This window comes from Lepidochelys kempii, chromosome 16, assembly GCF_965140285.1.
Source record: "Lepidochelys kempii isolate rLepKem1 chromosome 16, rLepKem1.hap1, whole genome shotgun sequence".
NCBI lineage: Eukaryota > Metazoa > Chordata > Testudines > Cheloniidae > Lepidochelys > Lepidochelys kempii.
The window spans coordinates 20,068,833-20,212,300 of record NC_136395.1 but is presented as its reverse complement, the minus strand read 5'-3'; the positions used below and the strand labels follow the sequence as shown (position 1 = coordinate 20,212,300).

The following is a 143,468-nucleotide window of genomic DNA, read 5'->3' as shown; positions in this document are numbered from 1 at the left end:
CCCCGAGGAGTCATGGCGACCTGGTAAGGCAAGAGGACACGCCATGACACCGCGTTACAAATCGCAGCGGGAGTAAGAGTCGCATGTGGGAAAATGTCAGACATGAAAAATTAAACTTCAGTGCACTTAGCATCAGGACAGCAGCTCAGTTCTTCCATTTGCTGGCTAACTGCACTCATTCCTTGTACTAGTCTTGTTATTATTTTTACAATCCTATTATACTCCCCTCTTTCCATAGGCAGTTGTACCAGCAGCAAGAGACTGGACTAAATGGTCTCCAGATACATGCCTGGTTGTCTGGAAAGGTCACCAGCCCAGGGACCAACAGCTCACTAAGAGGAGGAGGGAATCAAATGGGAATGCCTTTGGAAGTCCACGCGAACCCACAGTAGGTGGGAGTATGTGTGGGAGGCAGATTTTGGAGAGACTCAGTTCAGACCTAGGGGTGGGAAGTCTTTCTCTCCTCTCCCTTTTCCAGCCCCACCCTGGTGCTGAACTAGGACTCTCTGTGCTAAAGTTGCAGAACTGTTATCATGGTTTTGGGCTGAACTGTTGCCCGACGATCCAGCCCGAATGAGGACTAGCTTGTAGCTTCACTGCCCCCAGAGCAGGGCAGAAACCAGCCTGTGACTCCGAGACACAAACAAGTGCCTGGCTCCCCACTAGCTCTATAGGAGATGTAAGCTGTGATTGCCCTATTGCTGAGCAGCTTGCTTCCCAGTGCCAGCTGGAAAAGCTGCACGGGCCTGCATGCGGGAAGGGGAAAGGGTAGGAGCCAAAGCTCCCCCCACTCCCCATCCCTGCCCATGTGGGCGGGAGAATCCTGTGCAGGGACCGGCAATGTGGGAGTATCTCATGCCGAGCAGTAAGAGGGTTCCTTGCTTTCCCTCATTCCCCTGTGCAGTCCCAAAACCAGGCTCATAACTGAGCCCTTTATGAATTAGAGACATTGAGCCCAGAACCTAGCTGTGTCCCCTGGGTTCCAAAAAAAGCTCTTCTAGCAAGTCTTGGTGCTGACTGGCATGAGTGTCCCCTCTACAGCATGATGAGATCTGCTCGAGGAATGATTTTGGGGGAAGCCCTGTGGTCTGAGCTATGCAGGAAGTCAGGCTAGATGATCACAATGGTCCCTTCTGGCCTTGGGATCTCTAAATGGGCAGCCATCCAGTAAATTGCAATGAAGGCTTCTGTTTTCCTTTGTGGAGTGGGGAGAACCTTCCTCCTAGTTACCAAGGCCAGTGAACAGCCTGTTTGCAAATCCTCCCCAAGAGATGGTGCCTCTTTTTATACTGTACCTTTCTGCTTCTCTTCTGCCCCAACAAACTATTCTGGACCCAGCCTAGACACCTCTGGGTGTAAAAGGATGAGATTCTTGTTCAGTGCTCTCTATCGCCCTGGACTAGAAGGCAGCACCTATCTGAATCCACCATCTCCCTCGTCTCCTGGCTTCCTCCCCAAACGTGCACCAGCTCTGAGCATCCCGCTCATTACAACCTGGTTCCGTTACAATTAATTCATGAAATTACTGCCATGCCTTCAGGTAAGCTCATAGCCTGAAGGGAGAGCAGAGACGGTCTCCCTGAGATTAGACGGGAGTCAGCCAGCATTTCCCACTGACATGAATTTGCCCAGGAAATGCCCAGCGGATCTGGACAGAACCTAGGGCATTTGGGGGCCCTCTAATTTTTCTTTCATGCACATGACGCAGTTCCATTTTATTCCATTCAGGTCCGTGTGTTCATGGTATGTGAGCCCCTTCCGATGTATAAAGCTGGGTGACTAGCCTCTGTCGATCCTTCTCCAGGCCTCTCCTCAAGTGGAAAGTTGTGTGCCGTTTGGATGTGCTCGGAGCTGTGGTTAGCATAGTTGGTTCTGCATGCCCCATTGTTTGGGCTAGCAAATGATAAAGAGACCAGAAGGACAGGCCTGGGAATTCTTTTGAGAATGCCCTTGGGAGTTTGGGAGATAGCATCGATTCTAACTGGATGGCCATTACAAAAAACGAAGCTATTCGTAGCGGGGGGTGTGAGCAAATGTGTGTGTGTCTGAGTGGGACTGGGTGTGTGCAGTTTTTTTAACTCTCTAGTGCCGAGGTGGGGTGGTGGAAGAGATTGTGGAGATTACAGGCTGTGAAATGTGCACTCTATACTGTGATATAACATCATCTACTCGGCTGATGGTGTTCCGCCCCCAGGCTGTAATTAACAGAGAAGATCCTGGCGCTTTCTTAGTGAAATGTCACGGCATAATGGCCCCCCGGTTTCTGATCCTGTCTTATCCCTCTGCAAACTGATCTGAGTGAAGAAAGAGTTTCAGCTCTGGAAAAAGCAGAAAGGGACGCCAAGTCTTGCCATCAGTTCTTGTGCACCAATCCTTCTCACCGGAGCCCAGCAGAAAGACACTTATGAGGGCTACAGCGTTTGGATAAGATTTGCCGTGGGTTGGATTTGCTGCTTCTCTCAGAAAAACCCTCCAGTGGTAACTCTGCCTGACGCTGTGTGTTTGCTTTGGATGGTGATTCCTTTTCACTCCCTTCAGGCAGGGGAGTGAGACTGGTGATGAGATGCCACACTGAGGCCTAGGCCCTGTCTACACTAGAAAAGCTTTGCAGGTAGAGCTCTACCAGTAAAACCTCCTAGTGGGGATTCAGCTTATGCCGGAAAAGAGGCTTTTGCCAGCATAATTTAAACCAGTTCTCCAAACAAAATAAACTATACTGGTGAAAGGACTTTTTACTGATATAACAGTGTCTACACTAGGGGGTTTGCTGGTATAGGCCCGTCATTAAAAAAATCACATCCCTGAGCGACATTACTGGAGTTGGAAAAGGTTCAGAAAAGGGCAACAAAAATGATCAGGGGTATGGAACGGCTTTCTTATAAGGAGAAATTAATAAGACTAGGACTTTTCATTTTAGAAAAGACATGACTAAGGGGGGATATGATTAAGGTCTATAAAATCATGACTGGGGTGGAGAAAGTACATAAGGAAGTACATAACACAGAACTAGGAGTCACCGAATGAAATTAATAGGCAGCAGGTCTAAAACAAACGAAAGGAAAGTATTTCTTCACACAACACACAGTTAACCTGTGGAACTCTTTGCCAGAGGATGTTGTGAAGGCCAAGTTCAAAAAAGAACTAGATAAATTCATGGAGGATAGGTCCACCAATGGCTATTAGCCAGCATGGGCAGAGATGGTGTCCCTAGCCTCTGTTTGCCAGAAGCTGAGAATGAGCGACTGGGGATGGATCACTCGATGATTCCCTGTTCTTCTCATCCCTCTGGGGCACCTGGCATTGGCCACTGTCAGATACTGGGCTAGATGGACCTTTGGTCTGACACAATATGGCCGTTCTTATGATGTTGCTATACCAGCAAATGTTTCACGTGTAGAGCAGGCCTTCACCCCAAAGAGTGGAGGGACACAGACTAGGCATGACACAATCCTGCTTGCTGATTTGCCAGGTGGGTCGACAGGCACAGAAGGGGGCTCTGTCCAGACCTTTCGGAGGAATGGTTGAACATACAGACAATTGCTTCGGGAGCCTTTCTCGGGAGGGTTTGTCCGAAAGGGAGCACGGAGCCCTTCCCCAATGAAGACTCTCTCTCCCCAACAATGGGAATAAAAAGCGGACATTGCAGCCATGATGGCAGTTGTGCGGGTAGAAGTGCGACAAATCTCCAGCCCATCTGGGAGTGATATGGGTGTAACCCACCCTCTGGTGACTGGGCTGCATGAGGGAGGTAGGATTTGATGATGATGACTGCTTCCAGCTAAAAGACTTCGACCTCTAGTGCAAGTAGTTGAAGCTCACGCTTTCAGATCAGGGTTAAAGCCCCACTGTATGGCTCAAGTGGAATCAGCTACATTATGCATCCTATTTACGTTGCTACTAGAAGGGTAGAGAACAGTGCGGCTGTAGATGAAGCAGCTCTGATGAGGCTGGAGACAATGCCACTGTCTCTGTGACACACGGTCAACTGGTGATTAGAGCAAGAGCATGGGAGTCAGGACTCCTGGGTTTCAGAGTAGCAGCCGTGTTAGTCTGTATCCACAAAAAGAAAAGGAGGCCTTGTGGCACCTTAGAGACTAACAAATTTATTTGAGCATAAGCTTTTGTGAGCTACAGCTCACTTCATTGGACTCCTGAGTTCTCTTAACAGCAAAAACAAAGTTAGCACCAATGGTTCCCCTCCCTGACCTCCGGGCACGTTTTTCAGGTATGGGCTGTAAAGGGAGAGGCCGGGTTAGCTAGGGCCGAGAGGGCTCATACTTATCTATGAGTATCTGGCTTTGGGTTGGATTCATCGAACAGATCAGACTAAATGGGGCGATGTTATTGATTAAAAGGGAAAAGCGGTTAAAATAATGAAAGGAGCGAGCTGTATATTTATAGACGTGTTGCTTCTTGAGTCTCGGAATGTGATGTGATTGATCTGCAGTACATATGCTCTGGCCTCCTAAAAATACTCTGGGATATTCATGAAGTGAGTTGATTTAATGTAAATGGAGAAATCTGGTAATTTAGCGGAGTTTTTAAAAAATGTGTCGACTGTCAAAGGTATCAAACCAGAAATGCTATTTATTCACTTGGAAAATGTCTCCCCCATCCCACTCCCACCCAAACTTCTCCCTCGGTAACGAAATTCAGCCCCAATGTTTGAGAGCAATGGTGGGAAGACCACAAGTTTGCATACCTGGGGAAGGAAGATGTTTTCACTCCCCACAGGCAGGAAGGATAGTCTAGTAGTTATAGCATTAGCCTCGGATTTGAGGGACCTGGGCTCAAGTCCTTGCTTGGCCATGGGCTTCCTGTGTGACCTTGGGTAAGTCCCTTAACCTCTCTGCACATCAGTTCTCCAGCTGTATAATGGGGGTAACAGCACTGCCCTACCTCACAGAGCCAATGAGCTCAGATACCATGGTCAGAGGTCCCTCTAAATACCCTAGCGTAAGGGGCAAAGAATGTGTAGCCTAATTCTGAGGTTGCCTTGTCCAGGGCTAGTAATCATTACTCCTAGGGTCTATTTCTGCCACTGTGTGACATTTTGGTCAAGTCATTTACCTGCTCTGTGCCTTGGTTTCCCTATCTGTGAACTGGGGGTAATAATGCTGACCTGCCTCGTGGGCGTGGGGGGCTTGGGAGGCTAAATTAATTGTCTGAGCATTTTTAGATTTTAGATCCTCACCTGAAAGTGCACGTAAGTGCCCAGTATTAACCATTTATGCTATTGTTATTTATTCCAAGCCAGGATATCTGTTTAAAATGAGGCTGGTCTAGCTGGGAGCTATTTCAGGTAGACCACTCCAAAATGACCTCTTCACACTTAACAGGTTGGTCTGCAATCTTGCTTCTGTGCAGAATTTCTTTCTCTCTGTCCTGATTTTTATTATGTTTAGTTAGGCAAATAGCTGCCTGCAAGCTCCAATGTTATTGGCTTCATGTTCTGCTTGGAAAGACTATGAAGAAAGGTGCAGATAGAAACATTCCAATCTGAGGGACTAATACCTTTGCTTTGAGCCAGGCATGGTGAGGGCAGAATCTCCACAGCTCTGCCAAGGCTTCTGAGTCCAGATCCGCAAGGTCCCTTTGCACCCAGCCCTGGCTACTGCAGCCCTGAATCAGAGCAGTGCCAGACTGCGTGCAGGGACTCGTACGAGGCAGAGCACAAGCCAAGCCAGGCAAGGCTGGGGAGACTGGGATCCAGACCAAACCTCTCCTCTCTGTAAACAATGCTGGAAGTCTCACGGGCAGGGCCTTTTGCATGAGGTCTCCAGTATTTCTTGGCCTCAGCTGGGTTAAAAGTACAGGGCCCTGTGCTGACATGAGCAGAGACGGCAGAACCCAGCAGACTCTCGCTAGTAGGTTGTAAAAGTGAGGGCTTGCTTTCCCCACATCCCACTGGCAGCCCCGCTCGGGTGCTCTGCTGGATTGAGGCCCGGAAGGGGTCTGGGTAGGAGCTGCTTTCCGTGACATGTTCCCCTGCCATGCCTCAGCTGCCTCTACTTAAAGCAATGATGTCTGGGCTGCTGGCCGGCACCCCTCTCCCTGCGCTGGGCTGGGGGGGCAGGCGGTGCAGGTATAGGCAGCCAGTCCTTCAGGGAAACATGGTTTCCCTTGCCAGTGAATGAGCCTGGGAGGGCAGGAAGCCATGCCGCCTGCCCTACTAACAGGACAGCCTGGGAGTGTTCTGGCTCCGTGGCCACAGTGTATTGGTGCCTGGGGAGCAATTAGCTAAAGAGATTTTATAGATTTCCCCCCACCCCGCCCCTGGGTCAGGCCGTGCTTAAGAGCCTGGCATGTACGTGAGTCTCTGGCCCATATCCATAGGCCCCTGAAGGCTTGCTTACCTTTGAACACCAGAGGGTTGTGGTAGTGAATCTCAAGCCGTAAATATTTGGAGGAGCCCGGACCACCAAAGGCAAGTCCTGCCTCTTCTGGATAGTAGAAGGCCTGTAAGCAGGAGAAGGAGAGAATGTGAGGGGGTTGTGTGCAGCTGATACATGGAGCCAGGCAGAAAAAGCTGGAGAGGAAAGTGTGCAAGCGGGAGATCATTCTCTGGCCCACAACTGTGTCTCATCCCAAACGACTGTGTGAACAGCTAGGTGTCTGCCACTCTGGAAGGGCGTTCTTATCCTGCATGCGTATGGGAAGGACCCTCAACTGGTACAAACTGGTCGCTTCAGTGGTACCAGCTAAGGATCCTGCCTATGCCCGAGGTCTACGGGGGAGGGAATATTAAACAAGAATGAGCCCAAACCCCAAAACTGAGATCCAGATTTTGAGTACCATGAAATGTTAGGGGTGTTCAGATCCCAGGGCTTGGTTCTGATTCACCTCTGATATGAAAGAAAGTGAGACAAATGGAAGAGGGGTCAAAAGAAAAGCAGCTGAAATGAATGGGAGAGTCAGTGCAGCAGCCACTGCTCTCGTTTGCACACCTGAGCTCCCATGGCCCACGCTGCAAGCACATGTCTGCAGTAGTTCAGTCGGTCCGGCTTCATCTTGGAGTCACAGGGCCCATTGTAATGGGGAAAGCTGTCAAATTCTGCAGCACACTGGAAGACTTCCATATGATGGACTATAGCTTCATTGCCTGCCGTGATCACCGGCTCGTACTACAAAAGGGGGATCCGAGAAGAAGGCACAAGTATTAATAATGGCTGATAATGACCGTACAATTATCTAAAGTTCCTATCACCATACTATCTCTGTTTCTATATAGTATCCACATACAATATCTCGAAACACTTTACAAAGTACATATGTCTAGATAGAGATATCAATGATATAGATGTCTTGCTTCACCCACCACTGAAATGCAGCCACCTCTGATGCAGAATGTGGAAGCTGTTCCGCAATGTCCAGCAATGATATACAATGGTTGAAGACTGGAAGTGAAGAAAACTGTATCCAGGTGGAATGTGTTTCCAACTGCTACATCATATGACAAGAAACTAAAAATATATCGTGCACTTTCCTTTTCCATACAAGTGATTGCTGTGTGCCTATCGTGAGGACTCAGGAGAGAAGAGCAGTGCTCCCGTCCTCAAAGTTCCCTCCCTCCTGCCACCCTGCTGAGAAGCCTTTGATCTTTGGCTTCTGCAGCCAGTAACCAGGGGAACCCTAGTGGGCATTGCCATTCAGAGAGAGGTCATGGAGGGAGGCTGGCTGTGGGGATACCAAGCTGTGGGGAAGCTGCCATGTGGCTGATACCTCTGGAAGGTGCAGCCTTGAGAAAGAGGAGGACCTCAAGGATTGGGTTTGGAGCACAGAGAGCACTGTTTATCCGGGCTGCTGGCCGACGAATGAAAGAACAGAGGAACACCTTCACCAGAGGCTAAGGGAATGGAGACAACTTACCTGAGCTTTAACGGATTAGCTATAAGGAAAACATCCCCGTTCTCCTTCAGAAAAACGCTCCTCCTTCTTACCATGACAATGTGATGTCTCGGAAAGCTGTCCGGAAGCTCCACCATATAGCACCAGTATGTGGTCTCCTGGCTGGGAATGACCACGTCGGGGGCTCTGACCTCCATGGTCTTCATGTCCCTGGGCAGTTCCGGGGTGCTGATGTTTGGCTTCAGCAGCTGCACCCTCTGCACCCCCCGGTGGATGGCAGAGATGTTGATTGCCTGGAGAGAACGGACGGGTTTCTCAAGGATCCCATAGATAAGGTGCACGGTACCATCCTGAAATGAGAGACCAAGGACGCTGGCATAGCCGGGGATACCCGCAGAGCAGGAGAGCTCGGCACTGCCTGAGTAGTTTTTAGTGCCCTGAGAGCTGGGGTGAGTCAGGCAGGGTGATGCTACCTCTCCAGGCTCGGCAAATTTGAGAGCCCACTATTAGTCTGTGTCTGTGTCACTGCCCTATTGTGCAGGGTGCTGCTTAGAATGACACAACAGATTTAGGGGGATCTGGCTGATGTTATTTCACTGATTAATCCCTGATCAGAGGCTGTTCCCTACTAATTTAGATGGTTTAAATTGCTTTCTTCAGAGTATAAGCTCATGACAATTCCAGCTCATTTATAGACCTAATAAATTCATACATATACATTAACAGTGCAATATACTGCTCCCCCTTCATAAACAAGGGGCACTCTCACTCTTTTGCACATAGGCACACACAGAGAGAGACAACGTTGCTGGTAGAGGCTCGGATCCAGAGACTGTTGTAGTCGGTGGAAAGACTCCTGTTGATTTCAGTGGGCTTTGGATTGGTCGCAGAGCTGGGAATAAGTATGAAAAAAATTTTTTACACACACCCCACCCAAAAATCTGTGCACATTTTTTCACAGATTCATTTCACACAAGTTCTCTCTCACACACACACACACACAGTCACTAAAATCTTTGTCCTGCTGTGAAACCAAAATCTATTCCCGCTCTTAGTCCTCGACTCACTCTACTGCAGGGGTTCTCAACCTGTTTCTTTCTGAGCCCCCCACCCCCGACATGCTATAAAAACTCCATGGCCCACTTGTGCCCAAGAACTGGTTTTCTGCATATAAAAGCCGGGGTCGGCATTAAGGGGTAGCAAGCAGGGCAATTGCTTGGCGCCCCACACCACAGGGGCCCCCGTGAAGCTACATTGCTCAGGCTTCAGCTGCAGCCCCAGGGGTTTCAGGCCCATGTGGTGGGGCTTTGGCTTTCTGCCCTGGGCCCAGCGAGTCTAACCCTGGCCCTGCTTGGCGGCCCCTCAGGGGGCCACGGACCCCTGGTTGAGAACCACTGCTCTACTGAACCATACTCCCTCTTGATGACACAACACCTATCCCTCCCAGACATCCAGAGTTGGACATTTTTTCCAAAAATTCTGCCATTTCACAGAAGTTCAATGAACCCCAAACCAGACACATTTCATTGGAAAAGCTTTTTGTGACTGTACTTCGGCTCAAAATCCTCCTCCTTGTCGTCCTTCCAACAACACCTCTTTGCAACTTGCATAATACCTGGCTCCACACTGTGATGTGGAGCGATGCAGAAGACATATTTCAATAGAGCTAATGTACTTAATGGGAGCGGATGGTAGGAACCGGATAAACTCAATATTTTATGGAGATTTATAAAGAGTTGTACGTGGATTGTGTAAACATTTTTTTAAGCTCTTCCTTTTCAAAGGGATGAATGTCTAATGTTCTCTTACAAATAACATGTGGGAAGTAGACCCCCACAGATGGGAACACTGGGCATCGTACCAATGAACCATTGATTTTCAGTTACTTGTTTTGGTGGAGGGGGGAGATATCAGTTGAATTGTGGGTGAAAAGGTAGAGCGTTCTCTATCTAATCTAATCATCTTTATACTGCCCTTCGTCACCAGGGTATTTGAGCACCTTCCCCATACACTCGGTAGCCATAGCAAAGGCCCTACTGGACTTCATGGAGACTCTGGCATTTTTCTCCCTTTTTGGATTCCAAACTTTGCTTGGGGTAGGGTTGTTGGTTTGCTTGGGATTTTTTTTTTAAGATTTTCTTAATTTCCTGCTTGTTTGGAGGGGATTAAGGGTAGAAAGGATGTCAGCATTGCGAATGCCATTGGTAGAAAGGCTTTTTTTTGCCAAGGAAGGTTTTGCCGGCTTCCCTAACGATAGTCAGACTCCGGATTCGAGACGTACTCTCGTGCCTCTGAGGCCTTCCAGGAGAGTCAGACCATTAACTCATGAACAGTCATGGAAAATGCAAGGATCTCCACACTACAAGGGCAAAAATGCAAAGTCTGACAATAATAGTTTGCACATACCTAGCTCCTTTGAGCCAAAGCAAACCCCTTTCATCCAAGGCTCTCTTCCTCACTGGTGAATTAACCCTTTCTACCTCCCACGGTGTAAGTAGTATCTCTGTTTTACAAATGAATCACAGAGGGGTGAGAGACAACACATCTGTGGTCACATAGCAAGTCACTGCCACAGGCAGGGGCCTGATTCTGATTTCACACCCGTTTTACACCAGTATAACTCACTGATTTCAATGGAGTTACTCCTAATTTACACCAATGTAAGCAGGATCAGAAGCCCATCTGCCCTAGCTTTCAATCCAGAGCACTAGTCATGCTGACTTTTGACCCAGAACTCTAACCACTAGACCACAAGTATTTAAACATCACCAGAGCGCACATTGGGTGAAATCCTGGCCCTGGTGAAGCCAACGGGATTTTTTCTATTGACTTCAGTAGGGCCAGGATTTTACCTGTTTGTTATCAGATCAGTCCTGAGCTCTCAGTGATAAGTGATCCCAATGACACTATCCACCTGGATGGCACAGCGCTCAGAGTCCAGCCCATCCTGTGAACAGGAGAAATATTGCCCTGGCACTTCGCCTCTGCCCGTGGCTAGGCGCTGCAGTACCTCTATAAGGTAGTCCTTTGGATCACAGGTGCTGAAGGCTCTCTTGAAGACCAGGTAGAGTCCCTCGGGGGTTCTGTGTGCTTTGAGAAGCTGGTAGTTCTGCTGGGAATCCATGTGAAGCTGCCCTTTCTCGTCACTCCACGCATCCTGCGGGGGAGGGGAAAAAAATCCTTATAGCCAGTTAGGACACGATGCTTTGCCAGCGTTATTCAGTCTTAGTGGGACTGTCTTTTTGCTGTGTGTGTACAGGACCTGACAGTCCGGGGTCCTGGTCCATGACTAGGGCTCCTAGACGCTGCTTCGATACAAGTAAATAATATCTCGATCAGGGGCATTTCACCAGGGATACGTAGATCAGCAGAGTGACAGTAGGAGTAAATCTGACCCAGAATTTGTACTGCACAGAACGATTTGTAGGGCAGCAGGATGTATCGTTTGGTATGTGGTGGTGGTGTTTACTAGGCACAACTGATGTTAGTAACTTTCAAAAAGTATCTAACTTTTTATGTCAACAACGTCCATGTTCCTTTAAACAAAGGACTGGATTTCTGACCAGCAGCCCAGCGGTAGGAAAATCCTGCAGGGATTTAAGAAGATGTTGCACCTGTCTGTGCAGAAACATTTTTTCCCCCCAAAGACTTTTATCATAGACCAGCTGCTAGTGGCTTAAGGTCAGACGCAACCTGTTCTTGGAGGACTGTGGGGATGACCCGGCAAACGGCTCTTCACGTTCGTAGACCGTAATCATCTGCAGCCAGACCCTGTTCTACAATTAGTGAACTCAGCAGGGCTACTCCAAGAGTAAGGTTTTGCTGAGCATTACATATGGGTGGCAAAACTGGCCTAATAAGCAATCCTGGGTTTAAAGATGTATAGGAGCAGGGCCTAAAACTTGCACTAGTTCTGGGAGTCTGAACTGGATTACTGAGTATGTCTTTCCCATCTCCAGTAGGTCTCTTTCACTTACTGGGTGCAAGAAGAGACTGGGAAATATCTCATTGCACATACTCCATTGGAGTAGCCACTGACGTAATTTCATTTTATTTTTGTCTGAGAAATAAAAAGGAATAGACACTCTGGCATCATTTCAGCTTCAAGTGTAGAATTGTAACCTTGAACATATTGTCCTTAGGTGGGGGGAGGAATCAAGCGTGACATTTGTTTTCACAGAAACGCATTGTGCAAATTAATCTTGTAGTATGTGGAAAGGTTACGCAAATTTGGATCTTTTAGCATCTGACAAACACAACCAGAAGAAAGACAGCCGGGGAGAGAGATGATAGTGTACAGATTTCTATAAGTCTCCATGCGGTAGTTAAAGGATGCTACTAAGCACCAAAATGGGACTGAAGGTCAGAACACTGACTGCTTTTGAACTGAGCCCTGTACATCTTACAACGAACATGTGAAAACCATACTAGAAATGTTCTTTTTTTTAACTCGGTGCTTTGCAATCCTGTAGCATTCAGGTCTTCTCATACTGGTGATTAGCTGGTAATTAGTGACAAAACTAGCAAAGATAATAGTGTCCCAAGCCCTCCTTTTCATCCTTCTGTTATATTGTAGATTACATTACTGACAGTTGGGAATTTCAAATGGATCAGAAAAAAGCTGGATTGCTTTCTACCTTCAAACAAATTTACAGTGAGCCCATCCCAAAGGTCTGGGGATGGTTCATGTGATTTGTTGTTTCAGATACGTGCCTATTGTAAAGAAAGATTAAAAAGTAACACAAACTGATCGTGTAGCAAAAGATGATAATTTGCAATATCAAAATCAAACTGCAAAATCAGAAATTAGCTCCCCAGCTGCCTGTCTAGCATTCGGCATTTTTGTCCACCCAAAATGCATTTGCATGTTTGATTTCTTCTAGTACTGTGCTCCTGGCAGCGGGCAGTCAAAGTGTATTTTCCAAAGTCCTGTTGATCTTTGCTACAGCTTCAAATCTGACTGGTTGAGGCTGGCAGAGCAGACCTTCTGGATGATCACTTTTGCACTTTCTCGATGTCATTAACTGGAGTTGTGGTTAATTTTTAATGTGACTGACAGAAGTGCACAAGCGAACCAAGTTGTTGATGCATCATGCATGTGTGCACGTTGTAGCTGCCGCATATATATAGCCTCCTGTTACAGTGCTTTGGAAATAAATATACTAACGACACTGGGGTCAAGGAATGAGAGCAGTTGTTAGCTCCTCTGGTAGTCTAACTAGTCAATTCTGTTCTGTTTCAGATCCTATACCATACTCATCACTGTGGTATCTGAGCCCTGTATCCCTTTGGAATAAACCTCCAAGCACATGTTAACCACCCACAGCTAAACGTACAGACCAAACCTGAAGGTCTCACACAGCCCACAGTCCCATGGACTCCTCTGAGATCTAGGTACAGTTCAATCCTTTCCCACTACAGAGCAAAAATTACCCCAGGACAGGACTCCTGGACAGGCAGCCGAGCTTGGAACCTTGGCACTGTGCAAGCAACTTACCCCAAAATAGGAACTGTGCCCATCGCTCCAGAGCACAGCCAGGTCCGCGTTCTCAAACTCGCCCCTGTCCGACATCCCGAAGAGCAGCCCAAATTTCGGCTCCTTGACCAAGAGCTGGAAATGCACAACCTGCTCCGGGTAGCTGACATTCCACGAGAGCTCCAGGAAACTCTGGGGATCCAGAGGCACCTTGTAAGGGAAATAATTCTCCCGGGGAGCTGTGCCTTGCAGAGCCACCACCAGGATGACCAGGAAAACCATAAGCATGGTGAAGTACATTGAGGCCACTTCCCGGAGCCTGAAACTTGGGCAGGAGGATCTCTTGTTCCCGGTGGACTGCATGCTGGGGAGAAAGATGCTTGCGCTCTTGGCTTTTGCCATTTATGTACTGGCCCTCCTGGGCAAGCTGGGTAAGTAATACTCCTTAATTGCATTTGGTGGTTGGGAAATTTGATTGCTGTTTTGACCCCCCACCCCCACCTTCTGGTCAAACACTTGTCATTCTCTGCCTCTCCCTAATTGGCTCTAATTGTACATGGACATTATCAATGGGAATTGAACCAGACTGGGCTGATTTTATTCTCTCTTAAATCATCCGGTGCGGTTGAAAAGTGCTGTTTACCTTCCAGCTGCTCTCGCTGAGCTCTGCACTGATATCCTCTCGCCTGCCTGCCTTGCCTTTTGCCCACTGCTGCAGCCTGCCGTGCACCCCTCACCCCTCTGCAAAGGACTCTGGGATAACACCCTACAGCACCTCGGCCCCCAGTTGCCCACACAACTCTATTAGGGCCTGGATCCTGCTGTCCCTTCCCATTGATTTAAATGAGACCTTCGGACAGTCCCCATGGCTTCTTCCAACGGTTCCTTTCCACCCTCTCCTTGCTGGATCTCCCATATCTCTAGGCAGGCCCCAAAGACATGCGACTGCTCCTGCTTTAAACTGCTTCCTCTGCTTCCCTCCCATCTTTGAGGATCCACATCCTAGACATGATGGGCGCAGCCATGTGTAGCGGGGAAGGGGATATAATGAGGTTGCCCCCCAGCTGGGGAAGCCAGCGTGGAATCCTTTGGGGATCCAACAGTGCTGTTTGCTGTCTGGCTGGGGACACCCCTCATTGCCATGAGCCATAGCCGGTGAGTGTGAACCTTGTGAATCTGCCATCTTGCTGGCTGCTCGACGGGCGCAAGGGGTACGCTCACACAAATGCCAGGCGGTTTTGATATGTGCATGCAGTGCACAAAACTGTCGTTCGGGCTCAACGATGGAACCACTCGAAACGTAGCCCCGTCACGGAATAATAATTCTTATGACAGCCCATGCACATCACGTGGCACAGCCCACCACTTGTTCCCTAGCATCTCCCTGGATGAATCTCTTCCGTTTTCCTCGGAGAGGGCTGCATGTGGGAGCGTTGTCTCTAAAGGGTTGAATCAAAGAATGTTTATCTCAGTTGACCGAAAAGATGAGCAGAAAGCAAAGCCTGGAGAGTTGTTAATTTCCCAGGTTGCTGCACAGGCTAGGCACACCTTCTGCTGCCGGGGATTGAGTCGGCATTCTTGCCAGACTGATTTGCCTCTTAATTCTCCTCCACTTAACAGCGTCGTTTCCCATAAAACAGCCAGGCTGAGAGGAGCCCAGCTCAACTCGATTTAGCTGAAACAGAGCAAAACCCTGTGTAGACATTCTTCTACTGCATGAGCTGACGCCTATATATTTACCAAGACAAACTAAACTATTGTACAGCAGCTTTAAATCAGTTTAGGAGAGTCCACACACAAAGTTGAACTGGTTTAATTAAATTTGTGTAAAATTACACCTTTTGGGTAATTTTGTGAATAGATAAGGGGGTGGGTGGGTGGGAGTGTGTGTGTGAGTGAGAGAGAGAGAGAGATCACACGTCTCTAGACAGCTGGCTCCAGCAAGGATAAATTATTAAGCAATAAAGCAGTTATTCTGTTAGCTCAAGTGGTAGAGGCTTTTGCTTTTCTTGTTGAGGTTTCTGAGTTCAGTCCCCTCTGATGACTCCTAGTAGGTTCATTACTCAGGCAAACATCTTACTTTCTCTGGTGAAGCACAGATACTGGGAGTAGCAATGCTGTGCAGCGATCTAGCATGTCCCAGATATGCTGGTATTTTGGACAGCAGCTGGGTGGTACCCACACACAAGCCAGGGCAGGTAGATCTGGGGCGGCCTGTCTCATGTCATGTCTGACAGTTTCTTTTGTATTCAGAATGGAAGAACAAATCTGCATACTTCTCTTTGACCTCGATCCAAACTTTCTGGCCTGCCTAGGTCAGCACGGTGGGATTTAGTACTGGGCTACGGGCGGCATTAAACATTCCTTGTGCACTGGGTTTCCCAAGAGCATTGTGAGAAATCCTTCTCCGCTTTGCAGGAACTGCCTTATCTCTGCACGATGAGTGAGCAATGAAATCATCCGTGAAATATCCTTCCTGGTTGGTGAGTGAAAGCAACAGTGCTTTCCACTCCAGTGGCCTCACCCAATCAAGCACTTTTGGAAAGGTACAGGAGCTGTCAGTTCTCCCTGCTGCCCTATCTCAGTCGCGTTTTGTTAGCCTGCTAACGACAGCTTCTGCAAGGAATCTTGATCCTGTCCCTTATATATAGGAACCTGCTACACAATTCTGTTCCAGTAATGAACCAAAACATTCCTGAAAGCTGCTCAAGGATAGGACCTGTTTGAAATGTCATCTATCCTTTTTCAATGCAGAGCATTCTACTCCAGCAGGCGGCTGGATTCTATTATTCTAATTTATATTGCAGTAACGTCTAGGAGCCATTGTCATGGACCAGGTGCTAGGTGCTGTACAGACACAGAACAAAAAAAAACTGTCCCTGCCCCAAATAGCTAGCAGTCTAATTAAGATGCTATTTGGTAAGTCTTCATTTTCTCTAACCGCTATGAACCTGTCCTGCCATTTTGCAAGCAGTCAGCAGGTACCGGTAGATTCGGCATGCTGCCTTTTTTGGTTGGTGCAAGTCCCTTCAGCAGATTTTTATGCCTAAAAGAGATGAGAGTCTGAGCTAAACCACAGACTGCCCGAAGACCCTCTCCCCTGTACAGCTAGTGGTATGCACATCCACCACTTCCTGGAAGATGGCTTTGAATGTCTCTGTCAAAGAGGCCTAGCGATTTGACCCTAGAAAATTAGAGCCAAACCTTCAGCTGTTGTAAATCAGCATAAATCCACTGTTGGAGCCATGTCAGTCTACACTAGCTGAGGATCTGGCCCTTAATGTGCAAGTATCATGTTAATGGCATGGTTCCAGGCTCCAAGAAGGTGGCCTCTACCCCCTGAGGAGAGCCTGGGAAGTGTCTGTGTACAGAGGGGGCTGGCAGGGCTCCTTGTCCACACAGCCTACCCACGCTGCACTTCTGCTGCCTCTGTCCTTTCTGCTCCGCTCCAGCCTCCGCCGGCTGGTATTGAACACGGTCACAGCAGTGGACTAGAAGATGCTCTGAATCCTCCGCAGCCAGAGGAAGATAACCTTGGTTCCCTGCCTTCCACCCCAAAAAAAGCCCCCAGAAAAGAGAAGCGTGGTTGGGAAAGAGAAATGAATGAGGAAGAAGCAGAGTGGGGCAAGGGGAACCCTGCCTGGTGCTGAGGAAAACCCTCCTGAGTCTAGTAAACAGGAGAAGCAGTGCAATAACATTCCAGCCGTGGGAAATATGACCCCTGCATCTCTGCCAGGGTCATTGATGTGCTGAGGAAACACTGCTCCCGCAGGGGGAAGCTGCCTTCAAGGCACTTTATACTTACATACCTGGCTTTCCCCAGGTGTTCAGAGACTACAACAGGAGTGTCTCCTCACCTGGGCTAGTTTGGTCAGCCTCCCCTACCGCCCCTTCAATGGGCATGTCTCTGCTGCTCCCCTGGCTAGCTTCTTGGGATCCCCACTGAGCTGTAGGGCAGAGGCGAGGGATGGCCTTGGGGAGAAGGCATTGGATTGGGACTCAGCTGAGCTGGCCTCACTTCCTGTCTGTGTCATAGACTTCCCGTGTGAACCTGGACAAACCCAGAGGGCCAGAGTTTCAACTGAGCTCCTTTGAAAAAATGGCCACTCATTTGGGTGCTGACATCTTCTGAAACGTCAGTGGACTAGGCTTTCCTATGCCAGCTTCCCTCTAAGAAAAGTGAGAGGTTCCTCTCACCGGCCCTGATAATGTCTTGCTCTTTTGATAACTGAGCACAACCCATCTGTTGTAACAAGCCATACAGCCTCCCAGTGTGGACAGGATAAAAACCACAGCGGAGCAGTGCTAGCTTGTTAGCATTCAGAGAAAGCCAGGAAGAATGATTAGAATCAAAGTGACATTATTAACAAGCATGCGGTGTCTTTCATGTCTCAGCGTGCTCCAGGAGCATTAACTAACCAAACCACTCATCCTGCTGGAAGGGAGGTAAGTACGATTATCCCCATTTGACACAGGAAGGTCACACTGCTAAAGCCCGTAGCCCAGCTGGAACCCAGGAGTCCTGCCTCTGTCTCCTGCTCCAACCACTAAATTGCTTCTCTTCAACCTTAAAGCTCCATTTAAAGATGAGAAAACAAATGACCCGACAATCTGAGTTTAGAATGTTCCCTTTTGTTTACTTTTTACTTTGCATTTACTCCTTAAAGCATTAAGTGTATCTGAGCCACCTTCTCATTCGGGAAGTAAATAATTTAGCAGCACGAAGCCAGCAGCAGGAGCGCCCTCTCTTTCTTCCTTTCCTTTTTTTTTTTTTTTTCCAGGGTTGGGATAAGAGTGTTGAATTTCATGGTTCGCTCAGCGCTAGAGTTCGCTCTGTCTCTGCTCTCATGTGTCCTTCGGCGTGAGAGAACTTCCCACTGCATGGGGTACCTGAGGCTCTACATTACCCGCAGCCGCTCTTTTGATCAGGCCCAGCATTAGCTTGGCACAGGCGTTGGGAGCTGGGGACATGAGGCAGTTGAGTTTGCCTGGGTGTCTGCAGTACAAAGTCCCTTATTAAAGGAAATTCAAACCTGTAAGGTTGATGGAATCAAGCAGGCCAACTGGGGGATTAAATTCAGACCTGTTAAAATTTAGCTTCTCACTGGGCTTCCAAGCTTTTCTTGTTTGTTTTTTCTTTATGAAAGAAAGAAAGAAAGAAAGAAAGAAAGAAAGAAAAAGTGCAGAGTTGCTGGCATTTGTTTGGCTCTAGTAACGAGCCCCATGTGGGAACAGACTGCTTGTGTTATAAGCATTGCGCTGTCCCAGAGGGCTGTGTTTTATTGACCCAGCTGGACTTGTCTGTTGTCCATCGGGTCAACCTTTTTGCCCAACGGTGGCTGTAAATTAAAGTGGAAGAGGGTCCCCTTGCCCCTCCTTAGCGGACCATGTGCTCAGCAAAGGTTTGATCAGCAGGGCTCTGAGGGAGCGAAGCCTAAATACCTTTGAACATGTGGGCTTGTGTCCAGCACCTTGTGGCCTCATACCCTAATGAGCAGCCCTTGCCTGTGGCTGCTGGCCTTCTTCCAAGACACGCAGGACTTTGCAGGGGTGCTGATGGCGTTGATGCAGAGCCCTGTACTGGAAAGTTGCCACGTAGCTTGGAGCATAGGAGCAGCCACCCCTGTGTGGATTGTTGGGATCAGTTCCTCAGCTGATGTAAATCAGTGTCGCCACATTGATATACACCAGCTAAGGATCTAGCCCTTTGCCTGCAAGATGAAAGTGCTGCTCTGTTAACTATACAGCTGTGCGTGGCTCTGAGGACTGTGAAGAAAGGAAATGTGTGTCACTTGGTCTCCTTGCTGCTGAGTGGCCCCAGCAAACTCACTGGTAGAACTGTCTCTTTTCTTCACACGAAACTGATCCTGCATCTGCTGATTGGGGTAAATCCAGTCGTCGTCTTTATTCTTGTTGTTATCCATTGAGTTTCAGTAGCTCAGGAATATGAGGCAAGAGCGACATGCTGAAGGATGTCTGAGGTTAGCGTTTGTCATGTTTCTATGTTACACAACCTAATACAAAGGGGTCCCAATCCTGAACAGAGTTTGAGGGAAAACACCAGCCCTTTTCCTCCAGCCTCATTTCCCGTCCCCTGGGTGCCCAGTGCATAAGAAATGATCACGATCACTCTGAACGCATCCCATGCATGGGTCTGATTGATAGGGCATAACTCATTTGATGCTTTAAAGATGCTAAATATTTGATATTTCTTTGCTCTAGGGGCAGCTGTGACTCTGGACTACAGTTTAAAGATACATTTTCCTCCTCTTTTCTCTCCCTTTCCTTAAAGGTTTTATGTGGTTTGGTTCTTAACTTTGTGTACGTTAATTGGAATGATAATAAACTGCCTGGAGCTCTGGTACACAGCAACTGCCTTGCTTTAAACTCTGAACCTCCCGTCTTTATTAATGGCTGCAAACTGTCCTTTCAGGTGAACGTGTGTGTGGACTAATACTTAGTACCAGCTGGATCCTGGGTGTCACTAGAAGTGTTTAGGGACATGCCACGTGGGAGAGTCCAGATTCCCAAACCTTGCTCTTTTGTGTAATGAAAAGGATTAGAGTTAATTTGGGGCATTGGTGTTTTGGTGAATCATTCATTCTTGCACCGTTAAGTTTAATTGAATGAGGTTTTACTGTTTTTCGATGCAGCCATTAGCCTGGATGAGGCAATTGATCCAAAGCATCTATCCTTGTTAGGTGACCCAGTGCTAAGAGCTTTTGGTCTCTAAGACAGCATACACTCAAACAAAGGTCAAGAAAAGGCTAAAACACACAGAGTGCCTCGTGAAATAAATTTCTCCAGCAAATGAATGTGTATATTTCCCTCCCCCATGGCTTATGCTGTGTCTGTCTCTGTGCCTGAGGGTTCTGTAGTCACATTTTATAGCACTGGGGGAGAACGACTGGAGAGATCTAAGTTGTTAGTTCGTATTTTGCTTGTGTCCATTATGAAAAAGCACATCATAGAAGCGTTACATGAAGGAAGTGATTATGGATGGTCTGGAGTGGGTCAGGCATGAGAAGAGTTCAGTCGTGCTCTCACCGCTCTCGCTGGCTTTTCAGTGGGCGAGGTTCTCAGCTGGTGTAAATCAGGCTACTTGAATGGTGTTGTGCTGCACAAGCTGGGGAGCTGGCCCTCGAGCTTTACTTTTTAGGAGGCAGAAAGTGTGTCATGGTGGCTAGAGGAAGAGCCTGAGGATCTGGGCCTGTTCCTGGCTCTGCCACTGATGTGCTGTTTCCCTAGAGAAAGTCACTTAACTGCTCTGTGCCTCAGTTTCTCCAGTTGGGAATAGGAGCTGTTACTTATCTGAGCCTGATTGCGAGGGATGGAGAAGGCGCTAGACTTAATTTGTGTTCCTGTAATGCTTTGAGATCATTACCTGAAAGCCGCAAAATAACCTTCTTGCTGGTGCGTGTGCATGCATGTGTGTACACACGCGCCTACACACCAATTTCTCCTTTGACTCTCGTCACTGAGAGACTGAAAAGCAGATTTTGCCTCACCCTGTTTTTAATTCCCTCCCACCCACCCACAGACGTGCACGCTTCTCCATTTCTCTTGGTACCATTTCCTAATTATATGGGATAAGAAGCTCAATTGCCTACAAGGCAGGAGGTAAAATTATCCTTACTAGGCCATTAAAACAGGTTCCTTAGTGAACCAATTCTCCTTCCCCTCCCTCGAGCATGCAAGGCTAAAATCTCTTAGAAGGAACCCCCCGGACGCTCATCATGTGCAAGTGGAGTTCCTGAGCTGTTCTCCCCAGAAAGCATTGGCCGTACAACAGCATGGCACTGCCTAGTTAGCTCAAAAGCAGCTGAACTTTGGAGATAAGCAGCCAGAATTTATTTGAAGGGGGGGAAAAATACTTTCTTTCAACTTATCCTGAATAGTTTCTCGTGAATCCAGGCAAAGAGCAAGGATTCCTCCTTCTACCCGTTGTTTCCGGCTGTTTATTTTAAGGCAGTCTCAGGAAGATTGCAAGCTCGTCCCTGATTCTGACACACAGGGCCTTGCTACGGGTGAGCAGGCTGGGAGATGAATTTGAGAGGCACTGAAGGATGTGAGCGTCCAGACTCAGCCCAATCCCTTGCTGAGTGTAGGCAGCAGAGTCGGGGATGAGAGCTGGGGAGAGGATAAGAGAATCCAAAGGGAACCGAGATGACGGTGGTTCCAAAAACGGCTTGTGAAATTGCCAGCGCTGCTGGTAAATCTCGAATATCACAATCCCTTGGGGTTAAGTCAGTGTCTAGGAGAAGCAGCTAAAAGAGGCCTTGGGGCGATGGCTCAGTCTCTGGATCTGGTCAAGCTGCATGAGGTGCAGGACCTGAGGAGGGCGGGGAGGAAAAGCTGGCTCTATGCCCCACTACTTCAGGGTTCAGCTGGCTGGGGGGCAATTTGTCCCCCCAGAGCAAGTCAGAAGATATCCGATAGTAACAGCCCCCAAGGGGCCATAATGCTCGCAGGAGATCACCAGAGCAGCACTTCAGCCAGGCTTCCTCCCCCAGCAGCCTCCCTGCCAGACTCCTTAGGGGCACATTGGGGCCATAAGAAGGGCCAGGGACTACCGATAAACCGTCACAATACCAAACAACCCAGACCAGAGGAAAACAATGCTCCAACCTGGGAGCCGACACAATTAGCCAAATGAGCCTTATGAAGTGGCCAAGGCCAGGTGCTGGCTCATCTCCAAGGACCTTCTAAAGGCCAGGGGTTCTCTGCTCTGAAAGCAGCCAGCCCTGCAGAATGAGTCACTCAGTGTCAGCTTGGGATGGCTCTTGTGGTTCATGGCAGTGCCTATAATGCCCGGCAGTGCCTCTGATGAGCTCGCCTCCCCCTACCTTGTATGAGGCGAGAGGAGGCCATTTGGATAAGCGGGTCCCAGGTGTCCACATTAATGGGAGTTGCCCTCAGAAGCAAATGCAGAGATATGAAGAGGTGACGTTAGGGGCTCTCACGTGGAGACACAGAAATAAATATTCTGGAAGCCACTGGAGCCATGCCCATGTTTGCAGCAAGTCTGGTGCTAACATCCCTGTGGCTGAGCTGGTACTAACTTGGGTAGGGGCTTTTTCCTAAAATTCCCTGGGCTAGACAAGACCCTAGTGGACCATCCTACTCAAGAGGTGAACAGTTCCATCCTAGACCAGCCAGAGCTTCCTCTTTGGCCATCTGTCAATTTGTCAGGCAGCAGTAAGAAAACCCTACCTGCTGGGGGCGTTGCAAGGCTCATTTAATACCTGTAAAGTGCCTGGGGTCCCTGCAGCAAAAGGAGTTATTTTTAGTGTATCTAGAGTTCAGACAGGTCAGAGCCCCTTTGTGCTAGGCACTGTACAAACATGCAGTAAATGCCTGTCCCTGCCCCACAGAGACTTACTTTAATAATCACCCTATACGCTGTATGTTTAAATTCTGAGCTCTGGAGACATGCCAGGACCACTCCACCATTGCCTCTGCAGCGTGTAGTGCCAGCCGCACCCCTGGATGAAAACCCAGCCTTACGCAGAGACAAGATTCAACTTCCAGAGCCATGAAATCAATTCTGTAAGACGTTTGTCCTCGGGACCTTGAGAAAGCACTTTCTCTGCGTTGCTCCATGTACCCCCCCGGCAAGAGGCAAAACTGCCTTCATGGAACAAAGAGTTACTTACAGGTAAGTAGGTTTAAACGCTCTTGATGCACTAAATTAGGGATTGGACTAGGCAGCGCTCCTTCCAGCTATAATGAAATGCAACAGAACCGTAAATGTAAATTAAATTTGGAAAGGGGGGGGGAAGGACACTCGCCATCTGCTTTGCTAAAGATGGGACACACAGAAAAAGCAGGTCTCAGTGCCTGAGGGCTTCTGACATTCACAGCTCACATTCACTGCAAGATTGTGTACCATGCTTGAATGCCCTGATCAAATTTACCTCGGTGCTGATCAGGTTATGTGGAGCCTGAGTCAGGCTGTACATCAGGAAAAGGCAAATTACAAGAGGGCAGAGACAGAGATGTGACACGTAGGAGAAGAAGCTAACACTGTAGGGCTGGTCCCTGGGGAGAATGAAGGCTTTATACAGCATGGTGCTTGGTTCTCATACAGGTTTTTCCATCCATTGAAATCAGTGTTTCTATAAAGGAAGGTCAGTATCGTTGTCCTCATTATATAGATGGGGAAACCGAGGCACAGAGAAGCAAAGTGACTTGCCCAAGGTCACACAGTAAGGCAGAGGCACAGCTGGGAATGGAATCTTGTTCTCCTGATTCCCAGCCCAGTGGACCATCCTGAACAACACTGTCTCCCTCTGCCTGTGTGTATATAAAAGCTGACAATGATGAGGCAGGTGGTGTGCTGAGACCACTGCCTAACTGTTTCCTTGTGCTCCCGTCTGTCTGTATCTACCTGCTGTCTCCTGGCTTATACTTAGCGTGTAAGCGCATTGGGGCAGGGACTTGCCTTTTTGTTCTGTGTTTGTACAGCGCCTAGCACAGTGGGGTCCTGGTCCATGACTGAGGCTCCTAGGTACTATCACGATACAAATACTGTAATAATAAATGTACACGGTGTAATCATATCTTCTTCCAGACAGTGGTATGCAGTACTTTTACTGATATGACATACAGTGCCTTTCCAGTAGTGTCTCTCATCACAGGCCACTTGAAAATAAAGTTTTAGGGGACTATTTTATATCATTTCTTTTTATTTCTGTAGATTATACACACCTCTGTTAAAATGGAATGGCTGCCTCTGGCTCTGTGCACTCCCGTCCTGGCAGTGAAATTGAGACCCATCACTGGTTGTAAACAAGTGGCACCCCACTGAGCTTACAGATCTACAGGGGGCTTTTGGACTAAGCAAACTTTATTTTAAGAAAGTAACAAATAACAAGTGCCGCAAGGAGAACTGGCTGCAAACAAACAGACACCTGGCTCTCAGGGTGCTGGGCAAATAAAGAACAGTACCGGTATAAGCAGAGAGAACTGACATTGGCATCATAGACCAGAGGCGTACATACCACGCCGCTGACTCTGCTGGCTATTGCTTTTTGGAAGGTGTGTCAAGGTGCAGGGCAGAGCACTGGTAAGAAGAAAGGACCAGGAGAGGGGAAGAGCGGAGAAAGGAAGCGACAGACTGACAGGGCCAAATTTTTGCAGAATAGACCATCGGCCCATCTAATCTGGGAGCCTGTCTCTCATGCTGGCCAATGCTGGACTCCGGTCATTGGAAGGTGCCATAGAAAGAGAAGGTACATTTCTTCCTGCCTCAGCTGGTGATTTGTTTGAGCCCCGGAGCACGAGAATCGATAAACGTTGTGATTTTGTGCTGGCGAGGCAGATGCTGTTCCTTTGATTTGTTGCTTACTAAGGGCTAGCTTCTGACACCCTGCCTCACCCTGAGCCGCATCTGAACCCCCTCCTTTCAATCTCAGCATTTGGGGGCAGGTGTCAGAATCAGTCCCCAGGAAAATAACCCACTCCACCCTGCAGGTAAAATTCCCCACTGACTTCCGAGGGGCACTTTGTCGGAGTAAAGACGTCGGGATGGGATCGAACTGGCCAGTCCCAGTTGTGTCGTGTTGCTTTAGTTCTTGCCGTAGAGGAGGGGGAGAGCGAGCTGGCAGAGGTACAGTCTATTATCCTTCTCCTTTGTCTTTTCACCCTGGCGGCCAGGGCCTGATTCTCATACACATTATGGTCCCCTGACAGCATAAAAGGGCGTTGGAGGGATCGTGAATTGCTTGAGGTGACTGGCTGCTCCTGTGCGGGTACCGGGAAGACACTGAGGCTTTAGTGCGGTAAACGAAGGATGTCAATTGGCCAGAGTGTCACAGGAACCGCTGCTCTTGCCTTGCTTTAAAGTCCAGTCTAATGGCGAGGCGTCTTTCCGATGCATCCTCGAGATGATTCTCTCCCCCACCCCCCCATCTTCTCTTCCTAATCCTCCTGCGTCTTATCCACATAATGAAATGCTACGTCTCTCTGCATGCTATATGAGGGTTACCATGGATATGGTATCGCAAACACTGGGCTGTGACTTTGTTATATAAACAAGAAAGATTTCCACAAACACCTAAAATAGCTGATAATAATAGGAAGAGGCAGAAGTATTCTCCAGGCACGTTTGGCTTAAATACATACAAGCAGAGGAAGGCTGTGTTGCCTCGTGGGGGAAACTTTTGCATTTGGCTTGAGATCCTGAGTGTGCTGCGTTGCTCGTTACCGGTGAAGGGCGGTGTGGAGGGCGTGCGTGGAAGGGATGGCATATCTCCTCATCCGAAAGGCTGAACAGCCTCCTCTCAAAGGAAGGCTGGCCCAGTGGCTGGGGCACTAGTTTAGGATTCAGGACACCTGGGTTCAATTTGTTGCTTTGCCAATGACTCCTTGTGTCTCCACTGCAGTGTTAACTCCTCTCGAGTTCGCTTAGCCCAAGTGAGGGCAGCCGGGCTGTGAAAGAGCTCTCGGGCTGCAGAGTGGTCGGGTGAGCAGCTGACGAATTGGGCTGATGCCAGCTGTAGGCTCTACCTCCTAGTGACGTAGCCAGCTGGACTTAAAACCTCCAGCATGCTAAAGTTAAGGGGTTTTGTGCCTGTCTGGGACTTGAGTTAACACTCCAGTGAAGGCAGGCCTCTGTCCCTCAATTCCCAACTGGAAAATGGGTATAATAGAACTGCCTTCCTTCCCTGCCTTACTTGTGAGGTTAAAGACATTAAAGACGAGAGGCAATCAGCTTCGGCAGTAATAGGGGGCATATAAGTACCTAGGGCAGATAGACAGAAACCCAGGCTGGTATGGGCACTGAAAGGACAAGTGATACATCCCTGTGAGTCTGAGGGGGAGACCATCTTCTCTACCTTGGTCTCCTCTAGGCCTGCCATGTTTCTGAAACAGTGGAGTTGCAAATATGTTGAGAGGGGTTTGGTGGTTGTCATGGGCCACGGGGGGGTGTGTGTGTGTGTGGTGTGTGTGGTGTTTCTGCACCCACTGGCCTCCTGGGGCCCACACATGTTTCTTTTTCTGCCCATCTGCGCACAGACAGCGACTGGAAGACTGGTTCCGGCCGCTCTGTGGAGTGTCACGCAGCACGTCAGTCTCTGCTGTTCGCAGGCAAACTTCCACTGGGGCATACACAATGAAGCCACATCTCTGTGACGCCCTTTGATCTGAGAGTCCCTCTCGTTCTCCCAGTCTTGGTTAATATCCCCCAGCATCAAAACCTTATCCAATCACCTTTAAATTGCCGCCGGAGCCCTGGGGCTCCCGGCCACCGCCGCTACCCCAGGGCGTGATTTAAAGGTCCTGGGGCTCCCGGCTGCTTCTACCACTACCCTGGCTCTGGCAGCAATTGGGAGCTCCGGGCCCTTTTAAATTGCCAGGTCCCAGGGAAGCTGCCCCCTGTCAGTATGGTTAGCTGTGTACCGGCTCTTACCGGTACGCCGTACTGGACTGGACCGGCTTACTTTCACCCCTGTGTTTGTATATACAAAGGAGGATATTGGAGGGGATGGGGAGAGCGTGGGGGTCCCGGGCTGGGGTCAAGGCGGGGAGGAGTCATATGGAGGGTCATGTGAGGAGGTCACGTGACCCTCCATATGTCCCTCCCATGAGTGCAGTAACCGGCAAGAAATGATTTCTACTTGCAGCACTGTTCATCAGGTCATGCTCTCTCTGTCTGATGGACCCAGTAGAGCAGGAGAGGCTGAGAGAAATAACACAGCTTCCCATGGAGAATCCTAATGACAAGAAAACAGTCACTTGCAAAAGGCTTATACACGGTACTTATCCCAACTAACCTCGGACAATGCCTGGGAAAGCGGCTCAATACTGGCCTTGCTAATTCATCCCTGTAGAAGCTGGCACTGCCTTATCCTTGCAACAGCTCACAGAGCAAACTGCAGCACACTCCAGGCAAGCTTTCCACCTCGCTGAGGAGGGGGGCGTTCAAAATACGTTCCTAGGGCTCTTTCCTTTTGAGGCCCTTTCAGCTGAGAAAAGGAAACAACAGCAACGCTCTCTGTGAAAAGCGAGCGTTAAACGTTATTCGGATTGTCAAAGTGCAGAGAACCCTGTGGGAAGTCAGCAATCAATAATTTCTAACCGTCTCCCTTTGTTCCGTCGATTCTCCTTTGTTGCAGCCATGCTCTGCCTTGCCATGATCCTGGGCATTGTTTTCCCTTATCTGCTTGCTGGTGTCAGGGTCCCTCAGCCATGCAGATGGGCTTCTTGAAAGCTTTTGAATGCTTTGTTGAAGGCTCGTGCCAGCATCTGGAAGATGACAGTGATATGAACTGAGTGAGCTTTTATTGGACTGAAATTGGTTCCTTCATTGGAACAATTGCAGCTGTAGGCTGCCATTTCCTAGAAGTAGTCATGAGACAAAAAGAGATTCTCGCCCCCTGCAGCTGCACCCATGCATCCCAGCCAGTGGAATCCATGCAGCTGCATGTGCATGCCAGTTGCACGGCATGCCTGTTACTCAGTGGAAGTCATGCCTGTGTGCCTCAGAGGGTAGAACTTGAGAATCTGCATTTTCATGTGGCTTCCACCTGCTCGTTGACAGACAGACGGGTAGATCCTGTGCTGTGCTGGGGCACAAGAGAGTGGGGAGGCGGCGAGTATAGAGAGCCATGTTCTTGGCCAGTGCTGTCCCCCCACTGAGATCTCTGCGGGGCGATCAAGAAAGCAATAGTAGAGAGGCCACTGTGGAGCCTGGCCGGGAACCAGGTCCCCAGCGGGGGCATGCTCTGCAGATCAAGGGGCGTGTCCAGCATCCCGATCCTCTCCTGATTACATCAGACTTTGGGGTTAGCAGCAAGAGGTGGCCATTTGGAGCCAAAACCTCACACGCTGAGCTGGTGAGATTTCAACACCATCAAAACTGAGCCCTAATGTGAAGCTCCTTGGCCCCCCTCTGACTTTGCCATACACAGAAGGGAGTTCAGCCAGTAGGGATCTTGCCACATGTAAAGGTGACAGTAGATCATTCTGTTATTACAGTTGAGAGTAGCCCATGACTGGTGATAGGAGAAGCTGGCCTACAGCCATCTATGCCCCTGTACTTCTCCGTCACAATCCTGCACCAAGCAGAGCTCAGTTGGACCCCAAGATCAAGCCTTGTGCCATGCCCTGTGTATGGAAAGCACCTTGCATAGTTTGAGCACTATTGTATTTTAAAAAATGGTAGTAATAGATATAAACATACAATAGGGACTAAATTACAGTCCAGCCCCAATAAAAAACCATCCTAAAGTGAAGTGAGGGGGAGGGATAGCTCAGTGGTTTGAGCATTGGCCTGCTAAACCCAGGATTGTGAGTTCAATCCTTGAGGGGGCCATTTAGGGATCTGGGGCAAAAGTTGGGGATTAGTCCTGCTTTGAGCAGGGGGTTGGACTAGATGACCTCCTGAGGTCCCTTCCAATCCTGATATTCTGTGAAGTTGCTTTTCAATAACTAACAACATCTACACTAGTTGGAAGGCAGCTTAACATGATGTCCCCAGCGGATGGTGCATTCAGGATTAATTCCTCACTGCAGGCTCATTCTGCTACAGAAAAATGAAGGTCTCACTCTGGGGCTACAATCCCTGGCCTGAACATGATTCCATTTGTCTCTCCATTGTGGATGCCATCCCTGCAATGCCGCTTGGTTTCCATTGTAACATGCAGTAGCTTTTCACCTCCCATCCTTCATCTGCTCTCGCTGTGACATGGCCAGCCTGTTGCCACGTCAGCTTCCTCACAGCCTTCCTGATGCCCTTCTTCTTGGGACTTTCCCTCATCCACTTGTTTGCTCTCCGGTCTCTCTGCCTGTGAGCTTGCCATGCCTCATTACGTAGGCCAGGTGGAGAATGCCGAACTCTCTGAGAGGAGAGGTCTGCTATAAACACACCAAGTCCAATTTTTGCCTTTCAGTAATTTAATAACATTGTCCTTTGTCTTTCTGTATCATCCTCCATCCCAGAGTCTGTGGGTACCATACAAACTTTCATGAATTAGCCCCTGAACCCCACTGGGAGTTGGGTAAATATTGTGGCAACTTGATAGAAACTTAAGGCATCAGGATGTGAAATATGGCCCGCTGCAGGAGGCCAGAGGAAGGTCCATGCTGCTACTTAAATCCCACGTTGAGAGCTTATGTGGGCCTTGAGTAGTTCCCAGGCTTTGGGCTGGCCCCCTGCATAGGAGTGAATTTCATCAGCAGGATAGCAGGGCCTAAGCAGACCTTTGTATTGATTTCAGTGAGGGTTGGTTCAGACCCTAAATCACTTACCCCAGGTTACACAGCGAGCCTGTGTAAGAACTAGGACAAGAACCAGCGTCTCCTGATTCCCATCCCATGTGTAACGCAATGGAGCCCACTGACCTTTGTGTGTTGGCTTCCCCTCCTTTCCATGAAAGAGTAATGACAACGCTATCTACTTAAATGTATGGCACAGCTAAAACCTTCAGCCCCATATAGTCTGCACCTTTTTGCACATGCTTCAGTGTTCATCACTTGAAATTCTGTAGATATGAAGACCATGCAAAATGAGTTAGCAAAATATTCAGCAATTTTCCCCACTCCAGCTCCTAAGCTACCCTTCCTCTGTTATCTTTAAAATAAACAAACAGAGCAGCTGAAGGATTATGCGAAGGGAAGGTTAGGGAGGGGGACAAGGTGTAGCATGTGCAGCTTTGAAATTATGCCCTTCTCTTCCATACGCGGCACCTTTGAATTTCTAAGACTATTGTCTTCTTGCATAGACAGCAGCCAGTGTGTTCTCATCTTTCCTTATAGGTTGTTTCGGATCAGAGATGCCATGCACCATGCTGTTCTATCGTAGAATCACAGGAATTAAAGACTGGAAGGGACCTCGAAAGCTTATCTAGTCCAGCCCCCTGTGCTGAGGCAGGACCATGTATACCTTGGCCATCGCTGTCAGCTGTTTGCCTCCCCTGCTCTTAAAATACTCCAATGGGGCAGGCTCAACGGATGGCAGTGATGGTGCAGAAGAGAGGGGGAAGCAAAAGCCTACATTCTTGGCCACTGCCACCACCCCCCATGACAAAATATGCAACGTAAATATCCTTACATCAAATTAACAAGTTCTCAAGCGACATTTTCCTTCCTGTGTCTACCTGCAAATGTTGATGATCGTCAGTGGAAATATCTTTTCGTTGGTTTGTGTGTGTACTGTGGAATTGGCGTTTACTACCTATAGTGATATAAATCTAATCCTTCCAGGCTGAAAACCAAAGCACGGTGCAGTAATGAGTCATTATTTCTCATCAATCTGGCTGTGGGGAAATGCCTGATTTTTCTACCCTTTTTTAGTGTTATTATTTTGGAAGGGAATATACTGCTGAAGAGCATGAGGGATCACTAGCACAGACTGCACAACACAGGCAAATGCTGTGTGTCACTGGGTGGGTTGCCCGGTGGGCTGGAGATCCTGAGGCTAAGCCAGCCCTGGTTACGGAATGAGCCCCACTTGAGAGGAATCCTGTATAAAAGGATCCAGGGGGCTGAGAGGGCTTAGCTGGGGAAAGAGACTGCAGGGAGCTGGGAGGTTCCTGCAGGGCCCTGAGTGAGCAGGGAGCAAAGCTCTCCAGGTAGGAAGGCATGGGAAGGGACCCTGAAGAACCAAGGACCAGCAGAAGAAGAGTCTCAGAAAAGTGGGAGCTTTTTGTTTCTGTTAAAGACAATTTTGATCTTTTGTTTGGATGTTGTGACCCGAGGATGGGTGGACTAAAGTCTGTGACCTGGCCAGCGGGCCGAGTTACATGCCCACAACCCTGGAGCAACCATTGACAGGGAGCACTAGCCCAGCAAGGGCCACGCCTGGCCATGAGGAGGTGCATAGGGAGGAGTGGACTCCGTTTCCAAAGCTTGCCCCAGGAAGGTCTGCAAATCCACTTTGAAGCTGTCCAGTGATGTCCCTGCAATTCCAGGGCTAAGTCCTGCTCCCATTACAGTCGGTGACAAAACTTGCATTGATTTCAATGGAAGAAAAATTAACCCACCCAGCTCTTCCTATGTACCTGCAGCGCCACTGATATCCCAGTCCTGGTTCTCGCTTGAGCAGAGATGGCCATTTGTGATGGATCGTGCAAAATTATGTGATGATTTTTGTGCTCAGAACCATCAAACTCTCTTTGCCACCCAGGCCCCATTGGGAATACCTTCCTTTTTGTCAACATTTTCAGTCAATGTGGCGGGTGTGTGAGCTCACGTTATGGTTAGTTAGACCTGTCGTGTTCCTGGCAGAAGCACAAGGAGATTAGTGCTGTCCAACATGGTGTGCCAAGCTCTCAGAATGACAGGGAGGCTTTTAAAGACATGATGCTACTTTAAAGAACTAGCTACCCACCGTGTAATGTTTGAGGCTGGTGTTACCTGTGGACCGAGAGCTCCATTACAGAGTGGGACACTTGCACTGCCAGGATGAGGATTATAAGATTTTGAAACCATATAACCAGTGGTGAGCTGGAGCCGGTTCGCACCAGTTCACGCGAACCGGTTGTTAAATTTTGAAGCCGGTTTAGAACCAGTTGTTAAAGGGGTGGGCAAACTGTGGCCCGCTGGACTGTCCTTTCTGTCCTGCCTGAACTCTCGGCTGGGGAAGCTCCCCTGAGAATTTTTACTCACCTGGCAGCACTCCGGGCCTTCGGCAGGCGGCAGGTCTTTCACTTGCTCCGGGCCTTCAGCGGCACTTCGGCAGCAGGTCCTTCAGTGCCGCCAAAGACCCGGAGCAGCTGAAGGAACCGGTTTTTCAGCTTCTGGCAGCTCATCACTGCATATAATTTGTCAGATTCCTTTGATGTTAAGCAGGACTTACTGGGCACTAGAAAAATAGTTTCTAAATTTTTTAATGTCCATAGTGAGACTTTTTTAGAGATACTGCTAATTAGCTTTAGCCCAAGAGACAGGATGGTGCAGTGGTTGGGCCACAAGCCTAGGACTACAGACTTCTGCTGGCATAGCTATATTGGTGAGAGATGAAGGGGTGTCATTCCTGATTGACATAGTTGTGCCAGCAAAATCTCCTAGTGTAAACACAGCTATTTGGCAGGCTTAACTGGTGCACAAGCCTTGTTCTGGATCCTCTGCACAGGAGCAAATTTTACCACGCATAAAAAATGAAATCCCATGCCGTAACAGTGGCTGTTCATTCCTGTCAGAAAGGCCTAGAAGAACCTGTGGACTTTGGTACTGTTTCAAGAGAAAAGTTCTTTTTCTTTATTAGTTTTCTCCCTAGAAATGTTTCTTTTTTAGCAGTGAGGCCAGCAAGATTTGAGTGTTGTCCACTTGACTAACTGTAGTCAAAAGATGCTGAATAAACACAGTCTTTTCATAATCTGAGTTACCATGGAAATGAGCAGAACTGATTTCTGCTTTTGAAGGGCTCGACTTTTGACATAGAAATGCATGGAAGGGGGCTGATGAAAATGTGTTTTACTTCCATACCACTATTTTTCCTGGTTCATCTTAGAGCTCATGGGTAAAACCCTCGCCCCATTGAAATCAGTGGCAAAATTCGCATTGACCACAATAGTCAAGAATTTTACCCCATACATTTAGTGAAAGGCTCAGATATGGATTGAACTTTAAAGCTGTTGATGTGTTTTCTAGCTTTTAAAAAATAAAGCAGCATGATTGCAGTGTTGCCAACTCTCATGATTATATCATGAGTCTAGTGATATTTGATGTTTTTCTCAAAGCCCCAGCTCCTGGAGTCAGGTGATTAGGTGAGACTCTCAGCTTTGATCTTTTTTAAAAAGTCAACTTCTAGCCCTCATGATTGCAGAGAAAAGCCTGAAAACATGTCCCAGGTGCACCCTAGAAATTCAGAAAACAGAAAACAAATAAAATAAGCCCCAAATTTATCCTTTTTAATAATGTCATGATTTTAAGCCAACCTCAAGATTATTTAATGTTTGGGGTTGGCAATATCTCCTTTATTGCTATTTCTGCTATTACATGGCGCACCCTGTGGCTGAGAAGTCTAGCAGCCAGGTTTGTAAAATAACTGAAGTCATTCTTTTAACTCTGAATTTCTTCTGCATTGAGTAAAATAACAGAAGTCATTCTTTTAACTGTGAATTTCTTCTGCATTGAGTAGTCTTTTATTTATTTATTTATTTATTTTATTTGCCAGATGGACACTGTCTTGCCTACCCTATCTCTATCATCTTCCAAGTAGGCGATTGTCTTCCTACTTCAATTACTTGAAATACTAGGACAATATTAATTGATGATGATGATGTTTCTGTAGTGTCTGTCAGCCCGAGGTCACAACCCGTTTAATAGATATTCATTTTTAAAACAGATGTAAAGTAGAATTATCCCCACTTTACAGGTGGGCAAAGTGTGGTATGAAGAGATTCAATGACTTGCTTTACACACCAGGCAATCCTGCCTTTCTTAGCCAGTCTGGATAAAGAGCTGAAAAATAAAGGAGAGATTACATTAAAGTAAGATTGAAGCACTGATCTCATCTGAGAAAGAAACCAGAAATCTGTGTCAGCTACTCTCCCTAACTCATCCAGTCAATCCCTGTTATTACAGAAGGTCTGAGGCCAAATTCTGCCTTCAGAAGTGCACACACAATTCACACAGAAACCATGGTGATGAGCGTGATATAAAATTGTAGAGAGGTACATTAGATAAAACTCCCTGTGACTCAAAAAGAGATGCAAGCATGTATCACAGAACAGAATTTGCTCCCTGTGGATGAAATTTGCCACCATGCTGAGAACGAGCAAAATGTCTGTACCTCTTTTAAGTCTACAAACCCTATTTTGAGGGTTTAAGTGGGATGCAAGTGGTACACAGGCCTTGTGCTAATTTCATCTTGTGCAGAGATGATGCACCAGCTAATGTACTGTCACAGATCTTAAGGGTGGAGGAGCAGTCTTCATATTGAACTTTCTGCATATAGTTGGTCTATGCTAGTTCCCACATTGATTTTAACATGGTTATTTATAATGGGCTGGATCCTGAGGACCTTAATCAGGTTTTATGTAGTTCATACTAAGTCAAAACACTCTCTGATTCAATTGTGCCTTGGGCTTCAGCATTCAGGTCCATTTACATGAAGGTAAACCTGTGCAGATTTTTTACGTACCAAAATGTTTTGTCTTTTTAAAATCAGAGCCCGGGATTTAAAATGTTAGTTCTATTTGGGGTACCTATATAATGCCTTGGTTTTTCAATGCAAATTTATCATGATAACGCCAAGCTCATAATGAATGGATATTTTACAGATACTGATTCCTTATGAAAATCCATCTTTAATTAACATACCTGGCCTCTAAGTCAAAATCCACTTGATGCTTATACAGACAGGGGTGCATATTGTACTGTAATAATAGTCATCACGTAACCTATATCTATGCACATATATGTGTCTGTGTGTACATGCATGTGTATTATATATATATGGACTGTTTACAAAAAGCTGATTCTGTTTTTTCACGTTGGAGTTCTACAAACCAAATCTGAGTCACTGTTGCAGCAGGCAAAGCAGAAGACTCTGTGAACATGTCCCAGTATTGGGAGCCCACCGCTCAAAATTAGCTCTATTTCGGCTCCACTTGTGTTTTGCTCTATCCCAAATAGGCCATCTGTTTGATTTGAGCTGTGTCCAGTGAACAACTGGTGTTGCTGAAAGATGCTTGAATACAGAAGTGGCATAATTATCATCCACCAAGTTACTATGGAAGTGAGGTCTGAAGAGTATTGAAAATAAATATGAAAACTCTGAAGTGCTTCAGTATTTCCACTGCAGATGGCAGCATTCAGACTTGGGTTCTTCCACATTCCTACCAACTGTGGATCTCAGATGAACTCAGAGCAATCCATGGGACACTGGGTCATGGCAGTTGGATGAATCTGAGTTTCCCTAACTGGAGCACACTGTGATATGTTTTCTGGAGAAAGGTTGATCCAGTGGTTATGGTGCAAGCCTGAAACTTGAGACTAGGTTCAATTCCGTTGTCTGCCACAGACTTCCTGTGTGATATCTCTAATATGGTGTCTGGACTCTGCCCAGATTTAGCTGGCTTGGAAGCACGTGGGCTCCAAAGGCTGGGACCTATTGCAACAGACTGGTGACTCTGCCCTAGTGGGGACTCAGACAGGGCTGTAACAGCTTGGTGCTGTGTTGTGCAATGCATCTGATAAACCCAGAACTTGTGGCTGCAGGGATGGTGCTTGAATGTGTGAATGTATCAATGGAGCTAGATGGTAAATAATCTGTTACTGCTGGTTAGAGGGAAACAGATTAGTATCCATCTTGTATAATCTGAAACCTCCTGTACAGTAATGCAAAACTGAGCTCTTGCCTAATTCCCACTCTGTTTATCTCCTGGTCTTGGGGGACACCAGAAACTTTTCAAATGTGGAAGCCAGCCAGCTGCTTTTGAATGGATAGCCTTCTGAGAGATCAAACGATATCTAGACTGCCAATGTGTGATTTACCAGGCGTTGGTTAAACAGCCCTGAGATATTTTAGCACTTTTAGTCTTCAGATATTTAGACTGTATGATCTTTGGGGCAGGGACTGTCTTTTTCTTCTGTGTTTGTACAGCGCCTGGCACAATGGGGTTCTGGTCCATGACTGAGGCTCCTGGACGCTGCCACAGTTCAAATAATTCTAGCACTTTTCATAAACTGGTTAACTGATCCTCACAACACCCCGATACAATGGGGTGAGTATTAATAGCCCAGTGTTACAAATGGAGACATAGAGATATGGTGCTTGCTCGAAACTACCCGAGCAATCCCTATCCAAACCAGTGCTATAACCCAGGTGGCCCTTGCTACCAGTCCTGTCCTCAACTCACTGGAGAACTACTTTTATACGTACATTAAAGAAGAAGTTTGGGAAGCAAAGAAACTGTTTGGTTTTTACACTAGAATACAATCCTCTAAACCAAAATGAATGGCCCAAACAGAGAACTTTTCCCATATCCGAACCACGCTGCAATGATAAATGACTCAGCAATGACATTTGACCCACCCAAGTAAAACAGAGTCAAGATCAAATTTTCTTGGCACGATGTTTCAGTATTCATTACACACATTAGCCTGAGTCCAAGCAAACGTCAAATGAAATTGAAAAGTAACCATGGTGTAGTAACTTCAATATTAGCCAATAACATCAATAAAACAAATCTCATATGGACTTTTCCTATATAAATTGGCTATTTCCTGCTTGGTTCTTTCACTTCTTGTCAATAGACAAGATGGTCTATACTTCAAATCTTTGCACAGGTGTTTGAACTGTGTGCAAAGTGTGCTGAAATTACTGGCAGTAATTAGTTTATTTAGGGAGTAATTAATTAAATGCAACTGTTCCCCTCTCTGCAGATTAAAAAGTGAGCTGTAAGCAATACCATCTTTAAAGAGCAGATGTGCTGTAAAGAGGATGGGGCCAATTATTCTCAATAGTCAACGAGGACAGAACAAGAAGTAATGGGCTTAAAACTCCAGAAGGGGAAAAAATTACTTAAATATGAGGAATAACTTTGCAGCTGTAAGAATGGTCCAGGCAATGGAAATTCAAGCTTGCTAAGGAAAAGTCAAGAACTGTCATCAGTGAACATTCTCAAGTCCAAACCCACTCATTTTTCAAGGATAATTGAAACAATCCTGGAGAATGCCACTGGCCTTCAGTAGGGCGCCTTCCAACTCAAGCACTTGGATGATTTTCAAGTCATCAAGGTGACTTAGCAATTAGTTTTTATGACAAAGGTTATGATTAGGCAAGGTTGTCAGTGCCTCCTAAGTAAGGCCGAGCAACCGCAATTCCCAGTGGGAGTTAAAGGCACTGTGCACCTCACAGAAAGAGGGTCAGACTCACTGAGGCCTACTGGAGTACTTTGGGAAAACTGCTGTAGACGGTGCTCCTATATTGCAATCTTTCGGGGGGCACAAGGATGTGTACACCTGGCACAGTGGGGCCCCAGTCGTGATTAGGATCTCTGAACATACTTCTAATAGAAATACTAAAGAATAGCAACTTGAAATTTTAAGTTTTTGCCTGGATTCTGCTATGCTCGATTACATTTCTTTAGAATGAGAGCTTTCAGATGCCACAACAATCTTTACACTAATCAAACTTTGTGAGTCATCATTGCTAATGTTGCATATTATGTGCTTAGTTCTTATCCCATCGTGATCCAAACACTGAGCACCAGAGAACTGCAGAGGATGGATGTAACCACAGATTGCAGGTGGATAGAGAGGGAGGTCACTGGAACAGAGATGGGGGAGTTAATTGCAGGAAGAGTGGGGCAGGGGGCAAGTGTGGTTTAATTGCATGTGGAGCTGGAAACCTAGGACTAGTCTTGCACTTGAAATTCAAAGGAAGAACATTGTTCCCCCTCTTAACTGGCAGCTGAGCACTAGGAATGTGTGTTTTAAAGAGCACAGGTTGTAGCACAGATTGAGCGAGTATAGCAGGAAATTCTCATCATGTGAGGAAAGGGAAGAAACTCAAGTTTTGTGGTAGGGAAATAAATTTCACTGAACCATTTCCAAAAACACAGTTCATGATAAACTGCATTTGAGGTAGCAATTTAAAATGTGAAACACCCACTGTCTAAAGGGCATTGTGGAGTTCCATGATAAAAAAAAAGATCTTGGTTTTTAAGTGAAAAATGTTGATTTTCCTAACTGCCAGCCCTGCAAACTCAGTCAGGGAGATGAGATTCAAGCGGGATCCCTCCTTTCACATTTTCAGTAATGAAGGAGCCACAGACCAAATTGTGCCTTCGGTGACACAGGCATCTTCAAATTCTGCCCTTGTTGACTTCACTGGATTTGTAAAGGAGTAAGTGAATGGGCCCTGTAATTAGTCAGTGATTCTGCTGATGCACAAGAAGGAATGGAATCTAGTTCCTTTTCCCCTAGCTGTGCTGGCTGGGCAAGGCTAATAAGAGCCCTAAGCACAAACGAAGTTTAGTCACCAAATTGACAGAGGCCAAATTCTACTCTTAAGCCTGATCTGCACAAAATTTTGTACCGTTAGCAGTGTAATTTTCTTCCTGAAATAATTATACCAGTACAACCCCTCATGTGGATGCAGTTATATTGGCAAAATGATGCCTTATAGCTTATTCCCTTTCCCATATGGGGCTAGCTATACCAGTATACATACTGGTTTAGTTGAAGTGGTACCACTTTTGTGTGTAGACAATGCCTCAGCTACACTGCTGTGAAGCCAGAGTAACTCCAATGGCCCCTTGGAGTGAATTCACACAGGGAGGGGGTCTGTTAAATATGAAGAGGCTGTTTTTCACAGTCACTTTTGAGAGCAGAATTACAGGGGAAGTGCACCTTGGGCAAAGGCAGATCAGGCACTCTAGTGGCCATGGGAGCTAACACCAGAGCCCAGGCCCCTCCACTTCGTCAGGGCCATGTGATGTGGGGCAAAACTACCCAGTGCCTTGTGAATTCCCTAAGGAGGGGCAGCTCTCAAAGCTGCAGTGGCATGGGGGTTCAAGCCTCCCAAAGGTGTAGGGGTAGCTGTGTCAGGGGGGGGGGGAGGAGAAAAGCCACGGGAAGAGAAGCTCTCCAAACTGCAGAGTGACGAGGAGAAACCACCCCAAGGTGCTTCAGAGCCAGGCAGGTCTGTTGCAGGGCAGAGCAGTGCCAGCCTGTTATTTAGCACGCTGTGGCCAGCAGGGAGGGCTGGGGAGACAGCACCCCAGGGGCAGGGCAACTACTTAGGGTCTTTGGGGGAGGGCCAATTTCCCTAGCGCCCTCCCCCCACCCCCAGCTCGCCCCCTTGCACTTAGCACAAGCCAGCACCGTCCTTGGAGCCAGGGGATCCTGCTGCTCCCTTTGCACAGGTGGCAGGGGGGAGGGGCGCCGGAGCAGACCGGGCTTACTCCAGCTCCCCCGCGCTTGCAGCCCCCCAGCGCGTGCGCCTTGTGTCTCCCCCCAGCCCCGGGGACTGGGCTGGCGCGCGCCAGCCAGGGGCCGCGCGCGCCTGCAGCTCCGCTCTCCATGCCCGGGACTAGCGCTCAGGCGGCAGCGAACGTCCTCCAGCATCAGCACCACGGGGAGCATCCTCCTCCCTCCCTCCTCCTCCTCCTCAGCACCACGGGGAGCAGCAGCCGCGGCAGCGCCTCCGCGGCTGCTCGTCCAGGGCGGGTTGTTTTTGTTTTGTTTACACGCGTTTCTTTTCACGCAGCCCCCGGCGCGCTCCCCTCGGAACTTCGCCGGGAGTAGAGGAGGGCGCCATGCTCCGTAGCCACCATGGCCTTGGTCTGATTGGCGGGACCTGCCGCTGGTAGCAGCGCCTGGGCGGGGAGCGAGCGAGCGAGCGAGCGTGCCCCCCCTCCCCCCAATTAAAACCACCGTCTTCGGGACGACTCGCGTGCAGTTAGGTTGTTTTGTTTTCTAGTTATTTGGTGGTTGCATTGATGCTCTCCAAGCTGGAGGCTTTGCGAAGGGAGGTCCTCGCCTGAAAGAGATCAAGGCACAATTCCAATGTTGAAAGGTAAGAGTTGGGGGGGGGGGGGAATTGCAAAGGCTCTTTGATTTGCAACCAAATCATCTGCTCCCTTTGGGTGCCCTTCTCTCTCCACCCCTATCCACACCTCATCCTTCTCCGTGGTCATTTGCCCTTACAGTATTTTCTTTCCATACTACTTCTCATTCTCTGGCCCCCACCCCACCCCCGAGCACTCCCCCCACACCTCTTCCTCCATCCAAACCTGTTTTTGCTCCCTCCTCTTTTAAACAGCTCTAATGCCAGCGGAGGGAGTGATGCTGCTACTGTGGACTCCTTTAGATTTGACCCCTAATCCACAAGGCTTGACGGAGTACATGCAGGGATGGTAGTGGGGAGACTCTAGCCTTGTTGCAATACAGTTGTGAACAGCAAGGAGGTTGGTGAGGGGAGTCCCCTGATGTTGAATGGATTGAATAGGGACAAGGGAGAAAGGATTGTACACTATGCCTGCTCAGCCCGTGTCAAGGAAACTGGTGAATCCTCCCCCATCCCACCCCCGAGAGCGGAATGAATTAAAAAATCGGGAAGCTCAACATGGTTTTTGTTGTTTTTGTAAAATGCAGGGTCATTAAATCGGCTCTCTGGGTGGCAGGAGGGAAACCCGCTATATAAGTACACAGGTCCCATTATTAGCTACTCTGGGGCTAGCTCTCCCTCTCTCATACTCTTTAGTGACAGCTGCAGGAGTCAGAGTGGATCTGAAGTTGAATTTTTCTCACTCGCCGGACAGCGATCTGCCAGGGCACTCCAGTAGGAACCACCCACTCAGGCAAAGCATTTGTCCCCAGGTAGAGCTCCATCTCTGGATGCCTGGGGAAACTCTCAGGTGCATTCACATGGGTTTCTATAGATTGTCCCAAACCCAAGATATTAAGATAAACAAACTTCACTGCTCCCAAGTGGAGAAACAGGTCAGAGAACTGCAATCAAAGGACATAAGTTTAATATGACAGAGAAATACAGAGCTGGATGCAAGAAAGGTGATGGCTCCAGTATCCGTCTTTTCTAAGCATGTTTGACTAACAATAACAAGACAGACCAGGTGGGTGAGGTATTATCTTTTATTGGACCAACTTCTGTTGGTAACCCAGACATGCTTTTGAGCTACACAGAGCTCTTCTACAGGCTTGGGAAATGTACTCAGGGGTGAAACAGATAGTTTAGCATAAGTCCTTAACACATATTCCAAGGGACCACTGAAGGTTAAGTGACCCATTAACTCCCCTGTAGTCATAGGATAAAAAGGGGGTTAGAGGGTTACAGATTGTTGTAATGAGGCATGAATCCAGTGTCTCTATTAAAATCAGGATTTTTCAGTGTCTAGAAAAGTTATGCATTTAAACTGCCAGTAGGGTGACCAGATAGAAAGTGTGAAAAATCGGGATGGGGGCAGGGAATAATAGGCACCTATATAAGAAAAAGCCCCAAATATCTGGGCTATCCCTATAAAATCGGGACCTCTGCTCACCCTAGCTGCCAGGCTCATCTTTTGAAAGTGTTGTGCAGGTTTCCTTTGAGGATGAGGACTGGTAGGTGGGATATAGATTGATCACTTTCACAAAGCAATCACTTTATATATTTGCTGATTTGGGGGGCATGAGGGAAAAAAGGGGGAAACAGCAACAATGCACTTGTCTCTTTGTGTTTTCTCAGCCATGAATTCAGAGTATAAATAAAATTAGTTCCTTAGTGTGTTGCCTACTCATGTCCAAAAGTTAACAGCTGCTGTGATTATTAACTAGGCTTCATTTTGGTTCACGTTGGCATTTAAATTAAGCATTCTGAATCATTCCTGTCATTGGGTCCAATTCTGTTAATCAGTTGCAACCCTCCACCCAAAACTCCAGTGGTTCTGAGACCAGAATCTAGCCCAAGGTCTCTACCCTCAGAAGTTTACAGACAGAGTAACTTTTTCCAAAGTGCGTAAGTGACTCTGATTTTCAGTGCGACTTAGGCTCCTAAAGGACCTGGGCCAGATTTTCAAAGGTGTCTGTGTGCCTAAAGATGTAGAGAGGCACCGAGCAGGATGCACAAAAGCATCTATACCTAACCTGCTTAGATTCTTTGTAAGTTCCACCGGGCAGCTAAATGCCTTTCTATATCTGACCCTTGGGCACTTTTGAAAATTTGACCCTAAATACTTATGGTCCCATCCTGCCTCCATGAGGCAGTTTTGCTGCTGACTTCAGGTTAATCGAAGTCATTCCTACATAACTGAGCACAGACTCAAACCCCTGGTCTTCGCATTTGGCTATAAATTGCTGACAGGCAACAATGTCATATTGATAAATAGCTATGACTTGCTACATTGTGCCATACCCTCATAACAGTGTCACAGATAATGATACAGTCAATAGCGGCATGTAGGTGGCTGGCGTCCTGGGAGATTTGGCTTTTAAAGATGCAACTTCTTAAATCTTTAAGAAAGGGTGGGTGACAGGGTGTGTGTGTGTGTCGTGAGATGAGTACGCATGTGGCATGTATTTTGCTCACATTTTGTTCTGTTTCCTTGTTTATTGCTTTTCCCTCCTGGCAGATAAGTGTGGTATGTCTTTACCCTCTGACTGAGGGGGGGAAATGTATTAAAGCAATACATTTCAGCAGAGAGACCTGGGATTCAGTGATTCGTGTAGACCAAACTCTCGTCCACACTGTATGGGGTGGTCTCTCCAGACTGAGACTGAGGGTAGGTCTACACTACGCTGCTAAATCCGACCTAAACTCGTAGTGTAGACCAGGGCTGAGGTACATTGGGCAGGGCAGGGAAACCTGTCTTGCAGAGCCTGTGCTGTACAAGTTCTGAAGATAAGGAACTTACAAGCGGGCCACAGGAACCTCTAAAGCAATGGAATCATTGCAATAGCACAGAAGTGATCAGATTGCCCGAGATGACTGAGAGACATCAGGACCCCCCCGCCCCCCAAAAAACATTCTTTTCCGCCCCTTGCTCTCTGAAAGGTTTCCTGAGAAAATGACATGCCAATACTGGTTTCAGGCCCACTAGCTTCTCCTCCTGGCCATTAGGAAGGTTAAACATTTTTAGCAGACCACACAGTTATCAAGGTGATGACCAGGGGCGGGATGACATGCACTGCTAAAGAGAGAGTCCAGTGGCGTGCAAGAGCTGTATATTGTCAGAATCACGAGGGCAGGCTCCAGAAGAAGACAACATGTGATTAGGGCCACGTGCTGGAGAAGGGACCATCTAGAGATCACATAGGCTAATCCACACAGCCCTGCAAGATCCACCAAACTGAAAGTGATGCCTGACAGCACTTTGCCTATTGCTGAGCTGCTGCCTTGTTTGGCAGGGTCAGTGTTCTCATCTCTCTTCCTGCTACATTGATTGTTCCTCATTTGGACTTTACTGTGGTCTTTTTGGAGCTGTGGCTCCTTGTTATGAGTGTATTCTTACTTAGAGCTTCAGTACTGAGAAGGTGGATTCCAGGAAGAGGTAGACAAAACCAGTTCAGGTAAATGTTGCTTGATTTCTTTATGTTCATGGCATACAAACACAGAAGTTAGATAAAAACAAATACTTTTCCTAGAAGGCTGCAACCTAATGCTACGTTATTCCTTAAAATTCAGAACAATAACACACAAACCTAAAACCAGAGAGAGACAAAACAGACTGCTCCCTAATACAGCGAGTGTACAACTCACTCAATCTTACTCTAGGCCAGCTGTCTCCAGACAGATTCCGATCTCAGGCTTCTCTACAGAGCCTCCTAGCATGCATGCAGGACCAGAAAGCCCCTTACAAATGAAAGTGACAGCCTGCAATTATGACACAGGTTTCAGTACCCCACAGTTTCTAGGCTTTGTGGCTTTTAGTAAGCTTTGTGTTCGGGCTGGGATTTTTGTGCTTGGGAGTAAAAGTCAGTTGGATTTTGCTTCCCCACCCTCCCTACATTTTCGTGCATACTATTTTCTTACTTGAGTTGGTGTAAAGCTCTGTGTAATTGGCAGCCCTGCCCCTGCACTCCTGGGGGACTTTTGCCTGGTTAGGGTCATGGTATCACATACTTCTCCTTCCTCCATTTCTCAGCATGTTACGTGGGTTTTCTTGCCTGCAGTTCCTCTCAAAGGGGCATCGAATCATGCTCACTGTAAAGAGTGAATACCATGAAGATAGAAGAAGGATGACTCAGGCTGAGGGGGAAGCTGTTTATTTACTCTCGTGGATCCGATGCCGTTGTCTCTTGCTTTTCAGAGTTTTTATTTTGAATGGTTTTCTGGGTTTTTTCTCTATCCTGTTCTGTGTGTATGAATAGGTGGTTTTCCCCCACCCAACTCCAATCAGATCACGCAAATGGTGGGGGCGGGGGGGGGGTTGAGAACTTATCCCCGTCCTTGGGTTTGGTTTCGTTTCGAAATGAAACAACACAGAAGTAGCCTAATTTCCCCCCCACCCCGCCCTGCCCCAAGCCCTGCCTGTTCCCATGGTTCCTCCCTGAGGGCTGTTTAGCTCCTGGGCTGCTCTCTCTTCAGTGCCACCCCCACATTCCTGATACGCAGCTGGGTAAAGAGTCCCCTGTGACAGAGTGTCAGCAGAACCTGCCAAACCCTTTCCAGCAGGATCAACACCTTTGTTTGCTTGGTAACATGCTGATTGATTCCAAGATGAAGAGTGGAGCCCTTGTGTACAGTCCTACAATCAGACTAGAGATGTACAGACAGCTTCTAAGCTGGAATGATATGGTGACACATTTGGTCAGCACAGGATTGCGTAAAGGGCTCTTCCTCCTTGTGACAAGCTCCGACTTCCTTCTCTGCTCCACAGCTTTTATCAAGGAGACAGAATCTTGTCACACTCCATCTACAACAACATCTGACAATATCCAACTTGCCCTGGGTGTCTTTCCAGAAATAGTTAGGCCCACAGTATGCACAGATGACATCTGGATGCATTACTGTCGAGTTCAGAAATGTTCAGTAAACAAGACGGGGATCTATTGTTTGAAGGTTATTTTCAGAGACTCCTATCAAGTGATCCGCCCATGCAGAGGGGAGAGCCTTAATGGCAAGGCGATAATTGCTTTTTTAAAGTACACTTCAGAAAAGAGTCATTAGAAACCCAAGGGAAAGCTGCAGCCAGCATTAGCCAGACCAAGGGCCTGATCCAAGTAGCATGGAAGTCAAGGGAAGTTTTTCATTTACTTCAGTGATGGTTGGATCAGCCCACAGGCAGGTTCATATAATTCTGAAAGGGAACGTGCTGCTCTCGGACATATTGAGGGACAGAGTGGAGTCTGTCCAGGGTCCAAGCGTGAAAAGACTCCTCGGATATTGCAGGCAGCACAGTAATACTAGAATCAGTGTGTTAAGGCAAGAAACACAATTCTGCTAATGCTCTGCACTCGGATACAGTAGCAGCTCTCACTTAAGGCTCTCACAGCACTTTAGAAATGTTAAGTAGGCCTCGCAAAATCCTAGAAGGAAGTAAATATTATACTTAATCCTCCCTCAGCGTGAGGGGCTGGACTAGAGGACCTCTTGAGGTCCCTTCCAGCCCTATAATTCCCTGATTATTAACCTTATTTTACGGATAGGGAAATTGTGGGCCCCTGAGGTTAAGAGACTTGCCTAGATTTTCAGGCAGTGAACAGGAACCAGGAGTCCTGAAGTCCAGTCCCCTCTCTAACCACTAGCGATCACACTTTCAGCTGGAGTAACAACTGGAGGCAGACATATGACAAGACATATTCCTCTCTTGAGTCAGAGATACCACAGAGGTCATAGGAATCTTCTAAGACCTGTAGCATGTGCAGGGAGCCCTTTATCTGATTTTGTCCCCAGAATACGAGGTTTGAGGAGACAAACATCTCTTTTTTGAGTTGGATTGCTTTACCACTTCCTACTACTCCTGAGAGAGAGGAAGGATTAGATCTCCCGCTGAGCCAGGTTAGTCAGACAATGTCACAGTGAGCGTCCATAACGCTGACAAATCTCCAGGCTCGGATCATAGACTCATAGAGTTTAATGCCAGAAGGCACCAGTGGATCATTTAGATGAGGTAAGTTTTCGAGATATACCACCGATGTTTTGCTCCCAGTGCCTCCATTGGGTTATTGGTTTGTTTAATTTTTCACCACTCCCAGTTCAATGAATGCAACTTTAATAATCTCCATTCACAAAATAGGGCGGGGGGGGTGGAAGGAATATTTTCAAAAACAAGGCTTCTTCCTTGATCCAGATGCCAAAATGTTTCCCAAATTCTGCAGAAGAGTAGGGATTTGATTCTGGCATCACCTACACCAGCATCACACCAATATAGCTCCATGGCCTTCAGTGAAATTACTCCTGGTTTATCCTGGTGGGAGGGTGAGCCAGACCAGGTCCATTTGTAATTTCATGCAGTTGAGAACAGTATGAAATAGTGCCACGTTTGCCTGCCTATTACAGCAGTTTTGCCTCTATGTCTAAGGACTGGTCTGGACTTGTCAGTTGGGGGTGTCTATCACTCTGCTAGGCTGGCAGAGTTATCTGCGTCCAAACAGGGTTCCTAGCTTACCTGAGTATTCTGCGACCCGGTGGTGGATTAGCCACTGGGCCAACAGGGCCCAGACCCAGGGACCCAGGCCTATTGGGGTGCCCCGTAAAAATGGGTGCCCCCGTGCCCCGATCTGCTCTGTCTGCCCAGCACTCCTGCCGGGGAGTGGGGTCGGGGTATGGGAGCTTGCCCCATTCCACCCACCTGGCACTTCAGCTGGATCAGGGTGGAAGGCCTTGCCCCGCTCCACCCAGCGCTCCAGCCGGGGAGTGGGATCGGAGCACAAGGGCTTGCCCCATTCCACCTGCCCAGCACTCCAGACAGGGAGTGGGGTCAGGGTGCAGGGGCAGGCCACTGTACCCCGGCCAGAGCACCAGGCAGGCAGAGCATGGCAAGCCCCTGTGCCCTGACCCCACGCTCCCTGGCAGCCAGGAGGGTGGAGTGGGGCAAGCCTCCGCACCCCGACCCCATTTCCCCAGCAGCAGCAATCAGCGAGGGGCAGGGGGACTGCAGGCGGAAGGGGTAGGGAGGTCCCCCACTTGCTCTGGCTCAGGGGCCCCACAAAACCCTAATCCACCCCTGCTGCCACCCACCAATAAATACTCCATTTTAAGATTTGGTTGTTGAAATGCTGGTGGTGTCACAAAGCCTGTATCCGATTTATAAAGCCAGACCCTCAGCAGGTGTAAAGGAGCATAGCTCTGTTGCCCAATGGAGCAATGCTGATTCACTCTAGCTGTGGGCCTGGCTTTCGGAAAATGCTGATTCTTACCCTACACAGCCTACAGGTTTATTTCTGCGTACTCAGGGTGGCCTCTTTTGGCTGCTTGGATTTTGCCTGGCTACAGGGTACCTCTCTCTTGCGTGGTTCATTAACTATGGTCTGATCTCAAGCATTTAGGCAGCGAGACAACCCTTAGAGGCCCTCACCCTTAAACAATAGGTCTCATTTGAAAAGCAAGTGGGAGTTTGCTGTGTGGTCTCAAATTTCCTCTAAATCCATGATAATTGGCTCATCTTTGAAGTGGATGACCACAGATCATCTCTTTGATGCGTAGGAGACAAGGCCCTCTGAATTGCTAGATTCTAAATAGGGAGTCAAAGACTGTTCATGAGTTACAGGTTCATCAAAAAAGCCGGAGCTACAGTAGCTCATTATCTGAAGAACACTGTAAGTGCTGGGCATATCGAGAAAAAAAGTAAAACTGAGATTACTTTCCCGAGTGAATTGGGGAGAAAGAGCTCTTATACCATTTAATACATTAATATAGAGAATGATCTGAAGTGGCTTGGCCAGATGACTGCCCGAAGACCATGTCATTCTGTTTAGATTTGATTTTAATGACCAAGAAACTGACGCTTTAATGTTGCCTGTTCCATTTATATTGGCAAGGGACAGAATCTGATTGCCTTATTCGTCTCAAATCTGGGACTGTTTGAGAAGAATGGTACTACCCAAAGGGAGCTCAGAGGGATATCAGAATTAGTGAAAAGAAAAGGAGTACTTGTGGCACCTTAGAGACTAACCAATTTATTTGAGCATGAGCTCACGAAAGCTCATGCTCAAATAAATTGGTTAGTCTCTAAGGTGCCACAAGTCCTCCTTTTCTTTTTGCGAATACAGACTAACACGGCTGTTACTCTGAAACCTGTCAGAATTAGTGAAAGGGAGCTCACTTGCCGAAGGAAAGGTAAATATACAGATTGCTGGATAACGTATGTGCCCCGAAATTCTCAGAAGAATGCAGAAGCATAGTACCAAATCCCAAAGCATTTATCTCCCTTTGACTCTTAACCAATGGCCTACAGGGCTAAAGCAGATCAGAATTTCTTGAGATATAAAGACTTGAAAATGGGTGCCATTCACAGTAGAAACAAGCGTTAAGTACTATAATAAAAGATGGTGCATTAACTTAATTGAGGTTGCTGTTTGTTGTGTTTACAATGGAACAAGTTTATCGTTCCTCAGTTTGAAGTGAAGTGCATTCAAGTCCCCAAGTACCATTCTAGTTCCCAAACCTGTGCACTGAAGTGTACAACTTGCAGTTGCAGTTATACTGAACCAACCATCCAAAAGGGAAGATTTTCTGTGAGGAAAATAGAAAAGGAGGACTTGGGTCACCGTAGACACTAACAAATTTATTTGAGCATAAGCTTTCGTGAGCTACAGCTCACTTCATCGGATGCATTCCTGTAGCTCATGAAAGCTTATGCTCAAATAAATTTGTCAGTCTCTAAGGTGCCACAAGGCCTCCTTTTCTTTTTGCGGATACAGACTAACAGGGCTGCTACTCTGAAACCTGTGAGGAAAATGACATCACTGCCCTTCTCTTTAACCCCAATTTCCTCTCTTTGCCTTTTTAAGCATTCCCAGTGCAGGAAAGGTGTTTTGGTTTTGCAGTGGTAGTTTGCCTCTGGGTTCCATTAGATCTCACTTGGGATCTGGATTTAGTCCAGTTCCAGCCTCTGCCGCAGACTTTGTCTCTGACCTTGGGGACGTCAGTTTAATCTCTCGGTGCCTCAGTGACCTATCACTAAAATGGGGATAATAATGCTTCCTTTCTCACACCCTTTGCTTGTCTTGCTAGTGAGACTATAAGATCTTTGGGGCAGGGACTGTTATATGCACAGCACCTTGCACAATGGGGCCTTGGCTTCTGTTGGAACTGCTGTTCTGAGAATACTGACAGAACCGCCAAAGCTTAGCAGGACTGAGAGAAAGTGCTCCTGGTTTTTCCCATCTCCCTAATGGCCAAGCTAGGGTGATCTGACATTTGGTTTTACATACCCTCACCCTCGGGTTTTGGTTTTCAGAGCAGACCCCAGGAGTGGTTGCTGGCCTCCTTCCACCAGGAGGCCACAGCTCCAAAAGTGCATTGATTCCTGGGGTCCCCAGTGCAGCCTCTGCCAGCAGAGATCTCGTGGCACTTCCAGCACATGCTGAAGCTGCCCCAGCCAACCCATGCCTTGAAAGAGAATGGTGGTGGCATGGCAGAATCACTGCCAGGTGGTCCAGGGCTGAGGCCGATACAGCTGGAATGGGTTCGGTCCTATGACTGTTGAAACAACCAGTACAGTGACCGCTCGGGCTGTCGTCCCCAGTAGAATATCAGCTGTAATAAAACTGTTAAAATCACCATGTCCCCCTAGTGGCAAGTTTTGCCGTCCCTCAGTGATCACATCATTTGCAATACGGAAAGGATGATCTTCGTAAAGGTTTATTGTGCTTTTGGAAACTGAATATTCACGCTGATGGGCAGCCCTTGCAAAAGGTGCTGTCAGAAACGTTTCCCTAGATAGAAAATACTGATGCAAGTTGACTCACTTTAACTTTCAGCAATAGAAATCACTGGCAATACAATAGCCCCTGTATTATTACTGGGAGCAAGGTTGTTTGTTAATAACAAATGTGTATGTTAAATAGAGAGAGAGTCTGTGTAAAGGAAGTCTAGGACCACTCCTATGATGCCAAGGTGGCCAAAGACTCAGCTGCACTATGGGCTTTAGAATACTCCCGCTGGTACCTTGGCTGCTTTAATGATGGCCTACTGGTTGAGCATGTGAGAGATCCAGGATCTGTTCCAGTCTCTTTCTGCAAGCCAGCATGGGTGGGAGTTGCAGGAATGCAGCACAAAGGACGTGAGTAGACGGGCATATCTTATTTTGTTCAACCTTGTTCTCTCTGGCTAATGAAGGACTTGAAATAAAAGGCTGCAAAGGGAGCTCTTTCTAATCTTCCTAAATTGGAAAGATTATTGGTGTGATGCAGGGAATAAATGGATCCTCAGGAATGCTGTGGGTATGAGCATGGGAGTACATAGGTATTAAGCGTTGATTTGGGTTTTCTGTTGGGCTTGTTATTATTATTAGACCAAATAGAGATCGGGGACATGTTCCAAACTTTTGTCTTTCCCTGTGGGTTTTCTCTGAGATTGCTCTCTATGTACAAACAAGAAAGGGGGGAAACCCAGTCATGGGGAGGCAGCTTCCCTTGAGGGTACACAAAAATCTGTTTGTCTAATGGAGGAACAGTGTGCAGCAGTTAAATTGTTTCCCATTCGGATGTACGCCCAATTTAAAGGATTTTCTAAAAGCCTGTCAGGTGACTGCTCTGTGTTAGAAACCCAGTGAGTGATCCTGCGGTCATTGAAGTCATTTTCAAAACTCCCATCCCCGTTGATGGCAACAGGAAGAGGAGCCCAATTCAGTGAGGCATTCTTGGAAAATGAAGGTTGGCTTAAGCTATGGGTTCATTCCTTGATGGTGCTGCGGGCCCTCCTCTCTCAAGGGCCAGAGGAGACCCAGAGGGCACTCAGCACCTCACATAGCATTCAGCACCGCGCAGAACCCAAACTCAAGCATGTTGCTCTGCACTGGAGGGCAGGAAATGCCAAACATGCTAAGTCCTAGGTGAACCCTCTGGCCAGTGCTGGGAATAGCATCCATGCTCTCACCCCCAGTTCCAGGAGACGCCAAACGTAATTTGTGCAAACCTGTTAAAAGCAAACAGTCCCTGCCTGATTTTCCTGTTGCCTGCCTAACTTTGCACTCATTTAACACCACTGACTTCAGCAGAAGTACTCCTGATTTATGCAGGGATAAGCGAGAGCAGAATCGGCTCCTCTATATGAGGCATTTTCTAGTTTGAGGATGTTTCCCCCTTCTTCTCCCTCCTCCCCAATAATCTGTCATTTTTTAAAAATAAACCTTCATAGAACATCCTGATGACTCCATGAGACTACAATGGGGATCAGACTTCAACAAGCAGGCAGCTGGTCTTGCTGCCTCCCTGGGGGCCTTTTAGCATGTTGTCTGACTTGTTTGATGTTAGGACTGGCAAGCAAAAGGCAGGTAGATGTCTTGAAACTTTAATCTAGCAGGATCATTAGTAAATAACCCATCAATAATAACAATAATATTGACGACAGTAGCCTATAATTGCCTCATTATAGAAATATGCAAGGGATTCTGTCAGAACTAACATTTAGGTTTTGTTTAAAAAGGGAAGGGTTAGAAAAGCTAATATTGTTGAGAGAAATATTTTCAGAAAACTTACTAAAAAAGCCAATGCTTTGTTTTGGTTTAGAGTCTAACATTCCCTTGTAAATGCAAACATTGCAACTTTGTACCAGCGCATGAGAACCCAAACTGACTAAAAACGAAAGGCAAACTTCCTAGAAATGTTCTAGCACCGTTTCAGTGACAGGTATGCAGACTGAATTATTTCTGTGCAACATGGCATGCCTCATAGCCCCTCCACTAGATTGTCAAGAAGACTATTTTGTAGCATATTTATTTCACAGTTCCTTGTGTGCACAGCCCCTTCTCCACACTAGCCAGAAAAATCATGCTAGCAAGAGCAGTGTTTATAGACAACCTACATATATACAGTTCCTACACACATGGTTTCACACCCCCTTTGTCTTCCTGCAGTCAGATCCACATAGAGAGACCCTAGTGCTCAGCTGGGCTCTGTAGGATGTGATGGAGGATACAAATCCCACACTGGAAAACAAGGAGTTAGGCAGCTGCTCTGGGCTCTGCCAGCCCCGCACAGCCACATCTGCAAGGGGGAGGTTAAAGGGGAAGCAGAGCGGCTCATTTGTTGGCAGAGCAGGGAACAGAGCCAGACCTTCAGGGCTGAGAAAAGGGCTGACTGAAGCCAGGAGTTTCCCAGACGACCACTGCAGGAAAGGAGGGCTAGATCCTGGTGCACCCTGAGAAGGGAGTCGTTCCCCTCTGCTTCTTACAATCTCAGCTTATTTGCATTAATTCCCCTTGCTTTTGTTCATGGACTATGCTGGAAGGGGAGAGACTTTAAAGGGACCTGGCTAGAGGGCCAAGTGATGGAGTGAGGCCGGTCACTGCATAGGCAGAGCAGCAGTTGGCAGGAGACACTTGGGAGGGGGAGGGGAGGTAGAGCTGCTACACCATGCCCAGCCACAAGGAGGCACCACCAGTGAGTCATCTTCTTCCCCAGGGATACAGGTGTCCGTGCTAGGGGGTCTGGTTGCAGGATTTGGGGCAGAGTATGGAAAGAACTTTATACGCACCTGTTCTTGGTTTAGTCCTGAGGAGAGTTCTGGGAGCTCCTCATAAGCACTAATTATTTGGAGGATGTCATGACATGCTTCAAACAATTCATCAGGGAAACAGTTTCTTTTAATATTCTCCCAGCTGTAACTCAAGCCAGAATACCCTTGAGTACCAGTTCCAAGGATAGTGAGAAAAAAGACATGATGGCACCAGAGAATCTTTTATGGCGACCATCTCCCACCTAGCCATGGGCTCCCTGCATGGCATTTTATAAACCCATGGAAGAAAAAAACAACGGTGGGACTGGAACCAGGGTCAGCTTTGGGAACAGAGAAATGAATTTCACTGGGTGCCATCTTGATCCATGTGGAGCTCCATGCCAACTGGAGCAAATCAAGATGCCAGCATCTTCTGTGCCTCAGGCTGGACATACAGACAGTTAATGCTGCGGCTCTCTGGGCAGTCCCCAGTGTGCTGAGTGGCCTCTCTCAAAGCGCTCCACTACTGAACTCTGAGAGCAGCTTTGCAGAGCCTGAGGCAGCAAAGCACTTCTTGGTGCTTCACTCACCCCCGATGTTTGCATCAACTTCAGTGGGAGCAGGATTGGGTCCTTAGCAAACACTGATCTTTTTCCCAGGAGGTGTTGCGGAAATTGCAAAAGCTCTGGCTAAAGGAGGGAAAAGAGCAACAGGATCTATCCTTTCCAAGTCTGGCAGGAAGTTTTCTCTATAGGAATTTAAGTAGAGCCACCTGGCTTGGGGTGAAATTTTTAATTTTTTTAACTCTGATTTTAAAAGGTTTTAAAATGTATCCCTGGTCTGAGTGCCAGCATGAGACCTATAAATTCTAAGTGGGGCTTAACTGGTGCAGAGATATGAGCTAGCCCTGTGCACAGAGGTGCACTTCCCCAAAGCAGTCAAGCATGTGCTAAGTAAGGATGGGCCCACAATGAGTTGGGGGCAGGCGTGAAGATATTTGTAATCCCCAAAAGAGATTTCTGGCGCTGTTCACGTTGTAAGTGGCTTCACCAGCTGGCAGACTTTTATCACATTTAAAATCTCTGGGCCGTTATCGCTGATGGCTCCCCCTCATTTTAACAAGCTTTATTCAGATGATCACCTGCAGGTCAGCACCAACACGCACATGCATGCCAGAACTGTTCAGATTTCGAAATATCAGGGGATCAAGGGGATACTGAGCAGAAGATAAACTGTTTTTTTTAAAAGGGAAGCTAATGAAGAGCTGTCTTTGGTGATCACTGCTGCGTGGTCAAACACCTCCGGCTAGGAGGAAGTGGTGGATAATTTGGAACATTAGGAAAGTTTTAATTAAAGGTTTGCTACACTGAATATCTGACCTTTTGCGTCATTCCCTTTGCAAGCCTCGGCCTTTGGGCAGGAAGCATCATTTAGTGACATAACTTACCAGCTCGTCAGCTCCCTGCTTCAAAGTCAGCACCGTTCAAGGAAGGAGCAGTGGAATTCTGCTGTCACTGACTGACACTGATCTCCTTGGGGTGGCAGTGGAGGTGATCTGAATCAGAGCGCAATTCTGCAACTGGATGTTGTCAGACAGCAAGAGGAATAGCAAGGAGCCGTATAAAGTATAAAACCTCTTGGAATAGCTGCCATTACTCTGCTGCTGGCACTCTGGCTCGCCTGCTGTCCTGCCCCTTCCTGTATTTGAGTATAAACAAGGCCAGCTGGAGGCGAGAAGTCGCTTACTTACTTTTAGGCTTAGTTGTCAAAAGCGAGCAGTGATTCTGGGTGCCCAGCTTGAGACCTGACTCCCAGAGGGCAGGTGCTTAGTACTTCCTGGATCCTTCAGGGTGTCTCGAGTTGGGCACCAAATCCCAAGGCACCCCAAAATCACAGGTCACTTATTGAAGATGTAGGCAGTCGTGTGGTGAAAATCCTCTAGAAACCAAGGGCCAAACATCTGGGGTCTGCCCACCGAAGAGCCTCACACTTTAAGGCTTCAAAAACAAGGCAAATCTTTGTGTGTGTGCGTGTGCTCACTAATTGTGATCATCTCTATGCCTCAGTGCTACTGCCCAGGGCTGGTGACATGAATAATCAGCTACCGTTTGGAGAGTATTAATTATAATATCATTATTAAGGAGCCTCTTTAGAAGAGTCATTTCAAAGGCAACGGTTGCAACGTCCTAATGCTGCGATACAAGATATCCAACATCTCTTTTGATTTCTGAGCGATGTTATCCCTGGGAACCATCAATATTTTCAACATTTGATCTAAGCAGCTCTCTGAAGCCCCCGTGTTTTTCAGCAGAACTATTTGTGTGCGGGATTTTTTTAATGTTAATGCTTGAAATTATCCATATAAATTGCATGAGTTTCTTCTCTCTGCTTTTCACCCATGAATGAGTGAGAATTTCAAGATAAATCTCTCTCGTATCATGGGATAAGCTGTAACTGAATGAAGGGGAGAACAAAAGCAAGATTTACAGGAAGGTTTTTAATAGAAGTTGCTGAGAGAGCCTGAACATTACCTTTGAGGACTATTGTCTGTGTTTATTCTCCCGATATTGCATGCGTCTGTTAAATCCTTCCTCAAAATCTATAGCAAAAAGGGATTCTGCAGCCTGTTATTGTAAGAAAACCCATGGTATCCAGCCACTTTGCTCTCCCTTATCATTGAAACTATGTGCAGAGGAAGGCGCTTGCATTCTTCTGCTGCGTCAGACATGACCTGCAATTCTGATACTTGCGCCAAATTTCTGAACGGTAATCCCAGCATATTGCATGACACAACCAGAGGGGAATGCGAGCCAATCACTAGCCCCACCCTGCCTGTCCCATGGACACTGAAATCCTTATCCTCAGAGGGGCTGAGCACTTGCAGCTTCAGCTGGAGTCGTGGGCTCTCGGCACCTCTGAACATCGGACCCTCTGGGCCGATCTGTCTGGAACAAGTGTTAGCAGTAGAAGGGTGGGCTTAGGTAGGTTGGGGAACAACATTGCAAGCTAGGGAATGTGTTCCTGATCGTTTTGTCTGGCCAGGCAGGGCCAGCAGCATATTGATGACAATCCCTTGAATTTGCATTGCAGCCAAATTACTTTACTCGGATGCAATAAGGAAAAATACAGCTTGTTTTTCATTAGACAGGTTGGACCTGTGCCTCTATGAGACCAACTTAAACCTGTAGCTATGGCAACCCCCTGCAGGTTTTTTTTGTTTTGTTTTTTTTTTTTTAAAGACTAGGATGTGTGTCTCCCCTGAGCTACCCCAGGGCTGTTCCCTGCACTGCGCCAGTGTTTCTGCGGGAAGCTCCTTGAGTTCTGGTTCTCCTGCCTTTTGTTTGGGGACGGGGACGGGGGGGAGAGGAGGAGGCATGTCTTATATGCTGATCCCTGCCGGTGCCCAGGGACTAGAAAGGGACCAACTTCTCCTGTCTAATTTCCAATCTTATGAAGATATGGAAGGTTTGAAAGTTCAGCCGGAGCTCAGGTGCTCTTGGATTCTTGTCACACTTAGATGGTGGGGAAAGAGATCAGGAGAATGAGAGAGAATAAATCCTATGGATAAAGGGGGGAAAACGGAGCTGAGTACGGACTGGAGCGGAGAGCGAGGACAGAGAATGCAGGGAAAGGATATGCTCGAATTGCAACAGGAATTAATTCAGGGCAGTCAGATGGCTTATGTTATACAGGGGGCCAGACACTCGACTGTCACAATGGTCCCATCTGGCCTTGGAATCTATGAACAGAAAGAGGTAGAGAGAAAGAGATATTCAAATGAAAGAATAAACGGTAACAGACACAGATCCCAGCTGGGCCAGGTTAGTTTGTGAGGGGCTCTGCTAACCCACGAACAGTGCCCCAGCTACTCTTGGGTTAGAAAAGAGCGGGTTTTTTAACTGACTTGGGGGTTAAATCCCAGGAATTTAAAAATAGTAAATTATGAATTAGAGGAAAAAGTAAATTGCAGGAGACTCGAATAATCTCACAAAGTGCAAACCACCCAGAATAGCTGGGCAGGTTTGCAAACCCTCCCATCTCTGAAGTACCTTCCTTCCTGCCAGGCCCCTTCCCTTTAGTTCATTCAGTTGCCATCACCCTGTGTCTTGGGCTGGCCACCTGCACAAAGCTTGGAATCATGGGCAGGATTTTCCAACAGACCCAAAAGAGAGGAGTTCAGGTCTGAGGAGGACATGGCTTTTGGAGACAGAGCCCAGTGGCTGGTATCTGATGGGCTGTCAGTGATGTCGTATCCGGGTCAGCCACACCCACATACAGTGCTGGAGATGTACAACTTTAAACCTCTAGGCTGGTGTTTGGAATCCAGGCTGTGTTAATTGTGGTGATACGTCGTTACTATCTGATGGTGGGTTGGTGGCTCACAGTCCAGTTTCTAGCAGACACATGCCCACACAGTCCCTTCTTGGCAGTCTGAACAAGAAAGCCAAGGGCTGACTGGGCCAAGGAGAGCAGGCTTCTCGCTCCTCTTCCTCTGGTTTCCTCTTACACTGCTGCTGCCCGGACTGCACCTGTTTTGAGGATAACCAGAGAACATCAGCCTCCAGAGCAATGAGTCTGGGACCTTTCATGAGCTCTAAGGAAATAATCCGTGCGAGTGCATAGGTCTGATTGTTTCCCTTGTTTGGATGCATGAATCCCATTTAGTAAGGATGGGGGGGGGGGGGCGGAAATGAGTATACTTTACAAGCATTCTTAACCACCTGAGATCTTTTCCCTTGTAACACCACCCGGAGCTGTGCTATCATCCCCTAGAAATGCAATGCCAGTTGGGTCCTATTGCTTAAATGAAACGTACAGTCTGTTTGTCCTTTCTCTGTCCTGCTGACAGTCAGCCCTGCCTCATGACATTGGCAAGGATCAGCATGGCAAGGGGCTCAGGAGTGAGGGGATGGCACAAAATATTTGGCAGCTCCTTCAACGCCAATCAGTATTCTACTTCTGTGGATGCAAACATAGTGTAACGATCCTGCCTCTGCTACTAACTCACTGTGTGACCTTGGGGAAGTGACTTACCCACTTGTGTTTTTCATCCCCCAGGTGGAGGGTTTTATTGAAGTGCAAAGCATTGTCCAGTCTATACATTAATGTCCGTTTTGTTTGAAACTGAAGGTGAGCAGAGTTGTCTGTAATATTTGGGGAGCACATGTCCAGTGGGGAAAGGCTCTGCTACCTTCTGGCACGTTTCCAGGAGCAGCAGATGCCAAATGCTTGTTAGCAATGAGCTTCTCCATTAATACAGGCCCAAATCCTTGCTCTGACAAAAAGTCCCCTTGATTGAATGGGACTTACTGTCTGTCTGAGTAAGGAAGAGCAAGAGCCTCGGGGTTTGACCCATTGTTTGTCTGTTTATCTTAGTGATGCTGACATGGCAGAAGTGTATTATCAAATGGTTGCTCTACAGAGCCCCAACCAGCAAACTGAACCTTTAATGCTCTACACTGCAAGCTTCTGTAGGAAGTGGAGGAGTCAGTGGGACAATGCCCAAGACCACACAGGCAGATCCTTCCCTACGCTGTTCCCTGGAACACCGCATCTGTGAAACACCTGACTGTCGGTCTGTAATTTATTTGTAAATTGCAGCCATTTGAGGAGGCTAAACATCAGAACATTTGACTCTCCGGCAGTGCCATAAACACTTAAACATTGTCTTCAGCAAAATAATCCCAGTCTCCAAAGGGTTTGAGTGACATGTTGGGGGATAGGGAGCATTTAGAATATGCATTCCCCTACGTGATCTACACAGTATTCATGCTCTACTTCCTGCAGGTGAATTGGCCTCAGTAGCTCAGCACCATGTGAATACTCAAGGGTGCTCTTAATCACAGGCATGTGTAATAGTGACAGGACAGGGCAGGCCTAACTCCTGCCCCCATTTCCCAGAAAGAAAGGTAAACACTCCATCATGCTGTTCCCTGGTCAGATATCCCCTGCAGGGACGAGTCAGAAGAAGCAGGGCTAGGAACTCTAGCATTAAGTGTCCAGGATCAAGAATCAACTTTTAGCAGGTGAAAAGTGCGAATCAGTTACCATTGCACTTTGCGTTTCTACAGCCCCTTTTGTCTAAGGACCCCACAGCATTCATTAATGGCACTCTTCTAAGGTAGGCTATAGTCCCAGAGGTTACACACCCTGATGTGCAGCCGCTTCCGGGGTCCGATACAGCAGATGTTTGGTAGTGCACAGCAATGCTACACAGTAGTTTAGTACAGAAAATACAGACCGGGGTATGCAATGGCAACTGAAGAGTGTGTGTGGGGTGGGGGGGAGGGATATAATCTGAATGAGTTTGACTATGATCGTATCACTGGGTTGATGCCAACTGGCTTCTGTGAAAAAATGACCTGGGATCTGCTATGACCTCAGGTGGTCAGGACGTCAGTGATTACATAACAATGAACAATAACTGACCAGCCTCACCCCTGAGGTAACCCCACCAGGGTCCATGTGGCCCAGGAACTCTAAGAACGTAAGGAACGTGTCCGAGGGACCAAACACTTTGCAAACACCAGATCATTCTCCTAAACACTCCCTAACTCTACTTTGCTGTGAAGCCGACAAGAAAGCTGACAACAGTTAGGCAATGGGTGTGCATAGGCTACCACCTATCCATCAGTGGCGCTGGAACATTTTTAATAGTGGGGGTGCTGAAAGCCAGCTGCCTTACCCCTGTCCACCCCCCGCCCCCCCCCCCAAGCTGAGGCTGGGAGGAAAGTCCCGGGCAGAGAGGAGGAAAGCCCCAGGCGCGGAGCCGGGAGGAAAACCCTGGGTGCAGGGCTGACTACTGGGACTCCAGGTGAGCGGGGTGACAGCCGGGACTCTGGGCGCGGAGTGATAGCAGAGCCCCAGGCACACAGGGCTGCAGCACCCCCCGCACCCGTAGTTCCCACACCTATGCCTACCCTGGTGACCAGCACTGTCTCATTGTTTCCATGTGCTCCCCCATTTGGCCGTGTTTATCCACCTGTTTTCTGTTGTCTTATATTTGGATTGTAAACTCTCTGGGGCAGGGACTGCCTTTTTGTTCTGTGTCTGTACAGCACCTAGCACAATGGGGTCCGTGACTGGGGTTCTTAGGTAGTACAAATAATATTAATAAATAAATAAATCATCTCACCCTAAAGACCCCTGTGCAGCTGGTGCAGGTAACAGGCTCCGTCACTTCATCCCCTTCATTCTTCTTGGCCACATTCATTAACTGAGACTTTTCGCCACTGACAGTTGGCATATGGATCCCCAGCTGGATTCTTTCATTGCCCTGTTAAAATGCCTCTCCCCGTATAATCACTTCCCTTGGTGATAGCAGCCAGGACAGGAAGCTGAAGCTGCACACACACAACACAAGAGCCGGCAAAAGCCTGTACTGCTTTGTCTTTAGTTATTTGCGGTCATTTGTGTTTTATAAAATGATCTGGAAGCAGCTGCACCTTCTCTGCTTGCCATTTGCCCTCATTCGACAAGACTAGACTAATGTGTATGCACAGAGTATGCCTCGCCCCCAGCCAGGGGCCTCATTTCCCATCCTGGGACAATTCTGAAAAATTGTCCCCTTCCGTATCAGGAGAGGTAGTCAAACTCGCAAGAATTCCTATCAACCAAATACTGCCCCCCACTTTGGTTGTGGGTCAACCAAAACTTTGTGTTTCTGTTTTGACCTTTTCTTAATTTATCATAAAAAAATTGAATTAACTTAAATTTCCAAAATTTAAATGGTATTGAAGTGAAAACCTGAATTTTTCATTTTGAAAATCTTACATTTTGGGGAAAAAAATTATTCAGGGTTTTTTTTTAAAAAAAACAGGAAATTTGTCAAAATTGACCCTTTCCAGTTAAAGGTTTCAGTTCCAACAAATCAGAATGAGCCTGGCCCCAAGCTGATTGGCTACATGTCTTTGCAACCAGGTGCAGGAACTAGCCACGCATGCCAGGTGCATGAACTAAGTGGCCAGCCTAGCGCTCACAAGATTGCTAGTCTGGGTTCCTGCCTGGTTCTTGTCCAGAGCTGCTGGGGAATGAAGTGGGAAAAAGGCCTCTTGCCCTCTCTCCCTTATTCAAGTGCACCTCTGCAAGACAGGGCAGGATTTCGTAAGGTGGTCGTGTCCTTCCTAGGCAGCAGGGAGCCAATTAAACACTGAACTCTGCTCATGTACATAGGAAAGGGGTTGGATTCAGTCAAGACCGGCGAGTTTCCAGGTTAAGTGCTGAGTGAGAAGCTGGAATAACCACAGAGGGACTTGCTTCTTAATGGCTGCATTAGAACTAGCTTGTGAGGAATCCTCCCTGCGGCTCAGCGCAGAGAGAACAGTACCAGAGCGTGAAATCTCTGCGAAAGAACTCTGCAGAGAGCCATGAGACCACCTGTCCCTGACACATCCCTCTGCCTGCATATGGAGCAGTGCAGAGTCTGCCTGGCTTCCTGTCTGGAGATGGTTCTAGATCACAACTTCCCCAGAGTTTGGGGGTGTCTAGATCTGGGGTGGTTTGGTCTGGGCCTGTCTCTAGCAAAGATTGAATTTCCCGGCTCCTTGGCTGAGAGCAGCTCCTCTCTCGGTTTTGGTCTCAGCGCCAAGCCATGGTTTTGCTCTGTGCTGTGCATTATTGTGGATGGTTTTGTCGTTGCCCAGGGGGAAAGCTTAGCGGTCTAAACGCAAGCATTGAAACACCCAGAGTCCCTTTGTAGTGCATGACCAAATCACAGCAGGGCTGCCTCGATCCTTCATCCTTCCCGAGCAAATGGACTGAATTCCAAGCCATTTACTGCACACAGGCCTTTTGGGTTTGCATGAACACTATATCTCTTAGGGTCCGGGCATTGCTAAAAGAATAGGACTTTGTCAGGTCCCCACCGTGGGGAGTAAACCAAGGAGATTGAGTGTGAAAGGTCTGTCCTATTTGAGCTAAAGGAATAACTCTGTTAGACAGCAGCTGTAGTTGATTCTTTTCGTCTATAGGGAGCAGTCACTAGAGGGAGACAAAGATCCATAGTCACCGAGCATAGGTTACATCTTCTTGATCAAAGTCCCTGTCCCCTGGTGTCATGCAGTGTGTGCCTTAGAGAGGGCTGTTTGGAACGTTCTCTGGGATCCTTCAGGATTAAAATGTTACAGCTATTTATTATTATTATTGCCACGAAACCTGAAAGACTGCAGAAAAAAGGCTCCTGCCCTCCTCTGCTTAGGTTAGTCCTACAACGGCTCTGTAAATATATCCTTCTCCGGAGGCAGCATGCCCTAATAGGGCCCAGGAGTGGGAGTCAGGAGCCTTGGATTCTAATCTCAGATCAGCCTCTGTGACTTTGTATGAGTCATTTCACCTCTGTATGCTTCAGCATCTCCAGCTGATTGCCAGGAACTGCTGTAGAGCGAGATAAGTCACATTCTAGGAGAATCCGAAGGAGAGACTACGTTAGCCTATGGGGGCCCATTATTGCCTTTGGGGACACAGGTTCAGCGCCTAATAAAATTCTGCGTGTGTGAAGATTGCGTACCTGAGAGCAGAACTGGTTCCCCTCAGCCCCCCCGTATATCCTTTGAAAATCCAGAGTGAACTGGGAAATCCCAGCGCGATCTCTCACCCCTTTTTCAGAGCGGCACACGCCACGGCAGCACTGAGCCCAGCGCTGCAATGTGAGCATTCGAGAAGCAAGTGATGGGCACATTCTGGACTGCCCTGTGGCCATCTAGAGCCCCCTGTGTGACACAGCTCATGGAGCAATGGACCCAGAGACCTTCCAGGCCAAGATCCTGTTCACTGCCACCAAACCAGCCAGTCCCGGCTTCCTTCTTTCCCAGCCCCATCCTCATGAGCTGAGTTACTGTAGCTATTTCTCTTTAGTCAAACAAAATGGATCATTTCTGGGGGGGTTTCTGAGTTTCCCTCTAGGAGAAAGAAAATGTTCGCTTCCTTCTCTCCCGCTTTTGTGTGTCGCTTCTTGCATAATTAAGGCTTTCTGTTCTCTCAGCCTGCGCTTCAGCAGATTACATTGTGTGCACGCCTCACCAGGCAGCTGAGACGGGCTCTTGCGTTGCCGAGATGTGATTTGCTTATTGAAATGGGACAAGCTAAAAACATCTGAGACTTACCATTAAATCTCATTACATTTGTACAGTTGGTAGATTTACAGTCCTCCTCGGGGCAGTCTCTGGCACTTAGGCCAGAGAAAGTTCTTAGCTGACCAAATGGGATTGTTAATAGAAGAAATTATAGGGGGAGTTATTTTTTTTTTCTTTGGCTTTGGGTTTTATTTCCTACTTTAGCAGTGATTGCAGTAGTTTATCTCTGGTAATAGCTTATCTGGTAATACCGGAAGCAGCGCTCTCTGATGCTAATGTCTCAGGCTGTCTAAACCTTAATTTGAGAGGCGATTAAATGATGAGGGGGGGAAATAAAAGGACGCGTATCTTATTTTTAAGGCGTTTAGGCTGATCGTGTGTGTTTTGGATTAACGCGTGCTTTGCCACTGATGTATGGAAATAATTCTCTGCTACTTAAGCCATGCATGACTGTTTGGGTTTTGAGGGGTGGAACTTGATGGGCATGAAATTCTGTGGCATGACCTGAATATCCTCTCTAAAATCTTGTGCATTATCATCTGCCCAAATTAAATCAGATTCTTCTTTTGCTCTGGATCCCCCTGTTTAGGTTTCCAAAGCCGAGACACCGGCAGTGTAAAATGTTCCGTTTCAGCCAGGAGCAAGCCTCGCTTCTCTTAGTTCTTGTCCTGCACCACTCTTCTGGTTTTTTTTGTGTTGTTTTTTTTTGCAGGTCTGATTTTTTTTTTCAGTTGCTCCTGCAGCTTGTAGGGAAGGGGTGGTTGGGGACTGGTGTTTTGACATGTGATTCAGAGAGACCTCAGAGACTTTTCTAAGGTTAGATGAACAACAGCTAGTCTTTCAGACTTCCCACCCGAGGAGTAGAAAGACATACCTTTATGGAAGCACATCAGTGTGATCTAGGGGCGTGTTCTGAGCGTACCAGTGGAAGCTAGGTGGACCTGAGTTTTCTTTCCTGCACTCTCTGTAGCCTTGGGCAAGTAACTTGCATTCTCTGGGGCTCAGTTCTCCAGTCTGTAAAATGATTGTTGCCCAGTGACACCTGCCCAGCTCATGGTAAGGTGGAGGTTGTGAGCGTTGGTTAGTTAGATAATGTGGATAGATAAGAAATAAGTGTTGTTGTTAAAGCTGCTCTTAACCTTCCTCTGCCCTGGCAGAATTTCAACACGTCAGTCCAAGGTACCGCTCTCCAGTATCATAATGTGGGAGTATCTGAGCACCTCCCAGTGCCCCCATGAGATAGGGCAGGCCTATTATTCCCATTTCACAGATGGGGAACCGAGGTACAGAGACTAGGTGACTTGCAAAGCAGGGGACTGCATGCAGCTTTCCCAAGCCCCAGGCTAATATCCCAATCAATGGGCTGTCCTTGCCCCTGAGGCCTCCATGTTGTGGCCACCATTCTTCTGGCTGCAGAGGACCCTCCAGACCCCTTTGGAGCTGCTGTGCCATTCCTGAGCTGGAGGGGAGCACTGCTGAGTGTTGTGAAGCTCTTTCCCTAGAACCCCTTAGGCTGAGTGCGCCTTCCTTCACATGGAGATGTCACTCGTTGGGCTTGCAGTGGATGTTACCTTGAAAACAAGATGGCGGCATTTCTCATCTGGTTGTGTCCCAAATAGGGCTGTACTCATTAGGCTTTCTCTTGCCACAGTGGCACTGGCAAGCAACGGTGACCAAGCAGCCTCTGGCTGGGGTTATGGGGAACTTTAGGGCTTTCATGTTGCTCCTCTAAGAGTGATAGGTTGCGGTGTGTACTCCCCTCTCCCCTGCTGTAGTCATGATCACTACGTTTCCCATGGCGGTCAGGAAGGCTGCCCGTTGCCAGTCAATATGTCTGCAATGCCATTCCTGCTAGTGGACCATTAGGGAGTGCCTGGGCATACATCATCTTAACCCCCTTTCCTCCACAATGGAGGCTGAGCTTACAGCCATCTGGGAGAGGTCGAAAGGCATTCCAATACCTAGGTCTCCCCTTCTATAGGTCACAGCTCCTTCCAGGTGATTCAGCATTTTCTCTCTCTTCCCCCCTCTTCCCCCATTCCCCAGTGGCACTGTTGCATTCAGTTTGGCATGCCCCAACTCATTTACATTTGAGCCTGGAGTTCTGCTTAGTAAGCATCACCGTTGCTTTGACGAGCTGTGCAAATATTATTTTGCATTCGGCGTGGTTTAGTCATATTAAATGACGTTACTGCCTCATAGGACGAAGCGCGTATTCCCTTCTGCAATACACGGGTGCAGGCATTCCCCGGATTGCTTAGCTTTGAAGGCAGCCAGGTTCAGCGTGCTGAAAATTCAGAAAGCTCAGCTGCAGCTGGATCCCTGGTTTAAAAAATAAGAATAACTTGAGGTGAGAGAATATTACTGTCCCTTGAATTCATGCTTTTTTCGTTAACTTTTTCAGTTATCCCTGCTGGATGCGCTTGTGGGAAGTGAGGGCTGCAGGGTGGCTGTTACGGAAAGAGGCATTTTGTTAAAATTCTGGGATCATTTGAGGGGAAAGCTGGGGGGTTCTCAGTTGCCTCTTGACGTTTTCTGGGTTTCCTTACAATTTGGAGGATATATCCTTCCACTGGAGTCTTCTAAAGACCCATAACGCTGCTGCTGCTAACAGCGACACCTACAGTGGGGCTTATACATTGTTTCTTCAAGCCCATATGGAAAAATCCTATAAAATTTAATAGGAGCATGATATATTTTCTGTAGGTTTTTGGGGCTGTCCTGCAGAATTTAACAGAGCGTTATACCTGGACAGTAAAACTCTATGGGAGGTGTCAAGGTTCCTTCCACACTCTGAACTCTAGGGTACAGATGTGGAGGACCTGCATGAAAGACCCCCTCAGCTTATTCTTACTAGCTTAGGTTAAAACTTCCCCAAGGTACAAACTTTTACGTTTTGTCCTTGAACCTTTATGCTGCCACCACCAAGCGTCTAACAAAAATAACAGGGGAAGAGCCCACTTGGAGACGTCTTCCCCCCAAAATATCCCCCCAAGCCCTGCACCCCCTTTCCTGGGGAAGGCTTGATAAAAATCCTCACCAATTTTCATAGGTGAACACAGACCCAAACCCTTGGATCTTAAGAACAATGAAAAAGCAATCAGGTTCTTAAAAGAAGAATTTTAATTAAAGAAAAAGTAAAAGAATCACCTCTGTAAAATCAGGCTGGTAAAACCCTTACAGGGTAATCAGATTCAAAACATAGAGAATCCCTCTAGGCAACACCTTAAGTTACAAAAAGACACAAAAACAGGAATATCCATTCCATTCCGCACAACTTATTTTATCAGCCATTTAAACAAAACAGAATCTAACGCGTATCTGACTAGATTGCTTACTAACTCTTTACAGGAGTTCTGATCTGCATTCCTGCTCTGGTCCCGGCAAAAGGCATCACACACACACAGACAGGACCCTTTGTTTTTCCCCCTCTCCAGCTTTCAAAGTATCTTGACTCCTCATTGGTCATTTTGGTCAGGTGCCAGCGAGGTTATCTTAGCTTCTTAACCCTTTACAGGTGAAAGGGTTTTTCCTCTGGCCAGGAGGGATTTAAAGGTGGTTAGCCTTCCCTTTATATTTATGACAGGAGGGTTTAAAAAAAACCTATAGCAAGGATCAGATTCGCTCTTAAATTCTATAGGCCAGATTCTCAGTTACATTACAGCTCCTCTGCACGGCTTGGGGGTCACACACGGGCAGGATTCGGGCTGTGCGTAGCCACCACAGAGCTCCCGTGGCAGAGGGCAACTCTTTCCTGGCCTGAGGGAGACAACACCGTCTGACTGTGCCTGGAGCTGCGCTATGACATTGTTCGGCTGTGAGTGAATGCCTGATTCTGATCTGACTTGCGTTGATATACGGGGTGGGTTAACTCTCTTGAAGTCATTGCAGGTAAAACCAGCATGAGTGAGATTAGAATCAGGCTGCTGTGAGGATCTTTGTGTTGCTCAGATTGGAGCAAGCTCTTTATTATCCCTTGATTCTAACTGCTTTTGTGGTACACACCCTCAGAAGCGTAGGTCTTTCCCCCTGCCGTCTGCCATTCCCTGCAGGAGTCTCACTGAGCCATTTCTTTCTATAGAGTCCAACGATCACTGGGTCCCCCAGAACCACGTTCCTCCCCTTGCCTTCACCACAGGCAGCTTCGTTATCACTGGAAATCTGCGAAGGCCTGAGAGCAGCTTGGCATAATTGAGGTGTTTGCTGTGTGTGGCCAGAGCCTCTCAGCAGGTGCTGCTCTGAGAAGGATGCTCAGGAGAAGAATGTGGAGCCGATATAGGTTTGTGGTGAATGCCGAGCGCTGCAAAGGGCTCAGATCAGGGCATGCTGCCCAGAGATTTGCACATTTGGATGTAAAGCAGAGAATTCCCTTTTGAGCAGAACCTGTGGCTGGTGGTAAGGATTATTTACATTTTGGCACAAACGAATAGGGCATTAGGGCATTACAGCGAGGAGCATTAATGACAATAAATGGGTGATTATAGACAGAACTCTCAGAGGTTTTGATAAGCTCGCACCATAGTGAGATGAACACAGGTGAAAGGGGAGAATGCTTCCCTCCGCTTGCCCTGGCCTCTTCAAGTGACAAAAACAACAGCCGAGGGAGGTGTAAAGTTATAAAGGCTAGAGATATCAGAGCTGATATTAAACCATTCCACACATGAAGAGCCAGCATCCTGCTTCTGCTCTGAAATTACTGTGTAACTACGTAGTCTGTCAAGCGTAACAGGGGCTGTCTTTGTTCTGTGTTTGTACAGCACCTAGCACAATGGCAACCTGGTCTGCCACTGGGGGCCCATCCAAAACCCAATCATAAATAATACTGTTCATCTATCTCTGCATTTCTAAGGCACTTGGCACTGTACTATCTAGACACCACAATCATTAGAGAATTTATAATACTTTGCCCTTTTATAGCACCTTGGGGCTGAGGATCACAACACACTGTACAAACACAAATGGTGTACCCCTCACAACAGCCCTGTGAGGTAGATAAGGACTAGAGTGCCGTTTCCTGATTTGGGGGGCAATGAAGGCACAGAGAGGTTTAAGAAATTAGGGTGCATTTCTCAAAGGCTCTTGAGTGATTTAGAAGGCCCCATTAACTTCCCAGGAGACTGAGGCCCTAAGGACCAAATCCTCAAAGTTGTTTAGGTGCATGACTCCCACTGGCTTCTCTTTTGATAACTTTAACTCTGATCCAGCTCGCACTAAAGCTGATAGGGGCCACAATCAATGCAGAGGGGAGGCTTTCTATGTCACTTGCCCAAGGGCCATGCAGGGAAGCAGTGGCAGAGCTGAGAAAATAACTATCTCCTGATTCCCAGTCCTGTGCATGCTCCTCCTTCCCATAGTTACTGTTAATCAGTCCTAAATGTACGTGGGTGAGCAGTAAGCACAGGGTTCTATTCCCACCTCTGACACTTCCTCGAGTGACCTTTGGCAAATCACTAAACTTCTCTATGTGGTGTTAGGCGTAACTAATGATTCAAAAATATTTTGAGTTCCTCATATGAAAGAACGAAGTCTTATTAAAACGGTTGCTGTAAGAGATGGCAGAACAGCTCTCTGTTAATCACTCTCTTCATCCGTACCTCCTTTATACACACACTTACATCCTTAACTGTGGCATCACGGCATCTCAGCCTCAGAATCCGACAGAGCTTCATCTAGTCTTACAATGTAAAAGTAAAAAGACTTAGTGACCAGAGGACTGGCCTACAACACACCATTAGGCCGGCTTAACGACATCACTCAGGGCTGTGAAAAAATTCACGCCCTGTGCAATGTAGTTTAGCCAACCTAAGCCCTGACGTCGACACTGCTGGGTTGACGGAAGAATGCTTCCATCGACCTAGCTACCACCTCTTGGAGAGGTGGACTTATTACAGTGTCAGTCTCTCCGGACTACAGCAATGCAGCCTTTCTAGGGTAGTCATGACACAGAGAGATTTGCAACCAAAGCATGCTCATTCTTCCTAACCCGCCCGCCACCCCCAAAAATGATCATTTTGTCCTGGATGCAACTTCAACAAAACCCTCTTCTTTCACTCTACCAGGAAAGAAGCTGAATGGTGCATTAGGGTCGGTTGTGATGCGTCATGCTTCTTGAAATGAGGTTTGCATCAGGATGCATCCGATGAAGTGAGCTGTAGCTCACGAAAGCTTATGCTCAAATAAATTGGTTAGTCTCTAAGGTGCCACAAGTCCTCCTGTTCTTTTCACTTTAGATAAGCTATTACCAGCAGGAGAGTGGGTTTGTTGGGGAGGGTGGGGAGAAAACCTGGATTTGTGCTGGAAATGGTCCACCTTGATTATCATACACATTGTAAGGAGAGTGATCACTTTAGATAAGCTATTACCAGCAGGAGAGTGGGGTGGGGGGAGAGAAAACCTTTTGTAGTGATAAACACCCATTTTTTCATGGTTTGTGTGTATAAAAACATCTTCTGTATTTTCCACAGTATGCATCCGATGAAGTGAGCTGTAGCTCACGAAAGCTCATGCTCAAATAAATTGGTTAGTCTCTAAGGTGCCACAAGTACTCCTTTTCTTTTTGCGAATACAGACTAACACGGCTGTTACTCTGAAACTTATCTAAAGTGATCACTCTCCTTACAATGTGTATGATAATCAAGGTGGGCCATTTCCAGCACAAATCCAGGATTTAACAAGAACGTCTGAGGAACGGGGGGGGGGGTAGGAAAAAACAAGGGGAAATAGGCTACCTTGCATAATGACTAAGCCACTCCCAGTCTCTATTCAAGCCTAAGTTAATTGTATCCAATTTGCAAATGAATTCCAATTCAGCAGTCTCTGGCTGGAGTCTGGTTTTGAAGTTTTTCTGTTGTAATATCACAACTTTCATGGCTGTAATCGCCCTCAGATACGACAGTGATAATTGCCTTTGACATACCACATGTAGACAAATTGGATAGACTGTGGTTATACCCCGAGGAAATGCTTCTCATTATTTCTGCTTGTTTCTTTATGCCACTCTGGGCATCAGTGTTAACAGCGCCCCTCATGATCAATAAGAAGAGGGGCAGAGGAGGAGATCAGCTAGGGACCATGGTGCTAAGTGCACTGCAAACATCTAGGCAGGTAGATAGCAGTTCAGAAGTGGCACAAAGCCTCCGGTGACGTTTCCTGGAAGAAGCAGGCTTTTCACTTGTCTATTAATTTGGTGGGGACTAAACCAGACACAGAATTAAGTTTGTCTGGAACTGATGCCCTGATTTGTAAGCGCAATCAATCCTTTGGTGAACATACTCATGTTAGCTGAGGGCGGCAATGACATGAAGCCCACGCCAGCCGCTGCTCTCCTGGGGAAAGAGCCGGCATTTGTGTTCCCATTCTGGTCATGATTTCTGCTTGCTCTAGGGGGCAGCCATTCCTAACAACACAGCCCCTTCACAAAGGCACCTGAAGGTCCAGGAACTCCAGAGACTGAGCCTGCAGCTTGCAAGCCCCCAGTAACACAGATTGCGCTGCTAATCTAATCCCCGTCTCTGAAGCGATCACACTGTCCACACTGTCTTCAGTCTCAGTTCTGCAGCCTTTCAAATTCCTGCCAGGGCTTCCCCCAGCCCCTGGTGCTGGGTCTTGGATTTCTGTGTGTCGCTGCTTAATGCAAGAATTGAGGCAGCTGGTATCCTGGTCAGTGGCAATGTATTGCCAGATAGACAGAGAGCATGTTGGTGCCTTTAACCCATGAGAGTCACCTGGCCCGAGGAATAGGCCGTGCCCCACACCTATCCACACACAAGATGGAATTGCTGCATGGTCACTGACCTGCAGATCTGCACATGCATTAAAGAAGTGAATTGTGCGCCGAGCCCAATGCAGCCCTTCCCCTCGCACTGTGGAAAGTGAATTGGTTCAGAACAAAGTTGCAGCTATTTATAAAACAACTGGATAAGTGCTTTCACTAGCCGGTAAAGCTGCTTGGTGCTGCTGGAGAAATGAGACGCTTGTCAGATATGCATTTCTGTGCTATATCTGGTTTATAATCATACATTAGTGACAAAAGAGTCTGTTTAACTAACATTAAGGGCGTTAAGGCAAGCTGACAAATGCCAGGATATTCAGCAAAGATTGGCACTTCTTTGCAATTAAAAAACATCCCTCAGACCCCCCCGCCCCAAGTTTCACGTAAAATGCCTGAGCCTATTATCCTTATGTAACCAAAACTGGCTGCACAAGGAATGCAGATTGCGGACCAAGGTGCTTTATGCTACCAGAGTCGTCTGTTTCCTGCGCATTAGCATTTGCAGACTGTCAGACCTTCGCCCCCTCTCACCCCACTGAGTGCATTCCTGTCTCTTTTTCCCTGCGGCCTGACCTCCTCCCAGCAGACTCCTTCCAGATACACTGTGGGATCAATAGATCTCATCAAGCCTAAATTCTTGTCCTGGCCTGAAGAACAGTGTGTCCCTTTGGAAATTCTCCCCAGTCCATCAGCACATCCCCACATGGACTGGTTCCCTGCATTGTAAGAGAAGAAGGTGGTGGGGTCAGCCTCCCACCAACCAGCTGTGTATAACCACTCCAGTTACAAGCTGCGTCCTGGTCGCTGACAGAAGGCACCTGGGGAACACCTCTGCCATGCACCTGGCAATGCAGGCAGGCAGGCATAGGAGGCCTTACTCTGCTCCTGTATCTGCCGTATCTCCACAAGTGCAGCAGCATCCGATATGGGCAGGCATGTTCAGAAAATGCAGCAGCTAGCTCCAGGTGGGATCCTTATTGTAGCAGGGAGATGCTGCAGATTTGCCAGCCAAGTGGGCTCCCTAGAAGTGAACACAAATGGCCTTGGCTCTGCCCCACGAGAAGGCCCCTCCCCGCCACCCTGTTTCCGATGTTCAGCAGTCGCATGGGAGGAACATGCTGCCACCTCGTATTTCCTTTTCATTCCAATCCAGGAGCCATTTCTAGCCAGGGTGGGAGGACGCCACTCAGCGAGCCAGTAGTGTAAATAACTGCCAAGCACATGGCATGGGCTGTGAGGTACGAGTGCACAGTGGTGCCAAAACCTGGTGTGACGGCGTTCGTTCAGGACGCAGGGCTGGCCTCAATAGGTCACTGTCAAAGCACTTTTCTCCCTTCTTTTTTCTGCTCTCATTTTTTTCATGCGGACCAAGGCGGGCCTGCGTCTCCCTTCCTCACATGCATGAGCACTGGGGCATACAGTAAGTAGAAAGAGGTCTGAGCTGCAGAAGTTCCAAGGTGGATCCAAACTTCCCCAAATTTGGGGGTGTTCGGTTAACAATTTTTGGAGCCAGGAAATTCGGACCCAACTCCAAGCTTTGCCAAAGTTCAACGATGTTCAGATCAGAGCGTTGCCAACTCTCCTGATTTTATCAGAACTCTCTCAATAGTTGGTGCTTTTTCTCTAAAGCCCCTGCTCCTGGAGTCAAGTGAGAATCACAACATTCATTTTTTAAAGGTACATTTCTGTACCTCATGGGTGCAGAGAAAAAGACCGAAAACAAGAAGGCAAATTTAAAAAATTCCAGTATGGCCGTTCTTATGTTCTTAAACTGACTTATAGTTCCATTGAAGTCAATGGGCCAGATCTTCCACTGGAACAAATCCGTGTATCTCACCTGAAGTCAATGAAGCCACATCAAGCTGAGGATCTGGCCTCAGGTTTCTGCTGCTGGCCCTTTATACTATCTGTGGTATTTTCAAATATATCCTTTGCTGTAGTAGCAAAATGCCAGCTACGGAGGTGGTTTAAGTCTCTTCCAGATTGTCCATCACCTGGTTAGTATTTTTTCACCACATCATAAATTTTTAAGGCTGCAAGGGGCCACTCTATCCTCTAGTCTGACCTCCTGCATAACACAGGCCTGTATTAATTCCTGTTTCAAGTCCAATAGCCATCTTTGTTCTAGAGTAATGTGTTCTCCTTTTGCCATCCAGGCTGTTGCAGAGCTGCTGGCCTGGTGTCCAAGCTAGAAGGGGGCCCTGCCACAGGTGTCAGCTCTGTGCCATGGGAGTTGTCTCTGATTTTCATGCAACTTGCAGTACACCTATGCCAGGCATTCAGGCTCTTACCTGTCACCTGTTCTGCTGCTTAGTTCTTACATCTCCAATCAAATTAATAGTGAGTGTGGTATTTTATTTGCACAATGGCAATCTGCTTGTAAGGGGGCCTAGGTGGAGCCATGACTTAGCTTTTCACTCTGTGGATGCCTTTGAAAGAGAGATGCTGTCCCGCAGCCCCATTGCTTAATTCTCAAACTGCTTTCTTCCTTAGTGAAGCAGCAGGGGTTTTGAGGAGCTCTGGTGATCCACTGATTAAAAACTAGAGAACCACTGAGCTACAGATTATTAACCTGGCCACTCTGGAAACCCTGCCCAGGCCCTGCCCTGGCTCTCAAATGAACGGAGTTTGGCGGGGGTGTCAGCGTGGCCCCGTGTTTTGCCCATAGTTTGGCTGAATCAGCAGCCTGTGCTGCGTAGAAGCCCTGGGGATGCCAGGCGGGTGTCTGCACTGCCAGACCCATGTGTTGGAATCTTCGACAGCTCCCCCTCCTACAGTGTACCTCAATCATCAGCCTCTTCCCATCACCAGCAGGAGAGCCTGGAGGAGTTAAAAGACCCAGTCCCATTAAATTTGGATGCCTCAAGCCCCTAAGCACTGCTAAAAACCCAACCTCCACCACAGCTGCTCTTGGCAAGAATCCACCCAAACCCTGACCGGAGCTCTGGAACCGCAAGGCCCCACGCAGGCTCCACGGCCCAGACCAGGAGCTGTGCTTTGGGCTGGGTTCTTAGATCTGCCCCTGGGCTCATTCTGCTCTCCCCGGGACCCAGGCTGATCCCTGGTGCTCTTTACAGGGTCGCTGGTTCTCAGCGCGGCTCTCCAAAGGAGCCCAGTGAATCAGCTGAAGGAGTCTCTACAGCTGTTGCTGTGAATGCATGTTGAGCATGGCCCCACACTCAGGGGAAGCATTTTCTTCCCCTCCTTGTCACTGATCCCCTCTTAGAAGCTGGAGAAAACGTTTCCTTTCCCTGCCAGCTCTGTCCCGGTTCTCCTGGGCTGGGCACTTCATTGCTGGCTAATGGAGTTGGAAAGGAACAGGATTCGCTTGTCATTTACGCTCTTCTTTGGGGAGCAGTGTCAGTGGTGATGGTGTCAGGAACAGCCAGAGCTTTGTGCCTCCCTTTATGGAGATTGAAGCACAGCAGGGAAGCATTCCCCAGGTCTCTTTGGGGCACCGCCCTGTCCTTCGAAATGCTCACCTCATGCAGAGCTGAGGTGCCCAGGACAGAGAAGACCAGCGTGTTAAGGTCACTGATGAGGGCCCTGGCTTGCATGGGGACCTGGTACACAAGAGGGTTAGGATAGGGCAGCCTGCTTCATTCTGTGAGGTGTTGCAGATAGAAAAGCCACGACCCTGTCCCCCGCATCCCCTCCTGTGCATAGTGTGCACCCCCAGGCGGCCTGGAGAGAGCAGCGTGCTGCCAAAGTAGGGAGGGAGATGCCTTTGGCATCCCCCTATCTCCACACATGACTTCCTGTGCAATTCATTTGCTGCCACAGCTTCCCCTCTTCCCCCATATATGCCCCCTCCCCTGCTTCCTCCTCCTCCCCTCACCCCCAGTCCTCCCACTTGTCTTCCTACTGTTGAGCACAACTGTCTCTGCAGCCCCCCCATGCGATTGTGTGCAATAGGAGGGCCAGTGTGCGCGGCTGTGCCTTAATGTATCTGAGCAGGCTGCCCAAGGCTCATGAGACAATCACTACGATTGAGATATCAGCAGAACTGCAGAGGACCATCATGGCGTGGTGGGAAAGCTCTAATTAGCAACACTCCAAACTCTCAAGCATCAGCATCCCCAACTGGTGGCCAGATGGCCCAGGTAGGCATGAGCAAGACTGGATCAGCGAATGCCAATCAAGTGATCCATTCCTTCCATTCTGTCTTCTCCGCCCTGTTCATTAAACAACTGGCTTTCCTCTAACAGTGCATGAATAACAGCTTTTGCTACTGAGCCACCTATCAGGTCCGCCACCAGCCGTGCTGTTGTGAGCCAGTAAGGAATTGCAAATGACACGATTCCTGCTAGAGAGCTTGAAACTTGTCGGTTTCAGTTTCCTTCCGGCAGGGCTTTAAAAACATTGATTGCTGCCTATTCGCGTGGCATGGAATTGTAGATCCGCAGCCTGCCATTTTTAGGAATATTGGCCCTGAATCTTTTGGAATAATGCAGGCTGAATGTGGACTGAATAATACAGGCTGGAGTTCGCTTGCTACTGCTAATAATCAGCCCTGAATTCTGGCTCTACACTGTCTTGTGTCTATACAGTGACTTTTGATGGCATCACCTGGCTGGCCAGAGCACTTCCCACAGGGGGCATGGACAATAGACTTGCCTGTTCCAGCCACATGTACCTCCCCGTGCTCTGACCTTGATCTACTAGGTCGCCTTGGGCAAGTCATAGAATCATAGGACTGGAAGGGACCTCGAGAGGTCATCTAGTCCAGTCCCCTGCACTCAAGGCAGGACTAAGTATTATTGTCGTTTAATCCCTCTGCAGCCTACTCCCCCCTCTCCCCGCATCTGGACAATAACAATTTCCTCCTCAACATGGTGGGCTTGGAGGTCGTGAGAATGACTTTGTTTGGGCTGGGAGGTAAATTCCTTGCAGTCACCCTGGCAGTCCCAGTGGCTTGGCTAGGCCTAGGTGTGCGAGTACCTGCTCACTAGTGCTGTGAGCCTTTAGTGTTCACACACTGCTCACGCTTTGGTGTCACCCACTCAAGTTTGGTCCTGACTGGGAAAAGCAGCTGTGTTGAAGTGAGACTTAACGGACATAAAATAAACTCGACCACATTCCCCAGGGTAGACACAAGGTAGGGCCTTTAGCCCAATTTTAGAAGGCCAAGTTCATGCCTAGACAGGTGCATGTCTCCTCGGAAAAGTGGTCAGGTTTTGGATGAGCTTAGCTAGATCCCATGAGCTGCGCCTGAGTCATATTCAGACTTTCCCCCAGTCAAGATGAGGCCACAGCTGCTGTCCAGAGCCGCACATCCTGTGTATGGTGATCATGAAAGGCAGATGGCTTTGGTTGCACTCAAACTGCATTAACGTCTTTGTCGCTCGGTGCTTTCTGTGCCTGGGGACACACATTGCCAGGCAGGAGATGTGATATTACCTGTAGTGAAGGTGTGCCAAACACTCTCCCTACGCCTCAAGATGAGCAGGAATATTTGAGCCTTGGAAAGGCACTGTAACACATGGTTTAAAATTATTCTAGGTTATGGTGTTTCCCAATAACACAGCTTAGCAACTCATTTTTAAATTAAAGAGAGAGGGCATTGTTGACCCCCCAGTTATTCCCCCCCCCCATGATCACTATAAAAAGGGAGGCCAGATACTTGTGCTGGTATTGTTTTTCCTTTCTGACTTTCACATGCAGTTTGGTGACGGTCTGTTTTCTGTTACCTGTTGGAAAGCTGCCTCTTTCCCCCACCTCAGCAGGACTCTGGATGGGAGACCTGGCCCTGTGGGCTGCTTTGGTTGAAAGCAGCCTTCACAGTTAGAAAAGCACTCATGATTCATGCTGGCCTGCCACGTTCATATCCCAGGTCTGAACTGTGACTTGCATAGCAGGCAGCCAACTTCCCGTTATTAGGGAGAAGTCATGTTGGTCTGGTTTTCGTGGAAGTTACAGCATTTGGCTCTGAGCTTTCAGGGAGGGGCGGGGATTTGGGGCAGTGGGGTATTCAGATACTTCATTTAATTTAAAAACATGTTGGACAATATAACGAGGTAGCACTCAGGAAATAGCTCCACTTCTTTCCAATAGAGCTAGACAGAGTACAGGAGATAAAGGTCACCTGCTGAGCTCATGGTGCCACCGCTACGGTGGAGCAGAGGACCGAGACATTCTGAGTGCCAGACGTCTGATATCACGGTTAAACCACAGTCCAGAGCTTCTGTGCATAATGCCGCTTTGTACCGAAAAATACATTTTGGCACATACAGTAGCTTGGTTATTTGTTCCCAGTGCTCTGATTAGTGCCTTACTTTCATTCCTATCCTACATGGCATGCAGACAACCGCTTGTGTATGGGTTGAAGCTACATAACAACTCCTAGCCCACCTGGCATCCATATAACAGCTCTGTTTATGGGTTAAACGACATCGTCTAAGTGTGGTAGGTTGTTATTGCTGCTGGTGGTGGGTTATTTTACTTTTAAAGTAAAATAAGCTCTGAGCTGGAGTAATCGGTAACACAGAACAACCTGTGGGTGTGATCATAAGGATATTCATTAGGAGACTACATAACATCGGAGTTATTTAAAGTTAGGCATCTAAATTACATAATTGGCCCTTTTTCAACCTACATCTCTCACATGGCTACACCATTCGTAGAAATCCCCCTTCCTTCCAGACAACCCCACCCTGAGCCATTTGGCTTGCACTTGGGGAACTGAGCAATAGAATTGTCTCCATCAGCACAAGCCAGTGGTTAGTGCCCAGGCTTATGAGTCGGGGGTACAGGTATAACTCCTAGCTTTGCCAAAGATTTACAGTGTGACCCTTGGGCAAGACACTGGCAGCCCAAATTTCAGAAGTGCCTAGTGATTTAGGGCACATCTGTTCTGATACACCTTTCGGCCAGATTTGCAGTGGGGCTTAGCCCCTACAGCTCTTCAAGGTCCAGATTTTCAAAAGAGCTCAGCATGCTAATGGTTAAGCATTGCTTTCATTCCTAGCCCACATAGCATGCACGCCTCAGCTATATTTATGGGTTGAAACAACAATAATAACAAGCAGGCACTGAGCACTTCTGAAAATCAGGCTCAAGGAGTCTCAGGTAGGGCACCCCAAAAACAGCGGCCATGTCTGAAAATGTTGGCCTTAAAACAAAAACAATATGTGCCTCGGTTTCTCCACCTGGGACAGCAGCGATAACATCAAGGAGGATGCTAGGAGGGCTAGACTGTTAAAGTTTGCAGACTACTGTGAGGTTCTTGGATACCAGGCCCTTGAGAAATAAGCAGAAAGGAAGAACTGATGAGAAACAAGAAGACAGGAACAATCAGGTTTTAGGCAGCAGGGCTCTTTTCAGATATTCCCAAACTGTTTGCAGAACACGTTTTCTTTCAGGCTTTTCTGCAATTCTTTCTCCACTCCCCCTTCTTCTCTCCCTCCCCCCAACAAAAAATGTAAATCTTCCCTTGCTGGGCCTTCATGGGAAGAGTTATGAACCAGACACAACCTTCTTCCAAGCAGCCCAGCACAATGGTGATGGTGAATGGCCTAGGGCTGGAGTGTTAGCATTGAGCTCAACTGCCCATTGGAAATGAGCTGCATGCAGACACCGGCATAAGCCAGCAACGCTGTCGAGGGGCAGCCAGCTGGGCGTGGGACTGGTAATGAAAGACACCACGCCATGACTCGGGACAAAAATCAATGGAGCAGTTCAGCTCTTGTGGCGCTGTAAATTCAAATGTTTGTTTTCAGCCAGTCAGTCAGTCATGCTTGGGGCTGGCCTGTTGGGTGTCCGCGCTCCAGGCGGCTGGAATCCATCAACAGCGAATACCTGCATGCAGCAGCCAACAGCTCTGTGCCGGTAGGCTTCTCCTACGGAGGCTCAGAGAGTCCATCACGCGTCATCCTGCACTTTCTAAAACTGAATGTTGGCTTTGGCCCCGCTTCGTCTGGTGCAGAATAAAGGCGCTGAGTCTAACATTGTGGGGGGGGGGGGCTGCATGGGTTGCAAGTCAGGGCAGATTCCAGGAACCAAACCCCACCTTGAAGTGAATGGGAGCCTGGCTTTTGTGGGCAGAGCAGAACCTGTCCCATCATGCAGTGCGACAGGCTAGCCAAGCAAAAGTCTTTGGGGACTGTATCCGCATCAAAACCTGATAGCCCTGCCAGGTCATACCAGTGCAGCGGTGTTTTCTGTCACTTATCCTGTCTCCATGTAATTCACACTCAGCCCAGTTTGCTTTTATATGTCTTAGGGCTGTATGGGAGATGGAGCATTCCCCTCCCCCCAAAAAATTATTTTTTTGACAACAATGAAAAAAGCTTCATTTTCCTTCTGCATTTTTCCATACCATTGTTCAGGTGGTTATTGGAAACAGAACCTTTTTTGTTTTTTTGCACCCAAACACAGAGGAATCTCAGCCAGTTGGGCAGAAGGAGCAACCCCCCCCCCCCCCCGGCTCACCAAACAAAGCCAAGCGACTGTGTTAATAACGAACAGTAGCCGTGAAATGTACTCCTTGCTTTTGGCTGGATGCTGCTCATACTCACACCTGAGCCGCCCCATTGACCACAGCCAGACTGCCTGCCTGAGACTGATGGCAAAACTTGACTCCAGGCACCTACTCCAGTGACATCCAAGAGGAGGAGGCAGCTAAGTAGCTGCTGTTGCCTTCCTGGGTCTTGCTGTCTACAAGCACGGCGTTAACTGGCATCTGGCTCAGCACAGTGGTTGTGAAAGCCCCAGCCTCTCCCACTCACCCCTTGCCCAAGCCCTGCTTGCTGCCTTTGACACTGAATTCTCCCTCATCTTTCCCATTCAGTCCCTGTTCAGAACTGAAGGACCTGGTCCAGTGCCCATTGGGGTCAATGGCAAAACTCCCACTGACGTCAATGGGCTCAAAATGACTTTGTCTTTATTCCAGCCCTTTGGCACCTAATGGTTCCAAGGAGACTTTTTCCTCCTCTGACGCTGTGCTCTTTTTTTGTACTGATGCTGTTTTCTTTGTGCCTGGGGTAATTTCGGTGTTTTTCACGCTGATGTTCAGAGCCATGTTGTGTATTAGCATTGTAATGGTGGTTGTTTTTCAGCAGTCTTGGGACTTTGCTTTAGACATTCCATTTTTTAAAAATAATTGTTTTCTGTTAATCGTGACTCAGAAAATTTCCTGCTACTCCTGGGTTATTCATGGGGACCGAGCAAGAAGGCAGGTCTGTGGGGGTATAAGGAGGAAATTTGCTCTAGTGTCTGTAAGCTCCTTGGATTCTAGTTCTAACTCTGGTCCTCACTCTGCTGTGACCTTACGATCTGATTCTTTCAGCTCGTTCTTAACCCAGCCTCAGTTTCTGCTAGTGCATAATTGTTCCAGCACTGAATATTATGCAAGTATTAGCGGCTAGCCATCTGACAAGCTGAGATGCTGGCACACACAGAGGCAGTAGCATGCCAGCCTTCTAATATTTGTGCCTGCAATTCATTGTGAGAGAAAAAATGCAGGCTAAATTATTTGCAGGTGTAAAACTGCACCACAGAACTGGAGACGTGTGTGAAAATCAGGTATTTGTACCCTCTCTGGCCCACTCTATCAATCTATAAACTAGAGCTATTTATCCTTACCTACTTTGCTGGAGCTTGTGAGGATTATTTAATATTTTCAAAGTGCTTTGATGATGAAAAGTGTGCTATACGTGGGACACAGTGTTGTTCTTTCAGCACGGACTCACCCCCTGCGGTTAGAGGGACAGTGTGATCCATGACATTTTGAACGGTGTTATTTTCTCTCTTTGCAGTGGTGTTGGTCCTAGGATCTGAGGCAGACCAGATGAGTGGGTGAGGTAAAATATTTTATTGGATTCGTTTGTGTTGGTGGAAGGTACAAGCTTTCGCGCTTCACAGAGCTCTTCTTCAGGTCCAGAGAAGGAAATCAATCCTAACAATCTCTCCCAACTTGTATTGAGCTCAGACACACTAAATTCCTCCCACAGGCCTGAAGAGCTTTGTGAAGCTCTGTGGCACCTTCCATCAACAGAAGTTGGACCAATAAAAGACATGATCTCACCCACCTTGTCTCTCTCATATTCTCTCAGCAGGCAGGGTTTTTCCGGCATGTTTTGTACACCTGAGACTGAAATAACATCTGCCCCGATTTCAGCAGACGAGCATTGTTTATTGAGAGAAAAGAAGTTTTCTTCCATTTGCAAATCCATTAGTTTCTTTTCTTCCTCTTGACTGGAGCCACTCTCAAAATGTGCCAGGACGAGAGGGAACAAGGGAAGGTGTCTTCTGGGGTCTGGGAGCTCATGTGGCCTCTCTCTGGAGTTGGTTTCTGGTTGAATGGCAGCCCACTCTCTCTCCAGAATGAGCGATTGACCAAACAGACCCGTGTATCCGGGCCAGAGTCAGAGCAGTTACTGTGTGTCATTAGGTGCTCTACAGTTACTGGCTACAGGAGATTCTCCTAAGGCTCACTTGCTCTGTGGCCTGTATTTCTGGAACAGGGATCGGGAAGTTCTATCCCGGCTGCTGCTGTGAAGCGCCAAGGTACAGCCCAGAAACAGGGATCTCTCCATGCCAGCAGTTGGACAGTGTCACAATCCCTTAAAAAGAAAAGGAGGACTTGTGGCACCTTAGAGACTAACCAATTTATTTGAGCATAAGCTTCCGTGAGCTACAGCTCACTTCATCGGATGCGTCGATGAAGTGAGCTGTAGCTCATGAAAGCTTATGCTCAAATAAATTTGTTTGTCTGTAAGGTGCCACAAGTCCTCCTTTTCTTTTTGCGAATACGGACTAACACGGCTGCTATTCTAAAACAATCCCTTAACTCGCTCTTGGTAGCTGTTCCCACCTCACAGCCATGGACCAGGCCACAGCTTTCCTTTACGTCAGGCTCTGATCAGTGCCAGAGCCGAGCACCGACCCTGGGTGGAGACAGGCTTGCCAAAGAGGAACAGTGCCTGGGGGAGTCCTGACAAACTGGACAGAGTGTCTGTATTGAGGACAGATTGTCGCCTAGGCGGAGAGCAAGGGGAGCAGATGTGAATGGGGGGAGGACGCGTTAGAGAACCCCTGAGCAGAAAGGAGAATGTCCACCTCAGGCCACGTGGAGTTAACATTCGGCTGCAGGCCTTTCCTCACTCTTGGCAATAAAAGAAAACGCACTGGGTGGGGGAATGAATTTGGACAGGGAGTGTCTTCAGGCATCCACAGTAGCTCTAGGGCTCCTAATCATACATAATGATGGAGCCATATGGAGTTACATTGTGAGCGGTACCTCACAGCGCCTGTGTTCCTCATACCAGGGCTTCTGCATAGTTTCTCCAAGACCACAGCAGAGCGGCAAAGCACTTCCTTTTACCAGTCTGTTCATTACCACATATGTGAATCTGGGAACCTGTGGAGCGTGAAATTAGGAACAAATGTAAAGGCGGTCTAGACAGGAACTATCCAGCTTGTGGGCCTCCATATGCTGCACTTTTCTGTTCTCCCCCTTCCCCCCTCCACGCCCCCGCTTGCACACTGGAGAGTTTAAAGCTTCCAGGTCTATACTGTTCATCAGACAATATGTTTAAAAAAACAGCAAACTCCAAATGGCCCCAGTTATAACTGAGGGGTGCCTAAGAATTCCAAAGATCCTGACATGTGGGATTTTCCTAGCTACGCTCTATACATGGCTGGCTGCGTGTGGCTTTGTGTTTGAAAGCACAGGACATAGGGGAAGCAGGGCCATGTGCTATCCTTCGTTATTGATTCCATGAGGGAGGGAATGGTTGTTTAATTAATGAGAGGTGAAAGAAAGGGAATCAGCATCAGCATCAAAATACTTAGAATTTACTTGTATTTGGGGAATCTCAAAGCACTTTACAATGGCAGGTTGATAACTTCATCCCCCTTTTAAAGATGGGGAAACTGAGGTCCAGAAAGTTGATGTGCCTGGCCTGAGGTCACCCAGCGAGTCAGCAGCAGAGTCATGGAATAGTCTCCAGACCTCGGGACTCCTGATACCTTTGCTTCAGCCACAGGACATAGATATCCTTTCGTGAGTGGATGATATGTGACCATCCCCAATTGATCAGTTACCTTTCCTTCCAGGAGAGAGTGTTCATTGCAAAGCCCAGCCTGTGAGAGCACAAGGGCACAGGCTTCCAGGCAGGGCAATGGAGTGAGCAGGCAGGGAAGGGGTAAGATGGGGAGGATGTTCTGGCAAGTTGGCCATCGCAGGGCATCGCAAGACAATTATTTGGGGCAGGATGACCCCAAGGGTCTGACTCTCCTTCCCCCTCCACCAGTGTCAGTCAGGAAGTCAGTGGAGTTAGACCAGCTTGAAATTGGTGAGAGAAGAATCAGGCCCAGGGTATGCTGAGTTTAGGGACTCTGTGGTCCTTAAAGAGCCCCATGATTATTTCTCATACCTCCTTGTGGGAAGAGAGGCTGTTGGGTGACACAACCTGCATCAGACTTGAAAGGGAAGCAATCAATATATATGCGCACAAGAGATTAAACGAGTCTATAGAATCTTCTGGCATGTCACCAAATTGCTGGGATCTGCCCCTCACTCTTTCTCATCCCCAAATTGGATCTCTGCAAATTTTCCCCCTTGGGGCACCATGTTTCTGTGTTCCCTGCCCATCCCAAACATCCGATGAATCAAGAACCGAATTGGGTCCAGTTTTTAAGTACAGCCAATGGCCAAGAATCATAGAATATCAGGGTTGGAAGGGACCCCCTGAAGGTCATCTAGTCCAACCCCCTGCTCGAAGCAGGACCAATTCCCAGTTAAATCATCCCAGCCAGGGCTTAGTCAAGCCTGACCTTAAAAACCTCTAAGGAAGGAGATTCCCAAATCACAGCCATTGGGACAGCAGGATCGAAACACTGAGCTAGCTGGCTTTTTTGTTTTGTTTAACCCAACGATTACCCTTGGGAGGCTGTTGCAAACTGGGCTGTGGCCTTCTTCTGAGCAGGGCCCTGTGCAAGCAAGCCAAGGCCTGGAGCCTGTGCTGAAATTCTCGGCACCTTGGCTTCTCTGTTGCCAGCTGCTGCTGTAGAGTGTGCATCTCCGTTGCTCTCACAGGTCAAAGCCCAAGCAGGCTCATGTAATAAACTCAAACCCGTCGGCCTTTTTTTCTCTTGCCAGACCTGTCTCTAAGGTCATAGGCCTGCTGTAGAGCAGATGGCTGAAGGAACCAGGTTTACATGTTTGGCTGCTCCCTGTCCCAAGCTCAGATGTGGGGGTGTCCAATGGAGTGGCTGGAGGAACACCACAATTCGGCTGCCGTAATGGCAGAGGTGCTGTAATGGCAGTAGGAACTCATCACCTCTTGGGACCTATCCCAGGTATCACAGAGCACTACTCCCTGGCCTGGGTATGTCCTGTCCCTAGGAAGCTAACGTCTACAGAGTTGCCATTGGACCTGCACGACCTGAAAATCTGGGCACCTGCTGAACATATGGGCTACCGAGCATTTGCCGTGCGCTTGAAGGAAGCTGTGGTGGTGTTGTCCCCTTGGGATGAGCTGGGATAACTGACCCGAAGCAACCTCTTGTCCCCACTCACCCAGCAGGGTGAGGCAGCTGTGAGCAGCCCAGCTCACACCATGTAGCAAACCAGTGTGAGCTCAGCAGCAGAAATAGAGGCCTTGGGGTATTTAAAAGGGGCTTTTACCTTTTTAACAGGCAGGATGCTCTGAACAAGGACTAAAGACTTGACACGGTTCAAGACTGAGACAGCTGCAGATTCTGTGGGGCCACATTGGCCCTTGTACAGCACTTGGCTACAGTCTCCTGACAGAAGGAGAAAGGAAAAAATGGGGGGGAAAGAAAAGCTGCAGGACAGGTTCATTATGATGTTTTATACATGAGGAGCATGAAGCTGATTTGGACAGGGCTCCTGTCAGCTGGTCCAGCCTCCCCACTCTGCCCCCCTGCATGCAGCTTGCTTCCTGCTCCCCGAGGCTCCAGGTACCCAAAGGCTGAGTTGCGTTTTCATTACTCACATGCAGTCAGCCATTCCAAGGTGCAGCCAGCTGGCCTGGTGCTCTGAGCTGGAGGCATGGGTGGGAGGCTGTCCAGAACTCTGGGGCGGCAGTGTGTGTGGGTGTGTGGGTGTGCGTGTGTGCATATGAGCATGTGTGCGCCAGCCTGTGTCTGTGATGCTGGGGAGGTTCACGTCCAAACCAAACAAACTCTTACTTTCTTCTCACAGCTTTTCAGTCCCGCGGTGGGGTGAGCTGAGTTATAGTTCGGGAGTGCTCAGAAATGGAGATGGGCAGCACCAGCGCTCCTGTGGAGGGTCAGAGCCTGTCACAGCTGACAGGACAGGCCCAAGTCCCACGTTAACCAAGACGAGTTGTCTAGGTAACAGGAAAATATTTAGCAGGGCACCCGAATGAGCAGAGGGAAGGAGAGACGCAGTTAGCTCACAGAGACACTGGATTTGCTGTCTCCAAGCCGGTCATTGGTATTAGGCCCAATATCCTGCCTGGCCCTAAACCTGCTTCAGAGGTTGCTGACCCAACCCCATATTATAAACCTAAGAGCCAGCTCCATAGCCCCATGGCGATAGTGGGTGTCTTTCCATCAACTTACTGGGCTTCAGATGAGACCCAGAGGCCCTAATTTTGACCCCCCAGATCCACATGTGGCTCTTTGTGAAGCAGGGGAAGGAGTGGGTCAATGCAAGGGGGTGGACTGGGGCAGGAGCAGAGAGAGGGTGCACCTGCCCCGGGCAGCGTTGCCCCCACCAACTCCACAGTGACCCCACCGAGCCTGAAGCTTTCCAGCAGAACCCCCCATGGTGTGTATGATGGAATACACCCCTGTATTCACACCCTACACACTATTGTAATAATATTAGTACCCAGCAGAGTGGGGAGACCTGACCAGCTGGTGGGGAAAACAAAGGCAGCTCAAACAGGTGAAAAAAATACCAGCAGGGAACAACCTTCCACACCGACTCTTTGTCTCCTAGTTCCCAGCTGGCAATATTTTTGAAGAGGGGGACTGAAACTATAAAAAGAAAGGGCAGACGCCCCTCTCTCTCCTTTGCCCAGCACCTTCGTTGCAGCTAAGAAGACAAAGGGAATGGCGGTTGGACTTGGGGAGGGGTCATCACCTGAAGTGTATGGTCAGGAAGCAAGTGGTGAGAAATTCTGCTTGAATCGAATACAGTTTAAGTCAGGCACTATTTTATCTTTATTTTTCTTGTAACCATTTCTGACTTGTATGCCTCATTATTTGTACTCAAAATCTATCTCCTTGTAGTTAATAAACTTGTTTTATTGCGTCACCTAATCCCATGTGTTTAGGTTAAAGTGTGTGGGTAACTTCATTTCTCAGGATAAGCTGGTGTGTATTTATTTCTTTAAAGCAATAATGAACTTAATCTTTCTGGGCTGGCTGGGAGCGGGCTGGCCAGTGCAGGACATACAGTTCTGGGGAGAAGGTCCTGGACTGGGAGTGCGTGTGCGGGGTCACCCTGCGGTATAAGCAAGGCTGCTGAAAACCAGAGTGTGACGGACAGGTTGTAGGGCCACAGACATGTGAGAGTGGCCTGCATGGTGGTGGCTGGTTGTGAGCAGTCTGGGTAGGAAGCTACAACAGCTAGTCATTGCCAGGCACCCCAGGTTGCGCTGCAGGGGTGACACAGCCCCCAGTGGTCTGGATTATACCCTGGTATGTCAGAGAGTGAAACACCCTCGGGGCAGCGGAGTCCGTGGCAGTGGGGAGCCACGAATAGCTGCACACATGTTGCCCATCTAAGCGCCCCACTTACTGGTGTGACAAGGTAAAGGCCACATCCAGCCGCAGGCGCTGACCTTTCTTTTTCCTGCTGCGTGCTCGACCCCCACTCTGCCCCGATGCTCTGCCCTCACTCTGCCTCTTCCCACCCAGCTCTGCCCCCTCACCTGAGCCCCCGCCCCCCACCTGCCTGCCGCTCGCTCCTCTGCAAACCCTCTCCCCCTAGTGCCTCCCACCAGCTGCTCACTGATCAGCAGCCACCACTGTGACTGGTGTGTGCTGAGAACCCCCTGTTTTTTCCCATGGGTTCCTGGTTGGGCGTCTACCATCACATATAGGTCAAGACACATGCTGCCGTGTGTAAGCACCTAATACGGTTTCTAAGAGGTAAAAGTCCAGTCCAAATCCCGTTTAAAGTCAATGAGGCAAAGACGTCCCACTGACTTAGAATCATAGAATCATAGAATATCAGGGTTGGAAGGGACCCCAGAAGGTCATCTAGTCCAACCCCCTGCTTGAAGCAGGACCAATTCCCAGTTAAATCATCCCAGCCAGGGCTTTGTCAAGCCTGACCTTAAAAACCTCTAAGGAAGGAGATTCTACCACCTCCCTAGGTAACGCATTCCAGTGTTTCACCACCCTCTTAGTGAAAAAGTTTTTCCTAATATCCAATCTAAACCTCCCCCACTGCAACTTGAGACCATTACTCCTCGTTCTGTCATCTGCTACCATTGAGAACAGTCTAGAGCCATCCTCTTTGGAACCCCCTTTCAGGTAGTTGAAGGCTACTACCACATCCCCCCTCATTCTTCTCTTCTGCAGGCTAAACAATCCCAGCTCCCTCAGCCTCTCCTCATAAGTCATGTGTTCTAGACCCCTAATCATTTTTGTTGCCCTTCGCTGGACTCTCTCCAATTTATCCACATCCTTCTTGTAGTGTGGGGCCCAAAACTGGACACAGTACTCCAGATGAGGCCTCACCAATGTCGAATAGAGGGGAACGATCACGTCCCTCGATCTGCTCGCTATGCCCCTACTTATACATCCCAAAATGCCATTGGCCTTCTTGGCAACAAGGGCACACTGCTGGCTCATATCCAGCTTCTCGTCCACTGTCACCCCTAGGTCCTTTTCCGCAGAACTGCTGCCTAGCCATTCGGTCCCTAGTCTGTAGCTGTGCATTGGGTTCTTCCGTCCTAAGTGCAGGACCCTGCACTTATCCTTATTGAACCTCATCAGATTTCTTTTGGCCCAATCCTCCAATTTGTCTAGGTCCCTCTGTATCCTATCCCTGCCCTCCAGCGTATCTACCACTCCTCCCAGTTTAGTATCATCCGCAAATTTGCTGAGAGTGCAATCCACACCATCCTCCAGATCATTTATGAAGATATTGAACAAAACCGGCCCCAGGACCGACCCTTGGGGCACTCCACTTGATACCGGCTGCCAACTAGACATGGAGCCATTGATCACTACCCGTTGAGCCTGACAATCTAGCCAGCTTTCTACCCACCTTATAGTGCATTCATCCAGCCCATACTTCCTTAACTTGCTGACAAGAATACTGTGGGAGACCTTGTCAAAAGCTTTGCTAAAGTCAAGAAACAATACATCCACTGCTTTCCCTTCATCCACAGAACCAGTAATCTCATCATAAAAGGCAATTAGATTAGTCAGGCATGACCTTCCCTTGGTGAATCCATGCTGGCTGTTCCTGATCACTTTCCTCTCATGCAAGTGCTTCAGGATTGATTCTTTGAGGACCTGTTCCATGATTTTTCCAGGGACTGAGGTGAGGCTGACTGGCCTGTAGTTCCAGGATCCTCCTTCTTCCCTTTTTTAAAGATTGGCACTACATTAGCCTTTTTCCAGTCATCCGGGACTTCCCCGGTTCGCCACGAGTTTTCAAAGATAATGGCCAATGGCTCTGCAATCACAGCCGCCAATTCCTTCAGCACTCTCGGATGCAACTCGTCCAGCCCCATGGACTTGTGCACGTCCAGCTTTTCTAAATAGTCCCTAACCACCTCTATCTCCACAGAGGGCTGGCCATCTCTTCCCCATTTTGTGATGCCCAGCGCAGCAGTCTGGGAGCTGACCTTGTTAGTGAAAACAGAGGCAAAAAAAGCATTGAGTACATTAGCTTTTTCCACATCCTCTGTCACTAGGTTGCCTCCCTCATTCAGTAAGGGGCCCACACTTTCCTTGGCTTTCTTCTTGTTGCCAACATACCTGAAGAAACCCTTCTTGTTACTCTTAACATCTCTTGCTAGCTGCAGCTCCAGGTGCGATTTGGCCCTCCTGTTATCATTCCTACATGCCCGAGCAATATTTTTATACTCTTCCCTGGTCATATGTCCAACCTTCCACTTCTTGTAAGCTTCTTTTTTATGTTTAAGATCCGCTAGGATTTCACCATTAAGCCAAGCTGGTCGCCTGCCATATTTACTATTCTTTCGACTCATTGGGATGGTTTGTCCCTGTAACCTCAACAGGGATTCCTTGAAATACAGCCAGCTCTCCTGGACTCCTTTCCCCTTCAAGTTAGTCCCCCAGGGGATCCTGGCCATCCGTTCCCTGAGGGAGTCGAAGTCTGCTTTTCTGAAGTCCAGGGTCCGTATCCTGCTGCTTACCTTTCTTCCCTGCGTCAGGATCCTGAACTCAACCAACTCATGGTCACTGCCTCCCAGATTCCCATCCACTTTTGCTTCCCCCACTAATTCTACCTGGTTTGTGAGCAGCAGGTCAAGAAAAGCGCCCCCCCTAGTTGGCTCCTCTAGCACTTGCGCCAGGAAATTGTCCCCTACGCTTTCCAAAAACTTCCTGGATTGTCTATGCACTGCTGTATTGCTCTCCCAGCAGATATCAGGAAAATTAAAGTCAGCCATGAGAATCAGGGCATGCGATCTAGTAGCTTCTGTGAGCTGCTGAAAGAAAGCCTCATCTACCTCATCCCTTTGGTCCGGTGGTCTATAGCAGACTCCCACCACTACATCACTCTTGTTGCACACACTTCTAAACTTAATCCAGAGATGGATGGATCGTGTTGGCGCCTCTGCATGCAGCCATCCATACACATGCAGGCCTCCCGTAGACATCAGTGGGGACAGGAGAGGCCTCGGTGACTATTATGTAACAGAACTCAGACACTCTGATTTCCTTCCCCAGACCTGAAGAAGAGCTCTGTGTAGCTCGGCAGCCTGCACCTTCCACCCACAGAAGATGGTCCTGTAAAAGATATTCCCTTACCCACCTTGGCGCGCACTTAACAGAACTGTCATGTTGCATTTCTTGTCCCTTGAGTTTTCTCTCTTTCTCCGTGTTGCTTTGAGAAAGGAAGGGAATTGGATTCAACTGGCAGGATGGCATCAGGAGCAGCTTTCCTCGTCAACCAAACAGAAACATTGAGCCGCTGTTCCATGACCAGTTGCCTATTCTGCTCACACCAGTTTCTAAGTCATCTTACAAGTGACACTTGGGGAGCGGGGGCTAGTGAGTAGCCTAGTGGAAGAAATGGGTGTCCCTGACCTGCTTTCACCTGGTGCTGGACCCGCAAAGTTGTGATATGTGTATAAAGCAGGGCCTGGTAGCTTACAGCTAAAATAGCCTATGCTTTAGTCCAGTGTCAGTCCAGCTCAGTAGCTTGCTCAGTATTTTACCTTTCATTATGCCAGCCCTAAGCCATTGCAGGACTCAGATACCTGCCATTCACACAGCACGCGCGAGAGATCAACTCATCATTAAAAAGGATTTGTGGACACTTTTTGAAAAAAACACCCACACACCAATGAGCGAGGGGAAAAAAGAGTGGTCAAAGGAAACTGGTGATATACGGATGTCAGCCAATATGCAGACAGGTGCCAGCCCCAGGATAAATTACAGTCTTTCCATTATTCAAAATGCAGTCAAACCTAGCCATGGCATCAAGGCCTCTCTTGGTAAAAACAGTTCCAAAGCGCTTTGGACAATATGTTCATTTGCACCACAGCAAACTATGAAACGGCCCAGGGGCATCGTGCCCCTTCCCACCCCCCAGCCTGGGACACCAAGTCTCAGCATCATTTCTCAAGGCAAAGCCACTCCCTAGAACAGGTGTCTGAATACAACCCCAGGCCTGAAACAATGTGGTATCGGAATCTGGCCTCTCTGGCATTGCTAAATGGTCGCCTCTAATATTATATGTATATAATTGTATCTTTGTATGAGTAGCAAACACACACACACACACACACACACACACGTTTGTGCGTGCTGGTCCTGCGAACGAAAAATTTTATATTCTATGCACAGCACATGCATGTACACACATATATGCACTGTTTATACAAAGGCCTGAGTGACATGATTTAATGCATCTATTTTTGCAAACTGAAGCTCTGCAAATGAAATGTGCTATTCCTGAGTTCATCATAGGAGAACATTTAGTAGTTCCAGTTATTTCAAATTAAAATCCACATTATTTTCATATGGAAAATAGATCACAGGCTCGGCGGCAAACTTACACAATTCAAATGCTTTACTGTATAAAGCTCTTCCGCTCTCTCTGTACTAGAAGCTATAAATCTTAGCGCAAGCGAGAGCCCGTCACGCTAGGTAATATTGCCGTTATAGTGATGGGTACACAGGCTAGACTGTGACTTGTCTGTGGTTTCCTGCTGAGACCACGTTGGTCTAATTACAAGCCAGAAGGGTTTTTTGCCTTTTCATGGGTCCCGTCTTCTGGGTTGCTGACTAGCCCTCATTGATATTTGAAAGTGGGCCGCACCCTGCAGGATCAGGGCATCTCTTTGAGGGTTTGGCCAAGGGTGACTCTCAAAAATATATCCCCGTTTTGTATAATATAAATATAATCATATTATACATTATGCAACTGTGGTGCATCATCACCATTGACCGCTCAGCTGCTCCACCATATGTGGAAGAGGTAGTGATGGTATCAGCAGGCAAGCATGGCTAGGACCCTGTCACTGCTGGAAAGCCAGCCAGCTCAGTGGCTGCCCTCTTGCAGGTGCCATTTGTTTGGCTCCATAAATGAAGTCCATGTGGCTGCCTTCTCCCCTGGGTCACCAGGCCAACCCCTTGATGCTTTAACTTTCTCGCGTTCTTCAAGATGCCCTGCATCAGCTTGACTTACTTTCCTGCCAGTATGTTTTACACTCCATAATGAAACGGCCGAGTCCTGTAACCCTTAGTCAGCACGGTAGTGCCGCTCACTAGCACTACTGGTGGGTAAGAGTTTGCAGAATCGGATCCTGAATCAGAGCACAGCTGCCGTTGGCATTTTTCTGGGTGACACTCAAGATGCTTACGAAGCTCTCTGCTTTGTGTTGTCCGATGGGCAGTGCTTTATTGCAAGGCTGAGAGGTGGTTTGTTAGAGTCTTTCTTGGGGATTCTCAAAGCTCAATAATTTGCAATGGCGCTCCCAGTTATTAGGGCACGTCATCACGGTGTGGCTGGATAATCATTATTTTGTTTTAGTAACACGCCAGCTTTTCTGTAAAGGCAGAGACTTCCCGTGCCTGCCGCGAGTGGGGGAGGGCCGCGTGAGGCCAGCCAGCTTCAGCAGTGTTACTGAGTGTGGCCAGTCTGTGTGAGCATGCTCAGTACAAGCCAAGCAGCAAATCTGGAGGGCCACATGACCCCCCCCCTGCCCAACCCTCCAACGTGTCACCTCTGTGTAACAGTCAACAACGTCCGTGCCAGTGTTATCAGGCTAGACTGTGCAACTGTTAAACTGGTGCCCACTTATGCAATTGTGCAGGCCTTTGGAAATTAACAGCGCGCCAGCTCTTTGTCTGAGACGTAATTCATGAGGGAACATTTTTTTAAACACATTAGACTTAGGGGAAGATTAAAATACATTAGCCTGGACCTGAAACATATTTTTTGCTTCCTTTGCAAATGAGTCCCACGCTCTGCTGAAACGTAGTGACGCAAAGCCAAAGGCCCTGCATTTTGTTCGGCAGACCCACAGGAACGGGAAGCTTCCATTGTGTGTCTAGTGCGTTTTATATTTTACGGCACTGCGATAAATGCTCTTACCTGCACGACCCCCTTGACATCAATGGCCTAACTGAGCAGAGAATGTTGCTCTTTGTCTCATTATATGGAGTTAACCAGCTCAGAGAATCAGTCGACTTTTCCCTAGGCTCCAAGTCATAGACACTTTTTTCCCACCTGTTGGCTGCAGTGACACACATTAAATCTTACATCTACTGGGTGGTTACTTTTTGCAGCCTCCCTTCATACATCTGTCAGGTGGCACTTAGCTGGACTCAGGGCGATGGGTGATACCAACTCCATCATGTTCCGCCTACTAGCTGCTGCCAAGGCAACATCACAGTGAAACAAGTAGATTTACACAGATTGGTTCCAGATGGATTTTTACAGGCCTTTGTTCCAGTTGTTTGGCTTCAGGAAAGGCAGCCTGCAGGCCTGCCCCTCAACCCTGATAATGGGCCTGATCCTGAGGCCCACCCACTAACCCCAGAAAAGTCAAGTGGTCAAATCGTGCAGTTCCATTAACTTAGCTGGGAGTTTTGCTGGAGGAAAGACTTCAGGCTTTACTCTACCGAGCTGTGTGTACTTAAGGAACAGCAGGCTTAAGCCTGGTGTGTGTAGGTCAGCCAGAACACAAATAAGCAGTGGGCCATGTACTTCTGTGTTAGTATTCCTCCCTACCATGTACAGGCACCAGACAGACAAACAGCTGGCTGCACAAAAGTGGGCAAAGTGGAAGACGCATTCCGGCCATGCTGGCGATCCTTTGCTAGCTTGAATCGCCAGACAGTGCACGCATGGTCAGAGGCTTGATGGTCTTGTGTCAAAGATGAGTGCACAGGAAACCGTACAGAACTTGGTCTAGAGGCTTCAGATGGTGCTGTTCTCTCTGCTGGCATTTGACTTTGTTATTGCAGGAACTCTAGGTGCTTCAGCCCATTACACAGGGCTGGGTTAAGGTAATCAGGGGGCCACAGGCACAGGAGACATGAGGGGGCCCCTGTAGCCCATGCCTATGGGACTGTAGCTCAGAGACCCCCTTGGCCAAAAGCACAACCCTGCCCCATAGCCACCCACACACCACCTGGCTCACAAAGCCAGAGGTCACATGAGCTACAGTTCAAGGAGTTTACCTCGGGCCCGTAGCTCAGGGGAACACAAGTGAGCTGTGACTTGTGGCCCTTAAGTCACAGCCATGATTGAGCCTTCTCCAGCAAGTGCTAGCTGTCAACATGCCTACTTGCTGCAGTCCCTAGTGGCCCAGTATCCACATGGTTAAAAAAAACCCACTAGCAAATTCAGGATCAAGCAGCCTCAGCATGGGCAGGCCGGGCAACGTTCGAGGGGCGACTGGCCACCGCGCAACCTGCCCCATTGGCATACTAGCACAGCGTGGGGTGGTGCTGCATGCTGGGCTCCTGCACCAAAGACAGGCATAACCCACCAGAGCTGGGTTTCAGTCGGGCTTAGCCCCCTGCATGCCCCTGGGGCACAGTGAGTCCTGTTAGGTGCTGAGCTGCCCCCCTCCCCCTGGTTTTGCTTGGTTGCAGTAGAAATGTGGATGAGGCCACTGCCCATTCACCTTGTGTTTGAAAGTCTGTTCTGTCTTCCAGGTTGTTAATGGAGAAGAGGTCGAATGACAGCCGGGACCGTGGTCATCACAGGTGGAATATTAGCGACTGTCATTTTGCTTTGCATTATAGCGGTTCTCTGCTATTGTAGGCTTCAGGTACTCCTCGCGGGGTTGCACGTCAGCCCATGCTTCTTTGTTTCAACGTGACTGAGACCAGTTTGTACAAGGGCTGCCCGGCCGGAGAGGCAGCTGAAAAGTGAGGGGCAGGAGAAGGAAAATGAGATTGAAGGGGCTTTTGGTGAGAACCAAAGGGGACAGGAACTGCTGCTAAAGGGCGAATGGGGCTGGTCCTTGACTCTGAGGCCAAGTTCATTCCTGCTGGACTCCGGTCACTGAAGTGTTTGGAGCTACACAAGGTGCAGCGCCTCTGCGGGTTCCCTTGCAAAATTATCAACCGTGAACATAGACAAGGCCCTGCCCCAGGGAGCCGACAGCTGAGCACAGCAGGAATGAATGTGGGTTGAAGTGTTTATTGGCCCTTGTGAGTCAGGCTCTCAGCCCTTTAAGTTTTGGCCCTTCACTAAATTGGCTCAGGCTTTATGTCGTGGTGGGGGGAGGGGCTCAGTTTCTAAGGTGATGGAGCCTGGCGCTGGAAAGTCCCTGTTCAGCCCTCTCTGGCCCCTCCCTTGCTAACGGAGGCTGTGCCCTACAGCGCAAGTCGTGTTTTATCCAGAATACGGAGCGAGACATGGGGCCTGGGACTGAATGACCCTGAACTTTGGGAATGTCCAAAATCCAAACTCAAATCCAGCGCAGGATGTTGCAAATGGCCCATCTTTTTCTCGTAGGTTGAACCAAAGCTGCCCTGAAAACGTTGATAGGTTCCAAATCCATGTGCAAATCCATTACTGTTTAGACTGACGCGGCTGTAGACTTGAGTTCCTTTTAAGTGATCAATGGCTTCCTGTTTCCTTGGCTTTTCAGTATTACTGCTGCAAGAAGGAGGAATCTGAAGAGGATGAGGAGGAGCCAGATTTTGCCGTGCATTCCCACATCCCTCCACTTCACAGCAACCGCAATGTAATGCTGACCAATGGGCCTTCGCTCTACTCCTCCTCCTCCTCACCCTTCAGCAAACAGCACTCCCAGTGCAGGACTGTCTGCCCCAGTTGTTCCCACTATGAGCCACCTACCTTCTTTCTGCAGCAGCCAGAAGAGATCCACAATGGAGGAGACCGGGTCAGCTACAAGACCATCAGCCAGGAAGATATTGAACTGCCGGTGAACGTGACCAACCTGCAAGCTCTGAACCCCAACCGGCTGTCAGCCATGCGAGAAGCTTTCTCGCGCAGTCGGAGCATAAGCACCGACGTCTGAGTGGCTGGAGCCCCGCACCGGTGGGCTGCCCAGCAAATGACCACTCAGCGTGAGGCTTTTTCTATGCCGTTGTGGCTTTTAACAACGGTGAAACTTTTAAAATCCATGGAAGTGTTTTAAAATTATGAATGTATTTATACAGTAGATAGGTATATAAATATACTAAATTGCTAGATAAAGGGTAAGCAAAAAAAAACAAAAAACCAGAGAGAGATGGTTGTAGAGGTTGCAGCTTGTATGGGTAGGTTTTCTAGAGCTGTACATTGAAAATGTTTTCTTTTTATACTGAGGAGATTTTGATATTGTGCAGCCTTTCCTACACCTAAAAAGGCCCCTCCATACCCATCACCGACAATTGCTATGGGGTAGTTTGCAATCTTAAAGGCAGGTTTCCTGCAATGGCTGACAAAGTGGAAGAGCATTGCACAGGTAAATAGGACTCAACAGCCTCCCTTTGTTGATGAAATTCACCCCCCACAGGGGACCTGCCACCAGGTCTCTGCACCGCCGACGGCCTCAAAGCAGGACCAACTGGGACTTTGTCATGCATAGTCTTGTGCAGTTTCTCTCTAGATAGGGGTGAATGTCATAGATCAGCTTAATTTACTGGTTAGTAAATCCTCACGGTTATCCATGATCTTTCTATGAAGCCAGCGCTCTCTGTCTCCCTCTTTTTGGTCACAAGTGCTGAAGGGAAGTGCCTTGAGGTTAAGGATGCACAACTATTGTAAAGTCTCTTCCTTTAGTGGAGGTCTCCAGAGCTGAAATGTATCAGGCATCTGGAATCTATGGAAAGTATTTTTTGAAATAGCACATGCAAGAACTTTCAGGTTTTTTGTGTAACGGGAGAACAGTGCACTGAGCAGGTTTGTTATTGCAAATATTACCAAAAAACCCCAACAATGCCACACGCTCTTTCTAAACTAGGGAAATGAGGGCTAAACAGAAATAAAGAGGACATTTTATTTGTTCCGTCTGGAAATTTGTCACATTTTAGACTTAAAACAAAGCAACAGTCACATTCTCAATTACAAGTCACTGACAACTCTCAGCTAAATAGGACTGCTAATTTGCAGTGGTAGCCAAGGCCATGTACGGCCCAGAACGGGGCTGCTGCACAGTCATTCATGGCCAGGGCACGGCCTCGATTAGCTGTTTCCCCGTTCTCTTCTCCTTATGTGGCTTTGCACAGGGATTGCTCTGGAAGAGGCTTTGTCCGAGTTTTCAAGGTCATGCTCACCGCAAAAAGTAAAAATGCACCATTGTTTTCTTCTGTTTTGATAATAGTTCAAACACTGCCAAACTGTTGTAATGCTAAAAGCCAGAGACCTAGACCCCAGCGGGTCTAAACACAATCTCTGACCTGGCTTAGGTAGTTTAACATGAGGAGGAGGTGAACTGCTGCCTGTGTGCACTGAAATTAGGCTCAGGCTTGTAATTTCTTGATGCTGAGAATCCATAAGCACCAAATTCTCTGGAAGCTTTAGAGGGCAATTGACTGCTATTTTGGCGTAGTAAGGCACTTCCCTGGCTAAAGCACGACAGAGATCATTTTATTCATTTAAATAGCAAACCATCTACAATTTCTTTAGAAGAAGAAGGAAACAGCAGTGACAGAACCATATCAAAAGGTCCTTTGCAACTCACTCCCTCAAGGCTTGTTTTTCTGGTGCATACAATTTGTTCTATGAACTATCTCCTTTGTAATGGCACTGTACGTTAGTCAGGCTAAAAGCATTGCTCTGTCATTGTGGAACGACTCGTTCAGCTACAGAGCAGGGACTGGCTGCAAATAGACTCTGATGATCTCGGCACCATGCTCTGGTTCAGGTTTCTTCATTACAGACATGCTCTCGGCAAGGAAAGCGGTTGTTTATAACCACTGTATGCCGCCTAACTGGAAATTATACTTTTGACCTTGAGCCTTTTTAATTCCATGGGAGACCTTTTAAAGTACACGTCATTCTTTAGGACTTAATAGCTTAGAACACCTTGGGTTTTTTTGTCTTGGTTTGTAACAAGTTAAATATGCTGGATTTATTCCTTACTGAGCTCCCTAAGTGGGGGCGCATTGCTGTAAATGTGCTCATTGGGAATGGCGTTCCGTCTTCTAAGTGATCTGGTGTAACAGCAGCTGCTTCTACAGGTCTCTTCCGTTGTACGAGTCTTATTCAAGTTTGTTTCAAATGCATTTAGCTTTTGGATTCTTTGCATTTCCTGTAGCTGTACTTATAGCTCCATCTTTCCTCTTTTTTTCCAGTAGATCTTTGAAACTAAGCAAGTGATATCATCTGTTTCACTAAACCTTCACCTGGTGAACTGTTGTACAGGGATTCTGGACTCACTGAGAAAAAAAAAGCAAATAAAAAAATAAACGACTCTTTGCCATGATTTCAGAGGCTGAGCTTTTTTTTATTGGTGGCGTTTGGAATCACGTTGCCTTGTGTTAATCACGTTGTCTCCTAGAGGAGGGATTTTTCCAGAAGTGCTCCGGATTGGCCCCCTCTGCTCCCTGTCGATGTCAGTGGGAGTCTTTGCCATTGGTGGCAATGGAAGCAAAGTTAAGCCAACACACAGCTATTTTGGAAACCCTGCCCTATTCCTATAGCTTATCAAACATTTCTCTTTGCAAATTTATGGCTGGCAAGAAGTGACAGAAGCTATTCATAAAATCATGCCCTTCATTTATTCAGTGAGTTAGGTACAAAGTACTGCCCTAGTCCTGGAAGATGCGCCATGGAGGCGACTTATCCAGAGTCGTATGATTATTACTTCTTAGTTGTATTTACCATAACGGCTAGGAGTTCCAGTCATGGCATGGTGCTGTGTGAACAGAGGACAAAAAGACAGTCCCTGCCCCGAAGAGTTTACATCCCATTGACTTCAATAGGTCTACTCCCATAGTAAAGTAAGTTTGATGCTTGTTTACAGGATCAGGCCCTACATTTACAGTGACACCTATCCAATACCTCTTCTTCAGCGCCAATATCCAGGGACCGACACATGCTAAAAATTCAAGAATAAAACTAGATACCACCATAAATATGACAATTTTATTAAAATATACATACGAGTACAAATTAATGATTATAGGGATAAAGTTCACTGTTTGTAAACAAATATATTAAAAAGAGCACGTCTTTTTTGTGATATAAAGTGCAGTTATGTTTCATTATTATATACAATATGTCAGCATTATGATTTTTATAAGGCCTATGAAACTAAAGTTTGATTATAAGATAAAATTCTCTGAAAAAGTATACACCTACATATTACAAAAGGCTTTGGCTTGTGCTCATTTAGGGAATGAAATTCAGCTCCCAAACATAAAGGAAATTAAGGCTAGAAAGCAGGTTACTGGATCCTCTGCTAAGGCAAACATGATGGTGCTTTAATTTCACATGGTTGACACATTGACGTTCTCAATTTGAAACTCGTGCAGAAAACAAAGAAAAGACCTTTTAAAACAAGTGACTGTTTGGAATTAAGAGTGAATCAAATATACAAGATTCTATGTACAGCTTTTGATAATCACATGCTACCAATGTACAGTAGTAACGAAGCTTTCATGCCAGCTTCGAAACAAAATGTTGGTGCCCTTTCCCTCCGTTATGAGGAATCAGAATAGCCGTTTTGCAGTGGTGGAAGAAAACATCCTTCCCGCAAGTTTGCGGCACATTTAACTCTTACTAATGCCAGTATGATGAGCTATCGATAAGTGGTTAAATCAAACCCGGGAGCATCAACCTGGTGTATGTTACGTCCCCTGCCAAATGCTGGATGCTCAAAATGAGTCTACCCTTAATTCCTTCTGTCTCCAAGTGCTGAAGTCATTAGGCTAATCTTTCCACTAGGAGTGGGGAGCCCTGCAGGACCTGCAGCAGGCTTTGCTGTAATACCAGTGGCTGCAGAGATTCACTTTGATTGCCAAAGCACAGTTCGTTCCAGCTTGGTCCTGACAGCTGTCATCTAGAGAAGAGAAACACATATTGACCCTCAGATGAGTGAGGTCAGAAGGCAACAGTATGAAAAAAGTTACAGTCTATGTTATTAGCTCATCTCTTCCCACGCTGTTTAACTCCTTGCCTCCTTGGAGGTTTTATTGCTCTGCCACCAAGACCCCACTGTGCCCGGCGCAGTACAGACACGTCACATAAAGACAGTAATGTATGTGTCAAAATACACATTTGAAATGATCAGGAGTGCAGCAGTATGATGGTAAAAACCCAGAGTGAGTGACCAGCTGAACAGCAGGAGGAGGCCCGATCCAATTCCATCAGGGTGCAGCTCACATTCGCTCTCAATAAAGGGAGCTGTGGGGAATCTTGGAGCAGGTGGAAGAGTGGACAAAAGAATGGGAAACCTTCCTCCTACAATGAGGCTGCTGAGCGGAGCCAGGACCCATCACTTAGACGGCCGGAAGGACTTGCTGGTGCACAAGCATCCCACCTAATTGCTGGGTTTTTTAGCAATACTTTGCCCCTCCATGCTGCCTTCTGTCCCAGGGTCACTAAGCACCTTACAAACCTCATGACAGCGAGCAGGCATCACTTTCCCCGGGTGACAGATGGGGGAGATGGATTACCAGTGGTCACACGGCAAGTCCATGGCAGAGTCAGGCACAGAACCCAAATATGACTTCCAGGTGTGTGCTTTATCTGCAGGACTATTCTTATTCCCAAATCCTATTAGTGAATTAGAACTACATGCTCACTAACGCTCCCGGTTTCTTTGAACCACCAGACTGCACTCAGATAATGAGATAGTTACAAATCCCCCAGTACATTAGGAGACCAAAATCATTAAAATAATGGCACAGCTGAAACTTACTCGAACATTAGTGGGAATTCACAGAGAAGCGCGCTACCAAGAGTTAGCTTGTGCACAGATAGCTTTTGTCTTCAGGCCAGAGTTTTATTCCCCTGAAAGACACCCCTTACCGTAACATGGCCATCTGCAGGAATAGCATGTGTGAGGCCAGCTCATCCGGACACTGATGGCACCTGCCACCATTACGTGTTTGCTGGGCTGAATGCAGATTTTTTTTTCAGTTGGAAAAAATACAATATAATAATACTACTCATATATAGCTTGGGCTTCTGATTTAACTGATAACCCTCTATAAAACACCCCGGCTACGAAAAAATGAAACTGGTATTTAACCAATAAACACCTGAAAACTACTGGAAACGGTGACTCGGCTTTTGTTGACCTCACCCCTTTCCCAGTGCAGTTTGTTTAAAGGCTATCTACAGTACACTCAAAAATAGCTAAAACGAGCCCCCCCCCCCAAAATTAAATTAATAAAGCCAGAAAAACCCTATAGGCAGCGCCATTTGTCAGTAAATTTCAAAGCACTTTCCAAAGGTCAGTGTCATTTAGCCACATTTTACAGATAGGGAAACTGAGGCACAGAGAGTTGCCGTGACTTGCCCAACGTCACCCAGCAGCCCGGTGCAGAGCCAAGTCCCAGTCCTGTGCTCTGCCCAAAAAGCCAAACTGTTTCTGCTGCATCTTATTGCACAGTAGTTAGCGTTCCTCATGAATAAAGATACATGCATAGGTCTCCAATCACTGTGCAAACAATACACATACAGTGCCACTGAAAAGCAGCCATCTCTGGGGTGGAGGGCAGCTACGAGGCATACAACAAGTGCACCGAGCGCTGTGTAACAATGAGGGGAAGTAACATGTTGGCCAGATTTCTGCTCTTACAAAACGTGCCGCAGGAGTGGAGTGGAGGGTGTTCAGCACCTTGGAGGATCAATGCACCTGAGAAGTAGTAGTGTGAAAATGGCTTATTCCCATTTAGCTTAAGTCCCTTCCCACACAACATACGCGAACCGATACAAGCCACTCCTATAGCAGACTGTCTCCACAGGGGTTATACCGGTATAACTATACCTGTGTAACCATATGGGTTTAGCTTGTATATAGGTATAGTCTGTATAAATGGTAAAACTTTCCCATGTAGACAAGGCCTTAGTCTAGCTCCTGTTCCTTATTGGCTTGCACTGAAAACACAGCCCCAAACCGTGTCTTGGCAAGACGATCTGGATTCTTTCTCCTCACCTGGTGGCTCAGTAGGGCAGGGCTGCAGGTCACAGGTTTGTTTACCAACAGGCTTCACAAGCGGGTCACAGCCACGAACAATATCTGTGCCCTGGTAGCACTTCACATCTCGCATTCTCACGCCAACGCCGCAGGTTTTGGTGCACTGGTGAACAGAGCGAGACAGAGATATTGTTGGCAGAGGCAGCAGGCCTCCGAGGGCTGTGCACAGAAATCCTCGACTAGAAACTGACGAGCCCTGGTTTTGGGGTGCACAGAGACTCATTGCTCCTCTTTCAGATAGAATCAAGTAACCCCGTCACGGTGAAACAGTTTCCTTTTGAATCAAACCTTTGGTGGCTGCAAAACCAATCCAAAAACCTTCCCGACTTCCCTCAGCACAGCATGGACATCCCCCCGCCACGCAGAGCCAGGCACCACTCATGTCCCACATCGGCAGCATCTAGGCCTTGCTTTGACCCTCCACACGGGGTGAGTTTCACTCCTGGGGCTGGTGTAGCCAAGGGGAGCCGCTTAGCATGCTGGGTGACATCCAGCCCCAACGTCCCAGCCCCTTAGTTTTTTGGGGGCTTTCAGACGAAACAGCGCCCGCCGCTCAGTGTGCCTAGTGCAGATGTTGCAAAGCCAATGCCACCCTGAGTACAGCCTGTCTCTGTTTACTGACGTTCGGATGCATTGTCACGCTGGAACTGCAGTGGGGGCTGCTGTATTGATTCCAGACTACACCAATGACTGGTTTTAAAAACTAAACTCAGCAAGCTGTCTGGACCGCAGAAGGAAAGGGCTCTAGTATAATGATAGGGACCTGTGATTATTGATTTGCCTTTGAAGCACGGCACACACCTACTGTGCTGTGTAAATAATGATAATGACAAAACACATCTTGCGAGGCAGGACAGAGGCTCATGGGCAGCAATTGGGCCAGGAACCAGACCCAGCTTTTGGGGTCTGGATTCCAGCCACTGACTGCTAGACAAGAGTTTCCCTACAGCTGCCCCTGTCACGCAGTCGGAACCAGAGTCCGGTCCAGTGTTGAGTTGTCACGCAGTTAGGGAGTTGACTTGTTACACGATTCCCTGGGATATATTTAGGGATTTTGTACGTGTCATGCCCCAGAAATAGCCCCGGTGACGGGTGCACCCTCATTCACCACAGGACAGGCCGTAGCAGGGCAAAGCTTCTCAGCAGTGACCCCCTACCAATGTGCCTCAAGCCAGCTCTGCAAGGACCATCTTTAGGCAGAGAGATCAGCTCCTCCTCTATGCACCATTCAGGCCGTGCCCTCGCTTTGCAGAGAGGCAAGGGGGAATTCATACTAGCAGTAGCGACATGGGGACGCAGATAGCTCCCCACTGGGAACTGCCCCAAAACTATCGACAAAGAGATAAGGTGGGTGAGATCGTATCTTTTATTGGACCAATGTCCAGTCGTGGAAGGGCCACGCTCTCTCTGTGAAGCTCAAAAGCTCGCTCCTTCCGCCAACAGAAGTTGGTCCAGTTAGAGAGATTACCTCACCCCACCTTCTCTCTCTCATCTCCTGGGACCAGCATGACTGCAACACGGCAAGCAAAACCAGCAATGCTTTCCCCACTTCCACACAGGGAAATCTTTGCCTATTCCACTGATCCATCGGCAGAGCACACACCGGGAAGTGTTTTCCTGCTCCCAGCACCCTGTGCTGACCCCAATTCTCCTAGCCCCACTCGCTGCCAATATCTCCCCCCTCCCTCTCACAGCCCCCCCCCCATCCCATTACACAATTACTGCGGCTGCCCCTGCAGACTAAGCCAGACTCCTACAAGCGATTGCAAAAATAAAACAACCCAAACCCAAACACTTCCTTTCACTGCTGTTCTCCAAAAGCACAGCAAGTACTGATTATGATTTAGTTGGGGATCAGTCCTGCTCTGAGCAGGGGGTTGGACTAGATGATCTCCTGAGGTCCCTTCCAACCCAGATCTTCTAGGATTCTGTGATTCTATCCTGGCAGGGCCGGCACTCTGCCCCGAGCTGCTCAGACAACAAAAGGCTGCCTTGGCACCAGTAGCCAACTCCTAATCAGCTCTTGGCAAGCGCACCACACCTCGCTGGCTGATCCATCGCTGGCTGTGCCATGTGAGCTAAACTGGAACAGTTCATTTTGTGCGCCGTCTTCCTAAGGGCATTTACATCTAGTGTGCAGGCTTCGCTGTGCCAGACAGAGCAGGGAAAGGATCTGGCTCTTTCGTAGTGGGGGTAGGGCTGGGAGAGGGGGGCGAGTTTTCCAAGGATTGCTGTGTTGATGAGGTGTCACTCATTCACAGTGCACATATTAAACAGTCTTGCAAAGGAATGGGACTCCCCTCACCCCCACATCTTTACAGAGAGGGTGGATGTAGCACCCATGAAAGGCTCCAGATTGACAGCCCTGGAGATTGGCATCCTATGAACATAACAGCCATGTGATCAAACCCACTGGGCCATCAGCAGAGTGAGCATTTGAAAACATTTTAGCACTCCAGAAACAGCAGTTTCCATGCTCGCTGCACAGGAAGGGCCACATCGGTGGAGGAAACGATCGCCTCTTCCCCCGGTCAGGAAAGCCGCTGGGCTCTGCTGAGGTTTCCCACCAGAGTGCCCATTAGGAATGATGTTACTAAGAGCTCGGCTACTGCTTCCCAGCTGCAGAGCTCATGGCACTTTACAAAGGTGCACAAGTACCATTGTCCTCATTTTACTGATAGGGAAACTGAGGCACAGAATGGGGAAATAACCTGCCTAAGCTAAGGCAGAAGAGGCAGGAACAGAACCCAGGTCTCTTGACTCATAATCTGGTGCCCTGTCCACTGGACTCTCCTACTTCTCACCAGGATGCTGCTGCCTCCCATCTATTAGTCCCCTGCTCTAATCAGAGCACCTGCTGCCCCAGAACACACCCTAGACCTCAGCAATCCCAGTTCCTACAGGCTGCACCTTACCTCAGACCAGGGAGTCGTGTACCACTTGAAACAAGGACGCTCAAAGCAGGTGGTTTCTTCTATGGGTTTCTTGGTGACGTCACAGTCTGTGGGGCTCCGTGTTTTGATTTTCCCGTTGACAATCTCCAGGCACAGCACGATCCTCTTCTTCACGCCCCGGCCGCACGTGGTGTTGCACTGCCAAGGACGGAAGCCAGACAGAGAGAGAGCCCAAAATGAAGCGTCGGAGAGACGCCCAATGTAGTGTGACCTCAGGCAGAAAAGCTTGGGCTGGTCTCACTCCTGGCCTCCAAGGGACCGAGTTCTCCTTGTGCTGCTCCACAGGCATATTCCCCACAGCCACAAGGAAAATACCCCCAAATGGCCACCAGTCTGTCCAGGATCCCACGCAGGCCCTCCACCACCCACTGCCAACACCACAGGGGAGCAGGGGGTCACACCAGTGCCCTCCCAAAGTCCTAGCAATGAGGCACTTGAGAGCTCTAGCATTATCCCCTTTTGGGGAGCCTGAGGCCCAGACAGGGGACATAATTCATAGCAAGTCAAAGTGGGGAACAGACCCAGGAGTCAAGACCCCCTTCAGCACCCTCCCTCCTGAGGCTCATTCCCTCATATGAATGGGACGGCCGCATCCATCGGTTGGAACAGGCAAATCTCGAGGCGGGTTGGCTCTTACCCTTTCCCAGTCCTGTGCCAGCCAATGGGAAGGGCAGTTCTTGTCCCCGCAGGGGTGGATAGCAAGCGGCTTGGTCTCCAGGTTGCACTGGGACTCCGGCACCACACGGCCATCGCTGGTTTTACAGTACACGTGCCTGATCATCCTCCCCTGCCCGCAGCTGCCACTGCACTGAAACAAAAAGAGCAGAGAGGTGCTGGTGAGTAATGGGAGGGTACAAACACCCCCACATTCCTGCGAGCAGCCCCATGCCTCCCCAGTCCCTTCTTCAAACACATGGCTGTTGGGAAGCCCTCCATGAGACCCTCATCGTGACGGGGCCATAGCGGAATGGGTGGGATTCCTGTGTGTCTCAATCTGACTTCAGGTGTAAGTCCCTTGGGGCGGGGACCATGTGTGTGTGTTTTTGACTGGGCAAACTCAGCTGCATTATGGGCAGCGCTTAACAATATGGAATGAGTTACCCCAGGCTAACTAGGAACTGACCCAAGCCTGGAATTTTACTAAGCCTCACAAATTGCTGTGGTCTTTGTTCCCCCCAGCACGTTTTGAAAGTCAGTGACCCTTTAAGGTCACAAGATGGGCACCCAAAACAAACAAAAAAAATCACAACATCTTGGCCAAAGAGATTAGGTGACTTGCCCATGGTCACACAGGGGGTCTGTGGCAGAGCCAGCTATTGGACCCAGAGCCTTAACCACAAGACCATCCTTCCTTACAAAACCAATCCCCTGCATTGATTGCTGGTGATCTCAGCCAAGAAACAACATATGCCCCCGAGTTAGGGGCCCCCATATATGATGGTGGTAGCCATTTATTTTTAAACGTAAGGACATTGATGGCATATGACCATGATGGGCTGGCCCTTGCCACCCATGCTCACAGAGCAGCACACAATGGGACTAGTCAGGAAGCAAGGCAGACTACGGCACAAAATGAGGGACCTGGTTGCCAATGCATCCCTGGCAAATGGAGTTTGGTCACCCCTAAACTCAAGTCTCACTGGCAGAGGAGAGGATATAAGGGGCATAGAGAAAGCCCAGCGTTTTGCCTGCATTAGAGGAAACAGGTGGCAGCTTTCAAAGAGACCATGAAAAATAAGGTAAATGGTTATAAATATAGCCCCTGGATTTAAATAAAAGGAACCCCCCCCCCAACAGGTATTGTCTTGAGCTATATTTTAAACACCGAGCGTTCCCATGTGCTTTTGTTGCGGTTCTTTAAGGAGATGCGCTACATCTCACAGTGTAGCCCATCGCCATGGAGACCACTTATTTTTAGACAATGCCAATGAATCAAAATCCATGTAAAAATAGCTCGGGAACAAACACACAGTACCTTTTTTTTAAGAAAGTTTTTTTTCTGGGGGATAGGGTGGAGGGTTGTTTTGAATCGCATGAACTTTGGCAATGTCAAGCAAAGATTATACCCAAGGCTAAGAGACCCTGTCACCTTCATGCACAGGATGGTAAATGCTAAAGTCCTCTAACAGTCAAATCACAGGGAACTTTGCCTGAGGAAGAACCGAGCAGGGAATTTCACGATCGGATCCATCTGCATGGGGAGACCTCTGTGCTGCAACCGGCAAAACAAGGGTGTGATCCTTAGAGATGTTCTTTAACCTAAGCCTGCATCAAACCACTCCTAAACTAAGAGGAAGTTTGGTGCTGGTTCCAGATCTGAATCAGAACTTTGCAGCGGGACCACCTCCAGTTTTAACAATGGGCTTCACTTGTGCATGGAGGTGGCAGACGTCTCAGCAGTAGACCCCCTAACTTAACTGGAAAAATCACATCAAAGCTATGGAAAGGTCTGGAGCGGAGAGAAAGCAAAAACAGGCACAATGAGCCTTGAATCTGTGAATCAAATTTTCAGCTAGCTACAAGCCATGCTCCAAGTTTGCACATCCACTTTTGCACACCCAACTGACTGTAAACTCAAAAGAGGGCCATGCTTTTCTGCACTTGTACACTGGAGATTCCTGCTTATGTGCTGGGGAGGCCTCATGTGGAATGAGCGATCTCCCAACTAAGAGCCTCACCAGTGTAAGACTGAGCAGAGGAAGATATGTTGGCTGCCAGGTGGGGAGGTGATGAGTCTGTGTCACTTAAATAGTCACCCTACTGCCCCTGGATCTACTGATTAAGCAAGCAAACCACTTCCCTGAAATGACCATTGATCTACGAGTTGTAAGACACCCAGGAGCTCTCAACCATCGGGATGGGAAACCTGGTCTATTGCTTGGTCTCTCTCACACTCCACATCATTTCAGCTATGGTCACCACATCACTTCCTCCGGTCAATCTCACGAACAGACCAGCCTGAGTGTAGATAGGGACACACTCCCTTTGCACTCACGCCGAGGAAGAGAACAGTCTAAAATAACAGCAGCAAAGATGCTCCTCTCCTTCCAAAACCCTCCCGAATGAATTCGTCTTTTACTTAGAGTTGCAGTGGAACCAAACAATAGATCTGAGCTCGGAGCTTGACAGGTTCTCACTCACTCAGACACAACCGAGACAGAGAGAGTGTAAGAGCACAGCTAGCTTGCCTATATACGACAGACCAAACCATGTAAGATAGACGCTGCTCGCCACTGCTCTTAAAGGGCAATCATTCTGGGGAGAAAGAACTGGAGATTATTACTACAAAGCATCTCTCTGTCACTTGACCACCTGACTGAATAGTACTAGGGTGAATACCACCCCCCAAAAGGGTACTGAAAATGGTGAATTCTCTTTGCTGCTATCTGCAAGCCCTTTGATTGACCTCCACTGTGAGCTAGTTTTTGGTCAGAAGAATGAGGCCACTTCACTGCCACTTGCACAAATGCCTGTCCACATAAAATTTCACATCTGGAGCATCCGCACCGCCATCTGCAAAGGACTGAGCGGGTTTCAGTGTCAACTAACTGGAGAGCAGAAACTGCACCAGGTGACTTCGGTACCAGCCAATCACACAGAGTGAACAGCTTATTCAGGGACACAGAATTTTTGAGCAACCCATAGGCTGAAATAGGTTTGCCCAAACTGAACCACGCTGAATAACACACACCCGTTCAGCTCCCAGGGCTGAGTTCTGCTCTCAGTTACGTAGGTCAATGGGAGGGCCCTTGTGGAATAGAGGTTAGAATTTGGACCAAAGTCTGCAAAGTTTGCAAAGAAAGAAGGCTGGCGTCACTGAATAATCGTTTACCTAGCTCTTGTTTGCTGCATGTTCAGGGAAGGGAGGATGCCAAAGTAAAGGCAGGATGAAGTGAAGGTCCCCTATTCATTGTCAAGGGGTTTCCATGACAAAAATCACTCGGATCAGCTTCTGCAGGGGTTTGGTTTTCATGTGCGGTTTGCTAGTTTTGTACATTTGAGCCGGCAGAGGAAAAAAATACCTTGTGCGGCGACTGCTCGTCCTTCCAGCTTTGGCACATCTCAGGGGCAGGCCAAACCGTCTGCCATTCACTCCCACCCAAGGAAGTGCTGTGAGGAACAGCCTGGCTGAGCACTCTCCCGCTTCCCTTGGCGGACCCTGCCCCCTCTAGGAGTGAGTCTGCACAAGAGCCACATAAAGGGCTCATAAATTCCTTTGTTTTTTGGAACAGAGCTGCTCAGCTGTTTATTCAAGCAAGACGCTGCGGGACAGGGAGATGGATAGAGTTTTCCACCCACCCCGCAGTGGCTCTAAGCCCACTGGCTGCCTCTCATCCTCTGAACAGCAGCCGATAACAGCAGGTGTCAGTGTAGTTGCAGTTAGTGGGAAGCGTTGTAAATAAGGGCCTCAACAGACCTGGAAATCGTTCAGCCACATGGACCTAACAAAGGCAGGAAGAGGCTGGGAATGTGGGCCAGTCTGTTGGCCTTGGGACCTGCGCTTCCACACAGGACTCCTGGGGTCTCTCCTTCCAGACCAGGAGGGCCCGAGGGCAAAACAAATCATTTGTGGATTGCAAAATTTGAGCTGGCAGCCTTTCCTCCCCCAAGCCCAGGACTGTGATGACAGCCGTAATCACCTCCCTTCACACACTCCATCTCCCTTTAATGGACTGGTTCACAGAAGATGGTGCAAGAACTCTACCGCCAGTATTTTGCTCACGTTGGAGATGAGGGTGTTCCTGGAAGCCTGCATGTCCCTGCCAAGCCCAGATCTCCGAACTATAACAAGTTCAATGTAATCTCCATACAGTGGGAAGCCGTGCCAGGTCAGCTTAACTGAGAGTTTTCAGATGGCAAGAATATTTGCTGCAGCCCCACTAATTCACAGACCCTGACACAAAAGGAGCATTTGGGTTTCGGAGCTCTCTGCTCTTTTCTTTGTTAATGCTGGAGACGCTGCTTCTCAGCATTCGGGAATTTTACTGCCCTGATTCACTACTTCTTGCTGCATGGGACACGGCTGTATTTGGAGTTGCACCACTCACATAATTTCAGTGTGTGCTACCAAACGGGGAGGGACTGTTCTTCTCAGGCTCGCTGCTGCTCTCCAAGCCATTAAAACACTGGGTGTCCCCCCATCTCCTCCCTTCACTCTCTCTCGGGGCATGCTGGGCTAGGAGGAGCACTTCAAGGGAAAGGATGCTCAGCCATTGGGTGGAGAGGTTTACAAGGGACTCCTCCATCACTGATGGATTCTGAATGCTTGTACCCTGCCCTCCCCAGCCAGAAAGGTGGCAGCAGGGGAAGCATTTCCAGTGCTGAGTGCCTTACCATCCTCATGACATTAATCCTCCCAGCACGCAGGTGAGGAAAGGATTACACTGGCAGCGTACTGCTGCTGAGCAGCAGCATAGTCTAGTGGTTAGAGGAGAGGATTGGGAATCAGGAGAGCAGGGCTTTTGTTCTGCTTTGCTCACAGCTCATCACTTTGCCACCATGTACCTCAGGTTCCTCATCTGTAAAATGTAGCTAATGATGCCTGAGCCCTTGTAAAGTGCTTTGGGGCCCTAGATGGCAAATGCAAAGTGTTACTAAGCCATCCTGCCATCCGGGAAATGGGCACAGAAGGAAAGCTGTATCCCTGCTGTCAGGCCACTGATTACTAGCCCAAGGTTGCCTAGAAGGTCACTGACTGCACTGGTTATAGACCCCGGGGGTCCAGATTCCTGCTCTCCTGTTGTAACCATTAGACCTCACAACTCTTGTCAGGATATTAGGGGCGGGAAGGGGAAACTCTCCCCATTGCCCTGTCTGAACCAAACTCTGTCCCCACGTAGCTTCACAGAGGTCACTGGGGTTGGCTGCGCAGCTGAAAGCAGAATTTGGCCTGTGAACTGTAAATGACATAATAGAGCCTGGCCTACAATGGTCTCCTTCTCCCCTCAAACTGCTCACAAACAGCTAATATGAACAACGAACTAAGATCCACTGTTCCTTTCCTTCCCAACCCTCCCCCCGCAGAGGTCACTCACCGGTCCCCAGTCAGACACGGTCCATTGCCGGTCACAGGGGGGCCCAGTGCAGTTCTTCTCAGCCGGCGGCTTGGTGTTCATATCACACAGCTTCTCATCTTCCGAGCACCGGATGTCCCTGGTCACCACGCTCCTCTCGCCACACCTGGCCGAACACTAGTGGGGCACAGAATGAAACGGGACTGGGTCAGCAGAGTCCATGGACAGCCCCGGCCATGCAACGCAGCTGGTTTCTGCTCTCGCCCTCCTGACAGGGATGGGGCACACACGGCCGAGGCAGCAGCCAAAGCATCTGGTTTAAGGTGTGATTTATGTTGGCCTTTTTTAATTTCTTAACATGAAACTTTCTAAAAATGCAGGGAAAACATTTGTATTATTCTGCTTGTAAAATATTAGATGGCAAAACCAGCCCTGGGCTGCATGGGCAGACAAGTTTGAATGCACAGGAAGGGTTACATCTTGCCTTCGTGCTAAGCACAGGCAGGGCTGGGAGTGGCCCATCTCCTCTCCACAGTACACACATACGCTCCAGAGCACTTGGGAGCTCTCAGACAGCTATGCACCTAACTTACTGGCCCCGTGCAAAATATCTTCAAGGGGGCAAGGTGTTTGGGTTAGAGGGCACGGCCAGCCATCCAGTCCACTAGCTGGCTACAGTTCAGGGAAGCACTTTGCTCTTGTTCAGGAGGACCAGCAAAGAATGCACTAAAAGACCTCCCTCTGCCCAGTCTTAATATCCTTCTCCCACTCAGAGTGGCCAGTTCTGCTCTCAGTTCCATCAGTGCAACCCCATCCCATACATACTCATGCGGCTCCCTTCCTATTAATGTACATGTAGCGGAGAGCGAGATTTGGCTTGAAGGCCGACATTTTCCAAAAGTGGCCACAGGGTGCAAGCGGCTCCATTTTCTAGGCGCCCAGTGGGGATGCTTTGGGCCTGATTTTCGGAGAGGCTGTGCACTCACACTTCCATCTGGAGCCATTGATGTCAAGGGGGTCGTGCAGGTAAGAGCATTTATCGCAGTGCCATCAAATATAAAACGCACTAGAAACACAATGGAAGCTTCCCGTTCCTGTGGGTCTGCCGAACAAAATGCAGGGCCTTTAGCTCAGAAGAGCTACTCTGGGAGACGTCTCAGCAGTCTGTCCCCAACACATGCTGGAGAAGTAGATAGAATTCTATAACACACACCACTTCGGTTTGCTAAGCCCGTCAAACTACAACGTCAGAACATGCTCAGGAAGCTTTCTCCATTAAACTGGAAAAGTCAAAACATCCTACAAAATGAAAGAGCCCACCAGACTTTCCACTACAGAGAAAAACCTACTTACCACTGGCATTCAGTGTAAAGATGGCCTTTAAAATATCAGTAAGAGGCATTTCAAGTGTCTCCTGGGAGAAAAGAGGTCAAATCATCTGCTGGCGTAAACTGGCACAGCTCCATTGAAGTCAGTGGAGCTGGACCAGTTTGCAACAGCAGAGAATTTGGCCTGGATTTGTGCTTGTTCTTGCTTAGAAAGGGGCCTGGATTAATTTGTGAGCAATAACGTATCTATGCCTAAGGAAAGCCAAAACTCATACTTCAGGGCACAAGCTAATCAGCCCCCAGGTCAGGCAGGAAATTATTCCCCACCCCACATGCAGCAATGCATCATTGTCCAGCTGTGTTATGGGGCTGCTTAGACATCCTCTGACACATGAGTTATCAGCCACTGAGCAAGGCAGGATATCTGACTCACTGATCAGCTGTCTGAACTGGAAGGGTAAACTCCTGTGTTTCCTTAGCATCCTTGAGCAATTTGGCTTTGCTGTTTCTCGCTCCTGTGGAGAGGGACCAGTACTGTGACTTCAAGATTTAAAAGGTGAAGAAAAACCTTAAGAGTTAGGGATTGTTTTCCATCAGCGTGTGTGAGCATGACTGCACTCTTGCACGTGTGTTTTACACATTTACTGAAAACCCATTCTAGATCCCGATCTCTATTACGTGGGTGTAAACCCATGACAACTCCACTGAAGTCAATGCAGTTATTCCAGATTTACCCTGAGATCAAAATCTGTCCCTGGGCCCCCAAAGAAAGGACCCTGGTTTTATCATTTAAAGAGTTTTATGTTAGAAAGTTAAATACTGGAATGCTGGCAGAGATTCTCTGGCACACAGCAGGATGGAGTGGTTGTAAATGGATTCAAAAGATCTCTACTGGAGGAGACAGAAAAGGATCTATGAAGCCTAGAGACTGACCCATCTTGAGAACGACTTCACAGCTAAAAACATTCCCAAATGCCTCTGCCATGTCACAAAGGTTTTTACATGTACACTGACAAACTCAGACGAGAGAATAACTGTTCCACATTAGACATATCACAGAAATATTTTCCAAATGGTTTAGCGATGTGCTTACAGAAGAATTCTGAACATTTAATGTTCCTCCTAGTGCAGTGAAATCTGATGGGAAGAAGAGATGGCTCTAAGAAAATATCATTGTTTATGAGATGCAGCCTCCTCTCCACACATATTTTTCAGGCACTCAGAAATGTATTAGGCACAATTGTTTTTCAGATTTCACTGTGCCAGGTAAGAAGCGGGATTTGCAGGAGCTGTTCTCCTAGTGGAAAAGGACAGGCAGGGAGTGGCATGAGCAAATGCAGAACCAAACCTCACCACCCTTTTCATTAGTCAGCACACAGGAAGGTCAGAAAAGATGAAGAAAAGACAGGTGTCAGTCACGCTAAGGTTCTAAGGTTTTGGTCTGACCCAGTATGGCCGTTCTTATGTTTTTATATCCCCTAGCCACTGTGCAGTTGAACAAGATTCCTGTGGGAGAAAAGTCCTCTTGTTTAAGAACCAGACTCAAAAATCTAAAACTCTGGCTAGGAGCAGAGATGTTCTCAGGCTTGACCCAAATTCCCCGGAGTTCAAGAAGTTCAGAGGTCTGGAGACCAGGTCTGAGGCCATCTCTGGCTAGAGGTTTGCCAAGGAGAGACATAATCATCTCCATTGGCGAGCTAGAGGGAGCTTGTGGGGATTTACACAAGCCAAGTCCTGTGAGGTGCAGGGGGGCACTGTGGAAACATCTCCACCCAAAGACCCTGTTTGCATCATGGCCTCATTCAAATGTGAAGGCTGGCACACCACTGGGAGCAGGTCTAGGAGACAGTAGTTAAAACACTAGGGGCTGGCACATGGGAATACTCTTGCCACTGCTAGCACCAGCAGGGCCACCCCAGGGGTTGGTTTTAAGAACAATGCTAAGATAGTCCTGGCTTATGTGCGTCTGTGTGGAAGTCAGTGGATTTGCATCTTAGTTTTCAGCTCTGCCTCCCCTTATCTTGGGATCTGGAAGCAAGGAGAACTTGGCAATCATGTATATCACGTGGGGGCTGATGCCTAGCCACTGCTGCCTGCTGTCTCTCCACGGGCTGCCAGCACTTCTGGGAATTTACCTCTGACCACTCAGACATTTCCCACTGAGGCCCACATGCTGGGTTCTTGCAGATTTTGCGTTCGTCCGGCCGGGTAATATCAGCAGATTCGCACAGATCGCTATAGACAGAGCTGTCGAAACCAGGAGAGATCATCTTCCAGCATCGGACGATGCGAAACTGATATCCTTCCCCACAGGTGCGGGAACACTCACTCCAGCTACTCGTCTCCCACCTGCAAGGAAGTGAGAGAGATTCTAACTGGAGTATTCACATTCTGAATGGGAGATGTGCAGGAGGTGTGAGCGTAATACTGGATTAGGAAAACGGTATTATGTGAAGGTTATCGGAGCTCAGCAATGGTTCTTCAAAGCTGTCAATGACCCTGTAAGTGGTAAATCTGGTACGGAGATTGTTGCAATAGGCACATTCTGCAACGGGGCTGTAAACGACTCAGATATCTCCATACAAGGTAGGATTAGGTGTTGCTGTGCATCAATCTACTAATATTTCACCCTGGAGACCTGAGTTCACATGAACTGTAAGATGCACAGACGCTACCGTAACAGATTCCAGAACAAAACCCTGAGATAGAGAGCCAGATAGTTCCATGTGAAAATGACCTTTGTGGTCTCAGTCTAGCCCTAAAAGGACATACATCCAGAGCACATTTCCACACAGTTGGCAGATTCACTTCAGAAGTTTTAAGATAAATGCATTACTGTTGCTGACCAAGGCATCCATGTCTAGACTGTGAAGGGAAGCGTGTGCATTGCCCACCTATATCCGGCATCGATGTCATATCCTTGCCTTCAAAAGCACCAATAATCACCCCAAGTTTAAAGAAAATACTTAAAGAAATGTCTAAAATGGGAGAAATAAACTGATCACAAGCTTTGGGATTTATCCCTGGAAGTCAATAGGAGGTGGGGATACCACAGAATCTCCAAGGACTGAACCCTCTTATTTTGCCCTGGGGTACACTTAAAAGAGCTGCCTAGGTTACATGCTCCCTTACCCAATACCAGAGAGTACCCTTACAGCGTTCAAAAACCACAGTAGGCCTAATGTGCCACATTTACCCCAGGTTTAATTCCACTGACATCAGAAGTCAGTGCTTAGCTAATCTGTTTGATTGGTTATATAAACACATGCATAAGACAGGGCTGTATCAAGCAGTGAGTATAGTGCAGTTACGATGCTATAGACAGAGCTATATATGACGAAACAAGCTTTGTTTTGAATGTAAAAATCAACCCATTAGGAAAGTGAGGGGGAAAGAAGTGGTTCTTGAGCAGCAGTTTTCAGCTGATGGGTCACGATGCCCAGGGCAGGGGGTCACGAAGGCAACCAAGAGGTCTCATGGTGTTGCGAAACTCTCCCCCTTCCCCTCTCCCCCCACCCCCACCGTTATCCCTCAAGGTCAAGAATTCTCAATCGACCTCTTGAATCACACACGCAAAGCAATTATCTAGGCATAACACAGAGACATTTTTACCCCGGCTTTTATAGTAAATATAGATGGGGTCGCAAAAGGTTTTGAGGGTGGCCAACCTGAAAAGGTCAAGCAATATGGATCTAGAGCATTGACGTCTCCGAGCAAAAAGGTCGCTGTGCTTGGTACACACTCCAGGGGCCACACGTTTGCTTCTGGACGTAAGCTCCAAATAAGGATTTGGGTGCCATGAGCGGGGCAGCTCTAAAAAGTCATTGCACACATCAAAGTGCCACCTACATTCAGAGGAGACACTAAAGCATTTAGCAAGACTTGGGCACAGTGGGGTGGGTGAATGTGGCCAGCCTCAATATCCTGGGTCCAGAGAGATTTTCACATTGGAAAAGGGGAGTGTACCCGCACACTCCCAACACACACACACACACACACACACACACACACACACACACACACCTTTCCAATACAATAAACCCGGCACCCCTTGCCAAAATGCTAAACTTCCCCTTTCCATGCGTTTGCAGGTTTATGCAGACCCTTGACACGGCTCTAGCCTAGCTTTGTGTTACTTCAGCAACAAGGCACTATTACAGAACATGCATCGCACAGTTTTGCTTCTTTTCACTTTGTGCCGCCTGGTACAAAGTACAACAAGTAACGTTTCTTTCCCTGCCTGGTTTAGCCCTTTTCTCTTTGGCAGGCACCGATCTATCCCACCCATAACTTGCGTTTCTAGCGAACCTTGAAAAGGACAAACCTTTTAAAAAATGCAATCAGAGATGGACCTAAGCCACAAAGTTTGAATCTGGATTGGTATCTCAACTTCCCCAAAATGGAAAGATCTTTGGATTTGGGGTTCCATTGCAGAGGCGGATCCGAACCATGCAGTTCATCTCAGGAACTGGGTCAGAGTCTGAACTGTCCCAGAGTTTGGGGGATCAAACCCAGGGTTCTCATTTAGACCCAACGCTGTTGCTGATGCATCTCAGTGAGCATTAGCATGATCGCTGATGCTAGCAACGCTCTGGGAATGTAACACTTGTTGGCTGATTCCCCTTCCCCTTACAAGAGTGGAGAATGAAAATGGTCTAGGTTCTACGTCAACAGTAGCTGTTGTTTGGGAGCAAGGTTGAGTCCTGCCATGCAAGTCACTGCTGGGAAAGGTGCAGGAGGGGAAGAGGGATCAGGAAGCCTCCTTCCCTTACACCCTCAGCCAGGCAAGGCCCTTACGCAGTGCTCCAACAGGCTCTAACTTCCCAGCCTATCCACCATGTCACCACAGGGGCAAGGCCTGTGGTGCAAGAGGTTTGTCCCGCTCCTGACTAATGCAAACATCCAAGGATCAATAAAGCATGTTTCAACCTAACTCACTGTGAAGAATCTGTCTCTGACCCAAAGAGTTCTTCTTCCCCTTGTTGTGCTGGCCTGGGCAGGAGATAGACTTGGTAATTAAAGATGAGCCCAAACCAAACCCCAGATCTAAACACCCCGGGAACTTTGGGGAGGTTCTGAACCTGGTGGCTTGGCCCATCACTGCTCAGAACCTAGAAGAGAATCCCCACCAGCTCCAAATAATTCTAAGGAAGACAAAATGTATGGCCCCGTGAAGAACTCCTTACTGATATAGTACCTTGGCTGGCATTCTCTTCCAGCACAGAACTCATGGACAGGCTCGGGACGGGTCATGGCATCACAGTACGTATCATCCACTTCGATCCCATCATAACGAACACACATTGCATATGTGGACATCACTCCTATTTTTAAAAAAAATACACACACACAAAATGCATGCTTGGTGATTTTTACACCCGAACTGTTTGTGAGCTGCATGTTCCAAAATGTCTTTCCAAATTAAAATTGAAGGGCCATGACCTGAGCTGACAGTCATCAGGAATGCTGGTGACAGAAAGAGGATGGGATTGGGTGGGGGGTGGAAAAATGGAGAGTTCTTCCTGCCTGTACGGAGCAGGGTGGCCCTGGGGATACCTGGGGTAGTACATTTTGAAGTTCTCCTTAGTGCTGTTCCAAGGCGGAACATCATGACACCCCAACCAGGACTTGCGACCAATGCTAGCATAGGTGCAAGATGTTCAGGGTGTCTCACCATTGCCGCCATAGGCCTGCAAGCATGTTAGCGGCGTCCCTCCTCCTGGTTCTCAAAGGAGTTTTAGATTCTTATTCTGTCCAGTTCTTGTGTGGGTGCACCATGGGGCTGGGGAAGAGGTTCCCATCTCCCTCCACCCAGTACATCGAAATAATTCATGCCACAATTGTGCCTTACTGCCTGCAGGATGTACAGTGCACTTGGCCTAGTATTGGTTCTTACATGATTATTAAAAGAGGAATCTGACCCTCCTCCCCTGTTTAAGCACAGAAAGCAGAATGTCATCATGCTGGGACTTTTTCCCCTGCAGCCTTGTTAGCCAGAATAAATATTGTTCAGTCCTTTCTGGGACATGGCTTGGGACCAAGAGACTAATCTGTCTACAGGTACCAAGAATTCCAGCTCTCCCAGCCAGGTTTCTGAAACTAAAAGAAACCTACCAACTCCTGACACTGCAGCACTCCTCTGCGACATGTCAACAGAAAAAGGTGAGGATCAAGGAGTGGTTTGCATAGGACATTCCCCACTGGCTTCAGTTTGGGTCAGGTTGAAAGCCTGCCTCAGCTAGAAGACGGCTGTTCAGTAGGAATCACAGAGCTCAAGGACATACTTGAACTTTGTGGGTTTCAGGATTCTGAACTGAAGAACAGTTGTCCACGTTCCTGGTCCCTATACATTTCATAGCAGTGCCAGCAGGTCAAGCCAACCACTCTGGCATGCTTACAAGAAGATCTGTGCATTCATTCCCTTAAAAAGTCTCCCTCCGAAGATTTTATTCCCCTCTTTTTTTCCGCCCTAATTCCAAAAGCAATGAAGTATCCAGCTTATTTTAACTACTGTGCTGTGTATGGAATGATATAGGCAAACCCACTATCAGATGATCATTTTACCTATATGCATATTTCAAGGCAAGTCATGGATTTGTCACAGGCCAGACTTATTAGCAACATTACTCCCCTCCCCTCTAATCACTGAAACGCGGAGATCAAGTCATTTGAAACTGTGCCTTGAGAGGGAAATAGGGGAAAATACGGTGGCCAGATTCTGATCTCATTGATATCAATGGAGTTACTCCAGATTTCCACCCATGTAACTGAGATCAGACTCCAGATCAGAAAAGAGAGAAACAAAACAAACTCAGACAACTTTGTTTTCTGCCACAGTTGTACAGTTTCTCTGTCAGAAAGAAACCGAGCTTTACAGTTTAAAAAGAAAAAAAAAATGCTAGCCACATGGGTTTCAATCATTCCACTGGCATAGTGGCTCAATTCAAGAAGCCACTATGCTAAAACTTGGTGCAAGCTTTATGGTCCTACAAGGCACCATACTCCACAGTGTAGCCCTGCTGGGCTAGTAAATTAAGAAAACGTTAATCGGTACGTAAAAGGGAACTTTTTAAAAACCAAAACGTGCTATGCAGGGTCTGCCTATATCCATTTAGAAGTGTTAAAAGCACTGGTTAGGACTGGTTTGAAAGTGACACATTGCAAGGAATGAGCTGACAATGGAGAGGAGATGGGTACAATTTTCAACAATCCCTAAATGACTTAGAAGCCTAGCGCCAATGGGAATTTGGCTCCTAAGTCACCGATGCTCTTTTGAAAATGTTGCCCGCTGGTTCCTGACAGGGCCTGATTTTCCTCTCCCCTGCATTTACCCTGCGCAGAGTGAATTAAAAGTACAATCAAGTCAGAAAGCGGCTCCCTGTGGACACAGGGCTCCTCTGCACAAATCTGATTGCAGGATCTGGGCTTTAGCGGATCAGGGCAACTTCACCTGAGGTTTGATCCAAAGGCCATTCACTTCAGTGGGCCTCGGATCAGGCCCCTAAACATTACCTAGGTCTCCCCATCTCTAACGAACATAAAAGCGACTCACTCAGTGGGTGATCTCAGTACTTCTGCAGAGGTTGAATTTGGCTGCTTCTGATAACTACCTGTAGTGCATGTAGAGCTGCAGGGTTCGTGGGAGGAAAGCTTCCACCTGTACATGTCAGCAGCACTCACACCTTGGCCCTTTCTTAACAACTTCAATCTGTTTCTAGCAATAAGCAAAAAAAAAAAAAAAAAAAAAGCATTTACAAGGAGAGCCTCGATACGTCACATCAAACACTCAAACTGATTCGGTTGCGGTTTGGTTGGGTTTGGGGGGATTTTGTTTCGGTTTTGGGGGGTTTTGTTTGGTTTGGTTTGGTTGGTTGTTTTTTGGTTTTTACAACATACCTGTCCTGATCCCCAAGTAGAATCCCCAGCCTGGTTAGAGGCAGAGCTTCCACTGTCTAGAAATAGAGAGAATGGGATAAAAATACCCACAAGTAGAAACAGTTCAGAATTTAACAAAGTTTGCATTTTCTGCTCAAATACACCTGACCCTAAACATACAGTAATTAAAGGTGCAGTATCTCCTTCCTGGTGATATCGGCATGAAATAAAAATATGCCATGCTAATTGCTACTGCTCAGATATGGTACCACAAACATTCCCTACACAGACTTGAGATTTTCAAATCCCATAAACTTACTGTTTTTGAAAATCTAAATGCTGAATAGTACTTTGCTCAGACTGCTTTTCAAAACAAACCTTGGTTTTTAAACATACAGGCATTCCAAGTTCATATTTGCCTCTATGTCACTCTTGCTCAATTATTTCTATAACGTACATCTTTTAGGACACTATATTCACACATGTAATGCCATTGGTAAAGGAATTATGAATTTCTCCTGGTATACATACAAGCATTTACAAAACCAAGAATCACAACCTCATTGCATAGCTATATAATGTAACATTCTAATGCGTCAGGGATACTGCACCTTTACAACAATCAAATCTTAAATACTTTGTTTAAACCCTTGAAATTGCTATCGTGTTTTAGAATTGTATGTAAGGTTCTATCCTGATCTCCAGCTGTCTCGGGCCTAGCAAGATATGCAGCTTGTGTGATTTCTAGGCAGCAGAAGCTCTGAAATTGCCTTATTTATGATTCATAGGAAAAGTTCACGTCCATTCTGTCACATAAAAGCTTTAAAAGGACACTGTTGAGTATTTTTATCGTCTCCCTTTCAGACATACCCTCCTTCCATTGTTAGTAATGACCTCTTAGAAGAATTAAAAATAATCTCATTTTCCCCACTGATTTTGCCTCTGTCATTTTGGCAAACAGTCACTTCCTGTGTTTGAAATGGAGCTGAAATTAACATGGCTATTTTTGTTTAAAAATCACAACCGTGGCTGGCTATAAATAGTGCTTTATCTCACCCAAACAGCTTTGGACCAGCATCACCCACTGATGTCAACACAGTCCCAACAACTGTCTTCTTACTAACTACTGCTGTAGAGCCAGCGGGGGGAGGCACAAAATGATGATTTTCCATAGGACCCATAAAAATGGTGATCAGCGTCTGTTCTTTTCACGTTTTTAAAATGTATCTCGAGAAAGAGAGCACCGCCTAAATACTTCAGGCCATATTGTTTTCTCAGTCACACCAGTGTGATTCCAAAATAACTCCAATGATGGGGGATCCCTTTGGATTTTCACCCATGTCGCTGAATTCATTGACTTCAAAAGGGTTATCCTACCGGGGGTTCTCAAACTTCATTGAGCTGTGACCCCCTTCTGACAACAAAAATGACTACATGACCCCAGGAAGGAGGACCGAATCCTGAGCCCACCCAAGCCCTGCTGCCCTGACTACATGACCCCAGGAAGCAAGGGGGGCAAAGACTGAGCCCCATCGCTCTGGGCAGGGGAGCCAAAGCCAAAGCACCCGAGGAAGGGGGCCTGTAACCTGAGCCCCACCACCCAGGGCTGAAGGCCTCAGGCTTTGCCTGTGGCCCCGGGCCCCAGTAAGTTTAATGCTAGCCCTGGTGACCCCATTAAAACAGGGTCCCAACCCACAGTTTGAGAACCGCTGCTCTAGACTGAAACTGGAATAACTGAGTGAAGAATTTGACCTTTGGAATATGTATGGCATTACTCCCTTCTTCCTAAACTTCCTACACACACACACAAAATAGGCTTGTATCACATTTGGAGATTAGAACCCCTTCCCCCTCAACAGTGTCCCTTTAATGTATGTGATTGGAACTCAAAGAGCTTCTTCTACAAGTAAGGATGTTGCAGAAACAACTTCTAGATAAATTAGACATTTTGTCATATGGTAACAGTTAGTTCTCTTCCCATTTAGAGCGCAGACATAACTATTGTTTTGTTTTCTTCTAAATGCAAACGGCAGTGAGTCGTTATACAACCAGGCTGGTTTTTTTTTAAATTATGCTGATTATTATGGGTTGCACTAAGGTCACCCATTTTCCTCCCCCTCCGAGCTTTTGTGTCCATGTTTCTGAAGCAAGCAACAACAACAAAAATTAGCACCACCCCCTTTTCTGCAACAGGCCAGGCGCACCCATATTGGCTTTATACTGAGCTGCTTTCCTGGGGCCATAGAAGCAAACATCTCTTTCTGGTAGAAATTGCCATTCTGGAATCTGCTATTGTTTTGGCTGCCGGATTCAAGCAAGGGTCTCTGCAGCAGAAGAATAACCCTCACAACTACAAGTGAATGCAGAGGCTCAATATTCAAAGAGTTTGGACTCATATTTTTTGCTTTCTAGTCCAGATTTTTACACCAGTGCAAAGTGAGTGTGAAGTAGATTAACCTCAGTAACCATTCCAATTTAACAGCATTTTGCACCAACTTTGCACTTGTGTACTTGACTGTACAAGAAGCAGATCAATGGGGAGTCAGGACCAAGATGTTATCAGCCAGCAGATATGGGTCTGATCCTGCTGCCATTGAAGTCAGTGAGATAGGGCCCATTGAGAATCAGATACCTGTGTATTTTGTGGGTACAAATGGAATAATATGGATTAGTTCCATATTTTTTTACCTTCTCTTCCAAAAGAAAATCAGAACAGTTACAGGCCAAATTCTGCTCTCAGTTCCAACAGCGTAACACTTTCAGCTTCAGCAGAGAGCAGAATTCAGTGCAGAGGGCCACAAGTTGCCCCTGGGAAAATCCACATATGGTTTGCCAATAACCTGTGTTTTCACTTGCAGACTTCACTAGGAAAGAAGTGTGGTTTTAAGATGTGTTAAAATCCTCATGCAGACAAGGCAGTTTTAGTTTTAACACATTAACTGGGGGAGGTCAACACCAGAGCTTGGGTTTACCTGGACCAGCAACACCTATTAAAACTACAGTTGTCTGGTCAATATGTGAACATGTGGTCTAGTGAACATGTTAAAAATACACTTTTTCTCTGAGTGTAGGCATGGCCACAGAGTTCCCTCTGCTTTGCTCTATCGGGAGAGTGGGTTTCCCAACCCACATGGAATTGGCAGAGGTCTCCATCCTCTGAGCCTGCAGATGAACCAAGATCTCAGGAAAAACACAGAAGATGGGAGCACATCTGTAAGGAACTTGGTATCTGCCCAGTTGTTCTCTTGGTTCCTTCCTCCCCTATAGCTGCACCCTTCCTAAGCAAGCCATGTTACCATGCGATCCAGGATCAAAACTCCCCCTAAGGAGTAGTCAGTCCTGGGTCAACTGACTAGAATTCCACCTGGATCTGAGGGGAGCAGGCTGCAGAGAGCCACTGCTTCCTGCTTCCTCTTGTCACTGCCCTCTACTGTGGAGCCCGATGGAGTGGCTTTCAATTGCCAGTGACTTGACAGCCTAGCTGTTGATCTCCATCCACTGCAGGTTTGGGGCCCATCCCTCCACATTCTCCTCCAATCTGTACCCAAGTGATGAAAAGCTTTCAAGGCTCCAGCAGTTTTACAACAACAAAATTCCAATTTGCCTTCTGCCAGCTTTCCTTAGCATCTCCAGAAACTGACCCCCTAGATCATACGCTTTATCTGTTCAATCCACCGTCCTCTGGGCTGGGGATTTATGCAGTACATGATGTGTCGAGGTGCACTGGAGTGTGGTCTGGCCTTTTCTGGCAGAACTCGCTCGGGCGCACACAAACACACCCACCCACAGAGGAGCTATATTTGGAAGAACAAGTTGCCGATTATGTCATAAGTACCCTTTGAACAACCACGCTGGAGAACAATGTTTCAGTGAAGTGTGTAAAAAAATTTTTTTTTAAATGAAGCACATGCCGGTTTTTCACTGCCTGCTTCCTAATGAGAGTGCTTGGGGCCAGTGTCTCAGCTGTGTGGATTCAGGTCCGCACTGCCCTGGGGGCACAAAGCTGCCCTACCTCCAGCTTAGCTGGGCCTTTGTGGCACTCCTAAGCCACCCCTCCACACCTGGCTGCCAGCACACAGGGTGTGGCTGCTGACTGTTTGGCATGGCTGTGACATCCCTGTGCCCTGACAATCAATAGCTGCTGAAATGGCCCTAGGGGACCACTGGTAACTGGCAAGGTTGAAAGTCAGCCCAGTGCAGAGCCAGACAATAACTAGTGGGACAGTTGCGAATGACATCTTTCTACACTCCCGGCATGCACCGAGCCCAATTCAGCCACCACGCAGAATCGGGGCCTTTCAATGCCCAGATATAAACACCCAATCTGAGAAAACAATAACTCGTTTAAACCATCAGTGACTATTTTGATCTGAAAATTAGCATTTTGCTTCAGTTCAATGGGAGTGGGGGAAAGGGAACATTTTAATAGAGGAGCTTCTAGGAAAACTGTGATATGGGCACCCTGTTCAACAGGATTAACCCTTACTAACCCTGTCTTTGTCAGGGGCTGGAGGGGAGAATAGACAGTGCATTTTAGTAAGTTCCTTGTGTCACTGGGGGCTTTCACAGCTAATATGCAGAATTCTCTATTTTAGGTGCCTATATGGCCTCCTATCTGAATGCCTTGCAATCTTTAATGCATTTAAAATTCACAGCACCCTTGGGAGGCAGGGCAGTGCTATCACCCCCATTTTACAGCTGGGGAACTGAGGCACAGAGGGACTAAGAGACTGGCCCAAGATCCCATAAGAAGTCAGCAGTAGACGGGGGAACAGAACTTGACCTCTCAAGTTGTAGGTGTGCACCATAACCACTGGGCCATCCACTCCCTCCAAATCGTTCATCTTTAAATTATAGGCCACTGATGCTAAGTGACGCTAGTCCTGGTTTGCAGAAAGTGCTCCCAAAACACTCGCGCTTTCCTAGGCAGCGCAGGAGAAAGTCCTTGCAAAGCGTTTCCTACGCCAAATACTGAATAAAGCTGACAGGCTTAACACCTAATGTACCTCAGCAGTGTTTTAAAGCTCTTAGCAGGGAGCTCGCTGGCATGTTTGTTTGTTTTAATGGTTATTTCTTGGGCCTAACTATATTGACATAAAGATTGCAATCCCACAGAGCACTTCAATTGTGCCTTCAATCCACAGACCTACAGCCACTTCGAAAGGTCAGTATCATTAGCCCCAATTTACGGGTGGGGAAGCCGAGGCAGAGAGAGACGAAGTGACTTGCCCAAAGTCACACAGTAAATCAATGGCCGGACCAAGAACAGACGCCAAGGCTGACTGTGTCTCCCGAGGGCGCAGCACAGAGGGCACAATTGAGTAGGAGAGCAGGCAAAGGTTGTTTGAATCCACTTCTTGCCCTTGGGATTCTGGACTGCTCCAGGAGCCGAAACAGCCTCTGGGATAAATCTGAACTGTCCTGGAGGTATTCGAATTGATGGCAGCATCCTGAGCGCTGCCTGTTGGCTGCTTTGCAGTCCAGAATAGCCCAGAATCTCTCTAGCTGCGTGTGCTACAGACGCCCTCTTCTGTTCCGACGCGCCCTCTTGTGTTCCTGACCCTATCCCCAGCAGCCCCTGCACCAGTGGTTGTGAGGGGGAATGCAGGACCTCTTACGACTGCCTTATGGTGGCCTTGTGATCAAGAAATTCACCCCTTTGGCCCCTTGCTCTACAGTTCCAGCCCCAATGCACCCCTAGGGCAGGGGACAGCATCTGCCGCCAGATCTCCCAGCACAGAGTAACTGTGAATAAGGCAGTGTGCTCACTAGGACAGGTGCTAATTTTACAGTAAATTATACTGTTTCTCTGTACTGTCAGCCCCAAAGATAACTATTTGATAGGGGGGAAAATGGCTGAAGATCCATAATTTAGTCCTTACAGGGAATTCCTTTCTTAGTAAACTACTGTGTACCTGACTTCATAGAATCATAGAAGGTTAGGGTTGGAAGGGACCTCAGAAGATCATCGGGAACTGTGTGTCCCTAGATCCCCGTTAATCCATGCCCTGCCTGTCTGTACATATAATTGTTAAATACACTCTATGCCTTGTTTAACAACCAATAACATTTCATAGTAGAGTCAACAGAAAACACCAAGTCAAGGGGCTTTGTAGTTCATGCCCCATATTTGACCTAGCTCAAAATAAGCAGCTGGTAGGTAGTGTTTCCGTATGCTTAATAAATATCAACTGACACCACTGCTTCTTCAGCAATTAAATCAAATCAAAGAAACAAACCAACCTATTTTTGTAGGGCCTGCACAAAAGCTGTTATCCTCCCCCCTCTGGCTCTCGAGCAATAGTTAACTAACAGAGGTGATTCCCCGAAGCTACTGTCTACACATTCCTGCTGGCATCAATAACAATGCTGGTGGATGACAATCAACCACAAGTACACAAAAAGGAGCCATACCAACTTCTGCTGCATTAGAAATACAAGGAAAGGGGAGCAGGGGAAAATAAGCGTTGGTCAAATAAGAGCACTCAAAATGAGTAGGAAAAGAGGTTTTATTATGTTCAGTCCTCTAATGAAATGCGACAATAGACAGAGAGCAATAAGCTATAAAAATACAGTGGCCAATGTCCCTTTAATGTGGACAGTGTCTTTTTTATCTTGTTAAGGTGTCAATTCTTTTCCCTCCCCTGACAGCATTTTTTAATTTTGCTTGCAAATTAACCTCTTGCAGAAACCTTTTAAAGGACATCTTCATCCTACTTACCTTACAGATCAGAATGTGTAATCTGGACTGCCCTAAGTGCAATGCATGTGAGAAAACAGCACAGAAATCAATGGGATTGAATATTATTAAAAACGCATCCCCTACCTGGCTTTGTGGGTTCTGTTCCCTTGGGGGCTGGTCAGGGTAACGGTAGCATTCGAGAACTGAGTCTCTGATGAAGTGTTGATTATTTTGTCGCTGCTCAGCTCCATGTAGGTGCCGTTGATGCTGTACGTCATCACCCCTTCGTTGTCTTCGTAGTCAACGTAAAGGCTGTCTATGTGCGAGCCCACGGAGTTGATTGGGTCCCCTGGGGCAAAGATGCTGTTCATGGTCATGTTCCGAACTAATTCTTTCGAGTCCGAGGTTTTGTCCAGAAGCTTGTCGGTGATTGCATTTTCTGACAGGAACTCCGTGGAGGTGAATCGCGAGTCAAAGTCTCTGTCATCTCTGTCTGTCAGGTAAGCAGACCTGGTTGCATTTGAATCTGGATTGGAGCAAAGCGGGGGATGGAACAACCACCACAAAATAAACTCAACAAGGGAGATGGGAGAAGCAGAAAGTGCAGGCGATGGGTCTGTGCAGCTGGGTCAAGGGACAGCGGGAGTGGCTGGTGGTATCTGTGGCAGTTGTTCACAGGCAGTTAGGCCCTGTGGATCACACTTACTCACACTGGAGGACTGGGAGTTCATAGCTGCCAGGTTCTGAAGAGCTTCTCCAGTTACATGTGTCACAGGAAAGAGCTTTTGCTAAGGGAAAATTGTGGTTTTGCTTCACTCCCCACTACTTCAGACGTTCTGTCCAGCACTGAGAAGACAGAATATGCCACAGCTTTCCCTGTCCTCCCACAACCAGGGGCTGCGGGCTGGGTTGGGTGAGGTGCTGGGGTAGCGGGAGAGCAGGGAGATGGTGCTGGGTTCGGTGGGGGCAGGCTAGGAGGGTGTAGAGGGGAACTGGGTGGAGATGGGTTGGGTAGGGACGGGGGATGCTGGGAGGGGTGAGTGTAGGTGCTGGATGGGGGCTGCTGGGTTGGGTGGGTGTAGGAGGGTGCTGGGTGGGAGTGGATTGGATGGGGGATGAGGAGTGCTGGGTTGGGTGGCTTAGGGGGGTACTGGGTTGAGTGGAGGAGGTTTGGGTGCTGGGTGGGGGTAGGGGGTTCTATGTGGGGGTGAGTTGGGTGGGAGGTGAGGGGTGCTGGGTTGGGTGGGGGTAGAGGGGTTCTGGGTGGGTGTAGGGAGGACCTGGGGGGTAGGGGTGCTGGGGTGGCTGAGTTGGGTGGGAGGTGAGGGGTGCTGGGTTGGGTGGGTTAGGGGTGTCCTGGGTGGGGGCGGATTGGATGAGGGATGAGGAGTCCTGGGTTGAGTGGGAGATGAGGGGTGCTGGGTTGGGTGGGGATAGGGGGTTCTAGGTGAGTGTAAGGAGGTGCTGGGTTGAATGGAGGAGGTTTGGGTGCTGGGTTGAGGTGAGTTGGGTGGGAGGTGAGGGGTGCTGGGTTGGGTGGGTGTAGGGGGGTGCTGGGTGGGGGCGGATTAGATGAGGGATGAGGAGTCCTGGGTTGAGTGGGAGATGAGGGGTGCTGGGTTGGGTGGGGGTAGGGGGTTCTGGGTGGGTGTAAGGAGGTGCTGGGTTGAATGGAGGAGGTTTGGGTGCTGGGTTGGGGTGAGTTGGGTGGGAGGTGAGGGGTGCTGGGTTGGGTGGGTGTAGGGGGGTGCTGGGTGGGGGCGGATTGGATGAGGGATGAGGAGTCCTGGGTTGAGTGGGAGATGAGGGGTGCTGGGTTGGGTGGGGGTATGGGGTTCTGGGTGGGTGAAAGGAGGTGCTGGGTTGAATGGAGGAGGTTTGGGTGCTGGGTTGGGGTGAGTTGGGTGGGAGGTGAGGGGTGCTGGGTTGGGCGGGTGTAGGGGGGTGCTGGGTGGGGGCAGATTGGATGAGAGATGAGGAGTCCTGGGTTGAGTGGGAGATGAGGGGTGCTGGGTTGGGTGGGGGTAGGGGGTTCTGGGTGGGTGTAAGGAGGTGCTGGGTTGAATGGAGGAGGTTTGGGTGCTGAGTGGGGGTGAGTTGGGTGGGAGGCGAGAGGTGCTGGGCTGGGTGGGGGTTCTGGGTGGGTGTAGGGGGGTGTTGGGTTGAGGGCTGGGGGCTGGGGGAAGAACCTAGTGGAGCTGCGTCCTGAGCATTGGGAAGAGGGAGATAGAAAGGCAGACTGCAAAGCAAATACCGCCATGGCTCCCTGCAGCTGGGATGTGCAACTGCAGCCATCCCTACGGCCCCACCAGAAACCAGCGCCCTCCGAGCAAAGAGGATGGATAGACAGAGACATTTTTACGAGTTCTCCCAGGATTCCAAAAAAATTAACCAAGGAAGCAGAATTCGTCTCATCAAAAACTCGGAAAAGCGGCATTGCAAGGTCCAGGCCTCCTCCTTACCTTTGGGTTGTTTGCCCTTCAGTTTTGGTTCACAGTCAATTGCTTCTGCTCTTTCATAAACTTCATTGGTTTCCTGACCTTTGCTCAAGTTCAGGTCTTCCTCAGTGTCCTGCCTTCCAAACACCTGGTTTGCCAAATCTATCCTTTCCCTGGAGAGTTTGCCGAAGTAGCTTGCATTGCGCTGGCTAAACCCCAAAGGCACTTCTCCATCAAACTCTCTGCTTTCCTCGCTCTCGGATTCAGAAAAGGTGTAGTAGATAGGCTGAATAACTTTTGAATGTGGCTTCCTTAGAAGAGTATATTCAAATGTTATGGATGGGTTCTTGCCATTTTGGTTCCATACCTAAACAAAGCAAATTAAATTACTGTTAACCAAGATGTAATGTATATTTGGCATAGAATTCTACACTTTGCCTTATTGTCTCCAAAGGCTGCTGGTTAGTATCTATCCATTTTTAATGTGCCTTTTGCCATATCGCTAGGAAATCAGTTCATATCATAGATCTGTTGTAACTGGCACCACAGCAATTTATCATAAATTATTTGGCAGTGTTGCTCAGTGGATACAGCATTAGATTGGGAAATCTAGGTCCTAGTCCTAGCTCTTCCACTGACTGACCGTAAGGACTTGGGCAAGCCACTTATCCCCTCTGTGCCTCATTCATCCAGTCTGTATAATGAGGATAATACAATTTTTTTTTCTCTCAAGTGCTTGGCAATCTTTACATGAAAGGTGTGAGGAAAGACTTTGGAAATTATGAATCATTCTGAAAAAATCGTCAGCTGCCCACAGACAATTGGCCAACAGAAAACAAAACTCAGTTTCCCAATGAATTATGTGCTATGAATTAGTCATCCAGCAATTCTGATCATTGTAAAACCCGTGGAGGTGGGGGGAATTCACCCTTGTGCAGAGGGCTGGCACAAAGGCAGTGCACGTTTTAAGTCTCACTTAAACCCTGAGGGGTTGAATAAAAAGCTGCACAGACCTTGAAATCCATCATAATTATTACCATCATCCCTTCTGGAAAAAAAGAAAAGAAAAGAAACATCTGGTAATGCGGTGCTAGAGAAAATTCTCAAGGCACCTGCAGTCCCATGGCTATTTACTAATAATTTCCCTGGGATATAAAGGGGTTTCCAGTGTCTTCAATGCAAGCCATGTATAGGGAACCCAGGACAGAATTTGGCTCAGAGGGTGAAATTCACCCCGTAAAGAGGCCCATGCACTATTTAAGGCATGCATGGTTGGTGTGCAGGCTCTCTGCATAAGGATGAATTTCTTTCCTTTCCTTGCAGTGGAACTCATAATAGCAGTAATATTGTGTTTTAAGATTTGGGTAGTTTTTTGCTTGATGGCCCAATTGTCTTCCCCTTTTCAGTTGACTGAGATACTAATGCCAAGCAGAAGAATAGACAAACTCCCCCACCCCCGCCCCTGCCCATGCCCAGGCTTGTCATCCATCCAGAATGATAATTTAATAAACCAGCATTCATTATTTAAAGCCAGATCTGCATCTGAAAGGCTCCCGTGTTCTCTCTGAACTGGTGATGCCAGTAAAACAACGTGTTAGTCAGCAACACGGAGCCAGGCTCACCCCCAAGATGCAACCTTTATCCTCTTTCCCTGCTGGAAGTAAGTTTACTGAGCGGGTGTTTATCCATGGGAAGGGGAAACTACAAATTCCCCAGGGAGCCATTGAATCAATGCGACTCTCAGCTGTCCTGACCCCATCGCATCAAGGGCCTGCTCTGCCCACTTTGAGAGCTGCAATGTAAAGTGGAAGTCGCAGGCTGCTTGCACCTCTGCTCCCTGCGGCCTTACCCATCCAATCCCAGGGGAGAATCCGGCCTGGAGAACCTTGGTTCTCACCTGCCTCACCTCTCCTTGTTTGCCATGTTCAAACAGTCTCCTCCCTGAATTACATTTTTGCCACAGCTAGAAAACTCAGTGGGGACATGGCCACATTAGCAGCAAAGAAGCCGCTCTGCAGTCATGGAACAGCTGCTGTTTTAGGGCCTGGGGAGAGGAAAACTTCCTCCCAAGCCTTGTGGACAGTGTTCAAAGGATAGGGTGGAAATACGAGGGCCCTGACTGTCAAGTGGCTTGCTTTAATTTAAACATTTTCGAGAAGTCAGGGAGCTTCCCAACCCCCACCTGTAATTCAAGAACCACCTGTAAAGCTCCCCAGCATGTAGCTCAGCTACTGGCTGCATCCAGAGGATTTGACCACTGGTACGAACGTGGTTACGAAACACACAAGAGGAAAAAAATCAGTAGAATTCAACTGTTCTCTTCCTGTAATTTCTATCCCTGCAAATATAAAAAGCCAGAGCACACCATTATATTCAAGCCTTGATTAGTCGGCCCCTGGGCGACGATATATTCTATGCCAGTCTCATAAACATCCATAGGCCTTCTGTACTTGAACACCGTGCCTGCAATGTTGAAGTTCTTTGGGCTGTCGACTTTGTAATTCCCATTGAAAAAATAGTACCCAGCTTCATCTGCAACAGCTTAAAAAGACAGAGAGAGCAGGTAACCAGCTTCATTGAATGCAAAAGAAATATGCAGTCACAGAAATGTAGGGCTGGAAGGGACCTCAAGAGGTCATCTAGTCTAGTCCCCTGCGCCGAGGCAGGACCAAGTCTACCTAGATTATCCCTGACGGGTGTTTATCTAACCTGTTCTTAAAAACTTCCCAAGGACAGGGATTCCACAACCTCCCTTGTAACCTTTTTCCAGTACGTAACTATCTTTATAGTTAGAAAGTTTTTCCTACTATCTAACCTAAATCTCCCTTGCTTCAGATTAAGCTAATTACGTCTTAATCATTGCTATTTGCTTCCCATACAAAGTTCAAGTATCTTTATTTCCTGGATGATGATAATACCTGACATTTACTTAGGTTATTACATTTGTTTTATAATAATATCCTAAAACATCATTAATATCATAATGAACATTTATTTTATAATAATAAATAAATAATAATACCACCTATCTCACATATAATGTTTTTCATCCATAGACCTCAAAGTGCTTTACAACGGTGAGCATCATGAGTATCACAATAAGTTTATTGCCATTGTTACTTTATTTCCACATCAGTATTTTGTGCACATGTGTGCGAGACTGTAAAAAGCAAGGATTGTCGTTTATTACATGTTTGTACTGGGCCTCCTACAACGGGGCCCAACCTGAATGTGGCCTTTTGGCCCCAATATACATGTTAAAATAATAAAGGTTTCACATACTGTAGACAAACGGGTGGGGTTTCATGACTCAGTGCACCAGGAGTTCCATTTTTTAGAAAATGAAACAGATTATCCTTCTCTTGGCACATGGAAATCTTGCCACCTAAGCCATGGTTCTAATAACCATGGAGCTTGAAGGCAGCATCAGAACTTGACACTAGCTAAAGCATATGTGTGAGTTACTTGAGCAGAGTCAATTTGCCCACACCATCCAATTCCTGTACCTATCTGAAACCTGGATTCAGTCATGGGCATTAGTCACCTTCCACCACAATATCAATGAGGCAAACGTCTAAATCATATTTGCTTTTTACTGAGGGCATGCTGTAGCCAATGTACTTTCACTGAGATGCAGAAGTTCCATGGGATCAAGAGAGAAATGAAGGTGCACAGAAATTATTTGAGATCAAGGATGTGCATCTGGTACAATTCTCTGCAACAACAGTAATATACATTGTTCAACAGATCAGAGTTAAAGCAACTAAAATGTTGCACTGCCTGGGCCAGATTCTCAGCGGGGGTAAATCAGTGTAGCTCCATTGACTTCAACAGAGCTATGACAAGTTACACCAGTTGAGGATTTGGTCCATGTCTGCAAATGTATTCTCAACAAATGCGTTTACTTGCAAAGAAAAAATATAAATATGCACACGCACACAGACACACTCACAATTTTCAGCTAAGTACCAAGAGGTTATACACACCCAAAACATCTGCCGATTTTTTCCGTTCTACTATCTGGATATCTCTGGCTCCAGCAGGAATGTGTGTTACCAGGGAATAGCCTATGGAAAACTATACATTAATGAAAGGAAAACCTTATAACCAATAATATGAACAAAGATGAGTTCAAGAATCAAGATTGGTCACTTTTCAGGAAAGATGGCTTTCTGAACATTTGATCCTTCCCAATTACATTTTTTTAAATGATAGCCGTTAATAACCGTCACATTACTCCTAACTTCCATCCATATAAGGTAGCTTTCCTGCCTCTTTTTCCGGGGGTGAAAACCTCCATAGCAGTAAACTGACGTAAATTCATCAACTTCAACAGAGCAACGTCAGTTTGCACCAGTTGAGGATCTGGCCCATAATCTCTGAATAAGAGTCTGTCTACGCTGCAGTCAGAGGTGTGACTACAGCACATGTACACATATGCAAGCTATCTTTGGTCTAGTTAGCTTAAATAACAATAGCAATGATGACATGGCAGCACAGGGACCCTGGGTATGCAGTCAAGTGACTGTCCCATGCTGCTGCAGCTTCACTGCTAGTGTTATTCAAGATGACTAGATCAAAGCTAGATTGGGTATGTCTACACATGCTGCAGTCACACCTGGTTGCAGTGGAGACAGACCCAAAGGCACATTTTACTGGACCTTCACACACTGAGACTGATCTTGAAAACTATTTGTAAACCAGCACCCATTTGTCTTATAATGTAGCTCCAATTGTGTTGATTGCACTAAGAAAAATACTAACAGTATTTCTGAACCCACAGTTTGTGTCCTACTGTTCATCCCATTTATATTTCTCATGCAATTAAATCAGAATAATGTTATGATCAATAATAAGATTTACAATTATACATACTTAGAAAAAGAAAGTCAAATTATATTCATCAGTGTGTAAAACGATCCTCATATTGGTCAGGAAGAAATTATTCTTCCATATAGATCTGGGCATACTTGTCTATGAATATTATAGGGGAGGGGGTTATACCTTATTTAGAAGCATCAAGTACTGATCATTAGGGATGCCATTTGCTGTGGGATTAGGGCAGCAGTTGCTCCTCACCCACATCCCCGACCTTGGTTTGTACCACCCCAGACTTTTCATAAATCTGTATGTTCCACCCTCCCGCACTGACTTTCCAAGCTATAATACAATCCCAAGCTATAATTCCAATTCCAAGCTATAATACAATTCTCCATGCTAACACAACTTTACCACCCGCCAGAATTCTTCTGAAAAGACACCCCTGCTGACCACAACTGGAATCAGGATATTGGGCTAAATGAACCAGTTATCTGATCCAGTATGGAAAAAATCCCAGGTTCCTAGAATTATTTTCTTGAAATAGTCTGAAATATGATCTTGAAAATGGCCTCAGAAGTACAGAACTGCTATCTTGCGATGTGGAGAAGGACAAGGAAAAGGTAGATTAGAAGGGGGAAAGCCTCAAAGGTATTAAGGGTAATTTCTGAGTGTTTGAGATCTTCATAACTGCATCTAAAGTCTGTAGGTTGCAGATCAAATACAACGAACTGTTGTGAGAAGGCCTATTTGAAAACTTTTATTAGCTACAGCAGCTAGCCTGGTAGTTGGACCATGGTGCATTTCTTGGCTGGTCACTCAGGAGCCACCATTATTTAGGATGACAAGCCTGATTCTCCTCTCTCTTACATTGATCTGATACCAGTGTAACTACTGGATCACATCCTCAGCAGGTGTAAATTGATGTAGCTCCACTGAAGTCAATAGAGCTGTGCTGATTCACACCAACTGAGGATGTCAACCATTGATTTTAATGGAGTTATTCCTAATTTTCACTGGCGTAAGTGAAAGAAGAATTAGGCTCTAACACTTTATAATATATTAACTCTGGGAATCCTAATTTTTCAAAGATATCCTAGCTTTCCATTGTTGTAAAGCATTTATTCTTAGGTTTAGTGGTAACTAGAAATAAGACCTTAAAACTGAGATTGGTCCATTGTATAACTCTGCTGCTCCAAGATTCAATGCAATGAGGCTCAGATTTTGGATCAGTGTAATTCTCAATCCTTGCTAGGTTACCTGTATCCTTTAAAAGAAGGGTTTCCCCTGCCCTAAAACATAAGAGTGACAGTTTTAAAAAAAGACAGAACATGAAAAAAGGAAAGAACCCCAGAAAACAACAAGGCATTTGGTAGTATTTTGAAACTGAAACTAATGTACAAAAAAGCTATGTTAAAAGACATACGCTATAAATATGGGGAAAGGTAAAGTCTTACCAAGATGAGAATTTCCTTTTCTGTAACTCCCAGTGACATGAGTGCAGCTACTGCCATCCCCTTGGCAAACCCCACATTTATCCAACATGTGGGTGGAAAATAGAATCCCATCACATCCAATTGGCTAGAAAAATGGTAAATAGAGTATTGAGGGCCAGGCAAATATTGCACCCATGGTAATTTTCTGAATGCTACTGACAATATTTTTGCTATAATGTTTAACAACCTCACATTTTCCAGACACGCAAACCCCTCGGAAATCAGTGTATTTGCAGGATGTTCCATCCCGAGCCTGAACCATTAACTGTCTCTGACCATCCACAGTGGTGCAATGGAGGTCACAGGGCTTGCTAGAAATGTGAACATAGTCATCTAAGGGGAAAGGATATAAACATAGATTCAAAACAGGAGAAATACAATCATTCATCCTACCAATGTCAACTAATGTCTGCTAAGAGAGATAACAACATCAATGGGATGATGAACTGCACGGTTAGCCACATTTCAGGAGCTACCATCTCCAGGGTTTGGAAACTAGATTAGGGATTGCAGTTCTGATAGCATGACAGGCACAGCATTGCAAATCCTTGCACTGGGAACTGGTCCTTACCTCCTGCAAGTCATACCATGCACTAATGTTATCAATTATATATACATTATAGCTGAGAATTTTCAAAGCTGCTTAGAGGATGGGCATCTCCAAGGCAGCTTTGAAAAATCTATGTATTTATAAACTATAGAGCTAACATCAATCCATGGGATTACTTGCAGGAGTAAGGACTACTCACCTGTGTAAGGGGTTGCAGTATAATACAAAAGTGTGCTTTAATATATCTATATATGATATATAGCTATGTCATACATATACACGTTATATATCTAATAACTATATATTAATATATTCTTTTATACCTATGGAGATTAAATAGGTAGACTAGCACAGAGATAAAATAAGATTTACAACTGTATATGGACAAGCACAGCAAACTGTTTGACAAGTTTTAATTTGAATTTGTTAATGAATTAATTTGGGCTGTATGCACCCCCACTCCCGACCCCCAGCTGCATTTGCTTTCCACAGATATTCACGTGGCTAAATCCTCTGACAGGAACATTCACTGAAACAAATTGCAAATTCATGTTTGCTCCAGCAACCTGATTCTAAGAGTTACACACAACTAGTCAGGGAACAGAAATATACCAGCTGACCTATATGTCCCATTAAAACAGCATGAATTTCAAAATACCCTTTTCCGAATCTCACAACGAGCTGCTTGCATACCAGCTACAGATCAAGAATTATTCACTGAAACTATTGGGTGAATAATTTCCAATAGTGAATATATTTGTGGAAATTTCCACCTGGCCACAGGAAAGAGGCAAAACTGGACAAAGAAATTATTGATTATGAATAATTTATCCACCTTCATATTATGGGCCAAATTCTACCAGACAGGCCTGACCTGGGCAGGGGTTTGGGTGCATCATGGACTTGTATCACTGCAGGCAGGACAAAGAGAAGGCATGAGGCACAACTGCTCCCTGCTATGTACAGAAGGTCTGCAGGCTGCACCTTCTTTTTGGATGGTGCATCTTGCTCCACTCCTAATGTAAAAGGATGGGCAGGTTCCTGGCTCCACCTCCTCCCTGCCTCCATTAGGGTGATGCAAGCATTCCCAATGCTCCCCTGAATGTCCCTGGCTTTTGCACAGACTGACACAAGGGTTCTCCTGGCACCCGCAGACAAGGCCCAATCATGATGGGTAACATTTTCAAAGCGCCTTGGGACCCGAACTCCCATTTTCAAAAGAGACTTAGACCCAGGTTGTTGACAGTATTTAGGTGTTGCCGTGTTCAGTGTTGCAATGCCTCACTGATTTAGGAGCCTAACTCTTATTTTGAAAATGAGATTTAGACTCCTAAATCAGTGAGGCATTGCAATGCTGAGCACAACAACAACTAAATACCTTTAAAAATCTGAGCCTTAGGCACATGGGGCCAGATTATCAAAGATCATTTTCAAAGCTATCCAAACAACTGAAGATGCAGACAGGGACTTCGTGGAATTTTCAGAAGTGCCTAACTTTCACTGAAGTCAATGGGAGTTAATGCCTAGATGCTTTTGAAAATCCCACTCAGTCCTATCTGTACCTGTAGGTGCCTAAATACCTTTAAAAATCTGGTCCTTAGGAGCCAAAGTCTGATGGAAAAATCTATAGCTAAGTGCCTGAGTCATTTCTGAACATGGGATTTAGGCTCCAAGGCCACATAGGCAATTTAAAAAGTTTTATCCTATGTAACCATTGAATTGACTCGTTTCATTTCAGTGACACTAGATAAAACAGAGAGCTATTTATAGAGATGATGTCTGTGTGTGAGACCAAATGTCACTGAAATGAAATGAGTCAATTCCATGGCCACACTGAACTCTTCATTGGACATTTAGCTTGCGCAAACCAGCTTCTTTAACACTCAAGCCTGCGAGTCCAAACTCACCGAAGTCAATGGGAGTTTTGCCCGAGAGAGGACTGCAGGATCCAGCCTTTGAGCTAATTTGTAATTTTTTTTTTAAAAAGTGCTTTGTGGCTGCAGAATGCTCCTTTGAGCCTGGGCAGGTGGTGTCCCTGAGTCTTCCTGAAGGATGTAGCATTGTAACTATCAAAATATTTTGGCTAAGTGCTATAGAACACACAAAGCATGTCTTGTTACCAGGATATAAAGGTTTCCATTGATACGTTCTTCCGTTATACACATGGGAGTTAAATGATGAACACTGTTCCTCTCGAAAGCTCCTTCCGGTAGGAGGGCACTCCTAGAATGGGATACATTAATATCCTGATGAAAACAAAACGCAGGAAAGGTTTCTGGCACACCTCAACCGGCCGCTTCCACAATTAGCATTGCACAGCCTGCTCCAGGCCATGGAGCCTGGCTGCTACCTATGTCTTAAAGGGCCTAATACTGCAAAGGGCTGAGAGCCTTCTGCAAAGTAGCTCAGCTCCTTCTGCTCCCACCATAGTTGTCATCAGAGCACCTGACACACAGCGACGCAGGGGGAGGTGGGAGACTGTGCAGGCACTGATTGAAACTTTCTCTGTGGTCCCACAATCCGGAGGCAAGGAAAGAGGCAGTTCCACCAAACAAAATCCCCACTTAAGGGGGGCAGCTGCTACCACCATCCACGGGCTATAACTGGCTAAGATGCTGAGCTGGATTCTGTTTCCAGCTCTTCTACAGACTCACTCTGCGAATGAGACCAAGTCACTTCATCTTTCTGTGCCTCAATCCCCCTGTCTGTCAAATGGGGGACAATGCTGCTTCCCTACCACAAAGGGGTCCTGTGGGGTGTTCAGATATTGCAGTAATGGGAGCCATCGAAAGCCAAGAATCAAAATACAGTCACTTGGTTTTGGATATGTGACAAGATGAACGCCTGTCAGTTTCCCAGCTACCCAGAAATACTGTTGTGTTAATCTAAAAAGACGGGCAGCTTCCTGGCTCCACCTCCTCCCTGCCTCCATTAGGGTGATGCAAGCACTCCCAATGCTCCCCTGAATGTCCCCTGAATCCAGGGATCAGGATTAAAAATATATTATTTGGAACATTTCCCATGAAAAAAGAATATTCTTACTTGTACTTTGCAGAGCTGGTATCTTTTGGATGTCCCAGTGCAAGTTTTATTAGCAAGCCCACTCACTGACTTTCTTCTGAATAAAGAAATGTTGGTTAGACATGGGGTTATAATCTTTGACAAATAAAATCTACATTCCCTGTTTTTATAGGGGTTCCCGTAAATAGTGGCAATGCCTTAAACCATGATCCCATTGAAGTCAATGACAAAGGTGCCATTTACTTCAATTATTATCATTGCTTATTAAGTTTATTACAGCAGCGCCAAGAGGCTCCAGTGTGCTGGGGCCCCATTGTGTGAGGTGCTATGAACATTTACTAAAAAAGAAGTCAGGCCTTGCCCCAAAGGCAATCTAGTTCAGTGGGTGCTTCTACTTAACTGTTAAGTTACAGTTCAAGCCATCACAGAATTTTTGTTATTTACTCTATTTAGACATGAAATGTGGTAGATAGATAGATAGATAGATAGATAGATAGATAGATTCTGTGAAGCATTTGGAGATTTTGGGGATGAAAGCAAGATCTGATTTTTATATTTTCCACTTCATCTCTCACAATTTCAGAAGGGTTCAGCACCCACACCTGGGTTTTCAAAAGTGCTCAGCTCCCTTTGGGCACCCAAATCAGTGGCCAGGCTCTCAAAAGAGCTCAGCACACTGAGTACACCTTGAACGGTGATAGATAGACAGATCTTTTGTGGGAGTATATGCTTTAGTCAACACAAGTTATTGAGCACATACAGGAATAACTTCATGAAATTCCCTGACTTATGTTATACAGGAGGTGAGACTGGATGATCTAATGGTCCCTTATGGCTCTAAAATCTATGACTCTATTAATTTAGTGGCTTGAGAGGAATGAGATGGTGGTTTTAGCCCAACTCCTAGAAGACAAACATCCACATCATAAAAACACCCAGTCTCACTGGCACTGACAGACACCCTGTTTGGTTGCATGAGCAGACAGGCCGCAGGGTCACTGAATGGACAGAGCGAGGCGACAGCCTTCTCATCCTCGGAGGGGGCCCTTCCTGCTCAGGACTGGAGCACAATGGCAGGAAGCTCATGAGTGCGTCTCTGTTCTGTGGACAGACAGAGATGTTCATTCTCCAGGGCTTTCAATCCAGCACATTTCACGAATGACATGTTTGCTATGGTGTAATTTACTGGACCAAATTCACCTCTGGGATATGAAGGCTAACGTCCACAGATTTCAGTGGGGTTGCCAGAATGTGACCGAGAGCAGAATTTTGTGCAGTTTGCCTAACAGGTCAGGTAGATGGTATTACAATCTTCTAGCCACGTAGTACATGTGTGTCACTTAATTATTTTGACAGTACCTCTGCCGGAGGCAATGCCTCTCCTGGGATTTGACACCTCCCCCACAGGTTCTCGTGCATGCTGTCCATTTAGTCCATTCCCCCCACCAGTATGCCGTGACATCTGCTCCTTCCTCAAGGCTGTTGGACGTCTGCGCGTTATCCTATTCGCAATGCCAGGCATTCATGTTCAGAAGAGAAGAGGCGTTAAACATTTACACGGCTGAGTTAGCTTGACTAGGGAGTTCTGCACTCAGTGATACCAGGCCCCAAGACAGCAGACCCCGCTCAGGGCCAAAACTGGATTGGCGGGGGCAAAGTCCAAGCGAGAGGGCTTTGAGGGGGGGAAAGGTGAGCGTATTAGAGGAATGGGATCACCCTCCAACTGCGGAACAGGGCATGGAGCCCCTAAACAGTCTGCCTGTAGAAATCTTGGGGTTTTCTATAGCACCCATCACCATAGTATCCAAGCATAATGGTAGCAGTAACTGCGGCCTGCCGTGCCGCTCCTCTATGTGGTGGATCCATGCAGCTCACAGGCCATGTTCTCCTCAACCCACCCCATGCTGCACACTCGTGCACAGAATCACAGCGCAAAGGGGATGAGGAGTCTACGTGAGTGGCTTCTCCATGGCATGGACCCCTATACACAGAAGAGACACAGCATTTCCCACTACACCGGGGGTAGAGCTGTGCAGGAACTGGAAGTGCCGTCTCGTGGGAAATTCCACAATTTCAAAATATGTTTTTGTTCCAAATTGGAATGAAACGTCAACATTCGGAAACTCCCATGACATGGCATTTTCTGCAAAAATGTTTCAGGTCAGTCTAACCATTTCATTTTGATTTTTACTTTATTATAATAAATATAATATAATATATACATTTCAGAATGCAAAGGTAATTTTGAAACAAAAAATCAAAACAAAACATTTCAATAAGGTTGAAATTAAATGTTTTGACCCCATTAAAATGAATCATTTTGATTTTTTTAATGAAATTTTGTTGACATCGACGCATTCCTACAAAACATTTTTGTGGAATCAGCATTTTCCAATGGAAAACTGTTCTGTCAGAAAATTTTCAACCAGCTCTAACCCGGGGCCTTATGCAACTTCTACGCCTTCCCCCACCCACTTCCCAGGGAAACGGGAAAACCCAGAAGCATGGTTTTCCCATTCAGTCCTCACTCAGTCAGAATTCCCATTAACTTAAAATGGGAAGTATGATGGAGACAGGAGGGGCCCCCAAAACCTCCCAGATGAAGACAGTACCCTTAACTCTTCAGTACATTCTGATCCTTGGTCCCCACTGAATTCAAACGCAGGATGTTGAAGAGTTAGGTTGACCAACAGGTATGGAATGGCTTCCACACAAGGAGAGACTAAAAGGATTAGGGTTGTTCATCTTCAAATAGAGACCACTAAGGGGGGATATGACAGAGATCTACAAAGTCATGAATGATGTGGGGAAAAAAGTGTTATTTACTCTTTCCCACAATACAAAAACCAGGGGTCACCCAATGACATGAATAGGCAGCAGGTATAATATAAACAAGAGGAAGTACTTTTTCACACAACACACAACTAACCTGTGGAACTCATTGCCGTGGGATGTTGTGAAGGTCAAAAGTATAACTGGGTTCAAAAAAGAATAGGTAAGTTCATGGAGGATAGGTCCACCAATGGCTATTAGCTAAGATAAGGATGGGACCCCACGCTCCAGGGCAACTGTAAACTTCCGATTACCAGAAGCTGTGCGTTAGAAGGCAGGAGTGGATCACTCCAGCTGGCCAGTTGTGTGTACTCCCCCTGACATTCTGGTACTGGCCCCTGTCAGAGACAGGGTACTGAACTAGCAGGACCATTGGTCTGACCCAATATAGCAATTCTTCAGTTTAATTACAAAAGCAAAGGAAACAGCACCTTCCAAACCCAAAGCAAAACCCTCGCCTGCCTTGTGTGGGTGCATGGGTGGTGAAGTAGAAGAGAGAACAGAAAATCTCTTCCCAACCATCTCCCTGGATGTTACAAAGGCTGGGGATGCACTTAATGGATCCTGTTTCGGTGCATGGCCTGACACTTTGGGAGATGTTCCCAGGGCCCAGCTTTCCTTTGATGACACTGCTGTTAGCAGGTGCCAGGGTGATGCACACTGCTTCCATCAGGGTGCAGCAGGCGGGAATGCTATCAATGGCTCTGCCACCATTCCCGCCCATCCACACCCATCCCTATGCTGGCTCTGGGATTTTAATGTATTGCCATTACCACTCTGCACATGCATAGCAAGAGTCTTTCTCAATAAACATAGGATTTATCATCTCCATGGGGCTAGAAGATTAATTTTTCATTGGGGGGGTTATGTTTCCATCCACTCTCCTGGCTATGGAGTTCAATAAATTCTGTGTTTCTTGAGCAAGGATAAGGACGTTCTATGAAAAGGAATCAAAAAATCTAGCAACTGAACAAGAACCGGGGAGAAGGAACTGTTCCACCTAAAGAACATGCAAAATTATGTGTCATTTTCTGTAAACACTGGGGATAAGGTGAGATCCCTCTTAATGAGATCCAAGTTTCAGAAGGAAAACCTGCCAATGGAATAACTAACGCATATGTTCAAGAGTCTTTGCTTGCAGATTCTAAAACACAGCGTCAAAACAAAGACTTGTGTGCTGGAGAATACCTGGGCTTAATGGGACATGCCTATTTCCTTTTGGGAGCTCAGAAACCAGTCTGCCAGGTAAACATGGAGCTATCCTTTCAGCACCAGCATTTTACCTGCCAAGTTGCTACACTTACCTGAGATATCACAAAGGCAATGTTTCCTACAAAGAGGACAATGGCCAGGGTCCCCTTCAGGTGAGAACTTTCACAGATGAAGATGCTGCTCCAGCGCCATTTAATTATTTTCATTCTGTAAAGCAACAGGCCCAAATGTATGCCATTCAAAATGCTGGTGTAATTTCATTAACGGCAGATTTTTAGCGATGCGATCAATATTACAGTGTCAGAGCCACTGCACTTTGGGATAGATAGAAGGCACAGCGTCAACTATCCTGTTTTATTGTGTTATCACCAATAGGCAAAATAACAGTGATCATAAACAAAAATAGGGGTTTGTTTACTAGCAAGAACCACAACCTTGTAAAAAGGACTGCTGAACTTTTACAGTGGCCATAATTGCTATACAGTTAATTAATTAAAAGAAAATATAGGGGCAGATGTTCAACGGGTGTAAATTGATGTCGCTCCATTTGAGATCAATGTCTTCTCTCAGTGTGGCAGTTAGTCTAATTTATTTTCACTGTTAGTCCCTCCATCACCAGTGTGTGTCCACTGAAGACAATGGATTCATATCGATTTACACCAGCTGAGGATCTGTCTCTGAAAGAATTGTATGAAAGCACTTGACAGCAAGAGAATTAGCCAAAATGTAGAGCATGTCGGTGTTTTTATAAGTTGAGTGAAGCGTTGCAAATGCTGTGCAGGAAGCATTGAAGAAGAAGAAATGGCTGGACGTTTAAAAAGCAAGATCATTGGAATATTTTCTGCTACAGCCCTGTCACTCAATAATTAAAATGAAAAAGGGATTACAATTGACAGCCCTTATTTTTCCTTTTTTCAATAGCACTTTCTCTTGTTCTACTCTAGTTCCTGTGGATGGAAAAGTCTGTTCCTATAGCAAAGAAATCCTCCAAAGTTAAAATCACAAATATCAGCCTTTCGTTTCTGTCCCCTGCAGCAACTCTGGAAGGAAGGGTAAAAGAAAACCCAGCACCCCAGAATGACATGACTTTAAAGAAAATGCAGTGGAATACCCTAGGTCATTTTAGAGTGAAGTGGAACCCCCCACTGTGGAAGACAGAGATGAGCAAGTTCAGGAAATCATGTTTCAGGGCAATCAAAGCACCACATGTTTGAAAGGAAAAACCTCTCTCCTACACTAGACTTCCCTTAAAAAGTAAATATTCAATAAAGTGGGAAGGTAAGTGAGACCCAGACTGCCCATGGGAGACGGGGGG

At 47.4% G+C, this 143,468-nt stretch overlaps 3 protein-coding genes across 4 annotated transcripts in view; 1 reads left to right on the top strand and 2 right to left on the bottom strand.

Moving 5' to 3' along the window:
• Window positions 1–13,687, bottom strand: part of DBH (dopamine beta-hydroxylase) — a 26,188-nt gene extending 12,501 nt beyond the window's left edge. The window contains exons 1-6 of the mRNA XM_073314815.2: window positions 13,346–13,687; window positions 10,859–11,005; window positions 7,941–8,198; window positions 6,948–7,124; window positions 6,357–6,459; window positions 1–20 (exon numbers count right to left, since the gene is read on the bottom strand). The exon at window positions 1–20 is cut by the window's left edge and continues 147 nt beyond it. Coding sequence (XP_073170916.1) covers window positions 1–20; window positions 6,357–6,459; window positions 6,948–7,124; window positions 7,941–8,198; window positions 10,859–11,005; window positions 13,346–13,687 — 1,047 coding nt within the window. The remainder of the gene's footprint in view (window positions 21–6,356; window positions 6,460–6,947; window positions 7,125–7,940; window positions 8,199–10,858; window positions 11,006–13,345) is intronic.
• Window positions 13,688–39,315: 25,628 nt separating this feature from the next.
• On the top strand, window positions 39,316–97,190 carry FAM163B (family with sequence similarity 163 member B). 2 transcript variants are annotated; one of them, XM_073313996.2, is made up of 3 exons: window positions 39,316–39,800; window positions 93,483–93,598; window positions 94,427–97,190. In XM_073313996.2, exons 2-3 carry the CDS (start codon window positions 93,506–93,508, stop codon window positions 94,817–94,819), a joined length of 486 nt encoding a protein of 161 aa, XP_073170097.1. In that variant the 5' UTR covers window positions 39,316–39,800; window positions 93,483–93,505; the 3' UTR covers window positions 94,820–97,190. The 2 variants fall into 2 exon arrangements, with proteins under 2 accessions (XP_073170097.1, XP_073170098.1); XM_073313997.1 differs by lacking the exon at window positions 39,316–39,800 and having other exon boundaries at window positions 93,506–93,740.
• Window positions 97,191–97,991: 801 nt separating this feature from the next.
• ADAMTSL2 (ADAMTS like 2) lies at window positions 97,992–142,359 on the bottom strand. Its single transcript, XM_073313969.2, has 16 exons — window positions 142,246–142,359; window positions 139,469–139,611; window positions 138,131–138,206; window positions 137,209–137,311; window positions 134,726–134,871; window positions 134,500–134,623; window positions 132,211–132,291; window positions 130,590–130,765; window positions 128,249–128,591; window positions 125,931–126,312; window positions 113,365–113,578; window positions 109,923–110,078; window positions 104,525–104,695; window positions 103,849–104,025; window positions 100,892–101,036; window positions 97,992–98,788 (listed from the first exon to the last, which is right to left on the bottom strand). Exons 1-16 carry the CDS (start codon window positions 142,357–142,359, stop codon window positions 98,670–98,672), a joined length of 2,670 nt encoding a protein of 889 aa, XP_073170070.1. The 3' UTR covers window positions 97,992–98,669.
• Window positions 142,360–143,468: the final 1,109 nt, after the last annotated feature.

What these genes read in the sequence shown, in the direction of transcription:
- FAM163B (XM_073313996.2), top strand. Translation starts at nt 93,506, where the DNA reads ATGACAGCCGGGACCGTGGTCATCACAGGTGGAATATTAGCGACTGTC. An exon ending in TCTGCTATTGTAGGCTTCAG is followed by an intron (nt 93,599 to 94,426) that starts GTACTCCTCGCG and finishes TTGGCTTTTCAG; the next exon opens with TATTACTGCTGCAAGAAGGA.
- ADAMTSL2 (XM_073313969.2), bottom strand. Translation starts at nt 142,359, where the DNA reads ATGAAAATAATTAAATGGCGCTGGAGCAGCATCTTCATCTGTGAAAGT. An exon ending in AAATGTCTGAGTGGTCAGAG is followed by an intron (nt 110,079 to 113,364) that starts GTAAATTCCCAG and finishes GTGCCCCACTAG; the next exon opens with TGTTCGGCCAGGTGTGGCGA. An exon ending in ACACGACTCCCTGGTCTGAG is followed by an intron (nt 101,037 to 103,848) that starts GTAAGGTGCAGC and finishes TCTGTTCACCAG; the next exon opens with TGCACCAAAACCTGCGGCGT.